Source organism: Myxocyprinus asiaticus, chromosome 15, assembly GCF_019703515.2.
Source record: "Myxocyprinus asiaticus isolate MX2 ecotype Aquarium Trade chromosome 15, UBuf_Myxa_2, whole genome shotgun sequence".
NCBI lineage: Eukaryota > Metazoa > Chordata > Actinopteri > Cypriniformes > Catostomidae > Myxocyprinus > Myxocyprinus asiaticus.
In genome coordinates, this window is record NC_059358.1 from 18,514,052 (window position 1) to 18,619,411 (window position 105,360).

General features: G+C 38.8%; 6 protein-coding genes across 17 annotated transcripts; 2 read left to right on the forward strand and 4 right to left on the reverse strand.

The window, feature by feature from the left end:
• Positions 1–1,501: 1,501 nt before the first annotated feature.
• On the reverse strand, positions 1,502–22,142 carry LOC127452813 (atrophin-1-like). 7 transcript variants are annotated; one of them, XM_051718561.1, is made up of 10 exons: positions 21,872–22,142; positions 19,235–19,378; positions 18,748–18,849; positions 17,716–17,835; positions 14,908–17,612; positions 13,362–13,578; positions 11,150–12,590; positions 10,631–10,774; positions 10,343–10,523; positions 1,502–4,599 (listed from the first exon to the last, which is right to left on the reverse strand). In XM_051718561.1, the coding sequence occupies exons 2-10, from the start codon at positions 19,259–19,261 to the stop codon at positions 4,566–4,568; spliced, it is 4,971 nt and encodes a 1,656-aa protein (XP_051574521.1). In that variant the 5' UTR covers positions 19,262–19,378; positions 21,872–22,142; the 3' UTR covers positions 1,502–4,565. The 7 variants fall into 7 exon arrangements, with proteins under 7 accessions (XP_051574521.1, XP_051574516.1, XP_051574517.1 ...); XM_051718556.1 differs by having other exon boundaries at positions 14,908–17,615; XM_051718557.1 differs by lacking the exon at positions 21,872–22,142 and adding an exon at positions 21,134–21,861 and having other exon boundaries at positions 14,908–17,615.
• A 4,252-nt stretch (positions 22,143–26,394) lies between these two features.
• LOC127452834 (myeloid leukemia factor 2-like) lies at positions 26,395–35,650 on the reverse strand. 2 transcript variants are annotated; one of them, XM_051718616.1, is made up of 8 exons: positions 34,861–35,650; positions 32,923–33,031; positions 32,268–32,309; positions 29,136–29,189; positions 28,547–28,675; positions 28,298–28,457; positions 27,958–28,168; positions 26,395–26,947 (listed from the first exon to the last, which is right to left on the reverse strand). In XM_051718616.1, the coding sequence occupies exons 1-8, from the start codon at positions 34,902–34,904 to the stop codon at positions 26,920–26,922; spliced, it is 777 nt and encodes a 258-aa protein (XP_051574576.1). In that variant the 5' UTR covers positions 34,905–35,650; the 3' UTR covers positions 26,395–26,919. The 2 variants fall into 2 exon arrangements, with proteins under 2 accessions (XP_051574576.1, XP_051574577.1); XM_051718617.1 differs by having other exon boundaries at positions 27,951–28,168; positions 34,861–35,648.
• Positions 35,651–39,729: 4,079 nt separating this feature from the next.
• Positions 39,730–45,057, forward strand: LOC127452840 (cell division control protein 42 homolog). The gene is made up of 6 exons (XM_051718623.1): positions 39,730–39,838; positions 40,845–40,949; positions 41,913–41,985; positions 42,126–42,235; positions 43,215–43,412; positions 43,526–45,057. Exons 2-6 carry the CDS (start codon positions 40,845–40,847, stop codon positions 43,613–43,615), a joined length of 576 nt encoding a protein of 191 aa, XP_051574583.1. The 5' UTR covers positions 39,730–39,838; the 3' UTR covers positions 43,616–45,057.
• Positions 44,410–51,912, reverse strand: LOC127453404 (protein Wnt-4a-like). The gene is made up of 8 exons (XM_051719724.1): positions 51,801–51,912; positions 50,126–50,445; positions 49,259–49,369; positions 48,864–49,026; positions 48,627–48,769; positions 48,014–48,154; positions 47,150–47,312; positions 44,410–46,572 (listed from the first exon to the last, which is right to left on the reverse strand). Exons 1-8 carry the CDS (start codon positions 51,910–51,912, stop codon positions 46,403–46,405), a joined length of 1,323 nt encoding a protein of 440 aa, XP_051575684.1. The 3' UTR covers positions 44,410–46,402.
• A 9,794-nt stretch (positions 51,913–61,706) lies between these two features.
• LOC127452812 (chromodomain-helicase-DNA-binding protein 4-like) lies at positions 61,707–101,574 on the forward strand. 5 transcript variants are annotated; one of them, XM_051718553.1, is made up of 41 exons: positions 61,707–61,977; positions 62,555–62,627; positions 67,105–67,220; positions 69,316–69,582; positions 73,607–73,725; positions 73,849–74,147; positions 74,333–74,451; positions 74,571–74,691; positions 78,777–78,946; positions 79,126–79,374; positions 79,609–79,812; positions 79,966–80,177; positions 80,273–80,404; positions 80,501–80,597; positions 82,370–82,561; positions 82,753–82,953; positions 83,181–83,318; positions 83,439–83,560; positions 84,598–84,771; positions 85,069–85,210; positions 85,344–85,475; positions 85,607–85,724; positions 85,872–85,996; positions 86,147–86,239; positions 86,500–86,641; positions 87,450–87,619; positions 87,710–87,899; positions 91,005–91,091; positions 91,191–91,282; positions 91,369–91,502; positions 91,608–91,752; positions 91,973–92,129; positions 92,979–93,076; positions 93,256–93,496; positions 94,998–95,060; positions 95,154–95,318; positions 95,403–95,511; positions 95,872–96,004; positions 96,363–96,558; positions 97,929–98,030; positions 100,211–100,346. In XM_051718553.1, exons 2-40 carry the CDS (start codon positions 62,579–62,581, stop codon positions 97,988–97,990), a joined length of 5,775 nt encoding a protein of 1,924 aa, XP_051574513.1. In that variant the 5' UTR covers positions 61,707–61,977; positions 62,555–62,578; the 3' UTR covers positions 97,991–98,030; positions 100,211–100,346. The 5 variants fall into 5 exon arrangements, with proteins under 5 accessions (XP_051574513.1, XP_051574508.1, XP_051574511.1 ...); XM_051718548.1 differs by lacking the exon at positions 97,929–98,030 and adding an exon at positions 100,582–101,574 and having other exon boundaries at positions 61,708–61,977; positions 100,211–100,497; XM_051718551.1 differs by lacking the exon at positions 97,929–98,030 and adding an exon at positions 100,582–101,574 and having other exon boundaries at positions 61,708–61,977; positions 87,710–87,887; positions 100,211–100,497.
• LOC127452842 (peptidyl-prolyl cis-trans isomerase-like) lies at positions 64,352–65,005 on the reverse strand. The gene has a single exon (XM_051718631.1). It carries the CDS (start codon positions 64,988–64,990, stop codon positions 64,505–64,507), a length of 486 nt encoding a protein of 161 aa, XP_051574591.1. The 5' UTR covers positions 64,991–65,005; the 3' UTR covers positions 64,352–64,504.
• Positions 101,575–105,360: the final 3,786 nt, after the last annotated feature.

The following is a 105,360-nucleotide window of genomic DNA, read 5'->3' on the forward strand; positions in this document are numbered from 1 at the left end:
CCCCCGCGCTAATGGTACAGCCCACAGCACAAATTGCAAGACTGAATAAATAAAAAATAATAATAAAATATTTGTGATGTCACTTATTCAAAAAATGTAGAAGTAAAAAAATTTAAGAAAAGGAGAGAAAAGGACCTTCACCCATTCTTGAAGTAACCAGAAAAAAATTAAAAATGAAAGTTTCAAACAATTCTTCTGTGCATTTGGATTGGTATGGTCTGAAAAATTAAATGTAAAGCATTACACGGACTGTCCATGTTTACTTTTCTCTATTGCTCCATCTTCCTTTCTCTATGCCTATATTTGTGCTTTATCTGTCTTGAATTGCATTTAAATACATAAACAAGAACTTTTCATATTTTCAGATATTCTATTCATATTCATATTTTGTTATCTTATGCATTGTAATTCATAGATTTTTAAGAATGTATGTTATTTTAAATAAAAGCTCTTTTGTAGTGCTGTAAGAAAATTAATTTACAGCAGTATCGGAAACCCTGTTGTATTGGATTTTTTTTTTTTTTTTTTTTTTTTTTTTACTTTAAAGGGGAATTTTTGGAATGTTCCCTTTCCCATGGAGGAAAGAGTTTCACAACATTGCCCACCCTTTGCAATTTTTCTGTGCTACATGGGGGGGGGGGCAGGCTTCTGTCAGGGTCCCTCCACTAGAACCACCCCTGGTTTGACGTAATGAGGCAAGGTGTGCTTGGGTGTTTTTCAGATGTAAGTAAGATGACTACATTATAGGTGAGAAATTGCCAAATTGTGTGAAATTCGTTTTATGCAAATGTATGTGGCAGAACAATAGCTGCTTTCAAGATAGTTGTTTTAGTGTATTTCCGATTTCTCTCTCATTTTTCCTAAATGAACCATTTCCAGTTATTTGTATAGCTGTATGGCTGAGGCCTACTTAAGTTACTTATATTATATGTAGTTTGTCATAACTGTTGGCTACTTCAACATGTTGCAAAATATAAAAGGGAATAGAGTAAGCATGTACAGTAGGCAGATATTTCACAAGATATGTTTGTGTTGCTTAATTTTCACTTATTTTCTTCCTGGTATACAAAGTAGGCTACTCTGTGTCCTAGGTTTCACTTTTCACTCACCCACTCATGTGCATGTGTTGGGGGAAAACCTTCAAGACACACACCCAGTCAGGTGATTTATTGTCTTTCTTCTTCACACATTTGAAAATAAATCGTGGCCCATGCACAGGCTGTACGGAACTTTAAAATAATGTGTGGTTAATGTTGGTAGCCTATTATAGTTTAATTTCTCTTTGTGTATATGATGCAAAAAAAATAAAAAACCACACCTTTTAAAAAAACTGGTACACTGTTGATGATCATCAACAGACCCCTCTTACAATAACAGAATCTGACTTGAATTTAGCCTACTAAAGACTAATAAATGCAATGTTAATGCATAGCAAAGTGTTTAAAAGTATGTCAAAAAACAGAAGACAAAGCTGATTCATTCATAAATTGAGTTTTACATTTTATCACATTTGAGTGTTACATAAAATATTAGACAGTCGATTGGCAGTTCCTTTTACAGAACAGGAGTGCGTGTGTGTGTTTCTATCCATTTTGAATAGTTCAAAAATTTCATTTTCAGTAGGATGTTGATTTGAAAGCTCTACAAATGGGTTTCCTGTCAGCCTTTACAGGTTTGATTCTACTACCAGGTGAATTAATGGCACAAATTGTGCTTCACAGCCTAGGGCACTTAGAAGGGAGAACAATCATGGCAGCCATTCTGTAGGATCGTTCCAAATAGAATTTATAATCAAAAAGTGGAAAGTCTGAACTAAATGAATCTGTTCTAATGAACTAAATTTCTATGTGTGTCTTGGCCTGCTTAGCCAAATAGCTAAAATAGCTCATTCATAATGTGTACCAATATCAATTATTAAATAAATAAAATGCAATTCCTTAATTAGAATAACAGATCAAATGAATTTATAGGAAAATAACACAAACACAGCAAAAGCCAGTTTCAAACAGAAAGCCAGGGGTATAAATGTTTTAAAATGTTTATTATAATAATTAAAAGACTATAAACCACATAATTTTTTTTATAGAACCAGAGCGTGTTTAGAGGTGCAGCTGGATTAATTTACAACAAATCTGCAGATTTATGACATATGGTCCCATTCCCGCTTGGCAGCGAATTGTCCATCAGTTGAACCCTACGGAAAAGCACGTTTTGAAGGGCACTTGGAATAAGCAGCTATTTATGAGCCCTTATGTTTGGAACGACCCTTCAACATGGCGGCCACGATCGGAAGTGCCCTTCAAAGGCGGATTTATACTTTTAAGAGCAGGGTTGATGTTAGGCAAAGAGAGCGATGCAAGGTGATTGGCTAGCCAATTACATGTCAAAGGACCAATCAGCTTACACAATGCGTGCCGATTGGCTTAACATGTCACATGTGAGCAAGCCAATTGGCTAACAGATAACAAGAACCTATCAGCTTGCACCACAAGGAGTCCCATGGCTGAACATTAGTTCCTTTGATGCCACACCAGTAGAACCCTCTGAAAATCTTCCAGGCATCCAGTTCTCTGAGAAACTTCCTCTTAGTTCTTGCAAGTACTTTTAAAGAACTTTTAGTATTATTAACAGTTCCTTCAGTAACCGTATCATAAGCCTTCGAGGCACTTGTAATATTTCTTCAAGTTTTATGAGGACATAAACAGTATACATGAGGCTCTTTTAAAGAGTGTCCTAGATTTCCAGAGGGTTCTTTTTTTTTTTTAACAGCACGGAAAGTTTTATTAATATTTTTAGTCAACAATGCTTTGGCTCCAAACAGTGGGATGGTGCTGACATCTACTTGTGTAGCACAAAACGGCCATGGTCCATATCAGAACAATTGATATTAGCAAACAGATATTACCACACTGTTTAGCAGACTGTATACTGTAAGTGGGTGAGCTTCAGCGTGGTCAGGCTATTCTTGTTGCTGTGTGCATTTTACTTATTTTAATAGTTTAGGTTTGATCATCATATTTTCTTTATAATATATATAGGCTACCATATACAGTATTCCTTAGCATAGTGGTGTATGTGATACTTCTTGGCTTTGAACTGATGTCCTTGTTGATTTGGGAGCTCTCTTTAAATCCTTTACTAACAAGCATACATTTTTCACTAACAATCAACACAGACAGAACGAAAGGCTCTTTCTCCCTTAAGATGCAGATAGCTGATGGACCAACCATATAGGGCTATTTGACACACTTATTCAATTTGCACTTTACAGAGAGGACAGAACAAATCCTGGGGCTAATAAATGTATATCACTGTATTTAACCTATGGTAGACTATGAAAACTATTTCACTACTCCAAGAATGTCTCACAGATGACCTGCTCATATGACCTGCTTCCCATCTCTACAGTGTTAAAAATACAACACTATTGATTCTTACCGGAATCAAAACACCCCCCTTTAAAAACAAAAAACGGGCACATCTAACACCAGCTTTTAAAATAATTTCTTTAAATTATCCAATAGTCAGTTAGGCTGAATGACGGTCTCAGTCGCCATTCACTTTCACTGTATGGAAAAAAAGATGCAATGAAAGTGAATGCTGTCAAGGCTAATGTTCTGCTCAACATCCCCTTTTGAAAGTTGAAAGAAAGTTGGTCATATGGGTTTGGATTGGAACACTGAGGGTGAGTAAAGGATGACAGTTTTCATTTTTCGGTGAATTACTGTATTCCTTTGTCATTTCAACAATAAATGTTAGACATAAATGGCACTCAGAGAGAGATAAAGGGTAAACCAGCAAATCACTCTCTCTCTCTAATACACACAAAGCACAGACTTATAGAAAAAAATGGTATTTTATTTCCAGATTTTTCTTTTTCATAATTTTTTATCTTGCATTTTTTTCCCACAAGGTAAATTCAACATAAAAAAATAAACAGTGGTAACAGGAAAATATAAAAAAAATATATATAAAAAATCATGTTTATATAATCATATAATTATTAACAAACAAACAAACAAAAATAATTTTCATAAGAACACGATAAAGAAACAGATTATTAAGGTAAGCTTTTCATCTCATGCATCCTCTCTTAAACACACTCTTTCAGAGTGGTAGAGTTTTCAAAAAATAAATCAAAACAAGAGTTTTAGCCCATTGGGCTTTTTGTATCTAGCTACATGCAAAGACATAAAAGAGAACTTCATTTTTAGACATTCTTTCTGGCATAATGTAGTGTATATAGACTGAACCATGGCCTAAACTTCTCTGTAAGGTGTATGAAATAACATAAGGAATCGCCCATGGACGTTTGGGAATATCTTTTCAGTGCTACAGTGTCAAGGCTGTGCCGCAGTTACACATTTTACCTTTGTTGGAATATACACATTTTTGTTGAACATGTTTAGATTCATTCTGATTTAATTGTGTGTTCTGGTGTCACATCCACACTTTCTATGCAGTTTTGTTTTCATTCAGTGCTGAGTTTTGACCGTTTTTGATTGTTTTTGTATTTGCACTTTATCCCTTAATTTTTTTCTTCCTCTCCGTCTCTTGTTTCTCACTTACAGCGTTTTGTCACTCTCTTTCTTTAGGTGGCTGCAATGGAAAGCAGAGATTGTAACAGGTAAAAAAATAAAAGAACTGAAAGACTGCATGGTGGACTTAATGTTGTCAATGTTGTACATTCATGTCTATATACAGTGGGGTCCAAAAACCACATTGCAAATTCAACAAATAGAAATTCAGTTAGTTCAAGGGTTAGTTCAGCAAAAAATGAAAATTCTTATCCTCATATTGTTGTAAGCCTCTATGACTTTATTTCATCCATGAAAACAAAAGATGTTAAATGGATAGTTCACCCAAAAATGAAAATTCTCTCATGATTTACTCACCCTCTTTGCATCCCAGATGTGTATGACTTTCTTCTGCAGAACACAAATGAATATTTTTATATATTGCAGCTCTGTAGTTCCATACAATGCAAGTGAATGGGTGCCAAAATTTTGAAGCTCCAAAATCCACATAAAGCCATCATAAAAGTAATCCATATGACTCCAGAGTGAATCCATGTGTTCAGGCACGATATGATAGGTGTGGGTGAGGAACTAGTCAATAATAAAGTAATTTTTTGTCATAAATTCTCTTCCCTGCCCAGGAGGCAATATGCATGAAGAATGTGAATCAGTGAAGGAAAAAGGACTTAAATATTGATCTGTTTCTCACCAGAGATATCAGAGCAGAGATATTCTTCTAAAAATCTTTGTGTTCAGCAGATGAAAGAAAGTGGGTGAACTAACCCTTTAAGGCCTATTCACACCAAGCCTGTGTTTTCAGAACAAATGTTCATTCCGAACGACCTTTCGTATAGGAACAATGCATTCCTATGGCGCTATTCACATTGGGTTCGACAAATCGTACGCCGACAATCCGAAGGTGCTTTTTTTTTTCTGAGAGCAATTTGATTTTTTCTCTTCGGACTGCATTGAAAACAAACGGACCAATGAGATAAGAACTTATTGTCATTTTTCCACAGTCACTGCAGCTCCTCAATCCAGTATTAAGTGCAGCTGATACACACCACTGAAAAATTTAAACTGAAGAATTGCAGTTCATGAACCATTTGTAATAAAAAATATATATATATACCTGGAAAGTCTGCTTAGGCTATAAGAAATGTGTATGTTTAATAAATGTTCATAAAGACAGTGAGCGTATTCCGGTGCTTTTATTCATCTCATGCACAAAAACACTGAATTCAATGAAATTATGAAGTAAATAAATAATGTAAAAGCTGTAAACACATTCTTTCTTATTAGAATATTAATGCAATGTGCTGATACATCATATTTTATACTATACCTGGTGTTTTGTCTTAATGTACATTTTTAATATGTATATCACTGTGCCTGTTACAGTATATTATCCTGGCAAATATAGCAGTGAGGTTTTGCAATTCGTTTTAACTAAGCTTGTATTAAAATGTCACATAAAGACTCTTTATAAGCAATATTTTACTACAAGTGTAAAGCAAATTGCCAAACCTCAATGATATTTTTATTGCAAGGATAAATTAACACAAAGTATTCCTGTAATGGTGCTCTTTATCTCATCACACACAAGAAACCCTGAATTCAATACAAATATGCAATAATTAAAATAAGAAAAGCCTGTTTTCTTATATATAATTTTATATTATTATTATATTTTCTCCTCTTTTTTCCCCAATTTGGAATGCCCAATTCCCAATGTGCTCTAAGTCCTCATGGTGGCGTAGTGACTTGCCTTAATCCGGGTGGCGGAGGACGAATCTCAGCTGCCTCCGAATCCGAGACCGTCAACCCACGTATCTTATCACATGGCTTGTTGAGCACGTTACAACTCACCACACGCCCCACTGAGAGTGAACCACGAGGAGATTACCCCATGTGACTCTACCCTCCCTAGCAACCAGGCCAATTTGGTTGCTTAGGAGACCCGGCTGGAGACACTCAGCATACCCTGAAATTCCAGGGGTGGTAGCCAGCGTCTTTAACACTGAGCTACCCATGCCCCCTCTTTTATATAATTTTTAATGTTATGCATCATCTTTTCTATACCTGTTTTCCTTAATGTATATTACTCCACATGTATTTATATCACTGCACATTGTTTTAGCCACCTAATTTTTCAGCATAACTAGGGTGCCACCATTACCAACCCTGAATGTGGACCTCTTCCGGTATAAGCCACCAATCAAGTTCAATGTGTACACCACTGGTGTAATTTTATTCTTAAAAATGAAATTCTCTATAGATCGAGTGGTTAAATGCTAAGATAGACCACTCCATCTTCACCTGGCTGGTTAATAGCAAGTATCAGTTCTGAGTGCAATACACACAACCCTCCCTCTCTCTTCTGAAAACACTTGAAGACTTACCGAACGTATATCGGTGGTGTGCTGACTTAAAATGAAAAATATAAAAGATTGAAAAAGAGAATGATTAAGATGATCAATAAATTATAAAAATTTACTGATGTTGCCTTGTTAATATGTAATTATGTAATCTATAAAAAAGTAACTAATCTGATTACGGAGTATTTAAAATGCAATTTAATCCAATTGCAAGTACTTGGTTTTTGTAATCTGATTACATAATACAGATTACATGTAATCTGTTCCTACACAGCACTGTTTATATTGCAGGCTGGCAATACATGTCATCATATTATTATAATACTGTACATTATTATTTTCATAAACATTAGTTTGGAGTGCATAAAGTTTTACCGTTTATCACATTTTGCCATTGTTTTATCACATGCTGTTGCACAGACAGAATGAATGAGAAATCAGGTGCTGAAACACTCAGCTCCGTCTGTCACGGCTAACACAAACTTTACACAACCAGGAGAGAGAAGGAGAAAGAGCAGAAAGCCAGTGGGAAAATGATGCTTCTACTTTCTTTGCACCAAAATTGCATCTTGTTTCATCTTGGCAAAATAATAAAGGCAATATTCCCTCCGTTCTTGTCAGACAGCATTCTCTCTTTCTTAGCGCTGTATAGTAAACAGACATGCAGATCACGTATTCAGCATGGCTTATGGAACATTGTCTTTGGAAATAAATAAAGGCAACATCGGAGGAAATATGAATGGAGGTTTACATGGAGACATGAAAATACTACACCGTCACTCTCTTGGTAAAGATGCAGATTTTGTTATCGCCTCTTCAATACAACACACAGCAACACACAAATGATCTACTTACCCTTTTACTATGAATGCTTATGTTAGAAAATTATCCAACATTAGGATATTATTCTGCTGTACATCCTGTGGTTGTGTGATAGTTTATAAACCCTTATCATTAAATTCGGGTATTATCATCCCTCTAGTTTTTTACATTGCGGTCAGTGACAGCGGAACTTTGTCACACTTGCCGTAAATGCAGCCGCTTTGGAAACTTTGCGTTGCAAAATAAAGTGGCATAAGAAAAAGGGAAGTTCGATTCAGGAGTCCGCTTGGAACATACTCGTAGCAAAATACATGTGCATCTAATGTATAAAGAGGACGTATTTTTATGCAATAGCGCTTCTTATTCATCTCACTCATATAAAAACACAGATTCTTTATTCCTTAAAATGCATTAAAAACATCTAAATAACAATGAAACCGTTATGCCAAATCAGGTAAATAAATGCTTTAACAGCATCAAATATATTAATCTCATACACTGACAGCTGAATAAGGTCACAGCAGCAAAACAATATAAATATGTTTGTAGAACAGCAACCTCCAAAAGCAGTGCCTCTACTGTACAGGCCTACTGTTTATCATTTTATTTGTCATGGTCTCAGTCTGAATATACCTTTCATCTGCAATTCGTCTCGTAAATTCGTCACGATTTTGGTGTGAATTGACCTTTAGGTCTAATGTTAGCCTCGATTACCATTAACGTATGGAAAAAAGATGCAGTAACAGTGAATGGTGACTAAGGGTAATGTTCTACCTAACATCTCCTATTGTGTTCCATGGAGGAAGTAAAGTCAAACAGGTTTGGAACAACATGAGGGTGAGTAAATTACAGTTGAAGTCAGAAGTTTACATACACTTAGGTTGAAGTCATTAAAACTCATTTTTTAACCACTCCACAGATTTCATATTAGCAAACTATAGTTTTGGCAAGTCGTTTAGGACATCTACCTTGTGCATAACATGAGTAATTTTTCCAACAATTGTTTACAGACAGATTGTTTCACTTTTAACTGACTATATCACAGTTCCAGTGGGTCAGATGTTTACATACACTAAGTTAACTGTGCCTTTAAGCAGCTTGGAAAATTCCAGAAAATGATGTCAAGCCTTTAGGCGATACGCCAGTTAGCTTCTGATAGGAGGTGTACTGAACTGAAGGTGTACCTGTGGATGTATTTTAAGGCCTACCTTCAAACTCAGTGCCTCTTTGCTTGACATCATGGGAAAATCAAATGAAATCAGCCAAGACCTTAGAAAAAATATTGTGGACCTCCACAAGTCTGGTTCATCCTTGGGAGCAATTTCCAAATGCCTGAAGATACCACTTTCATCTGTACAAACAATAGTATGCAAGTATAAACACCATGGGACCACGCAGCCATCATACCACTCAGGAAAGAGCGCAATTTGTTTCCTAAAGATGAATGTATTTTGGTGCGAAAAGTGCAAATCAATCCCAGAACAACAGCAAAGGACCTTGTGAAGATGGAGGAAACAGGTAGACAAGTATCTATATCCACAGTAAAACAAGTCCTATATCGACATAACCTGAAAGGCTGCTCAGTAAGGAAGAAGCCAATGCTCCAAAACTGCCATAAAAAAGCCAGACTACAGTTTGCAAGTGCACATGGGGACAAAGATCTTACATTCTGGAGAAATTTGGTCTGATGAAACAAAAATTGAACTTTTTGTCCATACTGACCATCGTTATGTTTGGAGGAAAAAGGGTAAGGCTTGCAAGCCGAAGAACACCATAGCAACCATGAAGCATGGGGGTGGCAGCATCATGTTGTGGGGGTGCTTTGCTGCAGGAGGGACTGGTGCACTTCACAAAATAGATGGCATCATGAGGAAGGAAAATGATGTGGATATATTGAAGCAACATCTCAAGACATCAGCCATGAAGTCAAAGCTCAGTCACAAATGAGGTCTTCCAAATGGACAATGACCTTAAGCACACCTCCAATGTTGTGGCAAAATCGCTTAAGGACAACAAAGTCAAGCTATTGGAGTGGCCATCACAAATCCCTGACCTCAATCTGATAAAAAATGTGTGGGCAGAACTGAAAATTGTGTGTGAGCAAGGAGGCCTACAAACCTGACACAGTTACACCAGTTCTGTCTGAAGGAATGGGCAAAATTCCAGCAACTTATTGTGAGAAGCTTGTGGAAGGCTACCCAAAATGTTTGACCCAAGTTAAACAATTTAAAGGCAATGTTACCAAATACTAACAAAGTGTATGTAAACTTCTGACCCACAGGGAATGTGATGAAAGTAATAAAAGCTGGAATAAATCATTCTCTCTATTTCACATTCTTAAAATAAAGTAGTGATCCTAACTATGATTAAATGTCAGGAATTGTGAAAAACTGTGTTTAAATGTCTTTGGCTAAGGTGTAAGTAAACTTCTGACTTCAACTGTATGTCAGAATTTAAATATTTGGTTGAACTATGCTTTTAATTTTTCAAAACTTTTCACTCATGTGGTTAGACTTACAATATAAATTGTAAACAAACAATTGTTTAAAATGAGAAAAATGCTAAATAGATGGTCTCAGACATTTGGGCCCCACTCTATGCATGTCTGGGTGTGTGTTAGCTCACTTATAGTACTCGTCCTGTGCGAGGGAGTGATGATGGTGGTGGTGGATCCACTGCTGTTCCAAGGCCAGTCTCTGGAACTGAATCTCAGCACTCTGAGCTTGCTGCATCGCCTGGAGCTGGTGTGCTGCAGACATGGACCCACCCAGAGACGAGGACTGGGGCATCTCACGGAAAGGACCACCTGTACATAACATTAAAAAAAAAAAAGAAAAAAAAAGAAATGGAGAAATCGATTAACAAAGAATAAATACTGTACATTGTAAAACAAAACATTTATTACAGCCTTACCAAAGATCTGCTGTCGGAGCACCTCGCTGTCAGTGAGGGAGTGTGCCAGGATGGGAGGCCCAAGAGCAGCCCCTGGGTATGGCAGACGGGCCAGGGGAGACCCTGATGCCAGCGGATCCATCAGGGGGTGTACCCCTCCCGCGGCTGCCACCCAAATACGCAACAAAACAAAAGTGGGAAATTTAATAAGAGTAGCACAGTTTCCCTGTAGCACTGTGGGTAAAAATGTTTAGTGTGTTTACCATACTGACAGCCTCACAATTACTGAAAAACTATCTGAAAAATTATATATTTCATATATTATATATATTATATAATTAAATTTATTCCCTGCAGCTAAAAATATTAAAGCTAAAAAACTAGGGAAAAATCTAGAAAAACACACTTGCTGTAAGACTATTTGACTCTCTGATTCATCCCTAATAGTGACAGAATTAATCATTTTTTTTAATATGTCTACATGTTTATGTTGTTAAGTAGAGTGATGTTTAAAGTGCCGTGTGTGTGTATGGTGGATACCTGTGTCTTGCTGGTGCAGATGAAGGTGAGAGTGAATGTGTGAATGCTGGTGATGATGAGGAGTAACATTCAGCATCTGTAGTCGACCAAGAGAATCTCCTCCTCCTGTACCTCCTGCAGCTGCTGTGCCTCCTCCTGCTCCTCCACCTGTCCCTGTCCTTTCCCTTTCCCTCTCTCGTTCCCTCTCTGCAGCAGGCATCACTCTCTCCCTCTCCACGCTCCTCGCACACTCTGTACTAGGAGGAGTACGGATGGGGGTGGTATATCCATCAGAGGGTGGGGCTTGAGTTGGGGCAGTTGGGGGTGGACAGGAAGGGTGTGAATTTGGAAAGGTGGAGTGTGGGGAGGGGTGAAGAAGAGATGATGCTGCTGGAGGAGGTGGAGGAGGAGGAGGTTGAGGGGGAGGGGCAGGGGTCACTGGCGTCACTGAGGCTGCCCCAGGAGCCTGGTGGGTGGGGAGTGTGGCCGGGAGAATAGAGGAGGTTGGTGGACCTGACAAAGGCTGAGGGAAGGGGTTTGGATTCCTAGCCGCTGTGGCTAGAGCTTGAGGGGGTGGAGCAGGAGGCGGAGTTGTACCGTAAAGGGCAACCTCACTACTGGGTGCCCCGCCTCCGGCTCCGCCCCCCAGCAGCAGGGAGTGTGAGTGTGCGTGTGAGTGTGTGTGTGACAAAGCTAGAGATGGGTCTGCCAAGGCTCCAGCTGTGTAGACACGCTCCTCACTCTTAAACTCAAATCCTGGCTTCACACGCTCTCTGTGAGCTGCTACAGCGTGAGGGAACCCCACTCCTCCAAGCCCCGTCCCTGTTAACCCACCAGGCCCAGGACCAAGCCCTGGATGGACGGGGCCTCCCTCCAGCCCACCTCCATACAAAAAGCCCAGAATGGCAGCAGCTGTGGCAGCATCAGCCGGAAGGTGGTGCGGGTGTGCGAGGGCAGGGTTTTGGAATTGGGACAGGAAAAACGAAGGATGCACATGGGGATGAGCGTGTGCATGTGGGTGAGGGTGGTGGTGGAAATGAGGGTGGTGTGCCGGCATGCGTCCGGCAGCTCCCAGCGGAGACATGGCATGAGGACGGGCATACTCACTCAGGGTTCTCAGGGCTGGGGTATCAGGGCCCAAATATGGACCCCCAAGCCCAATGCCAAGAACACCTTGAGGGCCCCCAACAACTGTAGAACCCCCTCCCATGGAAGGGAGGAGAAGAGTGTGAGGAATGGAGTGAGAGAGAGACGGATGCAGAGGATGAGAGGGATGAAGGGTGTGGGCGGCATGGTGAGAGGGGTGGTGCTGTGGATGGGCTGTGGGGTGAGAGGGGATTACTGAGGAAGAGGAAGATGACGAAGGGTCTAGAAGAATGGAGGACGAAGAGGGAAAGAAGAATGAAGAGCCCTGGCGTGTGCCTGTAGCTCCTAACCCTGTACTGGAACCACTGTCCTTCTGCTAAAAAGAGAGCGAGAAAGTAAAAGGTTTACAAAGAATGCGACAAGTATCCACATAAAATAATTTTCACTTGACTGCACTCCATCCATCCTTAATTCAGGGTTCCCACACTTTTTACCAATTAATTTCCATGACTTTTCTAATCGTTCATGATTACTGGATAAGGATTTTTATATCTAACTTGATCAAGATAGTGCTCACCCAGCAAACTTTCTAGTTGATTAAATATTTAAAAAAAATTGCATAATGGTAGTTGACAAAATACTTTTGGAAATTTGACAAGTCCTGCGATGTGACATGCTATTTATTTATTGAAAACTATATTAAATGGCATTATGCCAGATTCTTTTATTATTAAGGATGCTGTTTTTATCACCTCATTAATTGAGAGACTAGGTGGAATATTCAAACTTTTAAAAAAATCATGTCACACCTCATTGTGAAATGTACACCTCGTCATTTAAAATGTATTATTGAAGGCAAAACGGTAATTAAAAGTTGTCAAAAATGTAAAAGAAATGGTGACCAGTTATAGGACCTAAGATGTACACTTTCCCTTATTTATTTAAATTTTAACATTAAATCTTGATGTTGAAAAAAAAAAAAAAAGCTTGTGGACAGGTTATGTGTCAACTACCCATAAACAGAAACATTTATATTCACAATAATAATTTCCATGACTTTTCCAGGCCTGGAGATCACAATTAAAAAATTCCCAGTTATTTCCAGGTTTTCCATGAGTTTTAATTCCTTCTCTGTATTTTCTCTTACCAGCATATGTCTATCCAAGTCTCTTTCTCTTTCCTTTTCTCTCTCTCGTTCCCTCTCTTTCTCTCGCAGGTCTCTTGCTTGTTGTTCTACTTCTCTACGAGCCCGTTCTATGGCCTCATTCCTCTTCTTCCAAAGCTTAGAACCATCAAGCGGAACAAAGAGAACATCACTACGTGCACAAGAGTTCCCATTGCCCCGGTCAAGAACCCTGTGGAACCTGAATCCAAAGAATTGCAATACATATCAATACAACACAACCATATACAATACAATCACATCAAATGAATGGCATAGGAATAATCAATTATTTCCTCAGCTTTTCTCTATGCTCTCTTTCCTTCTGCCACCAGGGTACCCATTCAGATTCCGCTATGTTTTTTGTTTTGTTGCTTTTTTTTTGTTTTTTTGTGTCTAGTATAAAACAACACATGCACACAAAGCTGAGCTGCAATTGAATGTTTATATCAGGTAGGACAGGGGTGCTCATTACATTACATCGATCGCAAGTCAACCACTGGTCGATCTCGTTAACAGGTCAAACGGTAAATGGAGTCGAGAGAAACTACTCAAATAACGAAATTCTTAAAAATCGCTTTTTATTTCCCCATTTCAGCTCCCAAGCGGGTGGATTTACGAAACGTAGGATCACCGAAGACTCATTCATATTTATAAGGAAAGCTCTACTGATTAGTTACGGCTACAATTAAAGATTTGGGCTATAGTTTCTCCAACCAAACAGGTAGCGCTTTTATGATAAATATTACTGAATCATCTAATCAGGTATCGCTTCAAGGGCGTAGATTTGGCTTAAACATTGGGGGGTTGCCACATAAAGCATTTATATGTTTCCATTGATCATAGTAAATTGCTTATTTTTATTATTGGGAGGGTTACCAATTATTTTAAAACAGTAGGCTACATGCACATACTTCAGTGCATGTTTCATGTTTTCACATTTCTGTCTACAGTTAGGAATTGTTCTACAATGGAGCATTGATGTTTTTAAGTTAGCAACTGTTGGTCAGTCAAAATTAAACTGTATAAATAAAGCTTTGATTGAAGAAAAATATGTGTCTTGTATTTGAGTTTCAACCTGTTCACCACTGACAGTTTATTATTGTTATTGATCAATCGATTTTCATTCATTAACGGTTGTCGATTAAGAAATGTAATAAATACAGGGTTTCCACACTTTTTTGACCAATGTATTTCCATGACTTTACCAGTCTTTTTCCAGTTGACTCTTCCACTAGGTACAGATTTTTAAATTAAATTTTATAGAGATTGCACTCAAAAGAGCAATTCCTGGCTAATGAAATGTTTTAGACCTGATGATAGACTTTTCATTTTTCGTTATCTATTCTATAACACTGCTGCTTGGAATCACTTGACACTTTTAATTAAATCCAAAATAGTGTAGAGCTGTGCAAAACACAAATTGCACATTTGATATTACTGTCAATGTAGTTCTGTATGGTTTGTTTTCTCAATTCTAATGTTTATTATGTTTCATTAGATTTCATTGCAGTGAAACATCCGATCTTACCGAGCTGACTGGCTGGCATGGATTGGAATGTCAACAGGTTTTGGTTCTGGGGAGGGGCTTTGGAGAACTGCAGGTGGGCTCTCTGACACCTCCCTCTCCTCTATTGGCTCCTCCTTGATGACTGGTGGTGGCACAGGGCCAGAGTATGAATCAGAGTGGCCATCTACTCCAGCAGATGTGCTGGTAGCTGGACCAGTGTTATTGTGGCCTGGATTACCAAGATGTGGTTGTATTTTAGAGTTTTGAGGGGAGTGCAATTGTGATTGAGTGTTAGCGCTATTGCTGTTGTTGGGACCAATGCCGCTGGCATTACTATTTGCCATAGCATTTCCATGGTTACCGTTGCCATGGTAAGAGCTACTGAAAGGGGAATGACTGCTTAAAGTGCCATGGTAAGGAGTAGGTCTGCAACCTGATGGACAAGAGGTTGGCACACCTGATGCAGGAAGTGGCATCGAGGGAGCAGAAGTTGATGGAAAAGGAGTAAACCCTCCCATTTGATTGTTTGAGGGGCTCGGAAGAGGAGAGAGTGGAGTTGGAGTCTGATTGGATGAAAGATATGGGCCTTGTCGAGAATGACTGCCTGGAAGGGTTGAGATGGGTGGTGGCTGACCATGTGAACTAGTAGGGGGAGGAGGAGGTGGGTAAGAAGTAGAAGTGGGATGTCCATGTGCAGAGCCACCTGATGAAGGAGAAAGGGATGGTGGTTGATTGCGATTTGAATGAAGAGATGATGCAGGGTTCTCCTTTTCCCTCTCTCGGTCTCTATGCTGCATAGGCAAGGCTGTCTGCCCAGGATATTGAGAATGATGTGGATGTGAAGGTCCTACAGGATATTCCCGAGTTATGTTGGGGGCCAATCCAGGTGGGCTCGGGTACTCCCTGGGCACACTAGAATGTGGACCAGAGGAAGAGGTCGCTCCAGGGGGTGGGTAGTCCTTGGCTCCTGGAGGGGGGTACTCTCTCAAAAATTGTGTTGGGGGAGGAAGATCTGCAGTATTGCAGGGTGTTAGGGGGGTCTGTCCTTGCGATGTCTGCTGCACATTTGCATCCATAGGTGGGGGAAAGTCTCTACTAGTGGAGTTTGAAATGGCAGAGGAAAAAGGGGGATGACTAGAGCCATTTTGTGGTGAACTGGTTGGGTCATGGTTCAACAGTTTTGTTGAAGGTAAACCAGATGATGGGCCACCAACAGGTGCTTGATTGGCATTAATGGGATAACTGTTACTCCCTGCCTCTCTAACCTGACCTGTCAACTCTCCCCACCTTCCGTCCTTGTCTCTTGGATGACATCCTCCCCCTCCTGTGCTTTCAGGTCCAAACTCTCTGCCCTGAGCTTGAAGTTGCTGGTTTTGCAATGTAAACTCTCTACCTGATCCCCGCTCACGATCTCTGAATCCTGATCCATATTCACGACCACTTGGTGGTCCTGAAGGCCCCTCCCGGTTTGATACTTGTGAGCCAATGCCACCATATTCTCTGCTCTGTCCTGGTAGTGGGTTTCCAAAATCCCGACCCACATTAGAATTGGGACCTCCACTACCAGAAGTGTTACCACTGCTGCTGTTTGCACTGCTACTACTAGCAGGGAAGTCTCTGTTTCCAAACTCCCTCCCACCCCGTTCCCGCTCAGCTGCAGTGCCATACCTGGGCAGGTACTCTTTGTGTGGGTGGGGATGAGGGTGAGGCAGGTAAGGTGGGTGGGAGGTGTGCCGTGTAGAGGAAGGAGAATTGTAGACTGAGGGCAGCTGTTGCTGCACTGGGGGCTGCTGGCCTGGATGTGTGTGGTGGTTACCTGGGTAACGTACATATCCCCAGTTGCCAGGACAACTAGAGGGAGGTCCCCCTGACCAGCTTGTGGGAGTGTAATGATGAGTGTTTGGAGGCAGAGGTTGCTGGGAAACAGGGCTAGTTTGCGGAAGCAAGGAGGGTGGAGCAGACTTATCACCTTTGTCTGGTTTGTCTGTTTTACTTTCTCCACCTGGAGCAACCTGCCCCACCTCTAAGGGTTTCAGAGCAGGTGGAGGTGGGAGTGTTGGTGCATGACTAACATTTGAATTCCCATGGGAATACTCAGAACCTCCCACTCCAGGTTTCCCACACTGAGTGCCTGCTTTAGAAGTGATGCGATTGCAGGTTTGTAGCGTCTCAGTGCCACCTTGCCCTGTGTATTCCATTTTGCTCACAAGTTTGGATTCTAGGGGGAAGTATGACTTCCTGGTGCTACTTGTATCACCTGCGGTGTCCACCACTTTACGATGAGATGGAAAAACAGATGAGGAGGACTTCAGGGGGGACAAATCTGCCTCCATTCCACCCTCATTGTCCCTCTGATCGATAGCACTGCCCTCCTCGCCCCTTCCTAAGCCACTCTCCTCCTCTGCTACACATTTTGATGCCCCCTCATCTTTGTTTTTGTCACCCTGCTTTGGGGAATCTGGAGAGTCAGATTCAGAATCCAAACTGGCCAATGGGGAAGCAGAGAGACTCGGGGAGGAGGATCGATTGTCCTGGTCAATGTCCCGACCACTGCTTATGCTGCTGCTACTATTGGCTAGGCTGCCTCCAACTGAGCTCCTGCTGCCCTGTGATTGGCCATCCTCATTGTCACTCTCTCTTGATTGACTGTTGCTTGATATTGGGGGTGGGGCTGAAGTTGGAATGTTAGTTGAAAGGGGTGGAGCTGGGGAATTGGAGGAGGTGTCCTGCTGGCAAAACCAAACATGTACACATAGAGGTAATATGTGTATTTATCAAATTTAATTTTAGCATGTATTTATAAAGATGTTTTCAACAATTTATCAGTACCTGGACTTTCTGTCTTTTGGGAGGGGGTACAAGTTCTTCCCCTTCACTTTCTGATGAATCATGGCCTTGAGATCGACGACTAAAACGCCCAACAGCCAATTCCTCTCCAGCAGCTCTTTGCTTAATAGTAAAATTTTTATCATAATGTGAGACATTTGCATGTTTATATTTAGAATCAAAAAGCAACAAAAATGTGTTCAAAAGGGGCCTAGAAAAAAACTATGCAGCGACGAGAACGTAGGTGTCTCTAAGTGTGTTTTAAACTGTTGAAGTTTTTTTAAACTTGACACAGCATTTAAAATAATGTGGCGTTCCTGTTTAAGATGCTGAAGAAAACAGCAAATTATGTAGCAATTACTATTAGCTACCATCTAGTGCACTGGAAAACAATTGAATAACAGCATGGATGGATGCAAAAAGACATTCTGTGTGAACGGCCCCTAAGCCCACAAGCACATATAAACACAGCCAAACAAATCCCTTAAAAGAATAGCTCGCCCAAAAAAAGAAAATTCTTTAATAACTTATTTGCTTTGATGTTGTTTTAAATGCATATGACTTTCTTCTTTTGAACACAAAAGGAGATGTGAGGCACAATGTTAGATACTGACAACTTCAGTCATCATACACTTTCATTGAATCGTATGTCCATACAATAAAAGTGAATGGGGACTGAGGCTGTTTTTCTGCCTAGCATTTTCTTTTGTGTTTCATGGAAGAAAGAGTCGTATATTGTATGTTTCGAACAACATAAGAATGAGTAAATTATGATTTTGGGTGAACCATCCTTTTAACACACAATAAATATGCACAACTGTGTGGAATTTATATTTAAGGTATGAGGAAAAAAAAGACTATTAAGCCTGATGAACATTAAGAATAAAATAATCTAAACTTAAATTAGGCACCAAGAATGAAGAAAAAGAACAAATGGAGGATATAAGGAGAAGAGGAGAATGACCAAGATCATAAAAAGTAGTACATAAAGAGAAATAAAGACAGATGGTTGAATGGTGGACATGAAAATCTTACTGTTTGCTTTTCATTGCGCTCTGCTCGAGAGGGGCTGGGGTGAGGACGTCTACCCCTCCTTTCCTCGCTGCCCCCCCTCCTGCGTCCACTGCGGGCGGGCATCTTTGGCCATGCCCAGCATAACCGAGGGAGGGCAAAGGCAAACAGAAAGAGGAACAGGAAGACAAAATGACAGCGCAAGATAAAAACAGAAAAGGCGATAAAAGAATTGTCAGAAACTGTCAGCATCCTTTGCTCAAAAGGAGAAAAATACTATTTGACAGAAGGGGAATTTCACACATTGAACTAAAATTGATATTCAGAATCAGTTACTTTATAATGTTTGATGTTAGTGTCCTTAAACATGGTTCTGATTAAGTATCAACTTGTTCAAATGCCACAAAACTTGTTCAGACTTGTTTAAATGGCATAGGCGCAAGTAGTAAAGACTCAAATCTGCATTTGATCCACCTCTGAGCCTGATCTTAATATGCAGTAACATTCTCACCGATTCTTTGTGAGTTCTGGTCTTCATGACAAGCTCTCTATGTGGTCCATTCCTTCCAGTCCGCCATTACAGAAAGCTGGAGCGTGACCACAATTAGGATGGTTGGCCTACAGGCTGACAATCATACCACTGAATCTTTGAATCCTGAGGGGAATAGAGGGAATACCACTAAAGTTAAAATAAACTTTACCATAATATAATAAAACCTATACCATAGAATAGTATAATAAATACACATTTCTATTAATTCACAGTTCCTTGTGATATGAAGGGGTGATGAGATAAAATATTAGTCCATGTTTAAGTAAATTTGTGTGTCCATCTTATGTGTAAGATGAGAATTTATGATCAAATGTTTTTTGATAAATCTAGGATTTTATCATGATCAATGATACAATTCTCTGTGGTGAAATGGTCTGTCATTAAATTATATAGTTTATAATTAAATTATACTGCTTACTATTTTGATGCTATTACATTACTCTGTTTACAGTGGGCAACTGTGTTGTCATACAGTACGAAATATATTTATGTGGACTGCATGGTACTTCAGAGGGTTTGTGGTACTCTGAAGCTGAGCTTTAGAGCATTTCATCAATGTTGAATGGAGCTCTGCAGAAATCTTCCACTGCAGCCAACATAGGGAGTGAGGTACTGGCTACCCCAAAACATCAATATGCACACAAACCTTGAAATGCAACATGCACATACTGTAAATACATGCTTCAGAACATAAAAACTCATACTGTATGTATTCACAAACATACTAAAGAAGCTTTCACATGTTTCAGGTGTTAAGCATTTTCAACGTGTAATATTACGAATTCAAACTCCCCTTGGACATAATCTACATTTTCTTTTGTGCAGTTCAGAAATTCTTACCACTGTCAGAGAGGTTTTTCTTTTTACTTGGGGTCCTTTAAAGCAAATGCGTAGAATCCTTTTTCTCCTCTTTTTTTATCTCCTTCCATCTTAGGATTTCCTTCTCTTGTTTCTGTTTTTTATTCCCACACAGCAATGCATCAATGCATTTTTCATTTTGAGGACAGGCCTGTTTTTCTCAAATAATGCTTTCACTACTAGTCTGACAATATTGGACAAATTCAAACACAATCTCATAGTAATGTTCAGTCACAATGCAATAAAACACTAACATTCAGTAGAAATGCTAATTAACCACATTACAGGCTGAAATTATAATGAATAAAATTTTTCCAAGTATCTAGGCACATTTTGGCCTTTTTCACTCTCACACATGCACACCAATGGAGAGAAAGAGACAGAAGATAAATAATTAGATAAAGACAAAGAGAGAGAGAGAGAGAAAGAGAGAGAGAGAGAATGAATCACCAATCACAGTCAGGAGACACACTTCTGCTTTGCCATCCATGAAGTGTGGTTAAAAGGTTAACTCAGTCACTCCTGAATTTCAAAATTTTAAGCCCCCATAGTCTCTCTCTCTCCCTCACACACACACACTTCATTTATTGTGAATGAGGCTATATATAGCACACTAACAGACTGGCTAAAATGAGTGAGTGTATTTAGCGCCACTTTCAAAGCTACTAGGCCTAATTGTACATTTACACCCAAACCACTGAACACAGGAGAAAAACCACAGTGTTGGTTAATATTACATTTGAACAGATTTACAGACTGCAGACATCTCAAACAGTTTAATACACAGGCTACTCTATCATGACCACAATTATCAAAATATTCATCTGTAAAACAGAAATTAGGCTACTGTTATCCACCTTGTGCATATCCCATAAATGTAAAATCAGCATATTTGTGCTCCAATTACAGTGTACACAAGGTAATACATCCAAATGACAGACAAAAAAGGCTGCCAGCACTCTGTCTAGAGGTGAACCTTATTCATCAGGAGTCCATTACCAAGATCTTGGCCGGGTTCCATGCATACCAAGAGCCTTCCACTCCATTCCCACTGCGTGTAAGCAATCAGCAATACTTTCACTCATGCATATATACACTCAGACACATACACACACACACACACACACACACACACAGAGAGAGAGAGAGAGAGAGAGAGAGAGTAACAATTGGCTTTGATTTGGAATTCTTTACACGCAATTAATGCACAATGCCAAAAGGTGGAGTGTCAGGCACCAGAACGTGCATCTCTGTGCCTCTCCTCCGACAGTCCCAGCCACGCACTGCAACGTTCCTTTCTTCCATTCTTCTGCCGCTTGTTATTGATAGGCATGCAGAGAGGCTGTGCTCTACTGTACTAACTGGACGACGTCTGGATTACAGTTGTTCTCATACAATGCGGCGGCAAATTCTAGCCTGACAAGACGAGGAGAGAGAGGATCGCATGTAGGCTACCCCGGTGTCTACCCCCCTTTCGGTGTTTTCTTCACGTATGAGGAAGGTTTGGAATCAGAATGGCGAATGGCATTCGTGTCGAGCTCGCCGGATCGCGCAGCTCCGTGGAATGCGTGCACTCGAAACCTGCTTGGTTATGCGCCCTGATTTTAATATACGATTTCAACCCAATCTACGCACATTAAAGCACAAAGACTGGGAGTGCGAGGAGGGTGGACAGACAGACCATGGCCAAGAAGAAAGAGTAAAAACATAAGCATCCATTTTCTCCTATTCCCTTACCTACAATATCCAGCGATGCGTATCTCCCTTTCTTTCTCTCTCCTTCTGCAGTTTGTACTGTACATTGACCTACGCGCGTTGAAACACTCAGGCGACACGATGCGCGGAAAGACTTACATTGTTGCGGCTTCGCAAATAACGCAGCGTTTTCTTGCTTTTCCCAGCCGCTCCCCCTGAATTCGGCGCAGCAGAAGACTGTACAAATTGATGCGTACGTTTGATTCTTCCCCACCCCCTTTTCTTTTCTACCCCTCTCCCTCCCCTCTGTCAAGACGACTTGCACTCTTTTTTACCGTCTGTACGGGCGCAAATCTTCACGGAGGGGTGAGTGAGGGACGCGCGAGCACTAGTGCAAGTCGAGGGTGAAAAGGCGGGGCGTGATTTCGCTTATTCTTTAGTGGAAAAGGTGAAGAAATAGGAAAAAAGAGATTTGAAAATGTAGAGATATGGCTGGGTATGTCTTAATTTTGTAAATTGCCATTTATTTAACTGTCGATTGCCGACACTTAATTAAGGCAATTAACCTAGAACCGCTTGATTAGTCAATGGGCAGTAATTAGCCTTAATTGTACTATGTTAATGAGGTAGGGATGCCACTATTCTTGTAAAGTTATTATTTGAAATGGGCAATAGTGTTAATCTGAGCGCCTATTTGTTTCACGAGGCACATTTTAGTTGGCCAGACCTACATTTTACCATTCTGAAAGAGATTCCTCTAGGGGCCGTTCGCACCAAACACGTTTTGCGTCAGTCTGCGCTGTTTTCCCTTTGTTTGTTTTTTTCAGTGTAAACACGCGCTGAACGGACTTCTTTGACCGCTTCCCCGTGTTAAGTTAAAAAAGAATTTCAACTTTTAAACACGCGTCTAGATGTTTTAGTGCAATAACGTGTTTGTTTGAACGGCCCCTAATTCTGTACTTACTTTAGAGAGACTGCAATGGACTGAGCAGTCAAGCGGCCTCTCTCTATCTCTAAGACAAACACTATCTATCTCGCTCAGTCTGTCTTTCTTGCATTTTTTCCCTCAACCCTTTCGAGCAGACCTCTCTCCAGAATCCCATTGTGTTGTAACCATAGTAACAAACCCCGCTCAAGTGCGCGTGCGTTATCATGGCTGTAAAACTCTTCATCTACCGACCTTGCGCGAGATGATTGGCTGCAGAGGTGCTTTGCACTGATTTACCGCTGCAGGTGTGTAACTGGGTGAGATGTTCACTTACAACAGTGTTGTAACGGATTGTGGTTTGTTACAGCACATGATCAGCATTAAAGAGGTCTTATGCACAGGGGATTCAAAAGACGACATGCAAACCTGTAACAAAGGAACACACATCTCACACCTCTTTTAAAACACATTACATTCATAAATCTGAGGCAACAGACTCTAGTACTTGTAGCTCATTAAAAGCGAAGGAGTCAAAAATATAGCAGTTTGATATAGAGTTGCATGTTCATTCATAATTTCCTCTTCAACCTTTATGAACGGGTTTTATATATATATATATTTACACAACTTGGGGGTGTTTTAGTTTAGATAATTGGTGTAGTGGTTAAGTATCTTGAAATGCTAGCATAAATATCACACTAGTCTATAGCTTTATCACAGAACAAAATGCAAAACAAAATGTATTTTTAAAATAGAAATATAAAATTGAAAGAGCATTTATAACAGTGTTTATTACTCTGTACTAGCAGTATTTATAACTGTACTGAATTGTTTTTCTAAACATTCTTAAAACAAGATTAATTTACTTCAAAAGCAAAATGACATAAAAAATTAATCTTTGTTTTCAGATAAATCTAACAAAATTTTCTAGGGTTCATGCTTAAAACAAGAAGAAAAAAACGTAATTTTCTCTTGGAATAAATATTTGTTTTCATAGCCAATTGGCAAATAGTTTTTTCTTGTTATAAGCATAAAAGTCACTAAATTTCTGAAAACAAGACAATATATCTGATGTCATTCTGCTTCTCAAGTACATATGCATGTAAACTTAAGAATGTTTCGATATTTTTTTACTGGAAAACAAGACAAAAATACAATGGTTTTTTTGCAGTGTGTAATACAACTACAATCCCCTTCTTTCTCTCTCGTTCTTGTGTTTGTAGAACACTGTGTCCTCTCTGTTGCTCAGTATTTATAGATCTTCTCAAGACAAGTTCTTGAAACAATTGTTTTTTTCCCCTCTCTGATATTGTCCCTCTTTGTGTCAGAACAGTCTGTATTTGATACAGTAGAGTGGTGGACAGATAATTTGTCCATTGTGGTTCGATGGCCATTTTATTTGTCATGTTCTCAGTGAAGAGATAGATGAAGTGTGCTTGGCACATATCTTTCAATTAAAGGGATAGTTCACCCAAAAAAAAAAAAAAAGACCATTCTGTCATCAATTAGTCACTCTAATGTTGTTTCAAACCAGTTTCTTTCATCTGTGGAACACAAAAAGGTAAGTTAGCCTCAGTCACCATTCGCTTTCTTTGTATGGAAAAAAGATGCAATGAAAGTGAATGGTGACTTAAGGTAACATTCTGCCTAACACTGTTCTGCTTTTCTGTGTTGCTGCATCCATACGACCAAGTCCAATTCCAAGACAACTGCCATACTGGGCAGAGCAATATAAACAGACATTTCTGAGTGCTCCTTTAAAACATAAACCTCACTTTGACTGTGACTTAGTAAACAGTAGCATATAGGACAATATGGCCTTTATGGAAAATGGAAACATTGTTGCAAGTTAAAAGTGTACCGTGACCAAAAATGATGGGAAAAGTTGAAAAAGAACAGGCTCAAGGCATATAGGATTACAATCTGTTACTATATCTATGTCTGGACAGACAAGAACAGGAGGATGAAAGGAAACATGGGAACTGCAAACATTCATGTGTGAAAAACAGGCGAATGCTTGCACAGATGAAAGAGTCATGGAGCCAGAACGAATAAAATGGGCGGCAGAGGGAAATGGAATTGCAAACTTGCTGACACAGAGCATAGAGAAAGATACACAGAGGAAAGACTAAAGATAAAATATCACAATAATGCAACAGAATATGCACCAGAGAAAACTATGGTAAACCGTTTGAGAGAGTGAGATTACGTTATCAAATGTGCATGTGTGTGTGCTCGAAATTGTTTTTGTTTTCTTTTTAGCTTGCAATTTTTCCCTGTATATTTATACTGTATTCTTTCTTTTAATGGCCATTGCTTTAGAAAACTATACAGTCACACCAATAAAGCTTGTTTGAATTGAGAGAGAGAGAGAGAGAGAGAGAGAGAGAGAGAGAGGGAGCAGGACAACAGACTTGAATAAAAGGAAAATATAAGAACGAATATCAGAGGAAAAGCTAGTTTTAAATCAATATGAAAATTTGTTCACAACCCCTTTTTACTTCAATAATGTGACGTATGTCTGAGTGGTACAGGATATTCAAAGACAAAAAAAAAACAAAACAACAACAACAAAATGTAGGGTGGGACTTGATTTTATCCATCAGGAATTGATTAGATTGTGAAAACTGGTATCTCTGACAGGTGGTTGGAGGGGATGTGTTGAAAACCATGAGGGCTGGGTGATGCTGCTGAAAAGGAAAGTTGAATCAGAGGTGGCATAAGTTAAAACATTTTAATAAAAGATCACTAAGACAAACATTTTGGAAAACCATCCACAGATGAATAGCTGCATCAGCTACAATAAATCAAATTGTAAAAATGCATTTACCCTAATGTGTTTACAACTGAAATGTATGGGCAAAGCATTACCCCCAGAGTAACGATAAAATTAATTTTTGAAAGTGTACCACAAGACACTAAATTAAATATAATGAAACATTTTATGTGTTGACATGATACTAGTGTGCAGTAGCAGTTCTAGCTTGTATGGCGTCCTGGGCGAAAACCATTTCAACACGCCCCCAAAGTTGTTGACTGGGGGGGGGGGGGGGGGGTTGTCATCTGTGTGGGTGCCTCGTGCCGCCCCCCACAAGATGCCGCCCTGTGCAACTGCCCATGTCACCCATGCCTAAATCCGCTACTGCTAGTGTCACAAAATTGCTTACCTTGCCTGTGTAAAGTTACACCCATCACCTTTCAACTCCTATCATGACCATGTAATACCTGTAACTTTTGCATGATCTAAGGATACCACAAAAAAGTGTGATGTAACTGTTCGTAAAGCACTGTTAAAACTCCACCCACAGGGATTATGTCTATTACACATAACCAGAATACTAGAACATACCACCAAAAAGATGATTTAGACCCCATACACTTCCACTGTTGAAAGTTGAAACTATTATCTATGGTGATCACCAGCATGCCACAGACGCTATTGATAGAGCTTAATACGTTTTCACGAGAATGCATCTCACTCACAGTGATTATGTTGAGTGTAAACAGTAAATGAGGCAAAAACTATCTAAAAATATCTTATGGGGAGACACTTTATTTTTAACCAGTAACAGAGGGATTTTGCAAGCACAGATGTCAAGGCATAGATGTAACATATTGTATATAACGAGAAAGCCAATGATGCAACAAGGTCTTTTTTATTAGTTAATAAGTCAGCATTGTACAGTTATACCCACAGATACCCTAGTGTCAACACAAACATTTATGGACTTTACAGTGAATGTGTGTGAATGCATGTGTGTATGTGTGTGTAGTGTATTATTAAATATTTGGATATTGAAATATTGGAAGCATGAGAATTCTCTTAAATACAAAGATTTGAGTGCGTGCAAATGTGTGTGTGTGTATTATCACAAGGTAGAAGAGCTGTTTGAGTTGTGATGAATGCTGGTGTGTATGCTTTGGGAGTAGTAACTTGTTATGAAGTACACAGGCCAGGCGAAATTCCACACAACAGAGATGCAATCTAATAATTTCAGCCTGTGTTATGATACTCCATGCCAGCACACTGCCCTGTAAGGAGCGGACTACACATAGAGACAGTTCATATCTATCAAACATTTGACCCATCAGTTCCAATTATCTTTTTTTTTTTTTTTTTTTTTAAATCACTTCCTTCTCTCTTTTCACAGCATCATGTAGATTACTCCTCTCCAACTTCTACACTCTCCCTGTAAACAGATTCAGGCAGAGCATGTAAACAGGGAGGCCTGAATATAAACTAGTATATGAATAATCTATTAAGAATTAGATTTCTAAAAAAAAAAAAAAAAAAAAACAGATTTCACCAAAAAGTTACCAAAGACAGTTGCTTAAAGGGATAGTTCACCCAAACAGGAAAATTCTCATAATTCACCCTCATGCCATTCCAAAACCGTATGACTTTCTTTTGCTGACGTTCATACAAAGATATTGAAGAATGTTTGAGGTGTATTAAGATTTTTGTCCATGCGATCGCTTTGGGTGAGAATCGTTTTAGTTATTATTCACTATAAATCTTGACACCAGGCAAAATTGAATCACAGTACAGGCTTCAAGATGGTGATGCTTTAACGCACGTGGTTGCCAGGTTTTCAATACCTGTATCATTGTACATCAATGAGACGTTGCATTTTTATATTCTAGTGTTTACACAACCTTTTGGTGACCGTGGTACATTTTAAAAACATCTCTAAAAAACTTGAAACAAGCGAATATCATTTTAACTGCCATCTGCATTTTTAAAATAGCCCATCTGGTCATAACATCGAACCTGGCAACACTGTGTCTGGTTTGCGTACAGTGCTTTGTGCTTGCGTCAAGCATGAGGAAGTGTAAACAAACTTCTCTAGAACACGCCAAGAAGACTGCAGATGTAAAAATTTACAGTGAATGAGGACTTAAAGTATGGTCTGTTTTTAATCAAAGCAATCGTATTGCTTCAGAAGACATGGATTAAACCACTCAAGGCGTTTGGATTACTTTTATGCTGCCTTATTGTCCTTTTTTGGAGCTTGAAATTTTTGGACCACATTGCCTTACATTGCATTGACAACAACATTTCATACTTCTTCAAAATTCCTTTGTTTTTCACAGAAGAAAAAAGACCAGTTTGAGATGGCATGAGGATGAGTAAAAGAGAGAATTTTAATTTTTCTGTGAACTTTTCGTATAATTTGGAGTTGAGATTCGTACCTCTCACCAGTCATAGCGCGGGCGTGAGTGGGGAGGATGATGACGTGGTGACTCGTGGCGAGGCGAGGGAGAGGCGGCGGAGCTTGGAGGCGCTGTAAGGGCCAGCTGCTGTCCCACCCCTCCACTCCGGTCACGCCCATAATCTAAACTACGAACATTAGGGGGGCGGTACCGCCCCACCTCCCTTCTCCACTCTTCATTAAATGCATCTGCCTCACCTGAAAGAGAACGATTTTTACAACAGAGGAAAGGAAGGGACATTTCTTAAATGCCAGAGCCCAAACTTAGAGAGAAAGATGCTGGCAGTTTAAGGGAGGAAAGAATAGAGAAAGACTTATTTGACTCACTCTCCTCCAGGTTGAAGTAGTCCTGCCTCTCTTCACGGTCACCCGTGAGTCGGTTCCTTGAACGTTCCATCACATGACCTCTATCGCCGATGTGATGCCCTATAGCCATTCGCTCCAGGCCACTCTGACTGTCCCGCATTGTTTGACGTGTCTCTCTAATCTAAAGACACAATCACAGTTTAACAAAAACATAGTGAGTGTATCATAAACATATGATAATACTTTGCAGCATGTGCATGCATGTCTTACACCCCCGGGAGCAGTGCGCAGTTCACTGGTCTGCTGATAGACTTTCGGTGTTCCTGGGTCTGTGGAGGAGTATGAGATGACTGTGGAGGACGAGAAGGTCTGGCAGTTTGGAGAACCAGACATCCGTTCCTACAAGAAGAGAGAGAGAGGTTATGAAAAACCTACAAAAGGCATTTGATGAGATGGTGACAGAGTCGAGAGGAAAATGAAGTGTGATTTGAGTTGTTCTGCCAGATGACCACAGTAATTTGTAGGATGGTATGCTCTCAAAACAGCATCGAATCTACACTTTCTGAATAGTGAACATTTCAATGATTGGGAGACTATCAAGTGCAGAGCCTGAGAAATTAAAACTTGAAATAGAATATCTGTGTATTACCATTACATGTCTCCTTTCTTTATACTTAGCATTGAATACACTTGCTGCAGAAGCTGTATGTGACACTGTAACAGGCATTTTTAAACACCCTGCACTCTCTTCTCTTCAGCAGGAAAAGATTTCATGCTCCACCCACATTTACAAACTGTCACCATGGTGCCGTTTTCGTATTTCCGTTTCAGTATTTCTATGTAACACGATGAAACTCACCACATTCTCCATCATTCCACCCATCATGCTGAACATGTCCATGAACCCTCCGCCCTGAAACAAAACACACAACATTTCCAAAATCAGTGGCTGTCTTCATTGCCACTGATTTAAAAAATGTGGACAGGAAACTGAACAGGGAAAGCAACAACAAAGTAGAGTGACACGATTATAAAAAAAATTAACTAATAATAATTATGTAATTGTTGATCAATTCTATAGACATTGTAATGGACCCTTCACTAAGCCCCACCTTAAGTGTTTCTGACCAGTCCTAACTTAGCAACTGTTAGTCTGCCATTTCTCTGACAAGCATTTGCTTGTTTCCAAAGAGGCTTGTTGGGAGTAAAGTTTGTATGTGTAGTTAAGCAAAATTTTATAGACATTTTCCACAAAAAAAAAAAAAAAATTGTTGTTGCTGTGTCACTCGTAACAGTAACACAAGGTACCCAGAGAGGATACGTACTGTGTTTTTACTTTCTCTTTATGATAAATCTTGAGAAGAGCATACTATGAATTAAATTTTGTGTCAATCCTCATTTACACAAATAAATATGCCTTATAATGGCACTTTTTATTCCAGCCCACGAAGAATTATTATCCATTCCATTTGAGAATATTCTGCCAAAAAACACACCGTTCATGCCAATCTCCCTTTCATTCCGATGGGAAGTTTTTGTAAAGCTTGTTAGAGCGAGCAAAGGACACAAAGGGGGCGGGGCTTAGCGAACGGTCAATTACGATTAATTTTGATTAGTAAAATTTATATTAAAATACTTATTTTGTGTAATGTATAATATACATTCAAAACTTTAGCACACCAAGAAAGTGCCTAAATAGTGAACTTCACATTGGCCCTCTTTTCTGCATGAAAACCAAAACGGTTATACAAATTTTCCTGTTACATACATACAGAATGGTTCCAACTCTGACCAACCATATCATAAACATCTAAACAAGGGCTATGTTAGCATACTAACATACTACTCTCACTATTTCTACAGTATATTGTATTTATATTGTGCACATTATGCAAGTTCTTTACGCATGGAATATCTGGATAACCCTCTGCATCAGTATCAGAAATTAATTTTTCTATTAAGGGGCAGTAACTGCCCCCTACTTTGAGTTTCAGCTGTATTTTACATTTATCAGGTCCTAAACACACACACACCTATATATATATATAACTCTCTCTCTCTCTCTCTCTCTCTCTCTATATATATATATATACAAATATAAATGTGTCATCCTTTTATTCAAATACTTTAGTTTAATAAATTCATTAACATACATCCTCAATCTGAATACTTACATTCAGAATATATTAGGCATTTTTTGCCTCCACATTTTGAATTTCACTTTTGGTGGCATTTTCGCCCCAAGCCTTCTTTTCTGACCCTGCTCTACATTTCCCAAAATGTGCAGTGTACAACAAAGAACCCAGAATAACACAATCCAATGCGCTCAACCTGACCTTGCATTTCAAGTATGATAAATGAGCCTCAAGTAATATCAGCCGCGATTTTTTATATCTCATTCTTGACTCATTATTTGATCTGACTTGTTTACACAAACATTAATAAAACAAACTTGAACTAAACATGCAAAGTAACCATGTCTGTTTAAACTGGACATCAATCACACGCAACATAATGAAGTCATTTGACAACAATGTATCATACTCCTGTTTGAAACTTGTTTCATGTGTTCCATTTCATATAATTTTAAAGAAATAGTAAACAGTATACAGTATTATATTAGTATTCCATTCAAAACATAGCCACTATGTTTAGGTTCACTTGAAAATTACCAGCAGGTGAGTTAATGGAGGGTTGGAATTAAACTCTGCATGTACAGATGCATCTCAAAAAATTACAAACATCGTGGAAAAGTTCATTTCCATTTTCCATAATTTAATTCAAAACGTGGAACTTATATTCTAGATTCATTACACATTTTTTGTTTTAATCTTGATGATTATGGCTTACAGCTCATGGAAATTAAAAATCCATCTCTCAAAATATTAGAATAAAGAATTTTACATGAATTACAGTGGCAGTGTCGCATTCCTAGTGTCAAGCCACTCCTGAACCAGAGACAACGTCAGAAGTGTCTTACCTGGGCTAAGAAGAAAAAGAACTGGACCATTGCTCATTGGTCCAAAGTCCTCTTTTCAGATGAAAGTAAATGTTGCATTTCATTTGGAAATCAAGGTCCCACAGTCTGGAGGTAGAGTGGAGAGGCACAGAATCCAAGTTGTTTGAAGTCCAGTGTTAAGTTTCCACAGTCAGTGATGATTTGGGGTGCCATGTCATCTACTGGTGTTGCTCCACTGTGTTTTCTCAAGTCGAGAGTCAATGCAGCCGTCAACCAGGAGATTTTAGAGCACTTCATGCTTCCATCTGCTGACAAGCTTTATGGAGATGCTGATTTCCTTTTCCAGCAGGACTTGACACCTGCCCACAGTGCCAAAACTACTAGTAACTGGTTTGCTGACTATGGTTTTACTGTGCTTGTTTGGCCAGCCAACTCGCCTGACCTGAACCCCATAGAGAATCTATGGGGTATTGTCAAGAGGAAAATGAGAGACACCAGACCCAACAATACAGAGCTGAAGGCCGCTATCAAAGCAACCTGGGCTTCCATAACACCTCAGCAGTGCCACAGGCTGATTGCCTCCATGCCACGCCGCATTGATGCAGTAATTAGTGCAAAAGGAGCCACGACCAAGTATTGAGTGCATAAATTAACATACTTTTCAGAAGGTTGACATTTCTGTATTACAAATTCTTATTCTAATATTTTGAGATACTGGATTTTTGATTTCCATGAGCTGTAAGCTGTAAAAAGGCTTGAAATATTTCACTTTGTGTAATGAATCTAGAATATATGAAAGTTCCACCTTTTGAATTAAATTAAGGAAAAAACTGTTCCACGATATTCAAATTTTTTGTGATGCACCTGTAGATGGATCAATTTTCAATATGATTTTGTAGATGGATCAATTTTTGATTTGATTTTGTAGATGGATCAATTTGATTTTGAGATATATATATATATATATATACACACACACACACACACTGTATTCCTGGTCTAAAATGAGAAAGAGGACAAAATAGGCCATACCATTCCCATCATGCCGAAGGGGGAGAGGGCTCCAGCCTGTGGCTACAAAGGGAAAGACAGAACTTGGTCACCATGACTTTAATCTTTAATACAAGACTTAAAACACTTAAATAATAAATAATAAAGGTGCACTCAGTAATTTTTTTTTTTTTCCAATTACAAAAAAATTACAATTCCTTTAAGGAGTTCAACTTTTTTCCTCATTAAAAAAGTTGTACTCCTTAAAGGAACTGCAATTTTGAAAAATATGTATAAAATCTAGAGCACTCACATGAGATGAAGACTCCAGTCATATAAGTAGCCTTTTAAAAGCTGATTTATTCTACATGGAGAGGGTCCCCTCATCAGGGCTGCCATGTTATGATCACATGACCAGCCGAATACTACTCGCTTAATCTCAGTAACCGCCCTGTTACAGGACATGGCATTGGTAACTGAAAACTTGTGCGTTTGAATGATGCTGCATCCACGCCACTAGGAGCCAGTGTAAGTCCAAGACAACATGCATAAAAAATTACTGAGTACTGTTAGAAACTGCAGAGAACTTGTACCAAATTCAGCATCAGACTGGCAGAAAAACAGCACCACTATCACCTGAAAATTAGTATGCAAATCAGGCCCTGCTTTTTGAAGCACCGTTGATTCTGATGGGTACCTGCATGCGTGTACGCGGATGCTGTATCTGAGGGGTGAGAGGAAACGGTTCCATGCCAAATGACCCGAAGATACTCCTCATCTGGTGCCTGTGTGCGGCGAATGGATCCCTGTCACAACAAAACATTCATAAAATTTAGGCCTACACACAGCATCCAGGTTTCTACACCAAATCAACAGATGTTTTAAACCAGTGGTTCTCATCCACGGGGATGGGGCCCACAAGGGGGCCTCAAAATATCTTGTATTGTTTAAAATCATTATATTAAAATATCTTGATTAAAATTGTTAAAAGGAATAGTTAACACAAAAATGAAATTTCTCATCATTTAATTACCCTCTTGCCATCCCAGATGTGTATATCTTTCTTTCTTCTGCAGAACACAAAGATTTTTAGAAAAATATATCTCAGCTCTTCAGGTCCATACAATGCAAGTCAACAGCATGCAAAAATTTTAAACTCAAAAAGCCTATAAAGCATAAAAGTAATCCATCTGACTCCAGGATAAAATGTATATATTCAGAAGCGATACGATAGGTATGGGTGAGAAACAGATCAATATTTTTTTTACTATAAATCTCCACTTTCAAATAGCCCTCATAAGCACTTTTCTCACCTAAGAGTTTTTCTTCTTTTGTTTTTGGCAATTCGCATTCTTCATGCATATCGCCACATATTGGGCAGGGAGGAGAATTTATAGTAAAAAAGGACTCTCACCTAAGTTTCTCACCCAACCCTTTCATATCACTTTAGAAGACATGAATTTAACCACTGGAGTCATATGGATTACTTTAATGCTGCCTTGGTGCTTTTTTTGAGCTTCAAAGTTCTGGCCACCATTCACTTGTATTGAATGAACCAACAGAGATAAGTCATACACTTATGGGATGGCATGAAGTATACTATACGATGAGAGAATTTTCATTTTTTGGTGAACTATCCCTTAAAGAAATCATGATTGCATGATTGTGGTCATTTTTGAGTGGGGACTTTTAAATATAATTCAACTGGGGCCTTTAGAGTCAAAAAGGTTGAGAAGCACTGACCTAGACTGACTAGAAAAATCATTTTTTTAATCATATTAAGCAAGCTACGTCATCATCAAAGGCACAAATACATCGATCAGCCACAACATTAAAACCACCTGCCTAATATTGTGTAGGTCCCCCTCGTGCCGCCAAAACACCGTCAACCCATTCTGAAGCGCCTTCCCCGTTCAAAGCATTCTGAGATGATATACTTCTCACCACAATTGTACAGAGTGGTTATCTGAGTTACAATAGACTTTGTCAGTTCAAACCAGTCTGGCTATTCTCTGTTGACCTCTCTCATCAACAAGGTATTTCCGTCCACAGAACTGCCGCTTAATGGATATTTTTGGCACCATTCTGAGTAAATTCTAGAGATCAGCAGTTACAGAAACACTCAAACCAGCCCGTCTAGCACCAACAATCATCCCTGCGATTATCTAATCAGCCAATCGTGTGGCAGCAGTGCAGTGCATAAAATCATGCAGATACAGGTCAGGAGCTTCAGTTAATGTTCGCATCAACCATCAGAATGTGGAAAAAAATTTGATTTCAGTGATTTGGACCATGGTATGATTGTTGGTGCCAGATGGGCTGATCTCCTGGGATTTTCATGCACAAGTCTCTAGAATTTACTCCGAATGGTGCCAAAAACAAAAAACATCCAGTGAGTGGCAGTTCTGTGGATGGAAATGCCTTGTTGATAAGTGAGGTCAACAGAGAATGGCCAGACTGGTTCGCACTGACAAAGTATATGGTAACTCAGATAACCACTCTGTACAATTTTGGTGCGAAGAATATCGCGGGTTGGCGCTGTTTTGGCGGCACGAGGGGGACCTACACAATATTAGATGGTTTTAATGTTGTGGCTGATCGGTATCGTCTCATATTTGATATAAGGGATACTTACATCACGTATGGGCTGTCATCCAAATCATTCAGGTAGCGAAACATTTTGCAACCTCGACTGGTTGAACGTTCACCCGTTAATTGAACTTACGACTCTCTTTAATCAAAACCAACTCAACAGCAGCTCAGGGGCTTGTAATTGGTCAACCAGTCATCAAGCTCCCCCTGCCAGATATGCAAAACACTACGGAGTTATACAATTCGGCCTATGGGCCTAACCACAATACAAACCATCAATTTACCAGGCGAGATAGATAACACACACACTGACAAACTAAATTAGCTCTGCAGAACATTTAAACCTATGCGAATCCTCTCGAATATTCTAGACAGCTGCTGATCCAAACAGCCTTAAGCTATTTCGGATGGTTAGCATAGCATCATAACATGCACGCCTGAATGAATTTTAAAACCACAACAACGCTCGACGATTAAATTCAGCTTGGGTCAAGATGAATTTTGTCCGAGTGGAGAGAAAAACAGCAGCACGAAGAGTAGACCGACCGACGGAAATAACCTCTGCAGATGAGCGCAGGAAGACACTGTGACAAAGGAAACGAAACCTTGAAGATGTTGGGCGAATATATTGCGTTTCTGACAGATTTACGCGTTTTTTTTCGAAAGGCGCGTGACCAAGACGATACCAAGTCATACGCTACCGATAACAAAATAAAGTCCGGCAAAGAAGAGGTGGTTTCGATAGGAAGATTGGGCGCAATTAGTAAAACAGACACAAAAGCCAAACGTCAACAGAAAATAGAGATGGGAGGAGGAGGAAGAGGAGGGGAACAGCGATGAGCACATTCCGGTGAAGGAAGATAAAAGTATGCAGGGATCAGGAGAAAAACAATATATCCAAAGGAATATACTGCCGTTAATTAGGCCTATATAATGCGGTATATACATTTATATTCGGCTACTGTTATTGGTTTAGTTGCAGTTATATTTTCGTGACCAGTGGGTCATTTTTTTATTATTATTGAACATTCACAACATTCATAATATTGTAAGACAATTCGATGTCATACCTTTTGACACATACAGTACAAATACAAACTACAAATAAAAGGGCATCACAAACATATAGCAAATTCATTAAACAATGAATTCTTGTTTTTAGATTTTTTTCTAGACTTATACAATAATAAATAAATAACAAGGGTTGTTTGGAAATATGAAAAATTAGGTTTTAAATCTCTCCACTTTGTCTGACGTATACTATATTTCCGAGTAACAAAAAAATCAATCATTTAGATTTTAAATTTTGAGATATCATATTGATAACAATAAAGTAAAACTAGTGGGTCTGACGTTATTGATTATCGTGTTTACGAGTATTATAAATATAACTTTTGGCAAGACTCCTATCTTTAGTGATAACTTTGAAAAATATGAGGGAATAGCGGAATAAATGGAGAGCGTGATAAAGAGGCTTTTATCGTGACACGTATCGTTATTTTCTCCCAGTTCACTATGAAAGTGTTCAGAAACTGGACAATCATTTGATCACTAGTGCACAGGACGCGATTAACCCTTGTGCGTCAATTAAAAAAAAAGTTACTCAGGTCCCCAGAGGACAAAAATGTCCGCGTCAAAAAACTACCATATTTTCCACTTTCAGTTAGTTAATTTTTGTAACCAACATCAGTCCTGATCATAACTACCAAATATTCATTCATTTTCAGGATTTTAACACTTTAAATGCCTGTTTGTTCACATAATGCCACTTTTGTTTTTACACACACATACAAAACACACTCTGACATGCATACCGACACACCCACACAATTTTAGCTGCATCATTTATTCAGTTGGCCTGCAATGCTCTATAATACAACAAAAAGAAAATAGGAAAAAAGCATGTATTTGCTCCATAGGCTAAACATGAGAAAAATGGCGCCATCTAGTGGAAACTATTAAACATTTAAATTTTGAACCCAGGGCTCCTGAATGAAAGCATAATATCATAGAATTCATGATTTTATGCTTTAATGGCACTGGGATCAAATATTGCAGTTTTAATGGGTTTCAAAGGGGACAATTTTGTCCTTAAGGTCCTGAATGTAACTATTTTGTGTACACAGTATATTATATATGTATTATAGGAACTTTATGTAATTTAGTTGCTGAACATATACAGCAGACAACAAATTATGTTAGAATTGTATTTATAGATTTTAGTTCAGTTTTTAATACAATGAAGATAGACATTCTCTTACAGAGATTACTTGATTTACGGGTTAATGGAGGCCTCATCTGATGGATCAGAGATTTTCTTTCCAGTTGTCCACAAAGAGTGTTCGTTAATAGTAAATTGACAAAGACAACTATTTTGAACACAGGTTCACCACAGGGAACCATATTGTCACCTTTACTATTTTTATTGTATTCTAATTAATTTAAAATTCTGGATGCACATTTTAGTTTAATTAAATATGCAGATGATATGGCACTTGTCGGACTTTTGCAGGAAGGAGGAATAGAAGTTAATAATCTTTATTATAATCACGAAAATTCCCTCCAGAATTGGTGTCGATTGGCGATTGTAGAGGATCTTACCCATCCTCTACACAGTCACTTTCAGTTATTATCCTCAGAGAGGTTTTTTTTTGGCAACCGCGGGCTGTCAAGAATGTTTATCAGATGTCATTTGTGCCAACTGCAGTCGGATTATTAAACGCGTAATTGTATATGTGGTGACCAAAAATATTGGCACCCTTGGTAAATATGTGCAAAGAAAGCTGTGAAAAAAAATCTGCATTGTTTATCCTTTTGATCTTTCATTCAAAAAAAATCACAAAAATCTAACCTTTACAATTGAAACAGGGGAAATATTTCATTATTAAAAAAATATTCTTCTCCAAAACGCATTGGCCATAATTATTGGGACCCTTTTATTCAATAACAATTAGCACTCTCGTCTAATTGAACCACGGCCTTATTGCTGTCGTTTTAGCTAAATATTCCTTATGTTTACACATAATTCAAAAGTAACACTCTAATAATAACACGCGCTTTGGATTGTAATATAAATACACTTAACTATATTATATTCAGGTTGTTTGTTCGAGCTCAGAAAACCTTTAAATAGCAATTCTAGCAGTGTATCTTTATCAAAGCGCACCTACTAACTAGCCCTTCAGCGTCATTTTAAAAGGCGTTGCGCCTCTAGCGGCCGCATAATGGAAACTGCATTCTGTGATGGGTGTGTGCGCAGAGTTATGGGATCAAAATCCCGTCAAAAGTATTGCGGTCACGGACCCAAAAATAATAAGCGTCAATCAAAATAATAAGCGTGAATCAAAAAATAATAAGCGCAGATAAAATAATAAGCACAAGAATAAATAAAAAGTGCAGATTAAAATAATTAACAGATCAAAAAAATAACAAGCATGAATCAAAAATATATAAACATTTAAGATGTGCTGAAAAAACAAAAAAATTCAAAGTCATCAGAATTGCAAACAAATTCATGTTTTTCTTTGTTATATTACTGTTTTTTTATTTATATATAGAAATGCTTACATATAATTGGATTTTTTTTTATTATATCAAAAATCTAAAAGGTGTGCATTATTGCTGACACCTACATGCACACTTTGGAGTTGGTTGCGTGAATTTAAGTCATTTGCTTCAAATATTATTGAAGTTGTATACTCTATGTTATGGAAATGTTTGTAAATGTTTTGGATATGTATGCTCCAATGTTGCCTGTATCTTTAGAGATGGTCCCTAAATTTGCGACTATTTGTAAATAATGAACGTCCAACACCAAGCCAACTTTATTAGATTATTTATTGATGTGGGGACGCTTGGTCATTTGTTTCTGATTTCGCTGCAGTATCATGGAAAAAGAAACTACATGTAGCTGTGCCAATGATGCCAACGTAGGATCAGTACATAACGTACATTCAGCAACATGAAAAAGTGGATCAAGTTGGTTTCTGAACTCATGGCTACATTGGTACAGCTAGTAAAAACATGCATCAAACATCCACACCAACCCAGCCTTGTTTTTTTTTTTTTAGATATGTAGCCAATAATCTACAAACAAGAAAGTCTTAAATAATGCCTAAAATAAAGACTCTGCTAACTAAATTCAGCTGACTCGATACATATGTTAATGGACTATGATAATGGCCTAGTCGGACAACACATTGTTTCCTAGATCTGGCAGAAAATACTTAAAACAGACACAACCAGGTTATCTATCAACCATAAATAATATAGTTATATTCAATTACCTGTGATTGTCCAGGATTTGCCAACTGACGGTTTTCCATCTTCATCTACCATCCTGCGATTGAGCAGCAGTCGTCAAAGACACATTGGAGTGACGTCAATGATTCGAATGATTGGCTAGAGGAGGAGCTGTTGATCAAGAACTAGTGGACCAATAGGGATGCAAAACGCCCCCTGATTTACATGAATCTCTACTCACAAGTTTTGGAAAGCCAAGTGCAGAACTTGGAAACAAAAGCAAAGAAAAATACAGCGTAAGCATACAAAAAAAAAAAAAAAAAAAAAAAAAAATATGAACAAAATTGTTAAAGCACAAAAAAGTAATATAATAAAGGAAAACATGATTTTGTTTGCAATTCTGATAACTTTGCTTGAATGTTTCTTTCTTTTTTTTTTGCAGCATATTTTAAATGTGTTACTATATTTTTGATTCATGCTTGTTATTTTTTGATCTGTGCTATTTATTTTAATCTGTGCTTATTATTTTGATCTGCGCTTTTTATTAATTTTTGTGCTTATTATTATGTTATTTTTTTATCTGTGCTTATTTTTTGACTCACGCTTATTATTTTTGGATCCGTGACCGCAATACTTTTGATGGGATTTTGATCCCATACAGAGTGGGCAGGCTGGATAACGCAGCATCTACGTCAGGACGTTTTTCGCTCTCTTTCACGTCAGATTGATACTTTTCTCAAACCCGGACGTAACCAACGCCTAATCGCCGGAGAGGAACGGTAAGTAATCCGTCATTTTTTCAGTATTTTATTGGGCATTTAGCCGATAAACTTGTAATTAAATAGGTTATGTTTTAATTCAGACCTTACCTTTGTGCAATGTTGATTTAGGATAACGTGTGGCCCTCTCTACAGTGCTAGGGTATTAGCTTAGCATCGCAGCATCCTGTCGCCTACATGACACAAAACTCTGATTTAGTTGATTGCGGAAAAATATTTCAGAACATATATTTCTTTTCTTTTTTTTTTTTTTTTAAATCGCCACAAACTCCTCTTCCGTGAGCAAGTGGTCGTCGTTTCCTTTAGGTTTAAACAGGGTACATTCATCTGGTAAAGTGCTAAACTTTATTGGCAAGGAAAAAGAGATCAGGATTAAGTGATTGTAGAGTGAAAATACAACATTTGTGATTAATAAAATACGCAATGTTTAGATCATTTATAAGCAATTACTTAGACGTTGAGTAGCCTTTAATAAATGATAAACACGTTAATGAGTTTTCTACTTTTTAAGCCACTTGTTATTTTTCCTTTCTGCCAGAAGTTGCTTGCTTTATCCAAATGTAGGCATGAATAAGGATGCATGGCCTACAGAAGGTCCAGTGACAAACAATCGAAAGAACATCGTGATGAAACAAACGGTAAAAGTGTATGAAAACTGGCGATAATGTTAATGCGAGTATGAGAAAGAGGCGAAGTCGAGTCTTCCTCTAAGCAGCGTTAATATGCGGAAGCAAATAGTCTCAGAATCGACACATTCTTGTAATGTCTTTCTGTATGTCTGCCTTTGTTTCTCAAATCAAACCCCATCACTTGGGACTTATTGGCAATTTTGTTCAATTAATTCAACCTGCATGACGTAATTGTACACAATGGGGACAGTGAAAGCTGGAAATTCTCGAAACAAATGAATTCCAAATGATTCACGTATGAGGTATTTCTGAATCCCACGAGAGCCAATGGCAGTGATAATAACAACACGATTTTCAATCTCTCTCTCGCCACATAGATGCAGACCATAAAGTGTGTGGTGGTTGGAGATGGAGCTGTTGGAAAGACCTGCCTCCTCATCTCCTACACAACTAATAAATTCCCCTCTGAATATGTTCCCACGGTAAGGGAGCAAAGGATTATGGGTCAGCAATTTAGGGGGAGGGGGTGCAGTGATGAAATGATTGAGTAGTAATGGCTGTTATTATTGTTGTCTTATGTGCTGTTTAAGCTCTAAGGTATGTGTGTATTTAGTAGGGTACCTGATAAGATTATTGGAGATACACATTGTTTTTTTGGTTTGAGATGCAAGTGTGCAGTGCAACAGTTTTTCTGTGCTAGTATGATCAAATTCTCTCATGAGAAATTCTCATAATTTACTGACCCTCATGCCATCCCCGAATGACATTCTGCAGAACACAAAATTTTTTAGAAGAATATCTCAGCGTTGTAGGTCCACACAATGCAAATGAATGGTAGTCAGAACTTTGAAGCTCCAAAAACCACATTAAGGCAGCATAAAAATAATCCATTAGACTCCAGTGGATTAATCCATGACTTCTGAAGCGATCTAGTCAGTTTTGGAACTTCTTTTTCACTGTACATCTTGCCATTACAGTCTCTAGGCATGATCATGATTTCAAGAACGATTACACTTACTAGTGCTTGGGCATGCGCAGAGTGCTAGATGGCACTAGGAAGTGTGATCAAGCTTGAAATCACGATCACCAAGGAGACTGCTGATGTCAAGATTTATTGTGCAAAGGAGTTGTATTTTGGTCCGTTCTCACGCAAAACCATTTGCATTGCTTCAGGAAACATGGATTAAAACACTGGGGATTATGGATTACTTTTTTACCCTTATGTGCTTTTTGGAGCTTCACATTTTTGGTCACCATTCACTTGCATTGTGTGGACCTAAAGAGTTGAGATATTCTTCTTACAATCTTTGTATGTGTTCTGCAGAATAAAGTCAAAATTGAGGTCCAAACTATTCTCACTTTGAGAAGAGAAACTTTTTTTTTCAGGAATTAAAAGTGCTTTTGTCCACTCTTGTAACAATATATACATTTTGGTCTGTTTACAGGTGTTTGATAACTATGCTGTCACAGTCATGATTGGAGGGGAACCATATACATTAGGCCTTTTTGACACAGCAGGTAATTCAGCTTAGATTGTAGTCTTATTATTTTTAGTTTGTTATTTTCTAGTTTTTAGTTTTCTGTTCAAAAGTCCCATCTTGAATGACTCAGAGCAAAGAAAAAAAAAAGAAGAGCTGCATCTGTTCCTCTTTCCTCAGGTCAGGAAGACTACGACAGACTTAGGCCTCTCAGCTATCCGCAGACAGACGTCTTCCTGGTTTGCTTCTCTGTCGTTTCTCCTTCCTCCTTTGAGAATGTGAAAGAGAAGGTGGGTCTTTTTTCCGGCTTGTCTCCCTGTTCAAGTGGTCAGAACATAGAAGAGCCGACTTTCTCAAATAGGCTTATTGACATTAACTATTGACGTTACACAAAGTTTATGTTAATTTAAAACTTTTGTGTACTATTCCCCCATTTCTCTTGCACTGTATCACGTGCTGATCCATTACATTGTTGAAACCTGCTTTACACTGTATGGCTTATACGATCCGATTTGTCTTGATGACTGACCACTTAAGTCACATGCTGTTTGGTGTCATTAAAACATTGTCTCTACCGATACCAGGTTTTCCTGCTGGGAACTGAAATTAATAGCTTTGCTGTGTATTCAAACTAATCAATGCATGCATTAAAATGACAGTCAGTTCTGAGACAGACTGCATTATTGCATAGAAATTGAAAGAGATGTTGACATTTCACCTTTGAAAACCTTCATTAGGATGTATGTTTTTCAGTTGTCTTCTTTTTAGCCTTATATTCCGGCGTATCTCTGGAATGCTCGATTCTGATTGCTCAATCAGGGCATCCTGCGGTCAAATATTCCTGCATAATGACTTCTAAACTGACTAATTGGCTGTTTACAACTGATTTCCTACATAGCTGTGCCAGTTTCATGTGTCTTGTATCACTTTGTAATCACTTCTTATATTTTACAATAATTATTAATATGTCAATAATCAATCATTTACATCCATTTATTTATTTGGTTTGTAGCCATGTAATAGGCAGTATAATGTTCTCCTTAGAGAATGAATAACCTTTCTGTACCATTTCAGTACAGAACATTGTAAACAGGTTATCGGGTTCTATGATAATTTATTTTATGATTGCCTGTTCTAGTGTTGCAGTAGGCTGTCTGAGTTTGTTGGGATGTTTGTTCTGATTCTGCTGTGATTTCTAGCTTTTTTGTTCACTGTCTTACCATTCCCTTTTTCTCCTTTCTCTCTTTCTTTCTCTCTCGCTTTTCTCAGTGGGTACCAGAAATCTCGCACCATTGTCCACGCACTCCATTTCTGTTGGTGGGCACTCAAGTAGACTTGAGGGACGACAGTAACACTGTGGAAAAACTTGCCAAAAACAAGCAGCGGCCAATATCACCCGAGAGCGGCGAGAAACTGGCCAGAGACCTCAGAGCTGTCAAATATGTGGAGTGCTCCGCCCTCACACAGGTTAAAAGACAAGCCGCACACACCTACTATGACATAACGGCTCTCTTCAGTTGTCACGTGACCTACTGCATGATATTGATATTTCATTTTACAATGTCTTTGTCTTTTCGCAGAGAGGGCTGAAGAATGTATTTGACGAGGCAATACTTGCAGCTCTTGAACCTCCAGAGACCAAACCCAAGAAGCGCTGCATCCTCTTGTAGGAGCACAAACAGTGAGTGAGTGCACTCACTCCAACAAGAGAGGCGGAGGAATAGAAATTTTCTGGTAGGGTTTTTAAGAGTGGTAGGGCTTGGCTTTGGAGGAATTCAGCAAAGAAATGGTATTGCAAACAAATAAATTTTGTGCCTTTTGTAATCGTTTCAAGAACAACAGTAGAAATTGAAGAACCCTAAAACCAACAACAGCCCTAAAAAATAAGAATTGAAATAGAAAAGATAAATGTACACTTTATGCATGTGATATCTTGCAGAGCAACATTTGAATCCACTTTAATACTTTAGGTGTCTTTTGCACTGCAGTTTCATGTGATATCCCCCACCCACCCACCCATTTTTTTTTTTTTACATTAAGTGCTTCAGGTTTCTGATTACCATAAAAAAATAAATGATTTGAAATGCTTTCATTACAGAACATTAGACAACACTTTGGATTTGTCCCTGACACTTGCTTCTCTCTAAGCCACATTTCTTAAAGTGTAAAGCAGAATATGCTGGCTGCTCCGATTAATGCTTCTGCGGGGCTCAGCTATTTGTTCTTTAACCTGTGGACAGTGTGTATGCAGTAAGCTGATTTCAGATCTGATTCTAAACTGTTAAGTACAGCATTTTTGATACATTGTCAAATCTTAGCGGGCATAAAAGCAGTTTTCCCTAAATTTATGTTGTGTGTTATGTGGCATAAAAGCAAGCTTATGTGATTGGTTTAGGCTTTTAATTAGCTCTAATCACTGGCAATGAAACAGAAATAATAAAAAATGAAAAAATACTTTTATTTATATATATATATTAACAATTGTTTACAAACAGTTTTAAACGATGTCGGAACCTTCAGTGGATTAGAGTGTTATGTCCGCAGAAACCAGACTCTCTGTGGCCACATCCACTCCTGAGTGACCTGTTTGATTTGTAAGAGAGTTTGGGACCTTATGTGGGAGTCAATGGAAGCTTCATTTAACACCGTTTGTTTCTTTCAGTATGAGCCAAACTGTTCTCCTCTTCTGTGGTTCATGCTCCTAGAATCTCTCTTAAGTGCATTTACTCTTGAGCCATGCAGTGCCTTCTGCTGGCCATTTAGAAAACTGAATTTATATTATGTTGTTCTCCTTTTTGTATGATGTATTAAATGTATTACTGTTTTTCTTTGGGGTTAAAGAATTTAGTGGTGACACATTTTGAAACTTGAGTTTTTTTTTTTAATGACTTTTTTTTTTTTGCTAAAATACCATTTGATTGTGATTTTTGTTTTTTAATAAAATAACACTTTTAAATGTAATATTTTGAATAACCAATCTTAGCAGTCGTGCGAGTACAAAGGAGGATTACCGATGATGATGTTGGTCAGCTTTGTGGCCTTTTCTTAGTCAAGTTCTGCGGTGTTTGGAATCTCACTATATTTGTAATAAAAGTGGTGCGACTGACACACACATGGTGTTTGTTTCCTGCGTATTAATTGCATTTGTATACCTGGTTATGTGGTGTGTACCAGCTGGCAAACAGAACAGAAGACACTAAAAAATGTTTCAATCAATTGCAACATTTGAGATGAAAAACACTTTATTTTACAAGACAGTAAAGACTATAGAAAATGAGAAGAGCCACTATGGGAATAAGGAATAATAGGAAAAGCCAAAACAAACAGCTGGTAAATGAAGTGGGTTGAGTATGTTGGTTGAATTTTCCATAACGCCAAACAGGCGTAACAGACTCAAATAAATAAACACAATCAGCAAAACTAATAATATATATATATATATATATATATATAAATACAATAAATGGGAAAAGAGGAACCTTTTATTAAGGTATAACACTATCTTCTGAAGGCCTTGTTGACAATACTAACGTTATTCTTCTGCTGATATTCTGGGGTTAATCTCAGCTTTAAGAGCGTTGTCTGAGTAAGTTAATGGTTTGTATTTTTATGTGTAATTGATCATATAAGGAAATGTTATAGTGCTGTGTTCCAATTGATCTGATGTACTAAAAAAATCCCATTTATACAGTGAAACATAACGATAATATTTTACCATCCCACACATCTTATTTCCATCTCAAAGCTTACCAACTGTTGAACACATATAGCCAACATTTAATTCAACTGAATAAAAGTCTGAAAAGAATAAAATAAAAATGATTATTAAATATGTCTGAATTAACTATAAGATTATTTAATTGCCATTTTTGTACTGTAGAGTTGGCTTGTCAAGTTCTAGTGCAAGGTCATATAATAAAAAGGAGAATTCTGTCCTCAGTTACTGACTCTTGTTTCAATGTTATTCAGAACTCGCACTTGTGTGAAACACAAAAGGAAATGTAGGCAGAATGTTTACCTCAGTCACCATTCACTCTCATTGCATCTTTTTTCCATACAATGAAAGTTAAAGGTGACTGAGATTATCATTCTAACCTACTTTTGTGTTCCACAGAAGGAGGAAAGCCAAATGCGTTTGAGAATTTTCATTTTTGGGTAAGCTATTCCATAAACATTCTATAGGGTGGTTCTGCTGTTGTTCACACCCATAAGTTCACATGGAGAATATTGAAAATGATATCTGCTCAATCAAGCTTAATCACCATTACTAGCCAAATCCTTGATTTCATTGATAATTGGGAGTCTGTTTTACAAGTAACTGGAATTGTCAAGAGGCAAGTTAGTGTATATTAGTGCAGGCTGGCATGAGATGTAGGTGTGTGATATCGCACTGTTGGTCTAGGAGAGGTGGATCTGGTTCTGATTTGGGATGATGTGCGTTTTTCCAGGTATGTGTCTCATTCTCGGCAGGTGTGTATGAGCACTGTGTTCTTACACTGCTGGCAGCGAACTGAGCAGCACCAGGAGAACTTACAGGAGCAGCGCTGTACCACCTCTGCCCGGCTCGCACGAAACCCTGGGCCACAACATAACAGTTCACAACCATCTGGTGCCAACCTTGAGGTTCCTACAGACAGCAAGAGACAACGGAAATTTGAGAGAAGACAGGCAATGACAATTAGAATTATAAAAGTAAATGGGAAACCCTGTCTATCTGTTGTAATTTGACGTATTTACGATGAAACAGAATTTATCCATCGGGAATTGATTACCAGATGGAGAATGGGGCTCATAATAAATGGAGCTAGACCTGAATGCAAATTTGCTAAAACAGTATCTAAACAGATGTTAGGCTACTGGTTAACATTATCCAATAGTTTATGCAGCCTAGGTGACATCAGCGGAAAAAGAAAGTTGTGCAGATGAAGATCAAATTTATTACATTTAGATTAAAGATTATAAACACCAAAAAAAAAAAAAAAGAATGGAATGGAATAACATGCACAGGTGAATGAATCACTCATTACAAGACCTGGAACATACATTAAAAACATAAATGAGGTCAATTTTAATTTCATTTTGATTTTAAGTGTTCCTCTGCCAGATCAAAAATGAATTTAGTAGATGTAGCAGAACATAAGAGATCATTATTTACATGTGTTTATTTTGGTCAGTGATTCTGTTGGCTGATTTGAAACTTTTACCATTACAGCGTCGTCCTGCAGTGCCAGGGATGCCATTGTCTGGGTCTATATGGCAGAAATCTGGTGAAGGAGCCAGGTAGACCAGATCCCGTGTGGCTGGTGGCTTCACTAGGGGGTCCCGTGGAAGCAGAGCTGTGCGAGAGCCCACTCGTGTCAGCCGTACCTAAGCAGAAAAGCTGGGCATGAAACTTTACCCATTTCAACTGATTACTGGTAGATACTCCACAATCATTTTCATGACACATATGCTTTGCTCCTAAACCTAGTGAGCTACCTTCAAAAGCAGCATTGCGAGGGGTGTGCTCCCATTGCAAAGGCTGTCCGGAACGCTGGGCAGCATTATTGTGCTACTTTTGAAGGGATCTTGTTGTGGCCAAAATGTCTAAGATTTCTAGTTGTGGTCTAATTAAAAATTGACTATTTTACCCAAAATGTGAATGTGTTGTGTGTTTTAATGCTTAGAGAATCATGTTATTAGCTTAGCAACATGCTTACACCATGTAGTGTCCTGTGTGGCACACAGAGTTGCTGCCAGTTTAGAGCGATCCAAATCAGTCACTTACCGTATGAGGTTCCATTTTGCTAGTGCCCATGTAGGCAGTAAGCAGTTAGGTTTTGGCACAGAGCCATTGTGATCTAAAGAGGCTTACAAAGGTGATTCTGTATGGACCCGTCTAGACACACAAGTGATCCATTAAAAACGGCAGCAACTATCTTCTTTATCTTATTGGATAAGTATGCAGAACTTGATTTTGTACTGCTTTTGGAGGATATTTGAAGGTTTTTCCTCTAATCAACAGTATGCCCCCTTTAACACAGAGAGGTGATAAACTCGCATGCATATTGGTTGCACGAGTAACATACCTCTGTGGCCCCATCAAAACGCTCTTTCAGCACAGAACCAACCCGGCAGAAAGGGGGCATGACCTTCCAGCAGGTTCTGAGCTCACAGGACCCGGAAACGCCATGACACTTACACTCCACCTGCATGTTATGGAGGATCGCCTGAATAAGAAAAGAGAAAAAACATGAAAACCAAGAGGGGGGATTCGACAGTTTTGATGTTGCACATATAAAATCTATGGTAGCACTTTACAGTATAATAAGGTTACATTTGTTAACATTAGTAAATGCATTAGGTATCACAAAATAACAATGAACAAAATATATTTTTTTTACAGTATTTATTCATCTTTGTTAATATTAATACAATTAATAAATACAATTGTTCATTTTAATTTCATGTTATTTCACAGTGTATTAACTAATGTTAAAATATACAACTTTTGATTTAAAATTTTTTTTGTTAGTATATGTTTTAACATGATTGATTCATGAATTAACATGAACCAAGATTAGTAAATGCTGTAATAGTATTGTTATTTGTTAGTTTATGTTAACTAATGTTGTTAACTAATGTTAACAAATGGAACCTTATTTTAAAGTGTTATCAAAATTATAATTTCTTATCTCTTGCCTTTCGTCCTGCTTCATTATTGTGAATGTTCAATAGTGGTCGCCCTGACGACATGCCTTTAGCTCTCTCAGGCTCATCCACAAAGGTCTGAGAGAATGCAATGCCATAGGACAGATTATCAGAGCAGCCTGACCACTGGAAACCTTAAGGGAGTGAAAGGGGGGTGGGGGTGGAGAGGCATATGTTTGGTTTATAATCATTTGTGTGATTTTTTTATTGAGATTTTTCTTTTCTCACCTTCTGGGCTGACCCCCCTGACCTTTCGGTCACAGCCGCATCTCTCCAGCTCTCCCCGGCTGCAGCCCTGAGTCACTGCCATAGCAACCGCTGCTGAAGAAAGAGAGTGGACAAAGGCCGCCTCACGGGTACCTGAGGAGAGACATAAACCTAGCAGGTGATATCAGAACTAGAACTATGAGTCAAAATGTATGGCCTGTGATTGGGTAGTTGGTAGTACAAATAAGACCATTTTCCTTGGTATTCATTATTATTTGCTGCAAATGCTATGCTAAAGTTTTCTGTACACTCCAAAATGTGAGGCATGACTGTACCATGTTACAGTTTCAAGGTTATGTTGTAGTTGTAAAGTTGTAAGATAAAATAATGGTGTAATCCAATATATTATGTCCTGTTTTGTGATGCAGGTTCATGTTGTAACCTTGGTTCAAGACTTGTCCAAACACATTGATTCCACGGGGGGTGGTGGAACAGTTCCACCGCCTGTTTCGGAACTGATGCTGGCACTAAAGGAATGGAAACACAACAAACAGCCTGATGCCAGAGTTCAAATGTGTAGTATACATAGACCACTTGTTAACAGATTGAGACTGGCAAATTGAATGTTATAATTATCTAAGGTAACAGGAATAGAAAGAGATTTTTTTAATTATAAAGAAATAGGCATTATGCAATAGAAAGGTGTAGATGGGGAGGAGCAGTGCCAGAAGAACTGTCACCAGAGTGAGGGAAGCAGACGCTTACATTATATTTTAAAACGTTTTGAAATGAAACGTTTAATTGAAAAATGCTAATTAATTTGTCCCCGGTTTGCTTTTACAAAAGTATGCACTTGAACTGGCATGGACTCCACAAGTTTGTGCAAAACCTGATGATCCATGTTATGCTGAATAACATCTTGTGTGCTTCAATGGAAGCAAGGAAATCTGATCTTTAGTTCAAAGGAGTTAATTTGGTCAATGTCACAAATTTGCATTCATGTGATTAGTGAACTAGAAAAAGTGCAGAATCTTAAATATTTCTTCATTTTACGTTACATAAATTTTACAGTATTTCAGATATTATCAAAATCTTAAAACTTGCTGTTTTCTTCAAGGTTTAAATGGGATTTACAGTAAATGGGATAAATGACAGATCAATGTGGAAATCGTTGTATTATTTGACTTGGTAATTATTTTCTGACCCCATCATGTCCATGGCATAATCAGAAAATCCTATTTAAATAAATGGCAGAATGCTCACAAAATTGAGAGCCTTCTCACCTCCTCTATGACCATCTCGGCAGCCTTTCGCACAGACTCCATGACCTCTCCCCGTGCCCGGCACACCCCAACCTGGCCTGGCAACAACTCCCTCAGAAGGCCACATAGTCCTGCACCAGATACAGGACGAGAGCGCGGCAAACATGCCAGAGAGCTACAGAGAGAGGTATAACATAATGCGGTAAAAAATAGAGGACAGAAAAATATAAAAGTGAGATGCAAACAAAGGATGGATTTATTAGTATGAAAATATGTTGGATGTTGGGGTATACCGTAATTCAAAAAAAGGGAAGAAAACTTAAAGGAGGCAACCACAGTCACTTTTCACTTTCATTTTATGGGAAAAAAAAAACTGCAATGAAAGTGAATGGTGACTGAGAATAATGGACTGCCTAACATCTCCTTTTGTCTTCCATGGAAGAAAGAAAGTCATGAGAGTTTGGAACAAAATTAGGGTGAGTAAATGATGAGAGAATTTTCATTTTTGGGTGAACTGTCCCTTTAAGGATGTTATAGAGTAAACACAAATGAACCAAGAAAGTGTGACAGAAAGAGCCATATCTTTTAAAAGTTATGGCATAACAAACACTTTCACACAAGTCAACTTACAGCCAATTGGTTGCCATGGTAATGTGGGTTGCCCATAGCAACAGCAGGAGGAGTTGTGTGAGAGTCAAAGAGGAGACAGTTGGCATCAGATTGCCTGTCTGTCTGTCTACCTGTCTGCCTCTGAATTAGTGTTTATCTGTCTTTCAATTTTACTGTTGTCCCTGTTACATTGGGGTTGTTCCCCTCATATCTGTCAAAATCAATAAAAAAGCAACTAAATTACTTTGTAAATTATTAAATGATAGAATACAACTTATTCTAATATTATATTATATACTCATTTTAAATAGAAATTAGTTGGACATCAAACTTGAACCAGTTATACTTAATTTTTTTTGTTTTATGTGATTGTAGCAATTTTAGCGTACCAAAACATATTCAGAGATTAATGACTTAAGCACAGTTCTATCAGCAGAAAACAGTTTTGTTGCTTAATGAGCAGAACACATAATCAACAAATGGTTATCCATTAACAGAAATGTTTGATATTTTATATCTAAAAAATCTCAGTCAGTCAGTCAGTCGCTACAAAATGTAAAAGAGGGGTAATAAAAGTTTACCAATCTGAAGTCCAAAAAGGGTTCAAATTGTTCCTGTCGGTGAACCACTCAAATCAAGTAGATCTCCTAATCCCAGTTTATCATGAATCTAATTTATTGAAATGATTTCCGCTTCTGTTTTGAAGATAAAATGCCTCTAAGCTGTAATCTTATTGTCATTTTCATCCATATTGAAAAATGATCAAATAAAAAGAACCAGAGCAGGAAAAAATAAATGTATTAGTTATACAGCTAAATTATTCCAATCCCTTCATAATCTCATGATAATATCCCATTAGTGACTGAAAACATACAGTTCTCTAATAAACAGTTATTCCTGGTCCCAATTAACAAAAAAGGCAAAAAAGTTTATCTGAAAAATATTGCAATGATTGAATGTTATCCTAACAAAGCACTTCAACTCCACTCAGACGTCAGTTTAGTGGAAAAAAGATGCCATTTCGATCCATAATCCAATTTGTCCACCAAAATTAAAGCAATCCAAAGGTTAAAAAAAAAAAAAAAACAGATAAGTGTGGATGAAGTGATGGCTGTGGGGTTATAAAGGAAGGATGAATAGAGGGTGGGAGGGTTGGAGAGATCAGGGAGGGGAGGGATGAAGGTTTGTCCCTTGTACATTAACGTTGAAGGATGAGCCTGCACTCATTGTCCAATTTACTCTGGACATAATATGTGACCTCTCCTTAATGATGACTGCTGAGTCCTACATGGTACCCTCAAATCCTGGGATTGTACAAATGCTAATGCACTTGGATGTGTGTTTGTATTTGTGTATGCGTCAAAAAAGAGGGCAAGTGACCAAAAGACAAGTGCCAAATCACTGTCTAAATGCATACATCTGCTAATAAGTGTGTGTGTGTGTGTGAGAGAGAGAGAGAGTGAGGGGGCAAGTGAGAGAGGGAGGGAATTTAATTTCTGAATGCATGTGACTTGAGCATCTGTTAGTATCAGTGAAGCGTGCATCAGAAAATGTTGCCCTTAAATTCTGAGACCTTCAAAAAAGACTTCTGCTTGAAAGGAAGGGGAAATTGAAAGAGAAATATGTACCTTTACAATAAATAACCTGATAGATAAACACAGCAGGGGAAGGGTGCAACAACCTGCACCGAAACGGGCCTGTGTGAACGTGTCTTACCTAATGTTTAATTTTCCCAAACATTTGTTGCTCTTTTTTATGAGTGTCCCCCCCTCCCCTTTCATTCCTCCCTCTGCCCTGCACCCTCTTTCTTTCTCCATATTGTCTTTGAAGAAGGGATGACATTTAGACAAGGAGAAGAAAACAGTGCTGACAAATATTAGAACTGAGGCATATAAATCACCAGAGAGAGAGAGAGAGAGAGAGAGAGAGGACAATATCATGGATTTCATGGCTCTAAAAACAGGATTTGTGGCTCAATATAAATAAACACTTTTTTAATTTCTTTTTTAAACAAATTCTTTGGTGACAATGTTGATGTTTCTATTTGATGATTTCACATTATCATAAGTGTGCATAACAAGCACTATGAAGCCCTACTAACAACTCATTTCATTTGTAAAACTAAGCATTGTTTTTCTTTCAAACGGTTTAATAACTGAGTTTAAGGAATAGTTCACCAAAAATTTCTGTCATAAATTTCATTCTCATTTCATTCCAAACCCATTTGATCGTCTTCCGCAGAACACAAAAGGAGATGTTAGTCATAATGTTAGGGAATATTAGCTAACTAATGGTCACCATTCACTTTCATTATGTCTTTTTTCCCATACAATGGAAGTGAATGGTGGCTAAGATGGTCAGTATTTGGTATTATTAAATTTCATTTCATTTCAGACTTTTTCTTTTATCATTTCATTTTCTTAGTATCTGTACAGTTGTAGATATTGTGAAAAGGTTACAGAAACATATCTTTACTTAACTATATCTCTGAAACAAGTCTGTATTTACCAATGAATCCTTCTGCACCTCAACAAGTAAATAAATAAATGTGCCCCTTTACAGATTCTCTGCCTTTCCCTCCATTTGAGCAGTGCCCCCATCTCTCTCTCCTGCACTTTTTCACCCCTTTTCTTGCCGTATTCTCTCTCTGTGTCCCTGCTGTACTTTGCAGTGATGTCTTACACTGTCTCCCCCGACAACACCATGGTGACCTGCACCCCTATGTCATGTCCGGCGCCTCTCTTCTCATCTCTCTATCCACTTACACCTAGTTCCTAAATAAAATCTCTTATTTTTTATAGTGTTCCATCTGTCAGAATCTGTTTTACACTCTCATTTGAGATGTCACAGTGGATAACTGCAGTTGTTTAGTGTGATTTAACATGGGGTTTAGGTGAACACCTGTGCTGTACTGTGACCCAAAAACTACTTTGACAGTTTAAGACTGTTACTGATTATATGAGAAATCCAGATTATCTGGAGATTGTATGATGAAAAATTGTTAGGCCTTTGTATGTGTATGTCAGACAGCTGACAGACACAGAAGATGTGTTGAACCCAATTGCAGAGAATATAATAATTCACAGGACTGGAGATACAACAAAAGGCAAAAGCCAGCCAAAATTGTATATAAAGGAACACAAATAGAATCTCACAGCAAACTTCAATGAGTGAGAGGAAGGTAAGAGTCTGTGTTAACATATCCAAGATTAGACAAAGAGTGAGTGAAACTGAGAGACCTAAGTAGGGCCAGGATAAACGATATGATGAGGAACAGGTGTGAATGATGATTAGAAGGCTGGAGAGGTTGATCTAGGTGTGTGGGAAGGAGAGAGCGATGAGGGTGTGACAATGCAACAGTGATTTAAAAGTCAGAGACCAAACTGTAAAAAAAAAAAAATCAGTTAAGTTTACAGTAAGATACCGGCAGCTGTGGTTGCCAGAAATTGAGTGTAAAAAATGTTGTGATCATGTTTCAGGCTTTACGGAATGTAATTTGGATGCCTGTTTATTTTACGGTCCCCTACCGTTTATATTTACACTAAATTATATAAACTTGATGTACTAACCTTCTGGAACTACAATAGTCTGCTTTCTACTTTAAAATGTATTATTAATCACTGTGGTAACTACAACAGGCCACACGGTGACTTAAATTTCATAACTACATAAAACATAACACCCCAATGTACATAACTAATATTAAAAATAAGAAGAAACATATTCCTATAAAATATAATGAAATGTGATGGGTCATGAGTCTGATTATTGTTTTTTTACAGTAATTTTAACAATAGTTTACCGTAAAAAGTACATGTACTCTCTTGTTAAACACAATATGCAATTTTACCATTAATATATGGTAAAATCATACTTTTTACATCTAAAATATAAAATATTAATTCTTACTATTTGTTAACGTAAAATTACATGTATTGTCTTTACATATATATATATATATATATATATATATATATATATATATATATATATCAAATATATTATAATTTTTTACCATATGTTACAGTATAACTACCCATTAACCAATTAACGATTTTTTACTGTAGCATTTTTACATTCTTTTACAGTTAAAATTACAGACATTTCATTCACAATTCAAAATCTAATTTAAACCTGGAAATAAACAGAAAGTTTTAGGATTTTGAAAAATGTAAAACAAAGACACATAATGAGCTAAATGAATAAGAAATACGTATCTAAGATTCTACAATATTTCTAGGTCATTAATCAAATAAGCAAATATATGACACATCCATTGGAAGCACTCAAGATGCCCTTAGTAACATTCTCAGATCATGCTGGGATAAAATGGATCAACAGGTTTTGCACAAACGTGTGGAGACCATACCGGCTCGATTGCATGTTGTCATTAAAACAAAAGGGGGGCTTACCAAATAATAAGACATTCTAAAATTCATGTTAATTATTCAATTCAAATGGTATTCTGACTACATAATTTGTAATGAAAATTTTTTATTAAATTAGAAAAGGCAAAAGTGAAGGCAGGAATTGGAAAATTGGAGCAGAATGATGCTGACATCATTTTCCCCTAATGTGGTTCATCATACATACAAATACATTTAAATATTTAATCATATACACAAGATCATATATATATATATATATATATATATATATATATATATATATATATATATATATATATACACATACATACACACCTATCAGCCACAACATTAAAACCACCTGCCTAATATTGTGTAGGTCCCCCTCATGCCGCCAAAACAGCACTAACCTGAATCTATTGCTATTCTTCTCACCACAGTTGTACCGAGCAGTTATCTGAGTTACCATAGACTTTGTCAGTACGAACCAGTCTGGCCATTCTCCATTAACCTCTCTCATCAACAAGGCGTTTCCATCCGCAGAACTGCCGCTCACTGGATGTTTTTTGTTTTTTCTGAATTCTGAGTAAATTCTAGAGACTGTTGTGTGTGAAAATCCCCAGAGATCAGCAGTTACAGAAATACTCAAACCAGCCCATCTGGCACCAACAATCATGTCACGGTCTCAATCACTGAGATCACATTTTTCCCCCAATTCTGATGGTTGATTTGAACATTACCTGAAGCTCCTGACCTGTATCTGCATGATTTTATGTACTGCACTGCTGCCACACAATTGGCTGATTAGATAATCGTATGGATGATTGTTGGTGCCAGACAGACTGGTTTGAGTATTTCTGTATCTGCTGATCTCCTGGGATTTTCATGCACAACAGTCTCTAGAATTTACTCAGAATGGTGCCAAAAACAAAAAACATCCAGTGAGTGGAAGTTCTGTGGACGGAAATACCTTGTTGATGAGAGAGGTCAACAGAGAATGGCCAGACTGGTTTGAACTGACAAAGTCTACAGTAACTCAGAAACTCTGTACAATTGTGGTGAGAAGAATACCATCTCAGAATGCTATTCTGAGATGCGGGTTGGTGCTGTTTTGGCGGCACGAGGGGGACCTACACAATATTAGGCAGGTGGTTTTAATGTTGTGGCTGATCGGTGTATATACAAGAGTGCTGTATGGCCCTACATTTGCACGGATGTGTTTCGAACGCAGACACTAGGCAGTTCATATACAACTGTTCAAAGTACAAGTAAATTAAAAAATTAGGAAAATCTAAGGACTGTCACTAAAAAAACAAACAAACACACATTTGTGCATGGAACTACTTTTTTATGCCACGGATCATGATCTGCCGTTGCTAGTATAAAAGATGCGCACAAGCCTCCGTAACTAATTCAATAATATCACTTCAGAATTAGTAATGACAGCTTGGGCAGTATCTAACAAGTTATTGGAGAAACAAGGATGTGTGTGTGTGAGAGAGAGAGCGATTGAGCTTATGCGATTACCTGCGTCTGTCACGACTCCCAAGCAGTAATGCAGTGTTAGTCAGCTTGCTGAAGATAATGGGAATTTTGGTCAAATACATCCTATTTTCTCTGTGTAAAAAATAGCCATCCGACCCCCCCCCCCCCAACAACCTCAGAGAGTATTTCACGGTAGCCGGTGCACAAGAGTCATTCACTATAGAAACTGTTCTCTCCCCGCCATGTTGATTACATCTCCTCACAACGCGGAAACTCCGATATCTGGTAAGAGCCCTGAGTATATGTGATTACTGTGTCAGATAATACGGTCTCTCAGCTGTAATAAACCTTAATACTGAAGCTGTTCCCAGGTGTAGTGTAGTGTAGTAGTAATCCGAGCGATCATGGAGTAAGAGACAATGAGCATGTTTACATGCTATTTACTCTAATTAATTGAATGCCAAAGTGGCATTCAACTGATCACAATGTATAGTCAGGACATTAATAACGTGAAAAATTACTATTACAATTTGAAAAAAAATTTCAGACCTTCTTAAAGAGCACCTATTATGGTTTTTAAACATGCCTAATTTTGTTTAAAGGTCTCATACAATAGATTTACATGCATCCAAGGTCAAAAATCACTTTAATTTGCTCATAATTTAAATTGCAGCATTACCTTTTTTCCCCAGTGTCAAAAACGACTCGTTCAATGATCTGTTCTAAAGGATTCATTCAAAACTCCTCCTTCAGAGAGCCTACTCTGCTCTGATTGGTCAGATGTCCCAGTCTGTTGTGATTGGTCTACCGCTTAGTGTAGTGTTTGAGGGCGGGTCAAAGCTGGTCTTCAGCCAGTGAAGACCAGAGGTGGTGTTTTCATTACCAAATTAGGTAGGTTAGTACAGGAAGCAAGTCTGGAATTACTAACGACTCCTTTCAGGTATTCAGAATCGGTTCTTTCTTTTGCGATCAATAACTCCATTTGTCGTGCACTTTGATTTTTGAAACTTTGCAGACTTTTTTTTACATTTAAAATCAGCTATATAACACACTACATGAAAGGTAATATTTGAAAAACCATAAAAGATGCTCTTTAAACTACTTCAAAGAGTTCTCATCAAAAGATCCTCCACTTGCAGCAATGACAGCTTTGCATATCCTTGGCATTCTAGCTGTCAATTTGTCAAGATGCTCAGGTGACATTTCACCCCACGCTTCCTGTAGCACTTGCCATAGATGTGGCTGTCTTGTCGGGCACTTCTCACACACCTTACAGTCTAGCTGATCCCACAAAAGCTCAATGGGGTAAAGATCCATAACACTCTTTTCCAATTATCTGTTGTCCAATGTCTGTTTCTTTGCCCATTCTGACCTTTTCTTTTTGTTTTTCTGTTTCAAAAGTGGCTTTTTCTTTGCAATTTTTCCCAGAAGGCCTGCACCCCTGAGTCTTCTCTTTACTGTTGTACATGAAACTGATGTTTATTGGGTAGAATTCAGTGAAGCTGTCAGCTGAGGACATGTGACGCCTATTGTTTAGTTGTACATCTGGCCTTCCACATCTCTTTGAAGACTGTAGTGTACACTTTGTATGAAATCTTCATTTTTTCTTTTTTTTTGCCAATTTCAAGCATTGTATAGCCTTCATTCCTCAAAACAATGATTGCCTGACGATTTTCTAGAGAAAGCTGTTTCTTTTTTGGCATTTTTGACCTAATATTGACCTGAAGACATGCCAGTCTTTTGCATACTGTGGCAACTCAAAAACAAACACAAAGACAATGTTAAGCTTCATTTAATGAACCAAATAGCTTTTAGCAGTGTTTGATATAATGGCAAGGGATTTTCTAGTAACAAATTAGCAATTTAGCATGATTACTCAAGGATAAGGTGTTGGAGTGATGGCTGCTGGAAATGGGGCCTGTCTAGATTTGATCAAAAATGACTTTTTTCAAATAGTGATGGTGCTGTTATTTCATCAGTAATATCTTGACTATACTTTGTGATCAGTGCATGCCACTTTGGTGAATTAAAGTACCAATTTCCTTACGAAACAACAAAATCTGTACATTATTCCAAACTTTTGGCCACCAGTGTACATATATATATATATATATATATATATATATATATTTGTGTGTGTGTGTGAGTACTGTACTGTATATATATATATATATATATATATATATATATATCACACACACACACACACACACACACACACACATTTATACAAAATATAAAAATATGTATGCATCTCAGAGAGTGTAATGGAGATCGGCGCTGCAAGAGCATGCATGCATCGGCGCTGCAAGAGCATAACAGGACAGCACACACTGATTATTATTGGATGGCTTGTTGACCTCATTCTGGAATGCTTGCCCTGGGTTACTGCGGACCACTGAGAGGATATTATGGGATAGAAATGACAGCCCTCCTATCAACCAATTCCTCCACCACCCAACACAATTTTACAAGAAAATAAAACACACTCACAATGTTCTGAATGAACTAAAGGAATGCAAAAGTGACATTCTCTAATTGTGTGCTTCAATGTGTTTACATGTTTTTATGTTAACGTGATAACTGATAACTGCACTGTTCTGGTCTTTGGGAACAAAACTGAAATCTTCATGTTGGAAATTGGTATTTCTTTGTTTGCGAGTGCTGTAGTAGTGCACCGATCTCATCCATCCACCTAACCAGTGGATGTCCTCACTGCTCCTTTGATAAGAGGAAGTTGATGTTAGTGTATGTGTATGTGTCTATGTGCTTGTTGGAGGGTAGAGATGGGTTATCCCCTGAAACAATCTGGCATTTATTTGGACTTTTACTAGCAAAAGCACACAGACACCTAATTTTTTAACTGGGTCTGCAGAGCTAATGTTCCTCTGATCTTCAAGAGAATATTATGGGACGTCAGAGGGAGTGAAGTCTGGTGCTGGCGGCTGCAGGGTGACACCCCCCACCCAGGTCTGACATGATTGGTGACTACCTAAGCCCCCCCTCGACCCTCCCATCACCCAATCTCCATGGTGACTGATCTGCTCTAAGCAGAAGGTTATACATTATGTGTGTTTATGTGTGTGATGGGGAGCATGCACCTAAAGCACTGATGCATTTCTAGTGCTGAAAAGGAGAGATGAAACATGCACTGCAATGTGAAATAGCACAGGAATCTTGCCACAGGCAAGTAAACAGGACATAGAATCCAGGAGATTACAAAATAGGTGAAACCTAAAGCAATCTTTTCTATGTTAGCCACAGAAAGAGCTTCAGTGTTTAAAGAACTTAACAGAATATGTTTGTGTCCTATGTGAGGAATACTGTAAGCCTCATTAGGACAGCAGTCTCCCTCATAAAACAACTGAATATACACACTGTCCAGTTGGGAGCAGTCAGTACATTTGCATGCACTTTAAAAGTGTGGTTTCAGTCACAATAAAAAACAATAATTTGTCGTTTTTTTAAAATGTCATGTAAATGATTTAGACTGACTGAATTTGTACCAGACTGGACAAACAGACCTACTTAATGTGATTGTAGCTCAGCTTCACCCAGTATTTATACACATTAATCGGACCACAATTGGCCTCAGCGTTGTGCGCATGCCGTGCAAGACAGAGGTGAAGCATGGTGTGCATTATCACTTCATCAGCTGACGTCTTTCCTTCAAATATTCGATTTTGCATTGTGTTACAGTATGTATATGCAAACACTTGCTTTAGCTCACTTATAACTGCGCATGTAAACGTAATGAGTGAAACATAAGGACCTTCTGATCTAATGTCATGTAAAGTAATGTACCTCTAAACAAAGTAATTAATTGTTATTGCATAGTAATATTTGTACCTGTTTGTTGGTACATAAACCTCATTGTTGAAAAATGTACATTATTCAGTGTTTACCATTAAGATGTCATCTCTTGTGATGCTTGATGTATCGCTTGAATTCAAGGGGCCTAGGACAAAGTTCAAAGTTATATAGGTGGGCCCCAACCCTATACCCTTACACAAGGCAGGTTTTTTGGGCCCTCCTTTTCACAGGGCCCCGAATGATGCCGGACAAATGATTAAAACAATCTGCTCACACTGAATGCATTCAAGTCTGAATTTACAGGTGGTTCACCCAGAAAATAATAGAAAACACAGTTCATAATAATTCCACAGTGCATAAAAGTTTTGCCAAGTTTTGCCCTGAATCTAATGATGTATCATACTGTTGTTGCATCAGCATGTTAATGGACTCAAAACTATGTGTCTCAAGATTAGGGTCAGTTCAATTCACATTTCATCTTTGTTTGTTTTCGTGAAGACCAAGTTAAGAAACAGGTCTATTTTCCCACAGCTATTGCTCTTTTGATAGCCCCCTGCGTGATGCTGGATGGATGTACAAACATACATCTATCGGTTGTGCCAGCAATGCTGTACTATTTAATTAACAGTTCTCAATGATATCCGCCTCACACTTTCTCTACACTTCTCATTTGCTTGGATTTCTCATGATCGAGTTCTTATAAGTCTCCTTAATCTGTTATGTGTAGGTAAGTGTAAGTCACTTAAACTTGGCTTATTGTGTGAGATTCCATTTTGGTATCGTCACAGCACAACCTATTCATAAAAGTGAGTGCTTACACTGGGTTTACTTAACACTGCTTCCAACAGCCCATCTCAACACAGACTCATTACGGGAATCACTTTGACATTTCGTCACCTCTGAAACTGTTTAAGTGTCACTCTTGTAGGTCTGTGACATTTGACAGATAACCAGAGTCCTTTGCACCACAACTGTGCCTGATATCCAGGCAGGTGCTTGCATGCATTTTGTCGCTCATGGGGTGCACCAAAAAACCCAGCAAGGTGGACAGACAGTCGTAGATTATTATGGTCTGTCACCAGTGGTCTGGGGTTTCCCTGGAGACCATGCCACTGGTGTTGTTTTTTTCTTCCCTCTTTTTTAGAAGTTGTGTTTATTATGGGATGTCAGAGAGGCCTGCTTATGACTATTATGGGATGTCAGAGAGGGCGGGATGGGGCAGTGTCTCCATAGCAACGTGGTTGCTAAGGGGGCAGGGACCAAGAAAGGGGAAGGCAGTGTGTACTTGCTGGTAGTGACTGTGGGGGGGATTGATTATTATGGTCTGTAGGTTGCGAGGTAACTATGCAGAGTTGAGTGAGTGTTGTAGGGAGGGGTGAGTGTGCATAGGATTATTATGGGATGTCTCTACCGGATTTCTTTGTGTGTATGTGAAGATGTTCGCTTCTGGTCAATGACGCTGGAGATAGGGGAGAAGAGTGGACGACGTAGCCCAAAGACTTAAAGCTTATTTATTTATATGTGATAGATATAACCTTACGGATTCGCGTCAGACTATTGTTGATCATATCGTGGACTATCTACACCTTGGACTGACCTGTAAGTCAATTCCTCCCACCCACCTCAGACCACTATCAAGACCGCTTGTGATAAAATATATAAACCTGTATTTTTCGTTGACGTTTTGCGCCACATATTACACAAACTGACTAATATTGTTGATAACTTGCAACTATTTCACGTATGTCACACCGCTTTGAAAAGCACCATATGGTGTTTGACCGTGGCCTCGCGACCTACGCGTGCGATTTCTACAGGAGGAAAGTTGAAAAGTGGTAAATGCAGCAAAAATGAAGGGAGATAAGCGCTTTAACTCAACTCACCCAGACGGCTGCCATTTTCCCCGCAGCCGGATCACTTGACTCTTCTGTTTGCTAACGTTGCTAAGTTGATTGACAGCTAAGTGTAGCCTTCTTTAGCGCGAACCGAACGAGAAAGTTGACGAAAAAGGCCGAAATGACACGATTACTTCCAGCTCCCTCAACACTGCAGCCTGGATGAGGTTTTAGTTTCGAAATGTTATAATCATTAAGTGTTTTGTTTAAACGGTTAGCCTGCCCTGTCACTTCTGTGTGTCAAGATGTACAAATATTGTTTTAATTTCTATTTTATCAAGTGTCCGGACGTCTCCTGAAGCATTATGTCGGGGAGTGAAGACGACAGGGACCATTTTGGACCCATGAGAGATGGTAAGCTGAGCTACTTTGCTTTAGCTGACCAACTTGCTGTCCTGAGCAGAGTCTGGACCCTCATTAACTCCATCATGTTACATAACCTCCCAAAATGAGCCAAAAATATGCACACTAACTTCTGCTTATCTGCAGAGTACTTCGGGACAACACATGACCATTTCTGTTAAGAGAAATCTTTCTGTCATTTAATAACTATCGGTCTCTAAATTGATTGTTTATTTAATGCACGTGTTACTGCATGACACATAAAGCCAAATCGTTTAAAGATCAGTTGGTAATACAGCAGCAGCTAGCTGCGTGCAAAAGTGTTTACTGTTCACTTCCTGATTCTGCCGCCTTACACAAGCTGTAGTTAAAACAGCTGCTGTTAAAATAAAAGATAAATCCTTTTTAGTGACCCTTTAGGTATCTCAAGGGTACCACTATAACGATGATGTCATCCGAGATATTGTTTAGCATAGTGTGTCAAACACATTTGTTTTGCTTTCCTCTTTTGGCCTCTTTGGTTGATGGCGTTGTAACTGCAGTACAGCCAATCAGCAGAGCGCTTATAAAAATGAATGATTTCAAAATGAAGTCTTATGCCCCAGTTCTCTCTGCTGCTGACATTTTTGGACAATACACTCACATCGTAGACAGGAAGGCACTGATATAATATATTCTACAAGCCTACAACTGTGTTAATCAATGGATCTGCATTTACATGCTACTGTATATTACCTGTAATCATCATGTTAAAGGGAATATAGTTCACCCCAAAAGGTCAAAACTGTCATCATTTACTTTACTCATGTTGTTCTAAACCCATATCAGTTTTTTCTTCCATGGGACACAAAAAGAGATGTTAGGAACTGACTGCCTTAGTCACCATTCACTTTTTTATTAAGAAACACAAAAACACAACATTTTTCTACTTGTATTCCACGGAAGAAAGCAAGTCTTACAGGTTTTGAACAACACGAGGGTGAGTAAATGACAACAGAATTTTCATTTTTGGGTGAATAACCCTTTAAATGGTTAGTTCACCCAAAAATGAAAATTATTTCATTATTTAATCACCCTCATGCCATCCCAGATGTGTATGACTTTCTCTCTCCTGCAGAACACAAACATTATTTTTGGAAGAATATCTCAGCTCTGTAGGTCCATACAATGCAAGTGAATGCTGACCAAAACTTAGAAGCTCCAAAAAGCACAGCATAAAAGTAATCCATAAGACTCCAGTGGTTTAGTCCATGTCTCCTGAAGCGATCTAATTGGTTTAGGGTGAGAATAGGCCAAAATATAACTCAGTTTCCACTGTACATCTTGCAATTGCAGCCTGTAGGCACAATCATAATTTCAAGCTTGATTACACTTCCTAGAGCTTGACACATGCGCAGAGTGCTAGATGGCGCTAGGAAGTGTGACCAAGTTGTTTTTTGTTCTGTTTTCATCCAAAATTGTCTGGATTGCTTCTGAAGACATGGATTAAAACACCAAAGTCTTCTGGATTACCCTAATGCTGCCTTTTTGTGCTTTTTGGAGCCTCAAAGTTTTGGTCACCATTCACTTGCATTCTATGGATCTACAGATTGTGTTGTGCAGAAGAAAGTAAGTCTTACACATTTAAAATGGCATGAGGTTGAGTAAATGATTGTACTGTTTTTTTGTTTGTTTGTTTTTTTTTTACATCATTGTTTCCCTTTATTTTCAAATTTTTATACACATGAGCCCCATGAACAGCAAAATGACAACTCGTCAAAAGACAAAGATGGATGAATGAGGGGGTTATAAAACTTTGGAGGAATGTTGCTGTAAGCGGCAGGATTCAGGAGAGGGAGCGCTCAAGGGTACTAGACAAGGGTTTGGGTGAAGGTTGGTGGTTGAGGTGTTTACAGCTGGCCACAGTCAGCAATGACAATCTTGACACTTGTTTTCCCTCTGCTGGAGCCATAACCCTCCACTTTCTTGATGACATCCATGCCCTCCACAACCTGTCCAAAGACAACATGCTTGCCGTCCAGCCATGAAGTAACTTCTGTGCAGATGAAGAACTGGGAACCATTGGTGTTGGGGCCAGCATTGGCCATAGACAGGTTACCAGGGCTGGTGTGTTTCAGTGTGAAATTCTCATCCTCAAACTTGTTGCTGTAAATGGACATGCCACCACTTCCATTGTGGTTTGTGAAGTCACCATCCTGACATATGGAGTTGGGGATGACACGATGGAAAATGGATCCTTTATAGCCATAGCCTGTGCACAGCTGCCTGAAGTTCTCTGCTCTTCTGGGGATAACATCAGCTCTCAGCTCCATGATCACTCTTCCAAGTGGGCTGCCGTTGGCGGTGAGATCGAAGAAAACTCTGGGCCTGGCCATGACTTAAGATTCTTTTACGTTCAGATGATGTTAGGATTGAACCACGTGGACCACTTGTCACGGGTAGACTTCGAATGGAGAAAAGAATGACTGTACTGTTGAAGTCGGAGGTTTACATACATCTTAGCCAAATACATTTAAATTCAGTTTTTTCACAATTCCTGACATTTAATTATAGAAAACATTCCCTGTATTAGGTCAGTTAGGATCACTACTTTATTTTAAGAATGTGAAATGTCAGAATAATAGTAGAGAGAATGATTTCTTTCAACTTTAATATCTTTCATCACATTCCCAGTTGGTCAGAAGTTTACATACACTTTGGTAGTATTTGGTAGCATTGCCTTTAAATTGTTTAACTTGGGTCAAACATTTTGGGTAGCCTTCCACTAGCTGCTCACAATAAGTTGCTAGAATTTTGGCCCATTCCTCCAGACAGAACTAGTGTAACTGAGCCAGGTTTGTAGGCCTCCTTGCTCGCACACATTTTTCAGTTCTGCCCACAAATTTTCTATCGGATTGAGGTCAGGGCTTTGTCATGGCCACTCCAATACTTTGACTTTGTTGTCCTTAAGCCATTTTGCTACAACTTTGGAGGTATGCTTGGGGTCATTGTCCATTTGGAAGACCCATTTGTGACCGAGCTTTAACTTTCTGGCTGATGTCTTGAGATGTTGCTACAATATATCCACAGGTGCCTGGGTAGCTCAGCGAGTAAAGACGCTGACTACCACCCTGGTGTTCGCGAGCTTGAATCCCAGGGCGTGAAGCCTCCACACACGCTATGTCTCCGCGGTAACGCGCTCAACAAGCCACGTGATAAGATGCACGGGTTGATGGTCTCAGATGTGGAGGCAACTGAGATTCGTCCTCCTCCACCCGGATTGAGTCGAGTCACTACACCACCACGAGGAATTGGACATTCCAAATTGGGGAGGAAAAGGGGGAGAAACAAACAAAACAAATATATATATATATATATATATATCCACACAATTTTCCTTCCTCATGATGCCATCTATTTTGTGAAGTGCTCCAGTCCCTCCTGCAGCAAAGCACCCCCACAACATGATGCTGCCACCCCCATGCTTCATGGTTGGGATGGTGTTCTTAGGCTTGCAAGCCTCACCCTTTTTCCTCCAAACACAACTATGGTCATTATGGCTAAACAGTAAAATTTTTGTTTCGTCAGACAAGAGGACATTTCTCCAAAAAGTAAGCTCTTTGTCCCAATGTGCACTTGCAAACTATAGTCTGGCTTTTTTATGACAGTTTAGGAGCAGTGGCTTCTTCCTTACTGAGCGATATAGGACTTGTTTTACTGTGGATATAGATACTTGTCTACCTGTTTCCTCTAGCATCTTCACAAGGTCCTTTGCTGTTGTTCTGGGATTGATTTGCACTTTTTGCACCAAACTACATTAATCTCTAGGAGACAGAATGCTTCTCCTTCCTGAGCGGTATGATGGCTGCGTGGTCCCATGCTGTTTATACTTGCGTACTATTGTTTGTACAGATGAACGTGGTACCTTCAGGCATTTGGAAATTGCCAGACTTGTGGAGATCCACAAATTTGTTTCTGGGGTCTTGGCTGATTTCTTTTGATTTTCCCATGATGTCAAGCAAAGAGGCACTGAGTTTGAAGGTAGGCCTTAAAATACATCCTTAGGTACACCTCCAATTGACTCCAATTAGCCTATCAGAAGCTAATTGCCTAATGACCCCATTTTCTGGAATTTTCCAAGCTACTTAAAAGCACAGTTAACTTAGTGTATGTAAACTTGTGACCCACTGGAATTGTGATATAGTCAATTTAAAGTGAAACAATCTGTCCGTAATCAATTGTTGGAAAAATTATTTGTGTCTTGCACAAAGTACATGTCCTAAACGACTTGCCAAAACTATAGTTTGCTAATATGAAATATGTGGAGTGGTTAAGTTTTTTTTATTTTTTTTTTTATAAAGTTTTAATGAACCTAAGTGTATGTAAACTTCTGACTTCAACTGTATAATGAGAATTTTCATTTTTGTGTAAACTATTACTTTAAGAGCATTCTTACGCTTTTTTACGTTTTATGCCCAATTGTGTGCATGCTTGGCTGTGTTTTGGACAGATGAAGATGCAGATGAACCGATGCCAGAGATAGAGGCTCCCAAATCCAAAAAGAAGAAGAAGGCAAAGAAAAGTCGTGAAAGTAGGACCAGCAAACGACAGAAAGCCCTCAGAGAGGTTAGTGGAGCACCTCTTGCATCCAGATGGTCCAAGATTTTATATGACTTTCACACCCATGGAATGGACCTTAAAATTGCTATTCAGAACCAAATGATTTGCTGTAAAACAGTGCCAGTATGTATAAAACAGCTCAGGGCAGAAAAGCTCAGATGGAATTTGATTTCACTTTTACTGTCCCACATAAACCATTATTTGCCATTGATATTCATAATCCCTGCAGAAAAAACAGCATAGCTGGTCACCAGCATACACCAATCAGCCATTTACATTAAAACCACCTGCCTAATATTGTGTAGGTCCCCCTCGTTCCGCCAAAACAGCACCAACCCGCATCTCAGAGTAGCATTCTGAGATGCCATTCTTCTCACCACAATTGTACAGAGCGGTTATATGAGTTACCGTAGACATTGTCAGTTTGAGCCAGTCTGGCCATTCTCTGTTGACCTCTCTCATCAACAAGGCATTTCCGTGCGCAGAACTTCCGTTCACTGGATTTTTGTTTTTGGCACCATTCTGAGTAAATTCTAGAGACTGTTGTGTATGAGAATCCCAGGAGATCAGCAGTTACAGAAATACTCAAACCAGCCCATCTGGCACCAACAATCATCCATGCGATTATCTAATCAGCCAATTGTGTGGCAGCAGTGCAGTGCATAAAATCATACAGATACGGGTCAGCAGCTTTAGTTAATGTTCACATCAACCATCAGAATGGGGAGAAAATGTGATCGCAGTGATTTGGAACGTGACATGATTGTTGGTGCCAGATGGGCTGGTTTGAGTATTTCTGTAACTGCTGATCTCCTGGGATTTTCACGAACAACAGTCTGCGGTAACTCAGATAACCGCTCTGTACAATTGTGGTGAGATTAATAGCATCTCAGAATGCTATTCTGAGATGCGGGTTGGCGCTGTTTTAGCAGCACTAGGGGTACCTACATGATATTAGGCAGGTGGTATTAATGTTATGGCTGATCAATGTATGTTGTGTTTTGAATGCCGGTCCACAAGCAAGATGGTAGTGTACTGGTGTTCCAGTGTTCCTACAAGACTTTTGACCAGCTTAAATGAATAGTTCACCAAAAAATAATCGTAAATGATGATCATTCTCATCATTTACTCAACCTTATCTCGTCTCAACCTCGTATGTCTTCTTCCTTGGAACACAAACAAAGATATTTTAATGTATATAGGATATAGGTCTCTTTGTCCATACAATGCAAGTGAATGGTGACCAAAGTTTCAAGCTCTAAAAGGACATAAATGCAGCATAAAGTTAATCCATATGACTCCTGTGTTTTAATCCAAGTTTTTTGAAGTGACCCAATCAAGTTTGGGTGAGGATTCACCAAAATATAATTCCTTTTTCACTATAAATCTTGACATCAGCAGTCTCCTTGGTGATCATAATTTCAAGCTTGTTTACACTTCCTAGCGCCATCTAGCGCTCTGCGCATACGTCAAGCACTAGGAAGTATAGTCGAGCTTGAAATCATGATGGTGTCTAGAGACTGCATTGGCGAGATGTATGAAAAAGGAGATATAGTTTGGTCTGTTTTCACCAAAAATCGATATCATCGCTTCGGGAGATTTGGATTAAACTGCTGGGGTCATACGGATTACATTTATGCTTCCTTTATGTGCTTTTTGGAGCTTTAAAGTTTTGGTCGACATTCACTTGCATCGTGTGGATAAACATACATCCTATCTCCATCAAAATGTCTTTGTTTGTGTTCCTCGGAAAAAAGAAAACCGAGTTTGAGATGACATAAGGATGAGTAAATGATGAGTTATAATTTTTGGCTGAACTACAGTAATCCTTTAACCAGCATGTCTTTACCACACTGGTCGACCAGTTTCACCAGTTAAAGTTTGCTGGTGAATAGCATTACTTTGCTGGGCTACCAGCTAGACAAGAGTCAAACCAGCACTAACCAGCCTACACCACCACCTGGTTAAGTGGGACTTTTCAGAAAGGTTAAACATGTTTAGAACAGTTAACGTGATGTTAGGATCAAGCAGTGAATTTAAGGGTTCATCCCTGTCAGATCTTATACATGTCATCTTTCCTTGCATGGATTCTGTGGTCCAGGAAGTTCCTGTCAGCTCTCCTGAAGTGATGGAAGCGATCAGAATGGTTGGAGAGGAAGAAGAAGAGGAGGACAGAGGGGTGCGATCTGAGAGTGAAGGAAGTGATTATGCACCGAGCAAGAAGAAGAAAAAGAGATCAAGCTCCTCCAAGGAAAGGAAGAAGGGTTCAGCAGGAGAGAAGGTTGGCAGCTCATCTGGAGGAAAAAGCAAACGTAAAGATCCAGAGCCTGAGGAGGAAGATGATGATGACGATGATGATGATGGGCAGGTAAGGTGTGGCAGATGGGTGGATGCTGTTAAACCTAAAACCTCCTATTGTCTGGGATAACCACAAAACAAATTTGGACAAGTGAAACAAATCCAATCGGACAACCAAAGAAGGCGCATTTGAAGCATCGTAGAGGACGTTAACGCATTTTTAGTGCAGCACAAATATAAATATACTTAGACTGGAATCACAATAATGGAAAACCATGTGTTGTGCATGCTTGAAAGTAGGGATGTCCCAATACCAGTATTGGTATCGCAGTCGGGTCCAATACACCCTCATGTACTTGTACTCATGCTCGTACAAATGCTCAGATACAAAAAGCCGATACCATCTGACATTCAAATGTCAAGTCAAGTCAAGTAAAATTTATTTGTATAGCGCTTTTCACAGCAGGCATTGTTTCAAAGCCGCTGTACATGAAATTATGCTATAACAGAAAATGAATGAATATAATGCCAATATTAGTTATGTTTAGAACTATTAGTGGTTAAAATGAGTAAACTAAGTAAGTGTTGTGGGTCAATGATTAAACAAAATGATTTTGTATGAACTATACGTTTTAATGTTAAAGTCCTTGAAGTCATCCCGAATTAACTGAGGAAATACACGGAGATGCATTGTCCTTTGATTTTGGCCGATGAAGGCTTTTGTTAATTTAATTCATTTTCTATGTATTGAATTTTTTTAAGAGAGGGTTGTCCCTACTTTGACCAAGTTGATATAGATATAATTCAGTGAGGAGCATTGCAGTCCGGCTGGAAGCTTATGGCAGGTAATTTTGGTGGACTCCATCCTGAGCCCATGCTTTGGACAGTGGCTCATGAAGAATCCCATGTCTTTGAATCAATTCATCCTCTGTGAAGTCCATCTTAGTAGACTGAAGTGAAGTCTGGCTGGCACATACTGCAGCTGGTCATCATCACTTAGTGACACAGTGGGAGTAGGATATCAGGCAGGACCAGAGATGGATCTGGCAGGGTCTGGTAACCTCGGGATATAATCCTGAGGTTTAGACAGGGAAAGAAAGAATAAAATTAGCATAGATGCCATTCGCTTTAAAGCAGGGTTAAAGAATAAGAGAAGTGTTGTGATTCTATAATTAGCCAATTCTCCTGGATCAAGCTGTGGTTTCTTGATAAGTGGTTTGATAACTGCCAGTTTAAAGTTTCTTGGGACATACCCTAATAATATTAAGATGTTCTGAGATTACAAGAATCACCTCTTTTAGGAGTTTAGCCGGTAATGGGTCTAACATGTAATTCTGTAAAAATTCAGTGCACAAATTAAAATCACGTAATGTGCTAGTGTGATTATTAAACTGCAAAGGCTGCAATTTAATGAGATAATTTCGTTGTTCGCGTGTGCTGTGCGCTTCAAATGTAAGTGCTTGTGAATGTGTGGAGGCGGTGTTGTGCCGGTGTGGTGCTGGCTGCTCATACACGGAAAACACCATCATGAGCATTGTGTGCTCCCTTTGTTGAAGATGACAGCGAGCAGAGTGCTAATTAATTATGTAGCGTGAGGCGCATGCAGACTACATATATATTTATTTAATTAAATAAAATTAAATAATAAATTTTTGCAGTTTAATAATCACTTTTTTTTTTAACTGCTTTTTCAGAAGTGAAAAGCTGCAGTCAAAAACACACAGAAACTCCAAAATTAAAGCTTCTGCCAAAATAAAAGCTAAATTTAAATGGGGAAAAAAGTATGACAGAAATATAACACTACCGTATAGTAATGTAATATTCACCGTAATACTACTGCTGCTACTACTACTAATAAATCAATAGTAATTGTATTATATTTAAGCAATATCACACATCTGTGATCAAGGGCATAGCAGCCACGGGGGACATGGGCGGGACGTCCCCCACACTCTTTAAAAAGGTGATTTTGTCCCCCGCACTTTTTCAAGCTAAACCCATATCAAGTCCAAATGATGGATTTGTATACAGTATTCTTTGCGTTTTGTTACTTTGCGCTGATTGAGCAACCATCCAGCCAATCACTGGTGAGTTTCATGAGTTGAAACAACACTTATGTAATAGGCCATCAGTCAGACAGTCTAATAAACGCGGCTCTGTTAATTTCTACAAAATTGCTTTCAACAATACTCATTTATTCATGATTTTATCGGCATTGATGTTGATCTAAATTAATAGTCTACAGATGAGGAACACACAAACGGGAGTTATTTATCGGCATATCGTTCTTTAATGGCAGTATTATGTGAAATGCACTACTGAAAAAAAGAACAATCCTTCTTTTAAGCACACATTGTAAGTGGAGTTTATATCAGCGCATGAGTCTTCATTAAGTTATGCTTTTAACATTATGTTTGTGAGGTAATAGTTTGATCAGTTGTTTTTGACAATTTAAGCAGATTACTAGATCTGTGTTAAATTTTTATATCAGCTCCTGTTTTTTATCTTTATGTTGGTGTGCAGTCGACAAACTAGGAAAAAATGTAGATCTGCTGTGTTCTTTGAACACTTGGGCATTTTACTGAAGTGAATAGATATGTAGACACGTTTTTTTTATACATGAAAACGTACAGATGTTATTGAAACTCATAATTATTATAAGGATATTGTTGTCTTTTGATGAAGTTCATGCTCAGCAGCTCACAAACTGTAGGGAAATGATAGATTTGCTTTGTTCTTATAATGCTTAAAACCTCAACTAAATTCTCTTTGTTGGTCTGTAGACATACACATTTTAAAGGATTCATTTTGTTTTGATCGTTGATTCAGTGACTAACTCATTTCACACAAGACACTCATTTGTCACCACCTTCTGGCATCAACAGATATGGTCACTGAACGAATGATTAAATGGATTTGAACGAATTTTGGTGAAGGTAGTCAAAACACTCTTGGCACTTGGATACATTTAAATCCCATAATGCACAAGCACAGAGTAAAAAATAAAATTGTGCACATGCACAGTTGTCATTTTTGTAATTGATTAAATAATTTATTCAGTCATTTATTGTCATGTGTAACAGAAGCAAGTGCTCCAGAAGATGCCCTTTATTTTTACAGCTAATTTTGCAATACTTGAATCTTTAAAATGCAACAAAAATTATAAGTATATATATTAAGTGCAGTATATATTAATATAATGCTTATATCATACTTATATATTAATATATACTATATTAATACTGCACTGTAAGTGTTGGGTCTGTGCAAGCCACCTACTGATAGCTGTGACCACCCCCCCCCCCCACACACACACACACACACACACACACTTTTAAAGCGACTGCTATGCCCCTGTCTGTGATGCTCTGTTATGCAGCACTTTATTAGACAAAAATAACTCCAATGTTGTATTTTGGATTGTGCTGTGAGGTTCTGTGTTATTAAGCACTTCATTTGATAAAAAAAATGAATACATTTATTTGGACACCATTATGATGATAACATTGAAACAAACTGTTTATTATGGAGTTCAGAAAAAAAACATGTATCGTAACGGCAAGTACCGAAAAAGGAAGTATTGGTACTCATTCTCAAAAATATGGAATCAGGACACCCCTACTTGAAAGTTGATTTTTGATTCTTGTGCACAGTCGACAATAAACAATTCAATGTTGTCATGACAATTGCAATATTTAAGGCGTCTCTGAAGCAGTGTTTGATTTCACAGAAACAAAGCTACATCAAAGCCTAATACAAAAAAACTGTTTTGCTAATAATGTTGGTGCACTGAAGACTTAAGCATTCGGACAAGTAAACAGTCAGTTCCTGGAAAAGCTTAATATCGAAACTTGCCTATGTTTTCACTGCCTACTTTGTTGGCATGAAAATCCTGATTTTTGGTTTGGTTTTTGAAGGTTTTCAAAAGTTTTATTTTTTTTGCATTTTCATCTTATCTTTTTTTAATTTATATTAATATTGGTATATTAGTCAGTTTTTGGATGAAGTACAGGTCGAATAATGCAATATGTGTCTGGTTCCCCTTATGATTGCATTGTCCAGTGTTCTTCATCTGTTATCCTCTCCCTTCACAGGAGCCCAAGTCCTCCTCTCAGCTATTAGCAGACTGGGGAATGAAAGACATCTACTACACCTTCACCCAGGAGGACTACACCTCTCTCACCAATTACAAAGCTTTCAGCCAGTTTGTCAGGTAGAAAAATGCAGGTTCTTTTTCTGTCTGGTTTGTCCTATTTCTGGTATTGCCTCATGTAAACATCCAGATATATCCTGTGTGGCTGGTCTAAAATGGGTCTTTGTCTTTCCTTCTGTTTAGGCCTCTTATAGCTGCTAAAAACCCTAAGATCGCTGTGTCAAAGATGATGGTGGTTTTGGGAGCTAAATGGCGGGAGTTCAGCACTAATAACCCCATGCGAGGCTCAGCGAGCGCCAACGCAGCCCTGGCAGCTGCCAATGTAGCTGCTGCAGTGGAGAGTATGGTGACCAGGGTGGATGGAGGAGGGGCAGCACCTGTGGCCACGCCCACACCGACAGCAGCTCCTGCTGCGCCGGCCCCTCCACCCCAACAGCCCCCAGCTGTCCCCCTACGGAAAGCCAAGACCAAAGAGGGCAAAGGTCAGCAAGAGTGAAAAAAAAGAGACAAGTGTAGATTTGGTATTTGGTTGGAAATTAAAGTGACAGTATCAGAGAGTTATGACTGACAAAATGAGAAGAGAATGAAGATGGATTTTTTTTAATGTGTTAAATGTATGTATGTTTAACCTACTCAACATTATGTGTCATGTATATATGTGCTTTAGGCCCAAATGCACGAAGGAGGTCCAAACCCACCCCAAAGCCCCAGGACAAAAAGTCTAAAGCGAAGAAAGTGGCTCCACTCAAGATTAAGCTGGGCAACTTCAAGAGAAAACGTTCCTCCGTTTGTATCCATTCCGTTCATGCCTGCCCATATTTACTTCTACACAAAGCAGCATCAGAGACCAGCCAAACTATACTCACCACATTATTTTTTATACCCCCCATCCTTTGTTCTCTCAGAGTGGTGAGGACGATGAAGGTGAGAGCGATTTTGACAGTTTCTCTGTCAGTGATGGTTCCAACAGTCGTGGCAGCCGGTCCAAAAGTAAGAAATCCAAGAGCTCCAAGAAAAAGAAAAGAGGTGAGTCACAGAGAGCAAAAACTCAGTTTAAGTGTGCCAAACACCTTCACCCTTTATAGCCCTTTTCCACCGACATTGTTTGTGTGCGGGTTCCTGGGCCAGTGCAGATTCTCGAACTGTTCCGCACATTTCCACCGCAGAAAAGGCCGTCCCGGGCCGAAAACCTGGTTTGACACCAGCCCCAAAAGCTTGCTGGTCTCTACGCAGGAACCGATTACGTCAGGGGACAGAGGGCGGGATAATGTTTTGTCACCATTGTAAAGTTTTCCCAAACAACAACAGTAGCTACCGTCTGCAGCAAGGCGTACTTCTTCGCTCTATAACAACAATAAAAAACCCACAAAATTTTCAGACATCAAAAGCATCCAGGTAACACGACGAAACAAATGCTCTACTTGCAATATGATATTTACGAAGATCCGAGATAATCTAGAGAGATCGCAAAGGAAAAAAATACTCTACGAGAATGAATATACAGCACAAAATGATGCACACTGCCTTCAATCGGACAATTGACCAAATCATAAACAAACTGAAAAACACTTAAGGGAGTACAGGGACCATAAGAAAGACATAAGCAAAAGCGACAGTGGACGGAGCAACGATGTTTTGGACTCGGACACCGACCAGCCTGCTAACTAACTGGGGCATTGAATTCAGCCAGTAACTCTTGTGATAAACAGTGAATCGCTGGTGTCCTCTGCAGCTCATCTCAGTAAGTTCTTATATTTGCCAACTTTGTTAGCTTTTCTTACACTGTTGTCATCTTATTTTGTGCATCGTTTTGTTATGTAAGGGGATTTTTGACCAGCTACTCACTAAGTTTGGAAGATCGCGGCTATCTGTTAAGTAAAACGGTGGGATTCTCAATCAGTAATATTATATGCTATGGCAAAAATCCAAATACAACCATCTGCTACACCAATGTTAAAAATGATTCCACTGTAACAGTATACAGAACTTAGCAAGTTAAGCCATAGTTCATACAATATAATGTAATTACATTACCTGTCATCTTTAGCATAGATGTCGTCTCTGACAATCTTGTTGAGCAATGTAATAACGATGGATTGCATTAATCCATATGTTTAAATATGTCCTCAAAAGCATGAGGAAAAGCTGTATACAAACACACTGTAACGTGTTTTGTTTATTTATGTTTGAGGTAGTCACGTGAAACTACCACATAGACAGTAACCCGTTACGTCACCGTTCGGCTCTCGGGTCAGTGGAAAAGTGCGGCCGGTTTACGATAGGCTCTAGATTGCCCCAGCCGTGAACCAGCGGAGCATAGGCTCGGCATGAGAATTTTCGGTGGAAAAGGGCTATTATTGTCCTTACCACACTCAGATTTACTCTTAAATAATTTTCCCTGTCGGGATCAAAGTCCTAAGCAACTCTCAGACTAAGTCTTCTTTGTTATCTAATGCAGTGACATTCATACATTTTTCAGTGTGACTTAAGTTTCAAAATCAGGGTTGTCGATTTAAATTAATAGTTCACCTAAAAATACAAATTCTCTCATTATTTACTCACCCTCATGCCATCCCAGATGTGTATGACTTTCTTTCTTCTGATGAACACAAACAAAGGTTTTTAGTAGACTATCTCATCTCTGTAGGTCCATACAATGCAAGTTATCAGGTTCCAAATCTTAGAAACTCCAAAAAAGCACATAAAGGCAGTATAAAACTATCCCATACAACTCCAGTGGCTAAATATGTGTCTTTAGAAGTGATATGATAGGTGTGGGTAAGAAAAAAATCAATATCGAAGTCCTTTGTTACTATAAATTCACCCAATAGGTGGCGATATGCACGAAGAATGCGATTAGCCAAAAACAAAAGAACTCTTAGGAGAGAAGAGTGCTTAGGAGGACTGTTTGAAAGTGGAGATTTATAAAAAAAAATGACTTGCATATTGATCTGTTTCTCACCCACATCTAAGATATTGCTTCTGAAGACATGGATTTAACCACTGGAGGCATAAGAATTACTTTTATGCTGCCTTTATATGTTATTTGAGCTTGAAAGTTTTGGACCCTATTGAAATTTCCCTGCCTCCTGACCTGTATGTAAATTCCATAATAAAGTATATATTTTCCTATCATTGGAGCTGTTCAAGTTTGAAGTACATGTACTAACGAGTCACATCTCTACATCGTTATAACTCTCCTAAAGTTTAGCTGGTTGAGAGCGAGGTGTGCTGTCAGAGCAACCATGATCCTTTCTGTTTCTGTTTGTCCTACGAAGGCCATCTTGTTTTAGAAAGCTAACACTAAGTTGAGGATGCTTTGTATACCGCTGCCTACAGAGGACACGTCCTACCTAGCAACAAGCCTTCATAATAAGACACACCTATGACAGAATTCAGGGATCTTGAGACCCGATTTTCAACTGCAGTTTCAACTACTTAACACAGTGTCCTAAAAACATAACATTTTTAAAGCTGAAAACCTGTATGAAACTAGTGCGATTATCAAACCGCAAGGGCTGCAGTTGGTTAATTAGTCTGCATGCGCTGCTCTCTGTTACACATACTCGCAGCATGCGTGCGGGTATTGTGCACAAGTTTAATCACTCCCGCCATTTACATGTTCATAATGCTGGGAATTCCCCCACACATGTATTCATGCTAATATGTACAGTAGTTAAGCATTTGTAAAAGAAACCACACAAATGTACAAATGAAATCAGGAATTTTGTCTTCCTTTTTAATTCCAGAATCAGCGTGAGTAAATCGGCACTACTGCATCTCCCTCTCTTCCGTGCAGCATTCCACAGCTCATTGTACGCTTTTCAATTTTAGCGTAAATGCGCAGTGATCAAAGGAACTTAAGTTCAAGCTGAATTGTTGGTTTAGAGATGTTTATTAATCGTTGCAATAATCGCCCAAATAGCCATTGAATCTTTCTAATAATTGTTAGATTAGTCCATTTTTTAAATAAACATTATTTGCAGCCCTAGTGGACTCTCTCCTGCGTGGGTACATATTCAAAGATCAGTAATTCCACAAACTCTGGAACGTGTGCTGTTAACTCCTGCTGCTGTCTCATGGGCAGGGACAATAGTAACAGAAGTATTTCTTAATGATTGTGCAGTTCATTTGTTCAAATGACACAGGGCTTGTAAGAAGCACTAGGCTTGGCTAAATTGTCCACTGAAAAGTCCCTTCCCTTTGGTCCTAGATGGATACTTTGAAAAGTGATATACTGTTGGCCTGAGAGTATTGACAAATTGTAACCAATAATATTTCTATTGAGCTTAAATAAAAAGTTATGTTCACACAGTAAATATCATGTTCGATTTGTTATCTAAGAGGCCTTCATTATACCATGTATGCTGGAACATGATTTTGACAGGGGCTTGATATGAAATGAAAGGTGCTTAAAAAAAGTCCTTGAAGGTCCTTGAATATGGTGTTCATAAAAGAGTGGGAACTCTAAATATTGTCAGATTCAGCCAGCATGGCCACTGTATTGTCATTTATATTAGGGATGTGCACGGTAACCATTTTTAACATTAGGTTAACTGCAAGGATTCATGAACGGTTAATCGGTTTTTCTTCTGGAGTCGGGGATGCAGGAATTAAGGATGCTAATTGTAATGGAATTTCTTTAAACACTACTCAAAACAGCCCCAAAATAAAGCGCACAGTGAGCTATGAGTCTAAACAGCACAATACATACATCTTCAAATAATAAAATCTCACATTAAAGTAAAGCAAAAATAATCAAACCGTCACTGCCAGCATATGCACTCTACATGGGCAGCTTCACATTTCTGTGAGGGAGCAAACGCAAGTATTGTCATGTGCGTGGAGTGAATTCCACTGCTGTGGTTAAATAGCCTCTTTGGGGTGCTTATATTCGCCCTATACTTGAAAATCTGACCCAAACCTGGCTGGAAAACCTGACGGTTTGTCGGAACTGTCGAGCTTGGATCAGGTTGAATACCTCTATTGCACGTGTAGAATGACCGAATAGTGATTTTGATATTCGATTAGTTGCACATCGAACGGTTAACTAAATGTCGACCATCCGTGCACATCCCTAATTTATATTTTCTTATCCTTCTCCCTCATAGTGGATGAGGAGGCTGACGGCTATGAGACTGATCATCAGGACTACTGTGAGGTGTGTCAACAAGGCGGGGAGATCATTTTGTGTGACACCTGTCCACGAGCCTATCACATGGTGTGTCTAGACCCTGACATGGAGAGAGCCCCTGAGGGCACCTGGAGTTGTCCACACTGCGTATGTACACTTCAGTTCAAACAACACTGTCCCAAACCTGTGTCCAAAATAAAATGACTGTCCTTTTTCTGTTGTATTGACATTGAGTAAAACCCAAATTCTGTGTGTGTGTGTGTGTGTGTGTACTCCGACTACTTTTTTTGCATTTCAGTTGATAATGCATTGTAAATGTCTTTCAGGAGAAGGAGGGAATTCAGTGGGAGGCTCGTGAGGAGAGCTCTGATGCGGAAGAGGATAATGATGATGGAAGAAGAGATGGAGGAGATGTAGAAGAGGAGGATGATCATCACATGGAGTTTTGTCGGGTGTGTAAAGATGGAGGAGAGCTTCTGTGCTGTGACACCTGCCCCTCGTCCTACCACTTACATTGTCTCAATCCTCCTCTGCCAGACATCCCCAACGGAAAGTGGATCTGCCCTCGCTGTCTGGTGAGAGAGATAGTAAAGTGTGCTTGTGTCCTTTACATTTGGTTTACTTCATAAAATTGTATTGTCATATGCTAATACTGAAATATTTAGAATTAAAATTAATTGTCATTCATTCACCATGAATAGGTTGCTCCTCACTACTTGGTTCTGTCTTTATTAGATGCCTTAGTCTCAAGCTTTATTGGTTGAATTCTGAAAAAATTTACAGAATATCATGTCTTTTTGCCTTCTCAGAGTCTTCCACTAAAGGGCAAAGTCCAGAAAGTTCTGACTTGGCGATGGGGTGAAGCCCCTCCCCCTATGCCAGTGCCCCGCCCTGCAGACCTCCCAGTTGACGCCCCGGATCCTCCTCCTATGATTGGTCGAAAGGAGAGAGAGTTCTTCGTAAAGTGGTGTAACATGTCATACTGGCACTGTTCTTGGGTCCAAGAACTACAGGTAAAACACAAATAAAACACATACTTTCTTGTAAGTGAAGAACATAGACATTCAGGCACAAATGTGTTTCAGAGGATGCGTTTAGTAGTAAATTCTTCCAATCAGAAATGTCTTTTTCTCTCTCTCTCTCTCTCTCTATCTCTCTCGCCGTAGTTGGAGCTGAACTGTCAAGTAATGTTCCGTAACTACCAGCGGAAGACAGATATGGAGGAGCCCCCCAATCTGGAGCTGGGTGCTGAGGGAGATGAGGATAAGAGCTGTAAGAGGAAGAATAAAGATCCTTTCTATGCACGTATGGAGGATCAGTATGGACGCTTTGGCGTAAAGCTTGAGTGGCTCCTCATCCACCGAATCTTGAACCACAGGTGAGAGCTGTCATATATTGAGGCATATGTGCTGTGAAAATAGCATCTACTGAAATACTTGGGCATTCATCTCTCTCTCTCTTTCTCTCTGTCAGTGTGGATAAGAAAAATAACGTTCACTATTTGATCAAATGGAGGGATTTGCAATATGAACAGTCAACCTGGGAGTGTGAAGACATGGACATCCCAGACTTTGAGACTTTCAAACAGCATTACTGGAACCACAGGTACATGCACAGAGGACTCTTCAGAACTTTACACATGCTCTCAAGTATGAAATAATACTGATTACAGTATATTGGCTCTATCTTTCTCTTTGTTAGGGAACTTATGCTTGGAGAGGAGGGCAGACCGGGTAAAAAGCTTAAGAAGGTGAAAGTAAAGAAGACAGAGAGGCCTCCTGTTAATCCTGTGGTGGATGTAAGAAACAGTAGAACAACTCTTGCATGCCTGATCAACATCAGCTTCCATCCCCTTAACTCTTGGCAGAGAAAAATAAACTACATATTTAGGCTCCTTGGAAATATAAGCCATGTTCCAAAACCTAGCGAACTGCCTACCGTGGCAGCATTTACAATGGCAAGAAAAAGTATGTGAACCCTTTGGACTTAGCTGGTTTTTGGCATTAATTGGTCATAAAATGTGATCTCATCTTCATCAGTCACAAGTATAGACAAACACTGTGCTTAAGCTAACAACACATAAACAATTATAATCTTTCATGTCTTTATTGAACACATCCCTTTAAACATTCACAGTGCTTGGAAAAAGTAAGTGAACCCTTGGATTTAATAACTGATCAATCCTCCTTTGGCAACAATAACCTCAATCAAGCGTTTCCGGTAGCTGCGGATTAGACCTGCACAACATTCAGAAGGAATTTTGGACCATTTTTCCTTACAGTACTGCTTCAGTTCATCCATATTCTGAGGATGTCTGGTGTGAACGGCTCTCTTGAGGTCATTCCTCAGCATCTCTATTAGGTTAGCTTTTGTTGATGTCATTAGCCTAGGGGTTCACATATTTTTTCCAAACTACACTGTAAATGTTTGAGTGCTGTATTCAGTATGTACAATTCCAATACAATAATGTGTGTGTTGTTAGTTACAACAGATTGTGTTTGTTCATTATTGTAACTTGATGAAGATCAAACCAAATTTTAAGACAAATTTAGCATACCTTAGAAGATACCTTGTTTTGTGTAATTTTGAAACAGCATTGCATGTTTGACAGATAAGGCAATCTCAGAATGCAATGCCACAAACTCATGTCAATTATAAATATATATTATTAAGAATTGAGTTGTTAGCTAATACTGAGTTGCTTTACATGATGAGCCCTATTTGTGTACTGTTTGTGCATGACCATTAACTCAGGCTGTTGCCTGTCTAGAGTGTTTTTAAATTAGTATTTTATGAGGTTCCATTTTGGTTTGGATGCTGAATTATATAGTTGCTGCTTGTGTAGAACAGATGATGAGGAAGCCAAAATTTGTTTCTTATTAAAGGGATAGTTCACCCAAAATTGAAAAGTATCATCATTTACTCACCCTCATGCCATCTTAGATGTGTATGTCTTTCTTTCTTCAGCAGAGCACAAACAAACAGTTTTAGAAAAGTATCTCAGCTCTGTAGGTTCATACAATGCAAGCGAATGGTGATCAGACCTTTGTAGCTCCAGAATTCACATAAAGGAAGCATAAAAGTAAAAAATAAGACTCCAGAGGTTAAATCCATATCTTCAGAAGCAATTTAATAGGTGTTGGTGAGAAATAAGTCAAAATTTAAGTCCTTTTTTTACTTTAAATCTCCACTTTCACTTTTACATCTGAAAGTGAAAGTTAAAATGGAGATTTAGAGTAAAAAATTACTTAAATAGTGTTCTGTTTCTCACCCAAACCTATTATATTACTTCTGAAGATATAGATTTAAACACTGGAGTCATATGGGTTACTTTTATATTTCCTTTATGTGATTTTTGGAGCTACAAAGGTCTGATCACCATTCACTTGCATTGTATGAACCTACAGAGCTGAGATATTTTTCTAAAAATCTTTGTTTGTGTTCTGCTGAAGAAAGAAAGACATACACATCTGGGATGGCATGAGGGTGAGTACATGGGAGAATTTTCATTTTTGGGTGAACTATCCTTTTAATGGTCCAATACTCTTTTTCTCTGTCTTTTTCTTACAGCCAACCATAAAGTTCGACAGGCAGCCGGATTATCTGGACACCACAGGTGGTACACTTCACCCATACCAGCTGGAGGGACTGAACTGGTTGCGTTTCTCTTGGGCTCAGGGCACTGACACCATTCTAGCTGATGAGATGGGTCTCGGAAAAACTGTTCAGACTGCTGTCTTCCTTTACTCGCTCTACAAAGAGGTGTGTGCATTTGTTAACATCTCTTTTATCAGTCATATTGAGTAATTCACATTTGTTTTATCTTTATAATGGTGTTACTCATTATTAGTTTTGGAAATGTGAATGGTTTCTGGCGAGTTTGTGCAAACTGTTTAAAATGGCTTGAACTGTGCCTTAGATGTAATCTCTTATTTTCTAACATTCTGCCTCAGGGCCACTCGAAGGGGCCATTCCTGGTGAGTGCCCCTCTGTCCACCATCATTAACTGGGAGAGGGAGTTTGAGATGTGGGCCCCAGACATGTACGTGGTCACTTATGTGGGTGATAAAGACAGCAGGGCTGTCATACGGGAGAATGAATTCTCCTTTGAGGACAATGCCATCCGCGGTGGGAAGAAGGCCTCCAAAATGAAGGTAAGAATCAGAGAGGAGAAAGAAAGCAGTTGGAGGGCAAGAATTTAGACAGTGGTGTATGATAGAGAAAGCTAGTAATCCTAAATGTGTAGGATTATTTAAATCTGTGCCACATCTTAGTGCTCTGCTGTGTGGTTTGATGACATTTTCTTATATGTGCACTTGTCTTTATCTGCCAACTCTGTGTGGTCCCTCTGGTTCTGAATCTCTCTTCATCTCATCTGCAGAAAGAGGCTTCTGTGAAGTTCCACGTGCTGTTAACGTCCTACGAGCTGATCACGATTGATCAGGCCATCCTGGGTTCCATCGACTGGGCCTGTCTTGTGGTAGACGAGGCCCACAGACTCAAAAACAACCAATCAAAGGTAAGAACCATGTGACAGATCTGTGGCACAACCAAAATATCTACTACTTAATACAACAGACCAGAAACAAAACGGTTAATGCCGTTGAGCTAACACACACTCTCTTTTATTTTTTCTCAGTTCTTTCGTGTGTTGAACAACTACCCCCTCCAGCATAAGCTGCTGTTGACAGGCACTCCTTTACAGAACAACCTGGAGGAGCTCTTCCATCTGCTCAACTTCCTCACGCCTGAGAGGTTTAAGTGAGTGTGTGTATATGTGGGCAAAATCTAAGCACAATCTAAGCACAATTGCCAGCACAAAGGGCAAGTGGGCAAGGATGGAAGTGATTGCACTATCTGTGGCCATATGTGCGCAAACTATGGGTGTATTGTATGTTTGAGGATGAGCTATGAGTCGCTTTTAATACTTGTCATGATTTGTGTGTCAGTAGAGCAATGAATAATTAATTAATAATAAAATGTTTTTGTATAACAACTTTCCAAAGCTTAAGGCCGCTGTACAGATATTGAACATAAAACATTAAACAGAAAAACATGAACAATAGGAAAGAAGCTAAGCCTATTTTAAGTAGGTGAGACACTGGCGAACAGGATGAGAGCCAAACATGTACATGAGAACATATATCTTGGTCTGGTGCATCGCAGGCAAAAAGACACACAGCAAGGGATGAATTGCATACAGCCCATTTACACTACCAAATTCTTATGAATGTGCTGTCTTTGTTTACATAGGACGCAGGCGGTGCAATAACCTGGAGAAATTGCACTTGACCTAGCCCATTAGCACTTTGCGCATGTGATTTTGCCAACCCACTTGCGGCTAGACTAGATAAAATATCGAAACTTCTTGGCCATGCCCACTGACTGCACGTATGATGTATCGCAACGCATTGCGCTTAAGGCATATCACTCTTAAAATAGGGCCCCATGTGTCCCCACAAGGATGTTAACACCTGAAATATTGTACACCTACATTGTGGGGGACTCAATATTGTCTTAATGAAGAATGTCTTAATGAAAATATAAAAATGGGTTCTGTTAGGATTAAGTTTAGGGGTAGGGTTAGGGAATAGCAAATATGATTAGCTCACTATAAAAACAATAGAAGTCAATGCTGGAAAGTCCCCACCATGTTGGAAAAACAAATACATGCATGTGTATTTTCTGACAAAAGTGAGTTTGATGAACATGTTTGTGCCAACAGAATGAACAGTCAGATGAACAGTTTTAGCCATTGTTCAGTACCTGGTGTGCGTGTGTGTGTGTGTGTGTTTCAGTAACCTAGAAGGCTTCCTGGAGGAGTTTGCTGACATTGCAAAAGAGGACCAGATTAAGAAACTGCACGACATGTTGGGTCCACACATGCTAAGAAGACTCAAAGCTGATGTCTTCAAACACATGCCCTCAAAAACTGAACTCATCGTGCGAGTGGAGCTGAGCTCCATGCAGAAGTATGAGACTGACAAATCCTGAATCTGTCCATGTTTTGTTGTTCACCAGGTTGAATGTTATTTCTCATTCAAAATAATTTGCGCCACCTGCTGGACAAGCCCGTATTTAAGTAAAGCAAGTTTGATTGTATAACTGATAGCTTCTAAATTCTGGTGATTCTTTTTATATTACAGTTAGAAGATCCATTTAATGTCCCTTTAATATATTGTAATGTATAGAAGAAATACCCACAGGAATGTGAGTCCTTTTTATAAAGACTTCTCATTCAATCTTTCTGATTATTTTTCGGGGACAAGGAAGTACTACAAATACATCCTGACACGCAACTTTGAAGCTTTGAACACTCGTGGTGGAGGAAACCAGGTGTCTTTGCTCAATGTAGTTATGGACCTGAAGAAGTGCTGTAACCACCCCTACCTCTTCCCCACAGCTGCTAATGTAAGATTCCGCTGACATCCTCTCAGCTTAGCACTGTACCATTTTACAGTCTTAACAGGGGGAACTTGTAGCTCTCTTAGTTTTAAATTAATCGCAAGGAAATTTTGGCTGATTTTCTTTGGGTCTTTTACAGGAAGCACCGAAAATACCCAATGGCATGTATGATGGCAGTGCCCTTACAAAGGCTTCGGGAAAACTGATGCTTCTGTGGAAGATGCTGAAGAAATTGAAGGATGGTGGACATAGAGTGCTTATATTCTCACAGGTACACACACATACCAGAAAAGCTACATACATAAAGAAGCGCATTGTTGTTGCACAGTTAAATTTCACATAGACACATGCAAACACTGATTCATTTTTCTTTTGTGCTTGTTCTCTCACACTTTCATGTAGATGACAAAAATGTTGGACTTGCTAGAAGACTTCCTGGAAAACGAGGGATACAAGTATGAAAGGATAGATGGAGGGGTGACTGGAGGGATGAGACAGGAAGCCATCGATAGGTTCAATGGTGAGAGAAAATGAAATCCGTCTCTATTTTTCATTCAGATTACTTTCTGGTTTCCACTATATTAAAATATGGAACATATTTAAAAAGGCTCACATTTTATTTAACAGCAGTTGTTTTTGTTTGACATCATCTGTTCTCTCTCTGCAGCTCCTGGTGCGCCTCAGTTTGTTTTCCTCCTGTCCACCAGAGCAGGAGGTTTGGGCATCAATTTGGCAACCGCTGACACCGTCATCATCTATGACTCTGACTGGAACCCGCATAATGACATCCAGGTAGAGGCAACCTCAAATATCTGACCCTAAAATTGCCAAACATCTCTCTGTCCCTCTTTGGAAGTTTACATTGTAGATTAGGTTTACTTCGATAGAATTGTGACTGTGCATTGCTAACATAAAAAATGTCTCTTGCTCTCTCCTTCTCAGGCGTTTAGCCGGGCTCATCGTATTGGTCAGAATAGGAAGGTGATGATCTATCGATTTGTCACTAAAGCATCTGTGGAGGAAAGAATTACGCAGGTGAGATATGCATTTGACATTCATTAATGTAAAGAACAAATCACATAAAATTTTAGAGAAGGAATTTGTGTCTTGAATTCCATTTATAGGCAATAACTACTGGAATGTGTGTTGTTTTTATGGCCTAAAAGATGACTACACAATATAGTGGGAAATATATGTTAAATGTGATAAATCTAGTCAACAAACAAACACTTCACTGGCAAAGTCATTATCTCAGAGTCATCAACGCTCTCTGCCTCATGATCTTCACATCTCAGGTAGCAAAGAAGAAGATGATGTTGACCCACCTGGTGGTGCGGCCCGGTCTGGGCTCCAAGGCTGGATCCATGTCCAAACAGGAATTGGATGACATCTTGAAGTTCGGCACTGAGGAGCTTTTTAAAGGCGAGATCGGAGAAGGTGAGAGAGTATTTTTAACATGAAACATCAGTGAACAGTTATTGTTTTAAGGAGCCCTCCTTCTCCTGGGTGTGATCTTAAACGTAATATTCTCTGTGGCATCAGATCAGAAAACGTAGAACATTTAGAGATGCAGTCAAACTTTGGCCAAGTAACAAATGTTCTGCAGGTTCTAGTCAAAGGAATATTCCGGGTTCAGTACAAGTTAAGCTCAAGCGACAGCATTTGTGGCATAGTGTTGATTACCACAAAAACTGAGGCCAGTGTTAGTGACTTGCCCTATCAGCCAGTGCTGTGTGGTCTTTAATATTACACGTGTTGATCTTGTGCATTGTGTTATGCCTTATAAACAGATACATATGGTGTTCTGTGTTGTATTGAACATTGCTGTGAATAATCTAGGTATCTAGCTGGCTGATGTGAAGAGTGAGATTTTGTCGAAATGAAGGGTGATGGTTTTGTGAAGCATCAGATTGGATGGGTTAAAAAGATAAACCAATGAATAATGTTTTGCTTCGGAAGCCATTGTTTTCCAGCAAAAGTATGTTTATGACATTACTGTATAGCAGTCATGAAGTTATATTATGAGCTGTAAAGAATATTATATTATAGTTACATTATGAGCTGTCCTTGGTTTTTACAGTAATCTAGTTCTTTGTTTATTCATAAATGTAATATTTAATAAACAACATACATATTTGTTTCTGGCACATATTAAATACTTTGCAAAAAGGTAGGGCGAGTATTCTAAACTACTATTTGCATGAATAATGTTGTCTTTCTCGCTATGTCTCTCTTTCTCATCCAGGTGACAGTAAGGAGGAGGACAGCAGTGTGATACACTATGATGACAAGGCGATTGATCGTTTGTTGGATCGGAACCAGGATGCAACTGATGACACAGAGCTGCAGAGTATGAATGAATACCTCAGCTCCTTTAAAGTGGCCCAGTATGTGGTCAAAGATGAGGAAGAGGAGGTAAGCCATGTGGGATTGTGCCTGTCTGTTTGTGATGTGTTTGTTTGTGCCGTATCTATGGATTTGTATCATATGTTGTGTGTCTGTCAGGAGGAGGATGTGGATAGAGAGATCATTAAACAGGAAGAGAGTGTAGATCCCGATTACTGGGAGAAACTCTTGCGTCATCATTACGAGCAGCAGCAAGAAGATTTGGCTCGTCATCTGGGCAAAGGCAAACGGCCACGCAAACCTGTCAACTACAATGACTGCTCACAGGAGGACAGAGGTAGTAGACGGGGTACAGACGCACTTTTATTGCTTTCTTTTACTAATCTTTCCCTCTGTGTGCATGTGTAGTTGTACTTGTGTATTGTTATAGATGAAGACGAGCGTACAATTGTGACCAAGTCTGGTAGGTTCATTTTTGGTTGTTGTAATGTCTGTGGGTCTCATTCATGAAACACGAGCAGAATGAATTGCTGTGTAAATCGTAAATAAAAAGTAAATAAGGAATACAATTAGAGCTGTTGGAATTAACGCGTTAATGCATTCGATTAAATATAATTTAATTCGTATTTTTTAATGATGCATTTATTAAGTTTGTCAATATAACTGTTTGATTCTGTTCTGTGTGATTCTTAAAAACTGATCAGAACCTTCAGAGTCACGCAGCTCTTTCTCGCTCTCACACACACATGTACACGGAGCATCTTTATCAGCAAGTGATGGTTGAAAACCCTCTACAGGTTATTTATAAATCAAACCCAGACAAGATGTTTAACAAGTTAAAAAGTAATTTGCACTCTTTGGGTTGTGGAATTTAATCATCATTCAAGCATGACAAGTGAAATATCATCCATAAACGAAACAGTCATTCATAGAAATGTGAAAAACAGTGGGGAGCTTTGCGCAGGCCAGTGGCATCTCTACACATGAACACGTCCTTAAAATTTGAGTTCCTTGTTTGCATTTCCTGTGTTTTGATGCAGTTTGAGACCTATAGTAACTCTCTGTTGAATGCTAATCCATAAATCTACGACATTATGGACTAGAGGTAGACTGACATATTGGGTTTACCAATTAATCTATGCTGATAGTTCTTTTTTGGAACTATCGGTTATCTGCAAAATTCTATGCTGATAGTTGCCATTGCTGATATTTTTTATTTTTTTTATTCCTCCATGTTCCTCTCCTCCATGTTCCTCCTGTGGATTCTACAGTTAGAATGGCTTGGTTCTACTGTGAAACAGTGGCCTTTAGAAGTGAAATAAATACAGTCACTGACACCTTGTGGGGATTTGCTGTATCTAAATATTTTGTCAGTGGCAATATTTATCCATATTTTTATCCTCACCTTAATGCATATTTTGTTATTTTGATTAGATAATCAAGTGTTCTAAATTGAAGCAATGAAATGCAAAGAAAAAATTTGACTATATGGAAACATGCCCCATCAGCACAGACATCGTATCTCCAACTTCATATCTTGTGAATAATAATAAACCTTATTCCTTGAAATATATACAATTATATACAAAGCCATTCACCTGTGTAATATATAGGCTATAAAAGCTTAATTTGGAAAATACTTAAAGGTGCAGTATGTTAGATTCAGAAACCCTTGTTATTAATGACACCAGTGGGCGTTAAGTGAACTGCAGCCAGCTACCTGTTGCTCGTGCTCGCGTTCGCGCACACACTTCATAGGGACGCGAGCGAGCATCGGCCAAAACAATGACGTAACGTACAAAGAGACTGAATGTGATCCACCAGCATCATGCTGACAGATGAGGTAGCATAATTACAATTACACAGTTATGATTGTTTTACTACAAACATTGAGACTAAATTAAAACTACTTCTCAGCTAATATAGCATACTGATACACACGTACAGCTACATACTACTGAACTATACCAGACAGTTTACTGTTGCACTGCACTGGTATTGCACTATTGTATGTTTTGTATGTCATATGTTGTACTACAATCAAGAAACCAGCATATTTGTTTAAATTTATCCTGTATACCTGAGTTTTAGTATAAAGAGAAGATTGTTGAAATTATTTGAAAGTTACGAAGCAAGGTAGCTTGCAATTCGTCAGCGTTAGCAGGCAAGATCAAGTTAGCTAAAATTACACAGATCAATCCTTATGGCACTATATTTCACATGCTTTGCAGTTATGTAAGCTTACCTGTCCAATAAGAAGAACGCCAATTCAGGGTCTGTTTTGATCCCCAAAAATCGAAAGAAGGTCCCTCCAGGAATCAAATGCCCTGCCGATGTTCACTCTAGTTTTCGCTCGACCACGATCATGTTCCCGCTTAGCCAGACAGGATTCAGTAGATAATATTTTTTTTTTTTGGCTTACTCAGAGTTTGTGTAGGAGTCGGTGTTGTGCTAGGAGCCGGACGTTTGCTGGATTCCATCTCTAAGATAACATTAACTAGTGTTGCGGACTGTCTGTTGATGCTGTTGAATAGCGGAAGAGAAGCACTGAGGCAAGGCTCTCGGAAGCACGCATAAATGTCACATCCTGGATTTTCCCGGCAAAACCGACCCGCTCCCTTTGCATGAAATTAAGTCTACAGGCTTTAATAGGCAACCTAGGAAGTCCGGGAAGGGCTAATTAAGTTGCGTTACAAGCTGTTCACACATTGGCAAAAAAAAGGCAAATATTACATGAAAGTTTTTACATATTGCACTTTTAAATATAGAGCATTGGAAATGAGCCAAGTCTCTGTCATTTCAAAATAAGAGTCCCCGGTGTGTTTCAGGCTTGTTCATAGTTAAAAGTCCATTTTATGCACCAAATTAAAATTTGTTTTCTGGTTATTTGTGGTTAAACAATAAACTGCATCTGGGATTTTATTTATTTTGCACTCTTGTTGCCTCTATGTCTGTGCCTGTCATGGCAAGGAAAGAATAATATATATATATATATCTTTAATATTCTATAAATCTATTTAAAAAAACTATCGCCCAGTTAATCGGTTATTGGCTTTACCCACCAGGTTGGTCAGCCTCTATTATGGACGTCATCCACAAATTGCTGAACCCAATAATCACACATAGTCCTATTATTTAGCTTACTTAGAACTGAATGTGTTCGATTAATTGCATAAAAATGTGATTAATCATGATTAAATATTTTAATTTATTGACAGCACTAAATAAAATAAGACTTTCAGTGGTGAGCGATTTACACAAAAAAATTGTTTTATGCGTGTTTCTTGAATGAGGCCCGTTATAGATATTTTCTTTGGTGTTTTAAATTACGTCTTAAATTTACAAATTAGATGTCTGCATGATTCTTGTTGTGTGTTGTTCCCTCAAATTAAATATATCTTTTTGGCAAGAGAACTGCTCATCACCGTATTGCCTCGCCCATTTGTCTTCTCAGATTGGCAGGATGATCAGTCTGATAACCAATCAGATTACTCTGTTGCTTCAGAGGAGGGTGATGAGGACTTTGATGAACATTCTGAAGGTGAGATAAGAAGTTAAACAATGATGCATCTTTAATTGAATAAGCAAATATTATACAGATCTATATTTTTAGTGACACAATCCTCTCTTTTATTCATAGCTAACTCTCGAAGGCCGAGTCGCAAAGGCTTGAGGAACGACAAAGACAAACCATTGCCCCCCCTACTGGCCAGAGTGGGAGGAAATATTGAGGTTCAATCTACAATATCTCCCATCTTTTTTCATGGATTGTTCATCTTCTAAGCAATAGCCTTAAAACATGTCTCTCATCCCATTAGGTGTTGGGTTTCAATGCTCGTCAAAGGAAGGCCTTCCTGAATGCAGTTATGCGTTATGGGATGCCACCACAGGACGCCTTCACCACCCAGTGGCTCGTTAGAGACCTGCGAGGCAAATCAGAAAAAGAGTTCAAGTGAGTCTGATTGTCCTAGTGTGTGAGTTTATCTGTGTCAGAAACATGTCATTTGAATGCATTCCCTCATTTATTTAAGGACACTTTGTCTCTCTCTTTTCTCAGGGCATATGTGTCCCTTTTTATGCGCCACCTGTGTGAGCCAGGTGCTGATGGGGCAGAAACATTCGCTGATGGCGTTCCACGGGAAGGGCTGTCACGACAACATGTACTCACACGCATAGGTGTGATGTCACTGATTCGCAAGAAGGTATGTGAAGTTGAGATCGCTTGCGTTTTATCGGTTAAACGTCGAAATACTGGTTAGTTACTTTGTAACTACACTGATTTCTGATATGTGGTTGTCCTGGTCTGTGATTTGGTTCTTTTGGCGGTACACTTTGCACATGTGAGTGTACAGTGGTGAGGTTATGGGATTAGTTGTTTTCTGACTGTTCTGAATTGTGATTGGCTATCTGGAACATTTACAGGTACAGGAGTTTGAGCATGTGAACGGTCAATGGTCAATGCCCTGGATGAAAGAACTGGAGGAAAGCAAGAGAGCAGCGGCCATCGCAGCAGGAGAAGATCCAAAAACACCCTCTACTGGAACACCGGCTGATACACAGCCCAACACACCAGCCCCAGGTATGCACTAGGGGTGTAAAATAAATCTTGTATCGTGTTGTATCGTACGATACGACACTCACGATTCAATACCATATGTATCGTATGATACATAAACACATTATAGTGTAATTAAACCAAGCAGTGCAACATTGAGAGCTGCGAAACAGTCTCTTTCCCAGAGAGGCGGCGCTGAGCGCTCACAGGGCAACAGATCTACAGTACATAGGCGAGAGGAATGATGGCAAACAGCAAGTAGAATGTAGCGGTACAGCTTGTCGAATTTGCTAAATAACGGTGTCATGTCTCAGCACTACAGTACATCAAACATGTCATTTTATTTACCCTGACATCAGCGTGCAAACCGGTGGATTTGCGATGCAGAAACACAGCAGCAGCAAAGTTGCACCTCTCCCAGACGACACGGAGTATGACACTGAGGAAGAGTTCATCTTCAGCAAAGCCTCATTTACACTGACAGCAACTTGTAGCGTCACTCTGAACGTCATTCATTTTCAATGAGTTTTGTTGAGATAAGTTAAACTTTATGCAAATAAGCAGCCAAGCAATACGACATCTTACTTAAACTGCCAATACATCATTTGTGAGCTTGATTTTGAAAAACTATGACTAGTTGCGCAGCCCAATAACAACAGCGTTTGGGCATCCAGCGGAAGGGACGCCCGCTAGCAATCAATAATTACGAAAGTACAGTAAAATTACTGTCTGTGTGAATGAGGTGTAATAGTTCAAACATATAGTACATAAGGCAACTTGTAGATTTGTTCCCTTTGCTGTTCTTTTACAGATCATTTGTCCAGTATATCTGCATCCATTAAGGATTAATGACACTCTCTTTTATCCAAACAGAAGACCTGTCCAAGAGTGAGGACACAGGCAAAGAGCTGGAGGAGAAGAGAGATGGAGATGGAGAGAAGGAGACGAAGGGCTCCAGACAGGAGGATGATGTACTTGTTTAAAATTTCACTCTTTCACTTCACTGTCCTGTATTCATCAATATATTTTTAAGGTCTTTTCTTTTGTAAACACCTGTCTGTTTCACTTTCTCTTTCCTACTTTGTCTTCATCTATCTCTCTCCCCCTCTCTCTCTCTCTCTCTCTCTCTCTCTCTCTGTCTATCTCGCAGATCATTGAGATTCCTGATGAAGGTGAGAAACCCCCCAGTCCAGAGAAAAAGGAAAAAGAGAGAGAGGTCACATCACCGTCAGGGGAGAAGGATGGAGGGAGCAGAGAGTCAGACAAGGAGAAAGAGAAGGATGGAGAGAGAGAGGAAAGGTTGGCTAAATCAAAGGAGAAACCCATCTCTTCAGATGTCAAGGCTAAAAGTTCTGAGACCTCAAGCAGTGCAGACACATCCAAAACTAAAGGTGAGTGAATGCAATGAGTAACACATAAATGGCCAAAATACTCCCTAAATGAATTTCTTGTTCATTCGAAATAACATTCAGCTGTACTTATGAAACATTAACTTCTCGATAGCCATTTTCACTAGGGGTGGCAAAAAATATAGATTTTACAATGCATGGCGATCATCAATTGAACGATCCCGATATAGCAATCCTCTACTTCAGAGGTTCCCAAACTTTTTTTTTTTTTTCAGCCGAACCCCTTTGACCTAAATTAATTACTTGAAGTACCCCCTGATATTTTAAGTATTGTTAACCTTTGGAACTATATTTAATTTGACATCTTTGCACATTATTTTTCTTATTATTGTTTTAATGAACCTTTATAACATCTGTTGATTTTTTGTTGTTTTTTATAATATTTATACATTTGATTTGTTAATTCACCATTCATATACCAGAGATTGCACTATATTCAAAGTAGTAAAAAAAACAACAAAAAAAAAACAATTGTCAAATGGTCTATTTCTATCTGTCATTTCTGTTTTAATTTCCCTGAAAATTTGTAAGCATATGTTATTTCATTTGTGTATGTATGTTTGATATCTTGATATGGTATAGCCAATATTTACATTTTCAGTAATAAAAAATTAGGGTTGGGGAATTTACCGTGTACAAATTTCTACAAATATTTTTTGCTTATTGTGTAATTTTTTTTTTTTTTACGAAAATAACGCAGTGTCAGTAATTTTTTTTTTTTACTTACTGAAACTTCACACAATAAGAGAAAGGTGTCCTGAGTTGTTCTTGGCAGGCTCCTCAGCCACAGGCTCCATGTGGTTAGGAATAGGGTGGGGACAGGCTAAGGGCATCTGCTGCCTGCCAGAAACAATCCCAGGCACCTTTGTACAATGGGTGAAACTTCACTAATGTTTTTCCTCACTTTCTGTGGCTAAAGTAAATTTTCAGGAGGTGCACGCTTGATTCATCTGCACATCCTAGCACAGAAACTGATTGTGTGGAGCAGTGCACGCTTATTCATTATGCACGACGCATGTCCAGGGCAATTCCCGAGTCAATTATGATTTCATATTGATTTTAAAAAGTTGTGCTAGAAATATAGGCTACTTCTAGTTTGAAAAATGGTGGGGATGATTTATTTGGAGCTAAATGTACAATGTCTGCAATGATTGCTGCATTGTAATAGCAGATGTTCACATTAATAAATTTGCCTTCAAGAAAACAGCATAGAATAATTGTATCAGCTCCTTCAGAATATTGATGATTGGTTAAAGCAAACTTCTTAGGCTGGAGCGTCCTAACCAATCATGCTTGAAATGTTTCAGCCTTGTTCACACACAGCATCAATACAGAACTTTTCCCGCAATGTTATATCTCTGGCAGGAGCAGATTTGCTGGCTTTTAGACAATGGGTGCTCTTCACAAATGACGGAAAAAATGATTTTTTATTTTTGTATGTGAAAGCTCCTTTATAATCCCTCTCTCGCTTACTACATTGCAGAAGAAACTTCTGAAGAGAAGGCAGAGAAAATGGACACTTGCCCAGCTGGAGAAGAGAAGAAAGGTACTCACTGACTCAAATAACACATTTATTCCACACAGGAACCTACCTAACTCTAATAGTCAATAATCTTTTTTTCTTGCTTTTTTCCTGCAGAGTTGAAAGAAGAGAAGGATGGCACAAAGACCGAGAACTCTGCTAAGCTTCAAAATGGAGAGAATGCAAAAGACACAAGTGGAGGAGGAGATGGAGTAAGTGAGGAGAAGAAGAAGGCAGTGAAGCAGAGGTTCATGTTTAACATCGCTGATGGAGGATTCACAGGTACACTGGGAATTTACTGTCTGTGTGTGTATGTGTACATGTTGGTGAATTTGAAATGAATGAATTCTCTGTTTCTCTCTCCAGAGCTTCACTCTCTCTGGCAGAATGAAGAGAGAGCCGCCACGGTCACCAAGAAGACTTACGAGATCTGGCACCGTCGCCATGACTACTGGCTGTTGGCCGGTATCATACAGTATCCTAAACCAGTTACCGTCATTTAGCCAGTTGTTATAGGATGTGTGGAATCTTGATCCTGCTGCAGTCAAAGCAAAAGGAGGACATACCAAGTGCAAAGAATTTTTTCCATTCAACTTTTCACTCAAATTCTTATGCTAAGTATATAATTTGTAATTAAGAAATTATTTTATATGAAAACAATGCAAAACAGAAGCATTTTCACTAGTGGTCTAGGACCTTTGGACCCCACTATACATCTGTTATTTTACAAATAGTCTAAATCTATTTTGGATTCATCTTGAGGTCAAGGTAAATGCTAGTTCTGGAAGAAGATCAGAAACTGTTTGTGTTGAGTCCTTCACCTCTGTGCTATCAGTCACGGCTACGCTCGCTGGCAGGATGTGCAGAATGACCCGAGATTCGCCGTCCTCAATGAGCCGTTTAAAGGAGAGATGAGTCGAGGAAATTTCTTGGAGATCAAAAACAAGTTTCTTGCTCGCAGGTTTAAGGTAAGAGATAGAAAAAGATGAAACTAAACTGCCCTGCAGAGTTGAAAAGCAGTAACAAATTTGTCAAAATTAAGTTATGACTGAAATCAGGAGACTTTGACTATGATTTGTCCTCTGACAGCCAGGTTTGGATCAACTCAACAGTGATCAGATTCAGAGAAAATGGTGTGAGACATTTTTATAATCCACATTTTGCTGCACTATCAAAAAACTTTGAAGCCATTTTTCTCAGTTTCAGGGTTGTTGCAATTAAAACTGCATTTTAGCTTTGCTGGGCACTTTGCACAAGGCCCAGCTACAGAGTTAGCTCTTCTTTCAACTCTGATTGACTCATTTATGTCTCTTTGTCTCTCTGTAGCTGTTGGAACAAGCTCTGGTGATCGAGGAGCAGCTCAGACGCGCTGCATATCTGAATATGACAGAGGACCCGTCTCACCCCTCCATGGCACTCAACACACGCTTCAGTGAGGTGGAGTGTCTGGCTGAGTCACACCAGCACCTCAGCAAAGAGTCCATGTCAGGAAACAAGCCTGCTAATGCAGTACTGCACAAAGGTATGATAAACTCCCTATGCTATACACAAGTCAATAAACCACACCACAATCTTTGGAAATTTCCATGAATAGGGTATAATAAATAAAAGTAATTTTTTTTTATCACTGAAAGGAGGTTCTTAACCTTCAGGAAATGTTGATCGCCAAACTAAATATTAAATAAGCTTTTTATTTACTTTTTGAGGTTTGCAACTTTTGTAACCCTGACACCAAAGTTTGGCATATGTCTAAACAGTTTAAAACCCTGATTTTAAATAGTCAAAATGTATAAAATAATATATTTATGCACAGTTGAAGTCAGAAGTTTACATACACCTTAGCCAATTACTTATTTAATCGTAGAAAACATTCCCTGTCTTAGGTCAGTTAGGATCACTACTTTATTTTAAGAATGTAAAATGTGAGAAGAATAGTAGAGAGAATTATTTATTTCAGCTTTTATTTCTTTCATCACATTCCCAGTGGGTCAGATGTTTACATACAGTGTGTTAGTATTTGGTAGCATTGCCTTTAAATTGTTTAACTTGGGTCAAACCTTTTGGGTAGCCTTCCACAAGCTTCTCACAATAAGTTGCTGGAATTTTGGCCCATTCCTTCAGACAGAACTGGTGCAGCGGAGTCAGCTTTGTAAGCCTCCTTGCTCGCACATGCTTTTTCAGTTCTGTCCACAAATTTTCTATCGGATTGAGGTCAGGGCTTTGTGATGGCCATTCCAATACCTTGGCTTTGTTGTCCTTAAGCCATTTTGCCACAACTTTGGAGGTATGCTTGGGGTCATTGTCCATTTGAAAGATTCATTTGCGGCCGAGCTTTAACTTCCTGGCTGATGTCTTGAGATGTTGCTTCAATATATCCACATAATTTTCCTTCCTCATGATGCCATCTATTTTGTGAAGTGCAAACATGATGCTGCCACCCCCATGCTTCATGGTTGGGATGGTGTTCTTCGGCTTGCAAGCCTCTCCCTTTTTCCTCCAAACGTAACGATGGTCATTATGGCCAAACAGTTAAATATTTGTTTCATCAGACCAGAGGACATTTCACCAAAAAGTAAGATCTTTGTCCCCATGTGCACTTGCAAACTGTAGTGTGGCTTTTTTATGCCAGCTTTGGATCAGTGGCTTCTTCCTTGCTGAGCAGCCTTTCAGGTTATATCGATATAGGACTCGTTTTACTGTGGATATAGATACTTGTATACCTGTTTCCTCTAGCATCTTCACAAGGTCCTTTTGCTGTTGTTCTGGGATTGATTTGCTCTTTTTGTACCAAAATACATTCATCTCTAGGAGACAGAATGCTTCTCCTTCCTGAGCGGTATGATGGCTGCGTGGTCCCATGGCGTTTATACTTGCGTACTATTGTTTGTACAGATGAACGTGGTACCTTCAGGCGTTTGGAAATTGCTCCCAAGGACATGACTGATTTCTTTTGATTTTCCCATGATGTCAAGCAAAGAGGCACTGAGTTTGAAGGTAGGCCTTAAAATACATCCACAGGTACACCTCAAATTGACTCCAGTTAGCCAATTAGCCTATCAGAAGCTAATTAGCTAATTGCCTAAAGGCTTGACATCATTTTCTGGGATTTTCCAAGCTGCTTAAAGGCACAGTTAACTTATATATAAACTTGTATATAAACGTCTGACCCACTGGAATTGTGATATTGTCAAAAAAAGTGAAACTATCTGTCTGTAAACAATTGTTGGAAAAATTACTTGTGTCATGCACAAAGGCATTTTCAAGGCTTTGGATATCTTTTTATATCCTTTTCCATCTTTATAAAGTTACATTACTTTGTTACGCAGGTCTTTTGACAGTTCTTTTCTGCTCCCCATGGCTCAGTATCTAGCCTGCTCAGTGCATCCACGTGAGAACTAACAAACTCATTGACTATTTATACACAGACAATAATTGCAATTTAAAAAGCCACAGGTGTGGGAAATTAACCTTTAATTGCCATTTAAACCTGTGTGTGTCACCTTGTGTGTCTGTAACAAGGCCAAACATTCAAGTGTATGTAAACTTTTGATCAGGGCCATTTGGGTGATTTCTGTTACCATTATGATTTAAAAAGGAGCCAAACAACTATGTGATAATAAATGGCTTCATATGATCACTATCCTTAAATAAAAGACAGTTGTTTTTGCATGATCAGTCATATTTTCAAAATCAATGCCAAAATTTCACAATTTCTGCCAGGGTATGCAAACTTTTGAGCACAACTGTATATATACACACACACACACACACACACACACACACAAAGCTCTGGAAAAAATTAAAAGACCACTGCAAAATTATTAGTTTCTCTGGATTTAGGTATGTTTTTGAATAATATGAATATTTTTGTTTTATTCTATAAAGTACTGACAAAATTTCTCCCAAATTCCAAATAAAAATATTGCCATTTATTTGCAGAAAATGACAACTGGTCAAAATAACAAAAAAGATGTTGTGTATTCAGACCTTGAATAATGCAAAGAAAACAAGTTCAAATTCATTTATTAACAACCCAATACTAATGTTTTAACTTAGGAAGAGTTCAGAAATCAATATTTGGTGGAAACAACAACAGTGGATGTGCACGTCAAGAGTGCGTGTGTGAGGAGGTCTGGAGATACCTGCTCGAGTCAGCTTGAGTCTGAAGGAATAAAAAGATATCTTTATGGGTCTAAACTCCTGAGGAGAAGTAGTCCAGTACCTTATAGCAGTGGAAGCATGCTTGCGCCAACCGCCTTTATATGCGCGCACAGAAAATGCAGTATACTTTGCAAGACTCGCGTTAGACAGTACGCATAGTGTTTGCTTCAAAACCGAAGTATACTTTGGGCGTAAGTCTACATGAACCATGTGCAAAAAAAATGCAATGGTATGTTGAGAAGTAATAGTTCTTTTTTTTTATTTTTTTATAAAGTTTTAGGAATTAATTTGATGACACCATTTTGATGATGAAATAAAATTAAACTTGAAAATTTTGGAATTCTAAAAAAATAAAATGGAAAACACCGGATTTGAAGGAAAAAATCAATCAGATTTCAGTAATGCCATACTTAAAAACATTTAAGCAATGCATGTCTAATTGAGAAACACTTGAAGGAAACATGCATTTGTTTTAATTTATTAGTTACATTAACTTTTTAAAAAGGCTAAAGGAGTGTGTTTAATAGCACATATATATTTACATATTTTTGCAGTGGTATCAAAAAATCGAGAACTGTGAAATTTTACTGTACGGTTCCGACTACTGAAATGTTGGTATCGTGACAACCCTAGTGCCAAGTATACCATGCCCACACAACTCTGCAGACTTCCCCAGTCCAATAGTGTGTGAAAGACAGAATAAGTCACTTTAAATTATTTCACAAGGCTTTGTACATTGCAATAGCACACGCTTAACATCTCAGAGTCACACAACTGTTCAAAGCCACACAATTCTCACATCATTTAGTTATCTCTTTACAGTTTTACACGCCAGATTCGGCTTGATTACTTTAGCCTGTAGCTGTAGTACTGATGTGCAGAACCAAAAATGAAAAGAGAGCAATTGAGATGAAGCATTTCAAATATTCTAGACCATATCTCTGGAATTGCATGTGCAGAGAAATGCTGTCATGTTAAAAAAATTTGTCCTTTCTCCAATCGTTCCAAATCAGTTCTCAAACAACTGGAAGAGCTACTCAGCGACATGAAGGCTGATGTCACCCGCCTACCGGCAACCATCGCTCGGATACCGCCTGTCGCCGTACGGCTGCAGATGTCTGAGAGAAGCATCCTTAGTAGGCTGGCCAGCCGAGGACCAGAGGTCACACAGACGCAGGCGCCACGTTGATGACCCCTGGATGAATTGTTCACCGCTACCTCCTATAAGCGATGAGGAATGACTTGACTTTCTCTCACACATACAGACATACACCTGGTTTAGGTGATCCATTGTATATACAGTATATATATATATATATATATATATATATATATATATATATATATATATATATATATATATATATACATATATATACATATGAGATAATAAGGTCAGGCTGCCCGCACTAGTTTGGATAGAAGTATAGTGGACAGGGGTCCCTAGCTAACACACAGTGGTTCCCTCACATTTTCTGTTAAACTCCTCCAGTCAATTTAGAACCATCCCACCCCAAATCTTATGAAACAACACCTGCTGACCAGAGAGATGTACTAGCATATTAAAATACACAGCACCCACTCTTCAGCCCAATAGAATTCTCCAATAGAACCTCTTCAGGCTTTTCATGTCACTTCATCTACACCGTATGTCCGTACAGGGCAAGGTTAATGACCCGGTGTGGATTTCGACCATGCACAGATTGGAGTGAAAGCTTTGAGAGATCTTTGCAGTTGAGTCACTTTCTTCCTCAGGTGTGTACTTGTGTTGTAATTCACATTAGTTGAATCACTGTGTTTGTGCATTTTCATAATTATGCTCCAAAAATGCTTGTTTGAGCTCTGAATCATGATGTGGTCTTCATCTTGCCTGTACTGTAAGCACTGTTAGCTGTTTTCAAGTACTTGAGGCAGCAGTTGGAAGATGATTGAAAGGTTTATGCAAATGTCAAAACACACAGACTATTATAAGGCCATCAAATGACCTTTCATTCTTGTAGAGTTTAAAAAAAATTATAATCAAGATTTTTTCGATTATGAGAACTGCTGCTTTGAGAAGAGACATTCTGTTCCATGTTAACCGTTGTTTATGAATGAAGTCTGTGCTTGTTAAAAAATCCACTCTTATTCCCCATCCTCTCTTCTGATTGGCTTCTGAACAATGTATTTAGAGGTTCTAGTAAGCCAGTTTCTTTTTCTTATAAAAGAAAAATCCCCCTAGCACAGGTGACAACATACAGCTGTTAATTTAACTTCTAATTTTACACTTTCAAGAGTTTTGAATATCTCACTTTGTAATTATTGTTGTTGCCCTTGTATTGTTTTTATGTCCTCTGTTTCTGTTTTTTCAGACCTGCAATAAAAGGTAACAAAAATGTGCAATGAGTTTTTCTTTCTTTATTAAGACCAAGCATGCTTAGTTTTACATTTAGGGTTGGGTTTGACAGTGATTTTAAGATAGATGTCATATTAAAGACAAACGGCAACAGGTCTGGTCCAAATCGCAGCCTTTTCTGGTCAAGAACTGTCTACGACAGGAAGAGACCATATGGTCGGCATGTAACGTGATCAACCACAGTTTTGTTTTTGCATGCCGTTTAGGGGCAGAGTTACTTGAAAGAGTTATTTGAGGTCTGCACAGGACAGTTTTTTTCTATCCCACTCTGGCAAGTTTTTGTCCCGCACCCAATGCTCCCACTGAATTTTACTCTGTTAATCCGCTCTCTGCCCATTATGATTTTATTCCTGACCACTCCCGTTCCCGCAACCCTGCATTTGTTTTCCACATAGAGCAAAAGCCATACAAATAGACAAATGAGCACAAAGAACGTTGAATGTTTTCTGCTATTGCTATTATCAGATGACACCTGACATGATGCCCATCTGACTTGCCTGAGGTTGATTTCTTAACACTTAAACTGACCGTTTTCTAGTACGAGTTTTACATCCTTTGATGACACAGTGTGCCCACGCTTTGCTCTGCCATTCTTTTAAGCGCTGTTGACTACCTGCATAGCCTGCTCTAAATATTGGCTAATTCGATGCACGTGCTATACTCACATTTTTACATCGTATTTTCTTTTTTATTGTTTTCAAAAATAAATTAGTTCTAAAATAAAACAATTCTTGTGGGGGCCTGGGTAGATCAGTGGTAAAAGACACTGGCTACCACCACTGGGTTTTGCCTTACAATCCCAAGGCGTGCTGAGTGACTCCAGTCAGGTCTCCTAAGCAACCAAATTGGCCTGGTTGCTAGGGAGGATAGAGTCACATGGGGTAACCTCCTCGTGGTCACTATAATGTTGTTCGTTCTCGGTGGGGCGCGTGGTGAGTTGAGCGTGGATGCTGCGGTGGATGGTGTGAAGCCTCCACACGCGCTATGTCTCCGTGGCAACGCACTCAACAAGCTACATAATAAGATGCGTGGGTTGACGGTCTCAGACGCGGAGGCAGCTGGGATTCGTCCTCCGCCACCCGGATTGAGGCGAATCACTACGCGACCACGAGGACTTAAAAGTGCATTGGGAATTGGGCATTCCAAATTGGGTGAAAAATACAAAATAAGTTCTTGTTTTTTGCATTCATTTATATTAATAAACTAATAAAAAAAGATATCTACATTGGATTTTTCAGGCTATTCTCTGATCGTCCGCTTCCATCTACATCTCACGGAATTACCGTACACTCATGCCTTCAATTTGGAAATGTAATCCCACTCCACAAGAAATCTAATTGGGTCCTGTGGCAATGCAGACCTCTAGATTAAACCACAAAAATAGACTGCCGTGAAAAAAAAACAGCGTTGGTACTGAAGCGTCAGTCTTTGCGAATGGGTGTAATGAAAATACTATGTAAATAGACAGTTTGAACAGAATTTTTGATCATACAAATGAAATAAGTACAAATTATTTTACAATGCAGAATATACAGTTGTGCTCATCGATAGCTAGTTAATTTGCTTCCAAGTGCCTTAAAACAAAAAATGTAATATCCTTCAATATATTATGTAACTTACCTCAAAAAATAGATTATTTGATCCTCAAAAGTGTTTGTTGTATCAGTCCAGTACCTTGTAAACACGACTTTCCAGACAGACTGATAAAACACCCTGTACTTTTACTCCCGCAAGTTGTGTAAAGTGATCCAATTAGATTTAAGCTTGCCAGATTGAGAAAATGTTTTTTAGGATTGTGTGCATTGTGCATCAGACTGTCAGCGAACAGGCTGTGGGCGGTCACACTGCATTGCATGCATTAATGGTTTAAGTTTCAGTAGAAGGTAATTATGCAAGCAATAAATGTTTCCATGAGTCATGATGGGGTTTTGAGTTGTATGAGAACTGAGTTTTGATCTCAACATCAATGTATGAAGCTCAACTCTGATCGGAGTAAATCATAGCAGGGAGGGGAGAAAACCAGTGTTTGGTCAGAGGATGATAAAGAGAGAGAAAGTATGAGTTAATGAATGACCACAACAGACAGGATGGGGAAATGATGGCAATTAAGGCAAATGGGTGGGTGGAGGCAGATAACTTATCAGAGCCATAGGCTTGGAGATGGAAGGCTTCGAAAGAGGAGATGGTTGTAACTCCATTAAGAATGAATATGCTTGGGGGGCCTGGGAAGCTCAGTGGTAAAGATGCTGGCTACCACCCCTGGAGTTCTAGTTCCAATCCCAGGGTGTGCTGAGTGACTCCTGCCAGGTCTCCTAAGCAACCAAATTGGCCCGGTTGCTAGGGTGGGTAGAGTCACAAGGGGTCCTCCTCCTGACCGCTATAATGTGGTTCGCTCTCTGTGGTGTGCGTGGATGCCACGGTGGATGGCGTGAAACCTCACGCGCTATATCTCCGCGGTAACGCGCTCAACAAGCCACATGATAAGATGAGCGGGTCGACTGTCTCAGATGCGGAGGCAACTGAGATTCATCCTCCGCCACCCGGATTGAGGCGAGTCACTACGTCACCACGAGGATTTAGAGCACATTGGGAATTGGGCATTACAAATAAAAAATAAAAATAAAATAAAAAAAGGAATGAATATGTTTGGTTAGTCAACTCCTGTTCCATATAATTCCATGTTAAGGCACACATTAGATTTGTTCCATCATCTTTCCTTTTAAGTGCAGAAAAAGGATTACTGTGTGTGTGTGTGTGTGTGAGCCCTGAGTACTGAAGAGGACACAGCAGCATGCCATGCAGGTGAGAGACAGATTTCTTACCTTATATACAGTATGTGCTTATTATGTATTTGTGAGTGTAAAAGTATCTATTTGAATTTCCCTGAATACACACACCTAAGTGCCCCAAGCAGGATCTGATAATTTTTTTTTTTAGATATTATCCTCACTTTTGGGATGCAAATCATTGGTGATGCTTTACAAAAACTACTCTGCCCATGTCATTGTACAGTGATGGCATCAAATGGTAATACTATGGAACTGAATGATTTTTTTGTTTGTGTATATTAACTTTGTGTATGCATACACTGTAAAAAAAAAACAAAAAAAAAAACTGGCAGCTGTGGTTGCCAGAATAATTATGTAAAAAAAACAGTAAAAAATTTAAACAACTTTACAGAACAACCTGTAAATTTTACAGTTTAAAATGGTTGTTTTACGGTATATTTTATGGTGCAGTACTGTTAATTAAATGATAAACTTAATATAGTAACCTTCTGAAACTGTAAAAATCTGCTTTTCACTTTATAATGTATTGTTAATCACCGTAGTAAATATAAAAGGGCACATGATTACATGAAGTTCGTCATTAGAGGCTCTTCCAGGAGCAATGACCAATAAACATGTAGAGACAGCGCTCAGTGTCTCTCACGAAAAACACCATCAGGGTAACATGTGAAATTAAAATGATGCAATAAACATTAACTAAACTACATCAAATATAACACAGAACACCCCAAAGTACATAACTGATATTAAAAATAAGAAGAAACATAACTATTCCCATAAAATATAATGAAATGGCGATTATTTTTTTTAATTTTTTTTTACTGTAATTCTAACAATAATTTACCTTAAAAAGTACATGAACTCTCTTGTTAAATATAATATACATTTTAACTGTTAATTATACGGGTAAAACATACTTTTTACATCTAAAAAAATTTATGTAAAATGTTTTACAACATTTTTCCGTAAAACTACTTGT

What these genes read in the sequence shown, in the direction of transcription:
- LOC127452813 (XM_051718554.1), bottom strand. Translation starts at nt 18,975, where the DNA reads ATGCTGACAGTTTCTGACAATTCTTTTATCGCCTTTTCTGTTTTTATC. An exon ending in AGCGCAATGAAAAGCAAACA is followed by an intron (nt 17,836 to 18,747) that starts GTAAGATTTTCA and finishes TTTACTATTAAG; the next exon opens with CAAAGAGCTGCTGGAGAGGA. An exon ending in ACTTGGATAGACATATGCTG is followed by an intron (nt 12,591 to 13,361) that starts GTAAGAGAAAAT and finishes CTCTCTTTTTAG; the next exon opens with CAGAAGGACAGTGGTTCCAG.
- LOC127452842 (XM_051718631.1), bottom strand. Translation starts at nt 64,990, where the DNA reads ATGGCCAGGCCCAGAGTTTTCTTCGATCTCACCGCCAACGGCAGCCCA.
- LOC127453404 (XM_051719724.1), bottom strand. Translation starts at nt 51,912, where the DNA reads ATGTACAAGGGACAAACCTTCATCCCTCCCCTCCCTGATCTCTCCAAC. An exon ending in CCGAGATGGTCATAGAGGAG is followed by an intron (nt 49,370 to 50,125) that starts GTGAGAAGGCTC and finishes CCATTCCTTTAG; the next exon opens with TGCCAGCATCAGTTCCGAAA. An exon ending in TGCAGGACGACGCTGTAATG is followed by an intron (nt 46,573 to 47,149) that starts GTAAAAGTTTCA and finishes TGCTGTCTGTAG; the next exon opens with GAACCTCAAGGTTGGCACCA.
- LOC127452840 (XM_051718623.1), top strand. Translation starts at nt 40,845, where the DNA reads ATGCAGACCATAAAGTGTGTGGTGGTTGGAGATGGAGCTGTTGGAAAG. An exon ending in CCTCTGAATATGTTCCCACG is followed by an intron (nt 40,950 to 41,912) that starts GTAAGGGAGCAA and finishes GTCTGTTTACAG; the next exon opens with GTGTTTGATAACTATGCTGT. An exon ending in AGTGCTCCGCCCTCACACAG is followed by an intron (nt 43,413 to 43,525) that starts GTTAAAAGACAA and finishes GTCTTTTCGCAG; the next exon opens with AGAGGGCTGAAGAATGTATT.
- LOC127452834 (XM_051718616.1), bottom strand. Translation starts at nt 34,904, where the DNA reads ATGTTTCGCTACCTGAATGATTTGGATGACAGCCCATACGTGAT. An exon ending in CCTTCGGCATGATGGGAATG is followed by an intron (nt 29,190 to 32,267) that starts GTATGGCCTATT and finishes GTTTTGTTTCAG; the next exon opens with GGCGGAGGGTTCATGGACAT. An exon ending in TCACGCCCGCGCTATGACTG is followed by an intron (nt 26,948 to 27,957) that starts GTGAGAGGTACG and finishes ATCTGTTTACAG; the next exon opens with GGAGAGTGTAGAAGTTGGAG.
- LOC127452812 (XM_051718548.1), top strand. Translation starts at nt 62,579, where the DNA reads ATGTCGGGGAGTGAAGACGACAGGGACCATTTTGGACCCATGAGAGAT. An exon ending in ACGATGATGATGATGGGCAG is followed by an intron (nt 69,583 to 73,606) that starts GTAAGGTGTGGC and finishes CTCCCTTCACAG; the next exon opens with GAGCCCAAGTCCTCCTCTCA. An exon ending in ACCCGCATAATGACATCCAG is followed by an intron (nt 85,997 to 86,146) that starts GTAGAGGCAACC and finishes TCTCCTTCTCAG; the next exon opens with GCGTTTAGCCGGGCTCATCG.